Raw genomic sequence first — 122,996 nt, 5'->3', positions numbered from 1 at the left:
CTCTGAGGTTTCACAAGCCTCCCCATTTTTTTCATGTCTATCGCTGAACACACACACTCGTCTGCCTGCATGGACACACGGGGGAAAGTGAAGGAGAAGGAAAATGGAAAGTGAGAAGACAGAGGAGCAAATGAGGAGGAAATGCAAGGACCTGTTGTCATTCATTCACACACACACACACCGACCAACAACACATCCACTGAACATACACCTTCCTGCCTATCACTGTGTGTGTGTGTGTGTGTGTGAGAATGACCCGAGGAGGAGCCATGGGTCCAACAAACCCAGTTATGTCTCAGAACTAAAAGACAGAGCTTCTTAATGAAGATTATACAACAGATGCCAAACAGGCCATGATCCGCCGTCTCAGGTGTCACATCAATTGTGTGAACACGCGGCGCAGAATAGATAAATCTCCATCAGGGCAGCCAAAAGAACAGGAAGAACCCCCTCCTCACCCTCCTTCTCCGCCGTGACACACAAACACTGGAGCACATGAGAGAATATCTCAGAGCAATTACCTGCTGGCTGGTTTCACCTCAGAGTACAGAGGTGCTGCCAAACGTAAATCAACACTTCCTCCTGGTGGATCTGCTGTGAACTACAGGATCCATCAGGCGCCGGGATGAACTCATCTGTCTGAGGCACCTTTTCCTGCAGTTATTAGACAAAAACAGTCAACGCAAGGATCTGAAAATTCATCTTGAACAACCGCAAGCAGGACAAGCTGGTGTTGGCTCAGAAAAAATATCAAATAAAATTTCTTTAGTCTTTGGCTGAAGCTTTGTTGACATTTCTCCCAAAGCTGTGTTGATGTGTTGTTGGTGGTTGGTTTATTAATGGTGACGGGATTTCTGGGCAGGGGATTATTTTTGGATTTAACATTTCCTCCCTGTTGTAGATTGTAAATTTGATATTCAGCTGGTTCATTTTATTGGAAACTACAAAGCTGCCAAAGTAGATGTTGTAATACGAGTAATGCCACTTTGGTTTCTTGCAAATATTTTGCAGCCACTGAGACAGATTTATGTTCGACAATGTGGCCGTGCTCATCAACAGCTAAAAGTTATACTACAGATAAACAGAAATATGCAATAATATATTTTTATTTACCCAACAACTTATAAAAAGTCTACAAATGGTTTCTTTGGTCACTTTTATACAATGACCAGCCAGAAACCACCATGTGATGCAGCTGTTTGTTTGAGGAACAGTTTATAGACAGGACAAAGCACAATCCAAAGTAAATGTTTGCGTCCAGCGTAATCGATTACATCTCTTATACCAATACTAGTGTGTTTGGAGAGAGTGACAGAGGCACGAGGGAGACCTTAATCCAAAGATCTACAAGTCACTGAACGTGCCCCACAAAATCTGAGACCTGCTGCGTTACCACCATCACACAGTGTAAACAAAAACCCAGAGCACGTTTTGAGTTTAAAGAGTTAGACTGAGAGGATCACTGTGAAGCAAAGAAGAGGAGAAAGGTTTATGATTTGATTGACTTTATTTGTAAGGCACCAGAAGTCCTTCCTTACTGCAGAACATTTCATATTATTTATAGTAAATGTTTGTTGTTCTTTTTTATAGTTTTTTTGTTTGTTTGTTTATTTGTTTAAATGGAGCTATGATTTCAGACACAAAACATTTTTTTTTTTTTTTTTTTTTTTGGCCAAAGTACACACTTTCAGGTTTTACATTATACACAAAATAAGTATTTAAAAAAAGACCTTTACAAAGCTCAAAACGCTTACAATGCTTCACGCTATGGGGGCAAAAAGTTGGGAAGGTGGGATGCGGAATGGGAGTAAAGGAGGATGAGGTCGGTGGGAAGAGGGCTCAAGGTGGTGTGTTGGGGTGGGGGTAAAGGACAAGGAGAAAGGTCGGGGCAAAGGGTCAACGTACTGCAGTTTCCCCCCTGGTGTCACATCGGTTTTGTAACACAATAGCACAAGAATCATCCAGGACAGACAAGAGAAGATGCAGCCATATACACATAAAGCTTTCTATGTATAACTGTATACAGAGGCCAGCACCTCCTACTACTTTAACAAATACATAGAATTTCATTTGTAGGTTAATAACGTCAGCTTTGTAAATCTGGTTCTAGTTCATATCAATTCATATTTAAAAACAAAGAGAGGGAACGAAAATGAGAACCAAAAAAAAACAAAAAACAAACAAACAAAAAAAAACAAAACAAAACATTGCATTGATCCCAGAAAATTTGGACCAAATATTCTTTTTTGAAAAATGTCTCCACGAGAAAGAAATCAATCCGAGTTTCCCTGCAGACATGCACTGATGTGTGTGTTTGTGTGTCGCTTTGCCTACATGCTCTGCATATCACTACAACGAGTACAGTATGTAGCTAGATACATACAGTGTGTGGCTAGATGGGAGGACGATGTGCTGCGAGCTTAATTCACAAGCGGAGTAGCACGATAGCGTTTCACCTCTGTGGTTTATCACTGACGACCAAACCTGTACAACTGTTTTTACACACCTCGTTCACATACAACAATGGGCATCATTGAAGGATTCATCCCACAAACGTTTAGCATCTAAACTTTTGACACGCGAAGGCTTGGACAGTGAAATTCCCTTTTTTTTTTTTTTTTTACATTTGTATTTTATTATTTTGCTTCATGAATTTAAATGACCAACGCATCAAATTTGCACATGAATCAGCAACTTTGTGAGAAAATGTCTCAGTGTTAGTTCAACAATAAAATGTGCTTCATCATTGTGCCAGAGATTTGAGAGAAAAAAAAAAAAAAAAAAAGACTTCATATCTATTCACTCACGTGGTGCAGCCATTAAAACAGCGAGGGAGTTGGTGTGTGTGTGTTCTTGTGTATAATTTCATGCACAAGCTGCGTTCAAACCAACAATCATACAAACACAGGTCACAACAAGATTCTGTCAACTGAATAATCTGCATGGCAACATAAAGGTCAGAGGTCTGAAAGCGGCCTTAACATTTACAGAGAAAGGGGGACCGTGTTTTTGTCTTATTCTTCCTCAGACTCTGCGCTTGACCGACATCTGCCTCACACTCGCAGTAGTTTGGTTCCACCTGGAACGTCACGTCCAAATCATATTAGAAGTCTGAGCTCCGCTGTGCCCAAAAGCCGAATGTCGCTAAAAGTAATTAAACTCAAATGTAAAGGAAAGAGGGCGTTTATTGTGAATTCACAGTGTTTTTAACCTTCACACGAAACACACACACTCATCAGTCCTACAACTGTCTTTAGTTCTCAGGGGGAATTAGTCCGTCTCTGAAATCACTGACAGTGGTATTTAACTCACATTGTGCCTCAAAAACCTTTCATTCACTGTTTCCGATACTATAAACACCCATTAGAGTCCTCTTTTTCATTTTTCAGCACTTCTTGCTTCATTCAAAATTGAAGAAGTGGAGACGAGGGAAGAAAGAAGGCAGCATAAAATACAACAGAAGTCAAGCTGAGAACAATAATATACTGTATGATCCGAGTTTCAACCACTGTGACAAAGTCTAGATGGTAAAGTAAAGTAAGCTGAGGGCATGTGTGGGGATATGGGGGTCTGAGACACAGCCACATTATTCACCAAGTTCCCACCTGATGAGAGGTCTAATGAGACAGTTGTGTAGGTGTGCCGGGTTCAGTGAGATCGGAGCTGCAGAAGTGCTTCATCTGTCATATACCGATATCGTTCTGATACACCTGCCAGATTTCCAGGTAGACGTACAGCCGCCTGCATACCGTAGTGTAAAGTAAATATATGACAGCATAAAGCTGATGCACGGGACAGATATGTTTCTAAAAGCACAGACTATTCCTCGAAGACTGGATCATGACTGGGAGACGTGGACTGACCGCATGCAGGGGTTAATATCACCACTCTAGTCTCTGTATATTATGCTTCGACCCATTTCCCTTGTGTCACAGCCTGTTCTCTGACATCGTCCTCTCCTTTTAGCTCAGGCCTGAACCCTTCGGGGACAGTTCTTCAAAGACGCAAGCTGCCCTCTGCTGTCAAACACACAACGTGCACACTCTTTCCTCTCAGTCTCAGTGCACGTTTAAGATAGATAAAGGTGGCTGGCGGGGGCATGAGTAAGGGAGCGTCTCTGCTCTTTTTGTTGCTGCCTCAGCTCTGTTTAACTTCTAATCAAAATGTCACCTTTCAGTTAAGGTGGATTTATCTGATGTATCGCCTGGGGTCAGGCAGGGATTGTAAATCTGGGGGATTACCACCTGAGGTGGGTTTGTCATGCAGTCTGTCAGCTCCCAGCAGGAAGTTTGCTCTAAGAAGGTGCTTTTCCTTTCTTCATATAAATTTACGATTATACAGAAAATCTCTAGTTTGTCTGAAGGTGTCTTCTTATTACAACAATTCTGCTTTACAAGCAGCAGTTTTTGGTTAGGATGTGGCCGTAGCTGTAAAAAGCAATACAAAAAGGATCATTTCTCTCTCATTAGCACAGGCATTAGAGCAATATTTAAACATTACTCTGATCCATAACAATCCACCTTTTAAAGTCACAGCCAGCTTTTAGCTTGAAATGAATGCATGCGATTTGGACAGCAAAAAACAAAACAAAAAAAATGAAAAAATAAAAAAAAAAACAAAAGAAACATCAACATTTCTGATCTCTGTGAGACCTGATCTTAGGAGAGCGAGATTGTAGAGTGCCTGTGTTGTGTGTGCCACGTTTTACAGCTTGCCAGTGAATCCCTTTGTTTTACATTTCGCCTGTTTTGACACCAGCAGTGTGGTGCGTTCAGTCTCACAGGACGCGTGCTGCCTAAAAACGACCCGCGTAGAACAGAGGCAAGAGTTTTGGGGGAGAGAGCGAGAGGAAGGGAGGCATGAAGAAAAAAAAACTGCAGAAACTAAACAGGAACAAGAAATGATTGACAGCAAGCAACAGAAACAGAAAGTAGTCCTTATTGGAAAAAGTACACAGTAAAACAAAGCTTAATACATGTTTAAAGAAATTTTATAAGATACATGAGGGAGAGACTGAAATGGTGAGAGGGAGGAGGGATAGAAGGACAAAAAAAATAAAAAATCCAGGTGAATATAAAGGAATCAGGGCTCGTCTGACATGAGGGGCAGGTGCCAGATCTGCAATTATGGACGTCGTTCAGGATCTGTAGCTGGAGCTGTGGTGATGGGAATAAAGCCCATGTTTGCTATGGTCAGTTAGAGAGAGACCAGGGGAGAGGCTGTAGGCCAAGGGGAGGAGGGGGGCGGGGGCGCAACTCTGAGGATTCAGGTCTCTGGATAGAAACAGAGCTGAATGGGAACATCATCTAATCGGACTTGTCTCCGTCCTCCTCGCGGTGGCTGTCAACTCCGTCACGTGACGCCTTCTCCTCTTTGGCCAGCTGGGCTTGGGAGGCCAGCAGGGAGGAGAGGGAGAAGAGACTGGAGGAGGTGGTGACAGCGGGGAGGGTTGGCTGGCTCAGGCCCAGAGGCAGGGGGGTCATGGGCAGGGCCAGCCCCTGGAGCTGAGACAGCTGGTGAGCCTGGAGCTGCTGCTGCATGGAAGACAACCAGACACAACTTAGTCACAGCAGGATGGAAATGACACACAAATCACTGCAAAACACTGACACTGTAGGATATGCAAAATCTGCAATGCATGGACTTAATATATTTTGAAATTCTTGTTTAATATATGAGGCCTGAGGCACAGTGCTAATAACTCAAGGACAATAGGACAGATGGAGAGCTAAAATATATGCATGGTAGAAGATGGAAAATGTAAAGTATGCATCAATTTTCAATACATAATCTCAAGAAAACAGCTCAAAACAAGAAAGAGCTGGAGCCTATAAAGAGGGAGTAATATGGCATTAAAAATAGACAAAAAACCCCCATCATCCAACAGAAAACATACGGCATCAAAGCATAAAATCAAGCATATAAAAATACACATAAAAAACCTGTCATAGGAAACACATGTGTTTCAGTTTAATACAAAGACAAATTGTTACTGCCAGGCCTCCGCACTTTAATCACCCCCCACTGCACTTGCACTCAACATGATGACACATTAGTGGGCTGATGTTTGTGACAACAGTGACTGACGTCTCGTAAACAGCATATAACTGCTGGTGCCCAAGCTTGCTTAAGACTACAGCTGTTAAATGAACTGACAAATAAGCTGTAAAGAATGTGTATCAAAATACCGGAAATATATTATTGACAGTCATTTAACAATGCCCCCCCCCCCAAAAAAAAACAAAACAAAAAAACAAAAAAAAAACAAAACATAACCATAACAATAATTCCCTATTTTAGTCGGCGGACTCAGTCATGCACTGGGTGTAGAAGGGCGTCACCAAATCCATCGGACAACAGGACTGATAATTTAATATTCAAATTTAAAAAACAAAGGCATTGAGACCACTGCCACACAACTTTGTAATGTCTCAGTTGGTCACATCTGAGGAAATAATCCTGATGATGTCAAAGTCAAACTAGCCTGAGTTTTAAAACACACGAAGCAGAATAGTCAGTCCAATAAAAGATTCTTTTGAGTTGGAGAATGGGAATTTAAACTAAAAGATTAAGCTATGAGTGCCTCAGTTATTGATCAACAGAAAACAAAATTACTTTTATAATTGACTTGTTTAAGAGTTTAAGGAATTCAAAGTCAAAATGTGAAAAAATTTACAGAGTCCCCGTCTGTCATTTATGAAGATTTGTGCTTTTCTCTCTTATGTGATAGCAAATGCGATATTTTTTATATTTTAGAAAAGGTAGCATGGTTGGAGTGCCGTGAGCTTCAGCAACCCATAAAGACATTTTCCAATATTTTGTGGCATTTTGGAGACCAAAAAAAAGGAAGCGAATCAATAATAGACTCAATGTTAGCTGAAGCTTAAAAACATAAAGTAAATAAAATAAAATAAATCACTCTAAAGCAGGAAGTTAAACATCAGTAATATTCATATCGAGCTGCACTAAGAATGCTCATATTTCTGTCTCTTCCAAGTGCCCCAACATATTGTAGTAAAAATTTCAGCCACATTTTGCATATTAAAGCTGCTATATAAATAATGATTATTATTATTAGAATACTTACTTACTGAAATAGTCCTAGAGGAGAAGTCCTATAAAAAAATCCTTTGAACTGATCTGAATGAACAAAACCTGACTGAAAACAACTAATAAATGTTATGTTCCGCAAATTTAGTATTTATGAAAGGATTGTTGTACAAATTCTCACTCAGTACTAACATGGGTCCGCTCCTCCTTGTAAAAAACTGAAGTCTGAGATGTTATTTGGCTGTTAATGTGACGTTGAACTGCATAAGGCAGAAGAATGAAACTTTGGAAAATACTAAAAAATAAGCTGAGATACCACCTGGGCATCAGAGAATCTAATTTATGAAAGCTCTCGCTGAACCGCTGCTTTAACGATCATCTTAAAAGGCCATCGAAGAAAACGATGGAATTGATCTTAACGATGATTGTGCTTTCCTAATCATCACAAGAACCTGAGGCTGAAACATCGTACCCTTATGATGGAGTTCATCTCCGGGGGAGTGACCTGCTTGGCCCTCTCTATGGCTGCCAGGACCTGCTGCTGGTGCTGGAGACGGGGCGGATGAGGGGTGAATGTAAGAGGAGGAGGGGTGAGGGAGACAATAAAAGTGAAGCAGAAACAAGGGAAGGGAGAGTTTGTGGGGAGAGAGGTGAAAAGGTTAGATCAATATCAGTAGTCCCAACAGAGACCATAACGCTCTCTGGTGGTGAGCCCCCAGCACCCCCACCAATCAGCTATTCGTTCAGACAGACACACACACCAAAGCCTGGTGTGACACTGGTGGATGTATGGTCGGCTGGTGTGCTGTAATGGGTGGAGGTCAACCCCCTGTTGGGCAGATAAGAGCATGGCTTATCGGAATCACACAGCCATTTATTACACTGACACACACAAACACCCACACACATACGAAGGAAAGGAGGAGCAGGATGGAGGGAGGCGAGGTGCAGAGGATAGCAGAGGTGGTGAAAAGGGGGGGGAGGGGGAAGGGAGGTTGAAAATGGCAGAAAGTCGAGGGTGGGGGAGGGAGGAATAAAGCCAAAGTGAGGGAGAAGAACACAGGAAGCGAGTGATGATGAATGACGGCCGGGGCGAAATAGAGAGGAGAGAAGAGGAGGGAAGGAAGCTGAAGAAGGGTCATGGGGGTGGAGAGGTAATGAGGCGGGAATGAGGGTGATCTCATTCCAGGATGTAAGGAATAGGGCGGAGGGTCAGCGGGGTTAGTGACGTCTTTGAGTCAGTGTGTGTGTGAGTGATTACCTCCTGAGACAGGTAGGGGAGTACTTGTGCGCAGATCCCGTTCAATCTCTTCACTATCTCAGCCTGTGGAGAGAGAATTATTTAGCTGAGGGACAACATGAGCATTATTTGAAAGTATAGTAAAACACAGCCCATAAAAAAAAGTTAGTCTCTCAGTGTTTTCCTTCTTCCTGCCCTGTCTCAGGCACAAAGCCCTAATAGTGTTTACTTCTCGATGATTTCAACCTTTCAATCAAAAATAGATCACAAAAAAGTGCCTATGTTAATCATAACACCAGACTATATCATCCAGCGCCGTTTTGTTACATTTGAAAGAGACCACAAATAAACGTGTTCAAAAACAACCCTTTTCCTTCTTGTATGAGACAAGTATATGAGAAGATTGTTCATTGACCTTGATATACGATGGGTAAATCCAAACTCTGGCAACGTGCAATATTCTGCTAAGAAAGACAAACTAAAATGTAGATAGAGTAGATAAAAACTTCTTTTTTTTTTTTAATGTCTTTTCAAAGCAGCAGGTCTGTTTCCTGGACCACAGCAGCACTTGTTAGAGAAATAAAATCGCTGCTGGTTTGATCTGTGGTAAGAAAAAAAATAAGAGACTCATCCTTTAAAGCCTCATTAAACGTAAATCGCCATTCAGCGATTCAAAGCACATTCTCATTGGTATGGGAAACATCTGCTATGACCTTCCCAAACTGGGGCGCCCGTCTTGTATCTCACACACTTACACACACACACACACACACACAAAATCATACTCGCACATATCAGCCATATCAAAATCCCTTTATCACCTCATTAATTAAGTTGCTTGTACCTAATACTCTTTCTCAAAACTCTTGGACACACATGCAATCACACACTTACTCGCATGCACACACCCACACAATGTAACAATCATCAAAGCCACACACACACACACACACACACACACACACACACACACACACACAGGCACAGACCCATACACACACCCTTTCCCCTCTCTCATCATGCACACTTCCTATCTGACTCACATGCAGGTCTATTATCACATTTGGTTGGTAATCATCCAATCCGTCTGAGATATGCAAAGCAGCAGTAATTGTGTTAGAGCCTAATTCGTAGCGCGATGAGGAGAGAGGGGCCCTCCTAACAGTCATTAGGCATGCAGAGCACAGCTCCCCATCAAGCGCTTCACTCCTTTCCGCTCATCATTACACATACACACTCCCTGACATCTCTAAAATGTCTCTACGGGACTCACTCCATGCTAACTATGACTCTTCCTCTTTTTCAGTGCCCTTTATGCTGTCTATCTACCCTCCCCCCCAAACTCTGTGTCTGTCTCTTCTTTTATCTGTGCTCTTTATCATCTTCCTCCCTGCGTCTATCCTTCAGCTTTTTTTTTTTCCTCTTTCTATCTGAATGCGTGCTACGCTCTTTTGTCCTCTCTTAACATTTTTCTCTACTTCATTCCAGCCTTCCTCAAGTGCTACTGAACCACACATTCACTGACAAGAGCATTATATGTTTGCACACACGCACACACACAAAATAAAAAAAAAAAAAAAACCCCACAAAATACAAAACTGGACTGGGAGGTGGGACAGATACATCAAGCACCAGCAGTAGACTGAATTAATTGCTGCTAGAGATGTCTGCTTTTCTTGGTGGTGGCGGGGCAGCTACTGAAATATGCTTTATCTTCTGTAATTTGAAAACATGGACTCAAAAGGGAAGGCAAACATTCAAAACAAACAAAAAACAAAAAAATATGTTTTTCAAGGAATCGTGGAAAGCAGCCTGAACAAACCTAACATTTCATACAGTGCCTCAGGTTGGTCCTGCTTTTGTCCCTGTATGATCCATCATTGGAGTGTCTTGTTTCCTGTCAGGAGTACATGATACTTCAACACCTACAAATGCGCCATCATTTCACAATCAAAAGCCACATACGGACTGCAGCTATCACATCAACATCATTCGGTTACAAGAACATTTTATTCAAAATCCTGTTCTTGAAAACGATTTTGAAGCACTTGTCCTCCACTATTTATAATATAAATATTATGCACTCCTGCTTCTCTGCAGTTCAGAGAACTATTGTACATTTCACTCCACTTGTTGGGGTACTTGCTTTCCTCTCCATTCCCTCCCTTATGTCAGCTCTGAGCTCCCATCCCATATGTTTCTTGTTAGTGCCGAGTTTGCTTTGCTCAGTCTGTGCGTGTCATTCAGTCCCCTTCCTGCTATTCCATCTGTGCACTTTTTTCCTGATCAATTCATCAAGACTCAAGATTCATCAAGCAATCAGCCAACACTGGTTCTTCTTTTCACTCTTCGCTGGATTGTTCGTTTACTGATGCAAGCTCTGCCTTATTTGCTAGTACCTGCTCCTCCAGTCCATCTTTTGTCCTGTCCCGTATTTCCAAATCACCCAGCACACAGGTTTGTCAGCTGTAGCTCAGGAGCCAGTGCATGTCCTACCAAACTTCAGCCAGTTTTCTGTCTGCTCTGTCCCTGTCAAACCCCCGAGCTGAACATTCAGCTCCAACTTAAAGAGCTACAACTTAATAAGCAGCTTAGATGTTAATCCGGTCTTATAATAAAACACTTTAAAAAGGGTAATTCTGCATTATAAATACTTTTGTAATGTGGTGGGAAAATCGTGAAAAAGGTTTTGCAGAAATCAAGCTGTCAAGAGTCAAAAACAAAATGTATTTAGTTTCCAAACGTGTGAGACAAAGAAAACAGCAGAGTCTAAAAGTAAAGGTGCTGAGAAACGATCTGATCATCCGTTATCAAAGCAGTTAGCAATCGAATCTACATTGACCGGCTAATGGACCAATCAGGGACCATGAGACAGTCGTGTTTTCTTCAGCTGAAGAAGAAGAATTTCAACCACAGCCCACAAGATGAGATTATACTGACTCAGCACTTCTTTCCACATCGCTGTAGACCACTGTCTATGGTTTTTGCACCATTCAACTCTCACATGAGCATTTATCTTCGTAATGAGGGCTTTATGCACTGCAACCCTACTATAATATCCCCTTTTACGTAACTGCCGACAGTCTGATCACGTCCTGAATTGTCATTTACAGTCACCTGAGGAAGAGTTGCTCCTCTGTTTTTCCTTACGTATCGCACTAATGCACGAGTGTCATAAAATGTGTAAACCACAATTTACTGTCGTGTACAGAGCGGTGCAGCTTTTGTCACTGAAACTCCTGCCATCCGTGCCACCACAGTGAACTCTTGATATAAAATCAGAACCAACTGAATGTGCTTGTCATGTTTTTACTTGCCACAAGGCATAATGGGATGTTAACTGCTTAATTGCCCGATGCAGTGCATCTGTGCGACGACGTCTGCATTTGTGCACCTGTCTATAAATTCAAGAGTGTGTTTTCAGGTAGGACACAAAAGACGAACAGGAAGAATAGCGTCATGAAAAGCAGAAAAACTGAAAGACACAGCTACACTTCCATTTAGCATATTCCCAGTTCAAACCACAACACAACCCTGTTTCTCCCCGCTAAGACAAAACAGACAGACACAGAGGGGAGACAAGAGAACAGAAAGAGAGAGGCAGTGAACAGCCAGAGTGGAGAGGCATTTTTTGAATTGAGTAGGACAGAGTGATCAAGAGGGAGCAATTGAATGTGTGAGAGTGCAAGAGAGAAAGAAAGAGAGGGAAATAGAGACAGAGGTGGGAAGAGGAGGAGTAGGAGCAGAGGAGGGAAAGGGCGGTGTTGGGGCTCTGCACAATAGGCCTAGACATGAATGCTCCTCGACACTCGTTTCCACACATCCCCTTCAATTTCTCTCTAATGGAACTAGCAACTCTCTGCACCCACTCACACTGTGCACAAAGAAAGCACGGGTGTGCACGGAGACACACACACACACAGCTGGGCAGTATAACAGGCGCACAAATGAACAATAACACAGAACCACTTGTGAGCATGTGCCAGTAGCACACACACAAATATAGAATATGAACTAAGAGCAATGGGCGCACACATATGCATGCATGCATGCATGCAGTGTCTCTCTCTCTCACACACACACACACACACACACACACACACACACACACACACACAGACATGGAATGACACACTTGCAAACACACAACCACACTGACAGTGAATTTCATCCCTGTCAGATAAGGGAAAAGGGGCGTGATGAATCACACACACAAAGCTATGGTTATGTGTGGCTGTGGTTGTGTGTGTGTGCGTGTGCGTGTCCTGCATGTATCACAGTGCCTGTGCTGTGCCTCCTACCTAAGAGTTTGTGTGGGTGCATATTTGTGACAGTCTTTAAATCACAGAAGCTGCTACTTCTGTATGTGTGTGCGTCCATTTGTCAAAGCACACTCTGTTCTTCCAATATGGCTGTCAGCATGTGCCGTCAATCATAAGACTGTGTGTGCGTGTGTGTGTGCGGACAGCCAACACCAGACGAGGTCACTGATAAGGGCTGGCCCTTCGGAGGACCATCACTCTCTCCCTCCTACAGGCTCAGCATAAATTACTCCCCCAGCTTCAGCCAGACAAACTGATGGATGAACATCCACCTGTCAGCCCTCTCCTCTGTGGATTTGGGCTTCCTTTTATTTTCTGTTTCAAAATGGTTTACAGGATCCAACATCAGTGTCTTCATTGGATTTAGCAAATAATAACAGTTTTCTTTTTAAATAAAAAATAGAACAAGAGGATACAGCGCAGAAATCAAATGACTGCAAAATAGAAGTCAAATTTTTTCTACAATACCTAACCTTGGGAGACTTTTTTTTTTTTTTTTTTTTTAAATGGACACTTGTCCATCCTCCCCAGAGGTCAGCAAAAAAGCTAAAGCCCTTGGAGCTTGGATTTTACGCAGAGCCTGAAGTGACATCATTCATTTGCCCCAAACACCAAGACTGTCTCTGTAATTCACACCTGCCAATCAGGGAGGTGCAGGTGTGTGGTGGAGCAAAGGGGTTGGAAATGCACAGCTGCGTCTGCGTCTATTGAGTAAAAAGTGTTGGGTTGGGTAACTTTAGAAGTTCAAGGTTTTAGGTGTAAAACTCTTATTGTGTTTTTTTTTTTCCCTCTTTCTCAGATAATGTTAAAGGAATGGCAGCTGGGCCACCTCCAAGGTTCTGATGGCCATGAAAGTATGAACAACAAGAAACTATGATAAATGCACTGCGATGAAGGACTGATAGTCCTTGAGAAGTTTAATCACAGAGTTGAAAATGAACTTATCTGCACCTCTAATGGCCGGCGGAAGTTAACAAGCTCTTGATGGTTTCTCTATCTAACTCACAGCTGGTGGGAAGGTGTGTAATAGTGAATTCCTGCTCACAGTCAGTAGATGAAAAGGTTCAGTAAAATAACTGGATTCCACAGATTTATTCATTGCAGTGTTGTACCGATTTTCTGCTCACAAAATAAAGTTTAAATGGTCAGGCCATAATTTTAATTTTGAGCATAGTAAAGGATACAGGTGACCTTTGTCGGCAGAAAACTGTTTATCATGCATCAATAGACTTGATGCTGTCTGTGACAGTATTGATATTTACTGCCACATTCTGCTTTTCCACTTAAAAACATTATCACACCCTGAGAATGGATTTGTCATGGCTGGACCGGCCATCGGGATCAATGGGAGGAATCCCACTGCACGGGTTACTTACAGACTGTAAGTAAAGATGGACAGAGCCTCACTGATGTCCCCCACAGGTCTCAGAGGAGCAGTACCGAAGCTGAGAGTGGGCCATTCTGCCGTCACCATCTTGGCAGTGCTGGACTACCCCAAACGGTCGCTTTCACAGCTTTTAACTGCCTCCATTGAGCATGAGACTAGGCTCACTGGACAGTCACAACAGAGCTGTATGTGTATTGTTCAGTTATTTATTTAACACAAGGGGACTTCAGCCTTCAATGTTTAACTGGCTGCATACAAATAATACAAACACAAAATGTTGAAATGAATAGCTAACCTTTTTTTTTTTTAATGTCGTGGAGAAGTTTACAGTCAGAGACTGACTTCAACAGACCAAGTGCTTTAACCAACTAACCAACATAAACACAATCAAACAGACTGACAGATGGAAGATAGTACACACATACATGCATGCAATCTGCTCTTTGTAGACACATAACTGCTATTTAACGGGAACAGCTTTTTTTCTACAAAGATTAAATGTACACTCACCTGTTTATGCATCTCAATATTGAGCCCATATGACATCTCATAGTACTAAAGACAAAAAGAAAAAAAATTATTAATAACACATGCAATTCTTCTATAGTGACACTGTATTAGCATTTACTGTGTGAGAGAAATCATTTGTGGTACAATTGTTGGTTACAATGTTGTTAATTCAGAATGTGGGTTACAATTCACACTATAAAAAGCATATTAAATATCTAAAAAAATATATATACACACTATACTAAGTAATACATGATAAGAAAATGTGAAATTTCCCAGGTTTCCCCTTTCCTGAAAACTCAAACTATAAATCACAAAACTGAAATCTAGATAATAAAAGCCTAGGCTGAAAATAAACCAAATAATCACTAATCACAAAGTAGACCCTCAATCCAAAATGGAACATTTTCAGCAACTTAATGACTCGCAATATCTCACATTTTGACTCTACAAACATATCCACACAAGCCTGTATGCATGCACACATACAAATAGAGGATACAATAGAGGAAAGACAGCAGAGAACGAGTCTCTGTTGTGTGCATGAGTGTGTACGTGTGTGAGTGTGTGTGCTCAGTGTTAATGAGAGGGCCACCCTCTAGGCGTCAACCCTGTTAATCACCCACTCTGTCTGCAGGGGGACTGGCTCTGTCACTGAAAAACAAACAGCACACAGATCTCTCTCACATAAATGTACACACACTCGCACACAAACACGCACTGCTTTGACGCTCGCCAGCTCTTTCTCACATGCGCACGACTGTTGTTTTCTCTTTGATCTCACACTGTTTCTATCTTGTACGTGAATGCACATGCACACACAGTGAACAAACACACACACACACGCACTCCCTCTTTTTCTGCATAGCTGTTTGGGCCCAAACAGCTATACAGCTCCCTAAAGTAATTACAGCGCTGGGGAAATGGAGGTGCTACCGCTGGCTGGGGGAGTGGGGCAACCTGATATGCTATTAGAGGAGTTGTGTGGGTGGGGGGGTGGGTGTTGTTGTGGGGCTACAAAGCGAGGTCTGCCACTGATGGAGTGGTAGTGCGATTAACAGTCTGTGTCTCTCTGGGTGTGTTTGTCCAAGTGAAGGAGGAGTAATGCTGCATTCACAATTTAATTTTACAGCTAAATTTTGAACCAAACCTGTATATTTAAACTGAAGAATCCTTCTTTACCTTTGAGGAACACTTTTGCAAATCCATGATTTGATGATCCTAGCTAAAAGAAGCATCCATGCAAGCATATATAATTTCATTGCCTTGACAGTAAAGGTTGTCAGTCCTCATTAGAGCTATCACTTAAACAAGACAAAACAAACAAACCAAAACAAAATAACAACAACAAAAATCCCAACCAACTAAACAAACAAACAAACATGTAATCTAGTATAATAAATCCATGATATGTAAATAAGTTGCAGAAATGATTCACCCATGGCACCTCTGCTGCTTCATCAACTAACAACCTAATAAGAAGCGTCACATTTGTTGTCATGGTAACCATGCTGCAGCAGCCACCTGTCTCACCTCTAGCCGGATCAGGATCACAAAAACTTAAAAAGATATTAAACAATAAGCACGCCCTCGTATTTGAAAAACTGCAACTTGTGACTATTTGGAATTTATACTTGAAAATGTGAATGACAATGAATCAATTATAAATTACATCCTGCAATTTTTCTGCATATTGACAAGTTGTTGCAGCTCTAATCTGTGGTTTTGAATATACCTTTGCAATAGTCACCTTTGATGTGAGCCACTTTCATCTGTGACTCCTCTCCACAAAACATCTCAGGCTACATGAATACAACAAGAGCGGTTTGGCTGTGAGGTAATATTCTCTTCAGCGATGTTCGACACATTTGCATGTAACAAATGAATGATGAGATGGTGCTACAACGTTTGAGGAAATAAATCCTTTGCTGAACAGACTCTCGTCTCATCCTCTGAAATTCATTGCATGTAAATGTCTTTGTCTGGTTTCTTTTAGTGTTTTGATTGTCCAAATGTATTCATTAGGACATAGAGGTGATTTACAATAGAATGAGTGTATTTACCCCAAAAAAAAAAAAAAAATTAGATCAAAGCTAAGAGTTACAATGGAGAGAAAAAAAAAAAGCAAAGCACTTTTGTGGCCAAAAATAAAACAGCTGCAGGACACAGTGTGCTGTACAGTACTCTACAAACTGATCATTACGAATACCAAAAAAATTTCAAAATTAAAGCCCTAGATTTTCCTGTCTTTTGTGTGTGATAATATCAGCCTGTAGGCAACCAATCATCCTGGTGGACATTTACCCAACCATCAAAGAGGTCTTGAAATGTTGCCTTATTGAGGAAGTGATTTTTCTGCACACCCTGTAAACACTTAATTCACCGTTTACCTTAATCAAGATCAAGCTTAATAATGAAGCCCATTAAATACAAAAGGAAACAAGTACGTCAGACACATTTTAAAGTAGACATTTTTGCATTTGAAAACATTTGAGGAATAGTTTCTTAGTTATAATTTTTAACAAGATAGTGCTCATGCATGTATTTGCGTATGAATTGCTGCCATCACGCTGAATGACTGTTTTGAGCGTGTGTGTGTGTGTGTGTGTGTGTGTGTGTGTGTGCGCGCTGGCAGGATGATGGTAGAGAGAGCAGTGCAGCGGCACAGATTAGATGAGATTAAAGCCAGTCAGAGGATCAATTAGAGGCAAAACATCAGACGGCTACACAGCCACAGCCAGCAACAATGAGATTAGCCCCGAGGTGGAGCAGAGAGTGGGGTGAGCACATCTGTGTGTGTGTGTCCCTGTGACCATGTACATGTCGAGATAGGCAGAGGGGGACATGGGGAAGGAGAGGAAATGATGGGGGGTTGGGGAGAAGGCAATCACACATACAGTAACGCCTAAAAATAGGAAAGTGAATAACAAGGGTTTTTCCAAGTTATTTGAATTATGGCGTATATTGTGTGTTGGGTATCAAATCTTTTAATGATTCATTACTCAGATCTCAGGTCATTGTAATTTTACCTAAAACAAACAGGTAAACAATCTCAGTGGATTTTTACAAACAGATAAAACCAAAAGACCAAGTGTACCCAAAAATCAGCAATTATACATCATTACAAAGGACTTTCTGGTTGTGTGTGTGTACAGATATAATAGCAGATAGTTGACACTATATGCTTCTCTATGAGATGTGGTTGAAATGTTACTCTGATTAAACTATGCATCATTTTAATCAAACAACAAAATACATGAAAAAAATGTTCATGACAGTCAACAGAAAGTGGAAAACAAAACCCCATGCATTGTTCACCCACCTGTCCACCTCGAACCTTTTCACTCTGCAGACTTAATGTATAGTAACAAAACCAACATCCTCTTTTGCTCCCAAAGGACAATCATCTTTTTTTCTAAAGCATAGATCATGGACATCTAGTCTTTGTTCTGGAGGCTATTTTGAATTATTTACCAACATCCTTTTCCCACCAAAATTAGCAGGCGTACCCTGTCTTTTTTACTTTAATACATCTGTGTTAACCCAGTGCAAGAGCAATACATGTTGAGTTCGCCTTTCTGTTTGCACTGTTGCGCTGAAGACAGACAACCCTGAAGATCAATGTCATCACATGTACTTACAGAGCAAATGCACACAGACCCAGGACAGATAATATGAGCAGCTAGCTGCTGTGCAAAAGCTTTAAATTGAAGTGTTGCATCTCGTCACCAAGTTGGTGCTGCCCTAAAAGTTATTTCTGAGCTTTAGCTCTCTGTCCCATGAAGGTGGAGCCGTGATGTTTCTGGTATAACAGCACCGTGCTGGACAGGCAGCAGGTCTGTGTACAAGTTTCTAAAGTTGTAAACAGTAAAGAGATAATTACGGCTTGAGTTCCATTAAAAAACGTTCAGTAAACTCTGATCAGAAAAATAAATAGGACTCACTTCAAAAGGCCTGTGTCTGCCCAAAGCTGTGGGTAACAAAGGGCTAACTGCTGCTTACAGCACGGAGGGCAATCTCTCACTGCTGTGGACATATTTGTTGGTAACAGTGCAGCAGAATACTCCAGAACAGGTATATCAACTACTACAAAAGACCTGAGCAATTTCAGTTAGTAGAGCACCTTTCAGTAAAGTATGCTTTGATTTCATCATTCTCATAAAAGCAGACGGCTGTAGCATTCTTTCATACATTTTATTTTTCCAATAAAAAAACCCCTGAATACTCCCACATACTTTTCTCTGCTTTTTCTCTTTGACGAGGCCAGTTAGTTGAACTGCTAGTTGCGTTTAATGTTGCAACTCAGTGAACTGAACAAATTAAATGGTTTGGCACACAGTGACAAGAAGAATCAACAGTGAAATTAGGAAATTCCTATTCCTATTAGTTGAGTATAGTTATAGAACAGATGGCACATATGAAAGTACAAATCTGAATAGCAATAAATTGGAATGACTTATTAAAAGAGAAATTGACGAGGAGAGTGGAGGTGAGAAGCAGAGAAATAATAATTAGCGCACAGAATGAAAAGAACAACAGAGAATAACTTCTTTGCAAATAAACATAAATATATTCAGCAATATCTCTCCAAAAACCAAGAAGGGAATAACTACAAACATTACTTAAATAGAAATGCATGGTGTCAAAAAAAATAAAATAAATAAATACATTTAAGAACACACAAATTTCACATTTGGTGCACACACACACACAACTTCACTCACCATGATATAATGACGCTGCATCTCTGACTTCTCACTGGCCAACTTGTCACACTCAAGCTTCAAACTGGGGGAGAGAGGAAGAAGAGGGGAGTCAGACCTTGTTAGTCAGCTTGACAGTCCTCCTAAAGTGCTGACACCGGGTGACTTCTGCCCGCTCTTCATCATCATTACCTCCACTTTCACCAACAGCAATGTCATCACTTCCATCGTCACTTCAGCCCTCATCACTGCCTCTACATTCATCATCATCAGTGCCACTTCTGTTGTCATCACTCAGCCACCATTACCATCTTTATCATCCTCACAACTACCCTCCATCATCATCACCATCATCATTACCACCGCCGCCATCCTCACCTTTACTAGTCAGCAGTACAGAGCTTGTCAATTGAAAGGGGAAGGTCAAACTTGTTCTGAACCTCAGCGATATATCAAATCAAAATGTCTGTTTTATAAATCAGACAAGAGGAAAGCGTTAATACAGTGTTGGAGCGTTTCCTGTGACCCAGTCCCTATGACAGCCATTAGCTGTAATCATGTCAGGGCTGATGTTATGCGAGGCGACAGGACAAAGGATGACACGTCAACAAGTCAGCTCGATGCCAGTCTCTGCAGGCATCATCTGAGGTGAGGACTGGATAAGACTCGGCTCAAATAAAGATATGCGCCAGCACACGGTGGGTAGGTTCAGATTTAGGGTAAGTCGGAAACCTGTTTGATGGTGTGTGTATGTTTATGCTAGGATGTTCTTCTCAGCTGTCTGTGAGAATGACAGCCCGACTGCAGTCAGTCCTGGCTGAATGTTCATCACCTTCCATCTTAGCTGGCAGAATGAACACAGTTTTACAAATGGCCAATCATGTGAGCTAATTCTTACACACAGTATTTCAGCGCTTCTATACTCATCACAGCAGCTGCAGAGTTGGCAGGTAGTTAACTTATTCATCCCCGTCTGAGCTACAATTTTGTTGATGATGCATATTATAAACACTGAAATATATATAAATTGGGGTTTTATTTGATGTTCAAATGAAACTTCCAGAATGAGTTTGTGCTTGCATTTATGTTTAACAAATCAGGATGACAATATGGTTTGTTTGTTTTTTATTTAGCTTAACATGTAATGAAACACTTCATCTATTTCTTGCACTGGAAGTTAATAAAGCATACTTTGGGTAAATGGCATAGAAACGTCCTTGAGGTTGTCAATCCATCATGGGGATAACACAACACACAATGGAGCAATTTACCAGTGCACCTGAAGGAATCGCTCATGAACATCAGAGGACTGTAAATATGAGAGTGAAGAATCACATTTTGGACCCTGGTTGCTACACAGCAACATCCCAGGTGCTCCCCTTCAGTTTAGAAAGTGCTGGTTGAAATATATATTTTGGCTCACACAGAAATCGGTCCTGTAATGACCCAGAGTGGGTGTATTTGTTTTTAGGTTACACTGGTGATGTTCAACAGCCACAATGCTCATTACGCAGAGCCCCTTTCTAAATGTCAGAGTTAATCATCTAATAATAGCATCCTGATGTGTTTTCAATTTTGCCAAATGAGTCTGCCGGCTATTAGGGATCAGCTGCCCTTACACTGGTCCCAGGAGTTAAAGCTGAATGAGGCCAAATGATGGGCTTGTGTGCAATTATGCTTAGTTGAAATTATCTTTAATTGTGGTACATTAAAGTAAAAAAAGGTTTCAAAAATATGAATTGATGCAGTGATTACTCAATTGATCAATAAAACACAAGGTATTTAAAAGTGTTGTTTTGTCTTTGTTTTTATTTATTTTTGTGGTTTTGTTACTGTTGTGATGTTCCTGCAGTGCAGTACCTTTACATATTATTTTTTTCTTCATTGCAGCTGATGATACATCCTTGTTTCTCTTTGTTGATTTCAATCTAACAGCTCTTCTTCTACACCTAAAGCAGCATAGTGGATATTTGACTGTAGGTTAAAGCACAGTCATGCCATTAACTACCATTTATATGCTGATGATACACAAATATATATCCCTGCAAAACCAGAACCCCCCACTAACTTGTGCACCTAACATGCCCCCCAAAGATTGTCTAGGTGCCATTAAAATTTGTACAATCACATTTTTCCCACAAAGTTTGTCTCTTCTGAGACACAAAAAGCACAAAAACACATTTTAATTTAATGATTTGATTACTGTTATACTTTGTGCTGGCATAAATGCGAAAACATTTCATAGAAATCAAATATTAAGAAATGCAGCAGCCAGACTATTAACTAAAACTAAGAATAAGGCGAGATCATATTACCCCCCCTTAAGGTTTCTACATCGGCTACCAGTCGAAGATCAGAATCGATTTTAAGATTCTACTCAACTTTTAAAGCACTTTACGGCCCCAGACCATATATCTGAATTAATTGCTCTGCACATAGTCGAAGCTCATTAGTCAAGAACTTAGTTCCAATGTCAAGATACAAGACCAGAGAAGACAGAGCTTCTGTTCAATCACTTTGAAAAACACATTTCTTTTGAAGCTCCTGATTTTGAATTGGTCCCTCATTCAGGCATTACTTATTTGTTTTCAGTTTCAATTACATGGTTATTTTTTTCTGGAGTAATTAGCCTGCATGTGTTTGTTTTCTGATATGCTTTTTTCTAAATGAAGCCATTTGCAGTCTTTGATTTTGACATGTGCTGGAAATGATCATGGTTACTTACACCGTGACATGCAACAGATGCCCAACCTGACCAACTGTCAGGGATTGGGGATGGCTTTTCTTTTTTCTTTTTTCGCTGCTGGTGTGAGGGCTGATTTTATTCTGCTGCCTTTTTCCTGTGTGTGAATGAGCAGCCTCCAGTTTTACAAAACGCTCCCCTTCCCTCCTACATAAAACCCTTCCTGCTATCCCTATGTTCCTGCGTAGGCTGTGTGGTGGGTTGTCATGACGACAGGCCTCCCTGCTGCCAGTCTACCTGGGATTGGCTTTGTGCCTCCTCTGATTGGTGCTCAGCAGCCCCTGGGCCTGTGCCGCTACTCTCAAACGACACTTTGATGGAGTTTTATTGCCGATTCTTCCGTCTCTAAATCGCTCGTGCTGTCATCTTTATTTTGATTTATGTATTCCCTGATCTATTTATGCATGTGAACGAGGGAAAGGAAGGGAAGAGGGGGTGGGGGAAGAGGAGGGGTGTGGGAGGAGGAAGACAGCGACAGCTACAATGCTTGCTACTATACCCGAGGGAACGCCTGCGGTACATTTGCCTTTTAAAGGCTTCAGCACCAGACAAGCACAGCGCAGCAGCAGAGCGCTACAAAGCCCCATTTGTGGTTCCCAGCCACCCCCCCCCCCAATCACATTCCCCCTCCTGAGTCAGTAGGCACTGTATGCATGTTTTGTATGCTCAGACAAAAAAGGTATTCTTTCAACTGCGCCCTAGCTCTCAGAAGAGGGTTAAACGGTTCTGCTCACCGTTGTGGGAATTACAAAAACTAAAGGCTAGGAAAAAGACACACAGGGTGTTATTGCAGCTTCAGACTCCTCCACAAAAAACAGCGATCAGACCAGAGCCGGGATTTTGCTCACAATATGCCAGACTTTCATCTGCCTTTACTTGTCTCGGCAGAGGCAAGCCTCTGGAAGGTTCTCGGAGAACAGGTACAGAGGAACAAACCCAGCTCCGCAGGAAGGAAGGCGAGCTTCAAAGACTCCAGTCTCACAAAGAGAGGATCTCTTACTGAGATGCAGACCCCATGGCGTCCCCCCTCACTCTTTATAACTGCTATCAAACAGATCCGTTAAGGTCGGACCGGCCTCAGACATGTGGCACTGTAGCGGCATTTAAGCAGTAAAGAAAGATCGATAGCTGAGGGACAACGAGATTGATTTAGGTACGAGTCAATAAAGGATGTTTGAGGGTGCAGTGTGGTGGTAGAGTTCAGGACGAGAGGAACAAAGGCCAACATCTTTATTTTCTCACAGTCGACTACTGAGATGCCCCTCAAGTTCAAGCTACATTTTAGCAGAGCTTTATTTCACAAGTCTGTTATTGTAAATAATTTATTTTATTTGAACAAAAGCAAAGATGGTTGGGGTGATTTTCAGTTACTATTGTTGTCCTGAGCTAAAAAGCACCTATTGATTTTCAGTCCTAAGATTAAAAATTCAATAGTCATTATTTAATTTTATAATTATTCAGATTTATTATTATTATTATTATGTTAAAACATGTTAAACAGTAGAATTGTGTGCTTTTCCATTGATAATTTCAACAAGTTCTTCAGATTTTGTGGCAGCAGGAGGAGGAAATCTCCTGACTGAAATATGGAAAACAATGGGAATTTAAAGATAAAGAAAATGTTGTTTGCTAGTTTAACTGTATGTTATCATTGTGGTGGGGAAAAAAAAATAAATAAATAAAAAAAAGAAGGAAAAAGTCTAGCCCAGACACGCCGTGTTATTGAAGCCATGCTGCAGTTCAAATCAACATTGCAACTGTTGTTACAAAAAAGGTTTTCAATAAAGAAGATCACCAAGGGACACATCTATAGCCTGGAGATATTCTCCTTATTACAAAGAGCTATACTTATCAGGCTGCTGTATGTAACTGCATCTACTTGGTGTTTGCCTGTGTTAATGCGAGTTTCTGTTTGCACCTGTGGTACTGTGCTTGGAGGAACTGGAACTCATCCTTGATCCTGTCACAGGAGTCGGAGGTTGTGAATTTCAGCTGTTGCGATGAAGCCTGCAAAAGAAGCACAAGATGAGAAAACGTAAGGCCCGAGCAGAAAGATGAAAAGTGAGGAAGACGAGAGAGAAGTGAACAGCAGAGAAAGGGAACAGAGTGAGTGGAAATAATTAGAAACATGAACATAAAAATCAAGCAGTTTTCAATTTGACGCACTCCAATGAGTAATGGCATTACTAAGGAATTGCTTGCCAAGTATGTTTCCACACACAGGGGGGCAAACGAATAAAACCCTGTGAATATTCAAGACTAAAACCATGAATGCACAAAACAGAAACACACGTACCATTGTTTTTGCCAGATTTTTAAACCCCTACATATACACTGGTCTGTTATATATCTCAATCACTGTGAAATTATGCGCCTGCACACAAACCTAACCCGCACATAGCCTCAATTAGCAATAAACGGATACTGACACTCCCATATTTAACCCTCAATTGATATAAGCCAGACTCGCTCTGTCCTTGTTTTGGCATTGGCAGCATCTGTACAGTTCTCAGAATTATTATCCCCAGCTATTTTGAACAAAAGCTCATGGTCTGAGCCATAATAGCCAATGGATCGATGACATGCATGTGAGTCAACCTTCTGATCCAGTGTGTGCTATTGCTTCATTCCTTATTGTCATTCCAACATTCATTTTGGGTGGCAATATGTAAACGCACTTACTCAAGCTTGAATAAATCATGCTTGTATACACAGGAACGGCAACACACATTATAAATGTTTTTACAGGGAACTCGGTTGAGACCGTGTCGAGCCCTTTGATGTGTTAAAAGATTTAGCTCCAAATAAAAAGTCTCTTAAATTCTCTGTTTGATGTCATCCCCCTCTTTGCAACATTGCATCATCACACAAACAGTGCGTGTATTCTTGTTATAAGGCATGCGTGAAGGAAGGGGAGATGATATGGTAAAAATCCTCTTCCACAATACAAGAAAATGTTATAGCTCAATGCTGACACAGATTGCATTGTGATTTTTTTTTTTTCCTTTCGGAAAAAACAACCCTATTTGAAACGACTTGAAATGTACCTGGCAAATCGATGTACAAAATATTTACAGAATTCATCATATCCATCATTTCCATACAGCAGTTCTGCAGTTACTTACATTATTAGAGACATTATTCCTCACTCTAGCTGAAAGAATCTAATAGGTTTCAAGACACCCAAGGACACTTTACAAAGCAAATAAAATATTCAAACGCAAAACAAGGTAGGAAATAGTCAACATAACACAATCTGACACACACACACACACACACACACACACACACACACACACACACACACACACACACACACACACACACACACACACACACACACACACACACACACACACACACACACATATATATACACACATAGGCAAAAGTACATTCACAATGAAGTACTTATACTTATATATTCACAGATACATACCCATAAACACACAAGACTTGACAATATATTGGTGACAGTTGGTGTGCTGGCCACATCCCCATCCACAAAACAAGATTAACAGAAACAAAACTAAAAAATATAAATAATAGCAATGAAATGTGTAGTTCTTTGTCACCGGTTCAGTTTTTCCGCCCACAAGTTTTTTGGAGATGAGTTCCTTGTAGTTTGAGGAGCTGCCTGCAGTGCTGCTGGATGTGACCGGTCGAGCAGATGTTTTGTCACATTACAGCAACAGTGTCTATCTCTAACCACTGGTTACTTGCCAGATCTGGGGCTACGAAACTGCCCAGAAATGTAGGGAGATTAAAGAAAAAACAATGGCAACAGCAATAGTGCATCACAATGCGTGCAGTGTAGGAAACCAGAACACAGCACAGCGGTCGGATACACTAGATACCATTTAGATGCACAGGCAGCTTGTGCCAAATCTAGCAGTGTCTATAATTCAGCTTATACGTGAGAGTAAATCAACAATAATTCTCAGTAGCACGTCAATAACAATTAATAAAAATTACCAATTTACTTATAGGCAACAATAATACAAGGTTTAAAAAAAAAAAATTGGTTATGTACTAAATCCTGAGTCACACTGTCAAAAACAGCTCTATTTTCAGCATTTCCATGACGTCCACTGTGGTCTTACTAGCCTAGCCGGTCTTCATAGTGCAAAATATTCACCAGAAGGCATGATGGATCAAACTCAGAGGAATTCGTATATGCCCTGGACAGACAGTTCTTTCACACTGTTCTTTCACCTAACCTGAATGTTGCTATTAGCCCTTATTGTAATTCTGTCCACACCACATTCCCCAGGCAGCGGTGGATGGCCTGGTTGTGTGTTAGAGCACAGCAAGCATCAAACCCAAATAGGGATAAAATCTCATTATTTCTCAGCAGGCTGCGTAATGGGTCAGGTGGGGAGGGGAAAAAAAAAAAAATTCTACATTCCCAGTACGATTGAGCAGGCATAAAAAAACCATCAGAAATCTGATTGCAGCACTTAGGGGAAGCTAGCTCGCTGCTGTTAGGAATGACCTGTCGCTTTGTACCAAGCTCCCCGCGGCATGTCGCTCAGCTTCATTTTTAACTACAAATAGGCTGCTTCACATTCACAGAACCATGGCCAGAGAACGTACTAAGCAACAGGATTGCTTCAGGTTCAGACCTCTTGCTTCAAAGGATGAATTAATTTTTTGCTTTGTGGCTCAGTGAGCAGCGCCCTGCTCTGACATGCTCAGGGGTTGAGGATGAGCTCTGGCTATAGCTTCCCAGGGTATAGACATAAACTCATGTTGATTTGCAGCCGTTTGGACACAAAATTAAGTATTTAAGATTATGTAGTAAAACATCGGCACTGGAATTTCAGAAATATGGACGTTGGAAGACGAACACTGACAGTGTGGAGGTCATTCAAAAGGTCACTGTCCTGCAGAAAAGTGACCTCAGCCATTACACTTTCAAATGTCATGAGAAGTGCTGACATTATCATGCTGCTGCCACCTAAACCGAACTGCAGTTTGGAGACAGAGGCTGAGACTGTAAAGCAACATAACGTTTTCCATTATCTGTCCAGACAGTGCGGCATGGACCAAGCTCAGCAAACAACAGCTCGGCTATGTGGGTGTGTGCCACACAGTGCCTGTGTCAACAAAAGGCATTTAGCTACAGGCAGCTACATTGCAGAAAGTGCTCCCTGCATTGGCAGTGTTTGTGAATACCGTACATGTGTGTTTTTGTGTGCGTCTCCGCATACAGGTTGCCCCTTGTGCCCGAGGGTAGAGTTGTTGCCCTAGATCTGATTTCCTCCCGGTGCAGTGCAGTATGCAAGCATTTAAAATACCAAAGTTTCTCTGAGCCAACAGCTGCAGGTTGAGCATCCTGTTCCACAGGGAATACAGAAGACAGACAGAGGGGGGCAAGAATGGAGAGCATTTTAAAGACAGAACATTGTAAAACCAAACAAGGGCCAGAACGGGTATATTGGGACTTTTATTACTCCGTTTAATAACCATTCTGAGTAAAATCCCCAACACTCTGAGTCTAGCTCAACGTGTTTGCAGTTCCTGAAGTGGCAGTGAACAGTAAAATATTTTTAACTGATCTATTTGAAATCTGACAAAACGTGGTCTCAAAAGCATTAGTAGATTAAAAGATTTTTGAGGACCACAACACTGATAAAACAGCCTCGAGCCCTGGACTACCATTTTGTTAAGTCACACTGTGTGATCTTTATTGTAACCCTTGTACACAGAATCTGCCTTTATATGGTGTTGAGGAGTTGTAGAAATCATGACATTATTCAGGCACTGACAGCAAGTTTCCCTAAGGGACTGAAACCTGCCACCTGCCTTTTGTTGGTGAATGGTTGCAGTTTTTTAACCACAGTGTAAAAAAAAAAAAAAAAAAAAAAAAAAAAGTTAACTGTGATTAACAAACAGGCATAATACATTTTATCCATGTGTATCTGGTAGTGGGGTAAATGCGATGAGATCTGCTGTTGATCCTTTGACTCAAATAAGATCTGTCAGATTTTCATCGTGAAATTTTAATTGAAAAGCAGCTTTTGTCTTTGAGAGGAAATTACACAGTTTTTTATGCTTTATTTATTTATTTTCAGTGATGTGATTCTTTGCCACTTTTTCTAAATGATTTTGCCCTTTCTTGGTTATTCAGTTTTATGGATTAAAAATGTTAATCAGTTGTCATTTCTCAGTTTCATAGTACTGATGGGCTAAGCCATTACTACAGCAGCACAGCACAACCTTCATTCGGGCATTAAACTGTATAATGATGGTTAATTGAAAATCTTCACCAAGCAAATAGACCTCTAACCAGAGGTCAAACTTTTATAGTGTCTCCTGCTAAAATGTGGCCACATTTGGCCTGTGTCTGGCATTAATTTGCAAGCTTGGCTGGAGATGATGTTATGGTACACACTAACTTACAAACTTGTTGACAGCACAGGGAGGAACGGGGGTAATTTAAGCCATAGTTTGTGGTATTAAGAACACATCAAATACAGAACTAGAGAGGTCCACTGTGGCAATCTTAAAACTGCCATGTGAATCATTTTTACTTTGGTAACGTAAAAAATTGTTTATTGGGTATTTATTTAAGTATTATGGTCTATCAGCAGATCTCAAGGTCAACTCAACCTAGCGTGAATCCTGGATGCAACAGCAAGCAAACTGCAGGCGTTTGAAGGGCAGTTCTAACAGCGCTACCCTGATACTTTCAACACCACACTCCCAGACTACATGGGCCTCTCCCAGCTCTGTGCAATATACACAGCTAACAATGTTTATTATCTCTCTCTCTCCCTCTCTGCCAGTGACCAAAACAAGGTGCTCTATGGGGGTCTGAGAGCCCACAACAGATGGATGCCCATAATGTTAATGAAATACTGCCGTAATATTGTGACACATGCCATCTGCTGTGATAGAAAAAGGTGCCTACACGCTGTGTGAGTGAAAATGTGTGCAAAGAGAGGCTTGCCTAATGTGTGTGCGCTTTAGTTTGTGTTACAGAGGAAAATCCTGGACAGTGCGAATACAGAAAAATATGTGTGTGAATTAAAGAAAAAGCAAGACTGTGAATAGGGGTATGTGTGTGTGTATCTGTGTGTAGGGTGTGATGAGCTATGATGCTTGGCTCCCAAAGGAACAAACATTCGCTGCCATGAATCATCGACAAGGATACAATGGCCCACACACACACACAGATACTCTTCCTCACATGCTAAATTTGCATAGCACACACGTGTGCACACACACAGCACCTAAATGTAGGACAATCTCTAATTTGATTCTGCCCTGCTCCTTTGAGACGTAATTAAAGCATTAAAAAGCTTTGTGCGCTGGTGAGGCAATTGAGACAGTCTTCGCCGAATAAATGGGATTCATCGTTTCAGGAAATTGCTGCCCCACCCCCATCCCCCACCCACCAACCAAAAGCCCACTCATCGTCAGCCTCCTCCAACACTCACACACACATACACACACATTTCCCCTTCCTGGCCTCATCATCTGGTCCAATCCATGTGAAATCTACTGTGAACCATAATGTCTATTTTAAATAAGAATCAGGCTAAGGCTGTTTCTGCTCCAGAGATCAGCCGACAAAGGTTATGGAAGGTATGGAGATTACATGAGGAGGGGGGGGGGCTTGTCTTCAAACAGACACACACGCACACACACTGTAGTGATTAGACACACCAGGAACACATGACTACAGTACATATATCCAGTGGAGTATATACACAAATACAAATGCACGCACGCACAAACACAAACACAAACACACAACAACAGCAGGATACACTGGAAAACATCCTCCTCACTATAAATCCTGCCTGAGGGCAACGGCAGTGTGGGGATTGTATTTCCTGGAGCACTGCCTGACTGTTTACATCTCAGTCGGAGTGTGGTTGCGTGTGTGTGTGTGTGTGTGTGTGTGTGTTTGGGGAAGGGATAGAGCCTTGGCATTGTAATCATTCACTAATGACTGGATCTTATCTCACTCCCACTTTTAAATGAATGTAGGAGATCTACACTGACAAACAGTTGGCCTATTTTTCAATGCCAGCCTCTTCTTGCGCTGCAGCAACAGTCCCAGAGATGCCATTTGAGCAATACACCTCATCTGTCTATCCCAGAATCCCACTGCACAATCTGAGTGCAGACGGACAGATGCAGACACATTATTATTCAAGGATAACACATTTATTTTCTAAATCACTGAAAAAGATTTGGGAAATTGCTTTTGTTGAAAGCAAAATATTAATTTGTCTTTTTCATTCGTTGGTAACAAGATCAGAAATTGTAGCGAAAATTAATGCTAGTGTACTGTGTGTGTGTGTGGTTTCGATAAATGCTTTTGTGAAACGTGCAGTGAGCAGGCACAGAAAGCGGTGTTTAGATATGAAGCCTTCTTGTAATGAAACTTCATATTAACTCTCCAGATGTTCCAATCTTTTCAGCCCATTTTTCAAAATTTAAGTTCCTGCATGCACAATTTACACCATTGAAGGGAATAATTATGTCTTTTGGTGAGGAGTGTGTGTTTAACATCCAGGCAATCTCTCCCAAAAAACAAAAAAACAAACCAAAAAAAAAAAAAAAAAAACAAAATCACGAACAAACAAAAACATCACATGAACCAGACGTTGAGAGCTTAAGGCTTTTGCTAATGCAACAGCACCAAACAAGATCGTATCCTCCATCTAAGGAATAGCTCCAACAAAACAATTCCATCTAAATATCCCGGATTAGTGTTTGGACTAAAGCGTATGTGCCCAGTGATCTGAGAGGGACAGGGCTAACTGGCCCACATCCAAACTCACCGCGGCCAACTCTGTCTGGGCCGAGCGAGCCTTGCTATGTTAGCTGCTCAGCATGCGTGTGTGTGTGTGTGTGTGTATGTGTGTGTGTGTGTGTATGTGTGTGTGCGAGGAGAGGCTGAGGAATAGGATTGTGTCTTCAGCCGCTCTGGACAGGGGCTTTAGAGCATGGGGAGAGCCTAATCCTGTTTGGACCAGGAATTTGATTTTGATTATTATCTCTCACGAACCAAGCCATGGCTTACCCCCATTTCTGCTGTGTTATCCCCACAACACACACACAAACAAACACACACACACACACGTACACCTCCCCTTTGCAGCCCAACAGATTTGACCTCGTTAAGACGCTTTAAAGGGGATTATTCTACTTTTATCACGTCGAGTGAAGTGCCCTTGCAAACACAGGCTTGGCACGGCTCACCCTCCCTCCCCGCTCTGCAGAACTATCTTGACCTCCTCTGCAAGGCCAGCCAAGCGCACAGTCCAAACACACACACAAACATGACACTTGAGGCACAAAAATACAGTGGACTCTACACACACACACACACACACACACACACACACACACACAAAGTGGGGGTAGACACAACACACATGCAAACACATAAGAAAAGAGTGCAGAGATTGCAAAAGCCAGGGGAAATGGGCAATTTGTCAAGAGTGGGGAAAGTGGTGAGGCCGACATGGCTGTGGGTTTGAAGACCATTGCTGAGATTAAAGCCAGCCTCACAGAAGGGGGGCTCTAAGATTACACCCAGTGCGGTGGTGCAGATGATTGATGCCTGCTTGTAAAAACCAAGGTTATTACTAACAACACCTGGCGAAGAAGGGGAAGATATGGAGGGAGGAGAGGAAGATTGGTCCCCAAGTTCGCAACCAATAAGTGAACAATGAAAGCAGAAAGCCGGAGTGCTGGCATGCGGCTGACACCAGGGAAGTTCTGTTTAATTTGCTCAACTGAGGTGACGGCCCTTAAGTTCTTGTGTGTGTGCATATTAAAAGTTTCAAAAGTTAGTGCTACCCCCCCCTTGATTCCAATCCAAGTCATTTCATTTTGATCATCTGCTAATGATTCCCAGAGTTATATTTACATTATGCTACAGTATAATGAAATTTCAGCATGTTTTAGACCCCACTTACTCACCAAAGCTGTGAAGGAATCTCAGGTCTTTCTAAAACACAGATGCCCACTCCATGCAGCATCTGGCCAACAGCGCAGTGTCCAGCGAGGAAACAACAAATTCACTTTTTTCCACCCCATCCTACACAAAACCTCTGACGTGATTTGCAAGTACAAATGAGTGTTACACTGTTGTTTCTCACTTGACTCTATGACTACATCCACACTGTTACATTGAAACTCATCTCTTTTCTAAATTTTTGCCATTATCTACACTCACCCAGCAATGTTTCAGCCAGAAAAACATGCTGTCTGACAAATAAAGCAACGCAACGTTACCAAGCAATACACCATATTTGGCCAAATACATGTATACATTTCTGGCAGAAGTGTTTGCTACACTAACGGTTCATTCTATGTCATACCTACAGTAACACATCAATGTCAAAACAGCTGCTCTGAACATTCAAAAATGTTAAACCATATTCATTAGCCTAAATGACACCCATTGAAATGCCAAGCGCTTTTAATAAGGTCGGGATTGATTGTTTTCAGGACTAGTAGGGCACCACCTGGCAACATGTAGTCTGAATGCAGCAAACTTCAGCAAGTGAATGCACTGAGGTTTTTCATGGCCTTGCTGCAAATTGTCATGGTGTCTAAATTGGATCTTGGTGGGGATGAGGTGACGTATTGTTCCAACCTTATTGCTCTTAGGCACACAAACAGAGCAGCTAATTCTCTGGTGTCTTCTGTGGACTGGTGCAGTGGACTGTGGACAGGTTTAAAGGCCCTGGCTGGGCTGGGCCAATCAAGCCGCCCTCCCCCCCCCGAGCTGCTTTGTTCCAGCTCATCACACTGCTCTGCTCTGGGGAAGGGCTGTATCCCCCCACCTCCCCCAAAACCACCACCAGCCTCCCTCCTTCCCACCTCCCACACACTACTGAATACTGATGCAGCCACTCCACTCCACACACCCCCTTGTTCACTCCCACACAAAACACACACACACACACACACACACACACACACACACCACCTGATGAGCTGTCGTCTGCTTGTATTAACATGCATTTAAACACACACACAAGTACCAACTCATTACTATTCTGCTTTTTTTCTCCTCTCTTCGTGCACAACATCCATCAGTCACACACACACATACACACACAAAATCTGCACATAAGCTCAAAGAGAATAATGTATACAGACAACAAAAGGCCGTCCCACACAAACAAAGCTGTCAATTGCTTATGAATTTATAAAAGGACAGCCTATGCTACGTGCCACCCCCACATCGATATGCACGCCTTGTACATAAATGCTGCAAACACACATACACACTCACTCACATCTGTAGCTCCTGCAGACTTGTGCTAAGCCAAAAACCTGGTACAACTCAGTCGACATCTGTTTTCATTTATATTCGTGTTCTGCTGAATTTCCGGCAATACTTTATGCAAGACAAAGAGGGCCAAGAAGACAAAAGAGGTGCACATATAATTCATCCGGTAAATCTTATTTTCATTAAGTCCACTTGCAATGATATAATTGAATGATGAAATTAAAAACAGTTACAGAAATTTTAATTTAGGTTAAAACCTTGTGTTTTATCTGATGACGGCGATAAACTCCACAATAAGCTGCTCCGTATCCTCTCGCCTGTAGCATATGCTTTTGCTACTCATTTGTGTTTTATTATTATTATTATTATTATTATTATTATCTCTTAATGACATTTTCAGAACAGTTCATGTTTGTATCTCTTCAGTTCTTTCTTTCCACTTCAATAAATAACCACAAGGTGAAGCTTCTCTAACTGATTGGCCCAGCAGGAGGACTGCATCATTCATAGAGTGCTGACATATTTTCTGTCACCCCGATTCAGTATTTCCATCAAGACAGAAGCTGCTCTGGTGTGCGCCGAGACTCCAAAGGGATGATGCAGAAAGTGTGTACCTCGGCATATGTGTCCGTTTTGCTTTAGCTACACTCACTAACGGACCGAAGGCTGTATAATGCGGTGCTTCTGGAGAACACCGCAAAGAGAATATATTTGAAAATGCTGACATACGGCTGCTGTATGATGCATCTCAGACTAAACATGATCCAAATCAGAGGCTCTCGACATGCTGTGACACCAACCCTCATGTTTGCTATATAAACTATTCATCAGGTAGGCTTTCAGCAGAAATTGCTAGATCGTGGCATCCATGCATGACCAACTGAATCAATGAATTGACTGGGACACCCTGGTTTCTGAAATGGAAGTAACCTTAACTTCTAATAAAAGGACAATTGAAACCCTTTTCACCTTTAAGAGGGTGACAGCCGCCCCACCCCCCATGCTTCACGTATGCCCCAGATACCACGTTTTGTAAACTCATACACTCGTCATGCCTTCGCGCTGGAAAGGAGTGGAAAATTCATACGTCTGGCAAGCGAGAACATAAAAAAAAAAAAAAAAAAAAACTGGGACTTTTAATCCTGTTAGAAGGCAACCCATTAACATCTCTTGTCTTGGGCTCTTTGGACATTGCAGCCAATCAATGAGCTGTGTTGTTTTTTCGAAGACTGTAAGGACAAGAAACATTCACTGTCTTTGTATTTCAATTATAAACAATTTCTCAATGGATTTTTCTTATTATGCACCTGATGGACTGGACTTTAAAAACACATTCTGTGATAGAAGACTGTGTCCATCTACGTCCATTATCACAGTCACTTATATGAAAGCGATTTACCTTTCAAAGCGGTAACTTGGATTGTCTTGGAGTCAGCGAGAGACGTGCAGACCAATATTTTTCTATTGTGTTGATTGTATCAGTTGTCTATACATGTAACAGCATGGCAACATCTGCACAGTATCGGCTGTCTGTGTCCATTTGTTGTCCATTTAGCGTTATCTAACTGTACCGTCTTCTCCTGCAGTGCTGTAATGCCACTTAAGCCCACAGGTTAAAAAAAAAAAAAAAAAAAAAAAACTGCTGACGCCGGGCGTTTTGTCAGCAGGTGATAAGGGTATTTCAGCGTTCACACCCAGGTCAAATGACTCTGCACTGGATGTCGGTATTCATCTGCTCCGGCTCAGATCAGTATTGATGCAAACACAACACTTGGGTGCACACACTAATTTCCGCCACTTTTCCGTGTTGAGGCATCTCCAAGAGCAAACATTGTAAACAAACCTGTCACCTGCCCAGCACCGTGCTGCTTAACCAGAGACACTGCGGCAATGAGCTCAGGCCTTCAAGAGCGTAGCTGCGAAACAAGTTTCAAAAACACACAATCACTGTTGAAAGCATCTCACACCAAGGCTACAATACTTAAATTGAGGACCAACCTGAGGATGAGGTGCGACAGATCAGTTTTAGCAGACTGCAGTGCAGTGCACGTGATGACATTGCTCTCTGCAGGTGTGTGCGTCTCTCTTCTTAACTAAATAGGCAAACTCTGCTGGCAGACTCAAGGGAGTCGATCGCCTTTTTCAGTACGTTTAGCCAAATAAGAAATAATAAACAAGTATCAGTTAATTTTGGAATTTCTGTTTCTAATAACAATTGTATGTATAAAATAATATGAATGTGTACATGTACATATGCAGGTATTCCAATAATAGTGGATGGAAACATTGTGATTTACAGGAATGGTTGAAAGATGCACGCCTATCTTGGGGGTTAAGACCCAGATGTGTGGCACCATCCCAGTTTGGCTGAGGGGCCTTTGTTGCATGTCCCTTTGCTCTATTTCCTGTCATCGCTTTACTGGTGTTATCTCATAAATGCATCTCTTAAAATTACAGAATAAAGTGCATATATTGTGGTGCACAGAGATCTGTATAAAAAGGTAGTGTATTCACTTCTATTTTCCAGAGTCCAAGTCGCTGTATGTGCGTGTTAAACAAGAGAAGGGCTGCACCAGTCAACACCCCTCCTTTTCAACCCACCCCAAAGCATTTTGACAGTCATCCACTGTGGCCCTTCACAAAAATCAACATCACCTGTGACCCATGGCCTCAACTCCGCCACTCAAAAGCAGGGCCTCCTGCAGGGTGGGAGTGTTTGGGGGGAGGAGGGTGGGGGATCTGTTTGTCATGCTAATCAGCTGGCCTAACCTTAACGACCCAGACATCTGCTGGCCTGCGTGTGTCAAGCCCCACATTCAATTTGTTCCCCAGATACAAAAAGCAGATAAGACCCTTGAGGCTGGTAAGAATGTGTATAAGTGCGTGTGTGTATGCATGTGCGTCTGTTCTTGATGTATGAGTGAAAGGGAAAAATCCTTTTCTTTCTATATGTGCAATAATTGCCAGCAGAGAGAAGAGCCAGTGTATGTGTGCCAAAACCCATGTCTCGTGTGTGTTTGTGTGGGTGTGGGTGTCGTCTGTGTGGGTCTGTGTATGTGCATGCACTAATGTCCTGTACCCCCCACCAACAACAAACACACTGATAGGTTTGTTGCTCATACACAGACATACAAACATGCGTCTGTCTGTGTGTGTGTGTGTGTGTGTGTGTGTGTGTGTGTGTGTATGTGTGCGTGCGTGCGTGTTTGCAGCAGAGCCAGAGAGAAGGGGTGGGGGGAGTTTGTTTAATGGGCGAGACAGGGGACCATGGGGATTAAGCTCCCCCCAGCTGGAGGCTTTAGAGGAAAGGCTGGGGGCTGTTCTGTTAATTCAAGTGGGCTTAATAATGCCTGTGCACCCTCTGCCCCTGACCCTCCCACCACTACATCAGATCTGGGAGGAAACGCATGATAAAGAGAGACAAGGAGGGGGAGGAGGAGGGAGTGTGAGGGAGTCTGTGTGCGTGTGCGTGTGTGTGCGTGCGTACAACCTGTGGACATCTCCACAGATCAGGGGGGGCTCAGGGGACTGGAGAGATTTCGCCCCTGTACTACTTGTGCCACTCTCTGACTTTGGCACTTGGCTTTTCTGTTGCTCCACTTCTGTGCCACAGTCAGCTTTGTTGAAGCTGCATCAGGATTAATCAGCACCAAAACAATATGGCAAATGCTATCAAGTGGGTCAGACACTGTTCCACTATCAAATGAGGCTTTTCCCCCCCTTTAACCAATCCGGCCCAAAACAGCCTGCTCTTTGAGAATATCAGCGAATCAGCAACCAATTTATATATTGTTCAGATATATCATTACGGTTTTGTATTTCTCATTAATTTAGCAGTATTTACATTGTGACAAACATTTTCCCCCCTATAATGGAAACCACTTTCTGATGTCCTCCCAAAAATATAAATGCTAATAATCGAATAATACCATAAACATGCAACGACTAGGTGACTAATGACTTCATTAAATGTCTATTAGTCAACTTGGAAAATCCAGTAGCAGGTAGTCTGTAAGTCTGATGCTACTGTTCCCACAGCATGAACAAAGGAAAATAAAACGAAAGCAGATTCAGTGTGAGAGATCCATCATCTGTCATTATGGAGTAGTGCTGCTACTTTCTCATCTCCCAGCTCCTTATCTATGACAGCCATATCTATATGGGTGTCATCCCCCCCCCCGACCAATCCCCTCTGACAGCAGCAGCAGCAGCAGCAGCAACTGAGGGGCAGCAGTATCTGTATAATACATTTACGTTTAAATCTGTGGCAGAGGGTGGGGAGCGAGCACAAGGCGGTATTGGGAGGTAGTCAAGGAGCAGGTTAGCTCCTATCAGGCAGGCAGGCAAGTGGACAGCAGTGGAGCACCCCACCAGCTCTCACCTTGGAAAAGGTGACTGCCTTCTCACCCCATCAGGAGGTGACTGCTTCAGCACTTTACCCAGAGGATATGATGGCTGGTTTGGACTCTGGGCACTAAAGTGTCATCTTCTCACAGCAGTTCCCTGATATTGTGTTGCAGTGTCATGAAGGGTATGAAATCATTAAAATGCGTGTCACTCTCTCGTCAATCCAAAAGCTGATGAACAGTCTGATACTTGAGTTTAGAATATTTTGTACAGTAGAGGAGCTGAGTACATGTTTCCTATTAATTCCATACGGCAGAAGACATAAATCACACAACCTCACCTCACAACTGATTCTTCTTTTGTGATGGGATGTTCTTTAGGAGAATACAATGAAAACAATATAATGTTCTAATAAGTTGAAAAAGAAATATCATTTCCAATTATGGGTTTCAAAACATTTGTTGGATGCACCACAAATACAGGATTTGACTCTTTTGAAAAACCAGGCTGTGACCAGAGGTTCCCAAATCCTCACATCGGGCTCCCACACAGCAGCAGCAGCAGCAGCAGCAGCAGCACCGTGTTGGAGCACAATCAGGCTGCCACACAGACTGACTGCCAAAGGGCAAACCATTCATCTCACAAAAGACATTCAGATTTTAGCTTCAGCAAACAACTCTTCCTCTTTCAGCAGTAAAAGAACTAGTAGCAGCAACAAGACGTTGCCAGGGAAAAAATGAGGGTACAGTCCCTGGCAACATAACAGCCTTCTTGCTCTTCTGTTTACTGACGCCATATTTATACAAATATCAGTTTTATTTGGCCTCGTAGGAGAAAAGGGAAATGTCAATTCTATGAGGTTTAAGTACAAGTTGGCTGCCACATTTTGGTTTAAGCCAGATTTCTTATGGGACCATGTGTGATGGAACTGGCTTCACTTGTCATTTTAAGTCAGCGTAAAAGCCAAAACTAAAATACTTTAAGTATCAACTGGACTAAATCTCATCAAAGCCACAGACCCCATTTTCAAGTGAACATTATAAAATACTTTGGAATTCAAAACTCTCAAATTGAAATCCATTACTGTCCTGAACTATAACCTCTTCTGAAAGAAATACTTAAAATGTCTGACTATTTCTTTTCACATAATTTACTGATATTGCCACTGACCAGTAATATTCAATGTGACTAGATAAACCCATTAAAACTCACAGCTGTTACAAAAAAAATAATACTGTCAACACTCCTACAGGCAATCCATGTTTACATGTTAAATCAATAGAAACAACAGTTACTTCAATGCCCACTGGCGCTGCCCACTCATCTAAAACTTATGGTCAGAGGTCATGAGCAGTATACCTGAGGTGTTTAGCCTCAGCATATCCATTTGTTCAATCGTTATATGACTTGGTGACCTCTCTGCATAACACAACCAAACATCATTGACTGAAAAATCCATATTATCGAACTAGAAAAGCACAACTTAAGTGAACATTACACGACTTAGTGACGGAGAAGCATAGAACTTTTCAAAAAGACACAAACACAAAAAATCTAATCACTGGACTGGCTGGGTGGGGCAGGTAGGCTGGCTTTTGGATGACATGTTGGGGTCTTTGTAGTGGCATAGTAGTGACTGACGAGACCTACCTCCATCCATCTAAAGGGACGGAAAGCGGGAGACAATCAAATTGTCTTTGTTCTACAGATAAATGCAATCTGAAATTGGGGAAGGCACAGCAGTTGTCTGCGTGGGCTGTCAGATCTCAGTTGTTGGGGATTTAAGTTGGCGTGCCGCCGGTCTGCCCATCCATCATTCTGGTGTGACCTCTCCTGTTCTTTACTACACATTTGTAGTATTCTGGTAGTAATAATAATAATAATAATAGTATTAATAATAATAATAATACATACACATATATCTGGAAAAACACAAAGGTGCAAATGCATCGACAAATTCTTTTATCTTTGGCTGCCTGTCAACAAACATAAATGTTTGACCAATGGCTGAGAGCCCTCATCACTGATGAATGCATGCCCCGAACTGAGTTTCTGTTACCATGGAAACTTGAGATTTGGGTTTTGGGAAGGGGGGGGGGGGGCAGAGATGTGCGCCTTTTCCAGTCATAAATACACCCACCTGCAAACTGTAGTGTGCTGCATTTTGAGTGCTTCTACTCAAAATGCATCAACCCCTCTTCTATGATGTTTGCAGTAACAGGATTTCACAGACACATCTGCTTTGGGGGGCATTTGGGAGGATGCAGGCGACTGAAACTAAACTGAGACGGGACTGTAATAAATGGATGGGTGGTGGTGGTGGTGGTGGTGATGGGGGGGGGGGGGGGGGGGGGGGGGGGTCCATTAGAGCTGTTTGACTTGAAGGGTGGTGTCGGTGCCATTATATCTCGGGAAAAGTTGCAAAAACAGAGATGTTTCCTCATCGTCATGTCCCGATCACATTTTCTGCAGAACTTAGCAGAACTCACCCCCCCAACCCCAGAAAAAAAAAAGAAATATAAATATAAATAAATAAAAATACATATCTGGTTTTTAGCATGCTGTCCAAAAAAAAAAAAAAAAAAAAAAAAAAGGGAGGGGGGGGAGGAAAAAGTTGCATGCATTAAATCTCTGCACAACTAACAGCCAATTTGCTAAAACATCAAATGAAATAAATAAAGAGGCACTTACTGAGTGTCTTGATTGTGGAAACATCATGTCAGTTCCTTGTTTGTTGCTGTCCTTCCCAAACACGGTGAACTTGAGGGGGGGTGTTTATATTTTGTCCCGGTTGTTGTTGGTCCTTTGTCCAAAGCTAGCCCAGCCTTAACAAACAGGAGCTGTCCAGCGTTAGCAGGGCGACTAGCTAACTGTAGCTAGCATCACCCCCCAGCTCCAACTTCACTCAATAAAAAATAAAATGATGAAAAATGTCTAAGCCGTGAATAAGTGATGCACTTTACCGCGTCCTGTCTCTGGGGGAGGATGGAGGCTGTTACCTGTCCCGACCCCCGTATTTACAGTGACTGTTTCAGGATGGAGGTGAGGGGGGGGGGAGGCTAAGAGCTAACGGCTAATTCTCCAGCAGCCGTCCGTCAGGATGATTCATCGCTGCTCGGAGCTTCTTCTCCGGCTCAACGGTCGAACTGCAGCCGCAGCGGAGCGAGCCGAAGGCGGCGGGGGTGAGGAGCGTTACCGCGGTGGAAGCTAGCGGGCGGACAGAAATATTTACCCCCCTGCTCTCCTCCTCCGACTCCGCCGCCACCACTCTGCCTCTGCCGGCCCAAAAGCTTTCAGTTTTTTTTTTTTGGGGGGGGGTTTCCGACAAAAAGCCAGCTGCGTGTTTACTGAAGGAGAAAGTAAAAGAGGACGATTAAAACAAAAAACAAAAAAAAACAACAAGAAAAAAAAAACGGTGTGATCTCCAGAAATAACAAAATGTCTGCGGGTCCGTCTGAGCCGGACGGCGGCGGGGACAGATGACCGGAGCCGGCGGAAGCTGCGGCGGAAAGAAGGAGACGAAATAAGACCGAGAGCTAAAGCTCTGAGCGGGGCTGTCCCTGGAACTACGCCGTCCTGGAGGAACGGAGAGGGGGGCTGTCAGTGTCGCCGAAGCCAGGAAAGTCGGTCCATTCCGGGAGCCCGGAGGTAGACACGACGCCCCACACAGAGCCGCGGAGGGTAGAGGAGCGCTGAGCGGCGGAGCGCCGATCTACACGCCGCACATCTACCTCGGCAGGCGGCCGATGTCTGAGCAGAGAGCGCCTCCTGCGGACGGACCACCGCACTGCCCCGCAGTCCTGACCTCATTTTATCCCTCCGGTGCACTGTGAACCTCTGACACAAAACCACACACAGGCCTGTAAAAGTGAGAAAATTGATTGATTGTTAAAAAAACAATTTCAATTTTCAATGTCTTATCATAAACTAAGCATTCATTGGGAGTCGGTATTTGATAGTTTGATCATATCTGCTGTACGTTTTACTATGATATATTTTGGGGCCATTTTTATTTGAAAACTCTGCTTTAATTTAGTTACGGGACACCAGATGCATTCAATTTTTGATTCATTGTAGTCACCTTTTTAATGTTATCACATAAAACTTTAGAAATAAACTCCCTAGTGTTGTGAAATCCCTCATATATCTAGAAATATCACCGAGGACATAATCTCAGCGTGTTCGATAAGCTGCACTCCTGGTATTTGTTTGAATTACAGCCTTGTTTCCCCTCTGTTCACAGTTTTGCCTGTTTTGAATATTATATGGCTCCTCTTGACAAAGTACATATGTGTTATGACATCTAAAATCTGCACAAAATGATCGTGTTTAAAAGGAGCTCTGCTGGTTGTTTCATCAGGCATTTAAATATTTTTAATTGGCCAGATTTCCCTTTTTTTTTTTTTTTTTTTTGGTCTTTTAAAAATAGGTGCCAAATTCAATTAGGGTATATTGGAATTTGGAATATAACCCTTCTTTAAACAACAATAATGATGCGTTTCAGGCTTAAGTTGCTCTCGTTACAATTTTTTTTCCATTAAAAGTGAAACCTGATGCTGTCTTTGTCCCGTAACTCGAGAATAGCTTCATATCAGTGAGGTTTTGTAATCGATGTCCACATTCACTTACAAAGAAAGGCAAGGCAGACCAGCAGCTGACTGAAATTTGGCAGCAATACAGAGTATATATGATTTGCAGCACAAAGGCATAAAAGGTGGTGTGGTCCATTAACCTCAATATGGGAGACAACAATATTCCACTCCAAATAAAATGTGCGAGGAAGCATTAAGAGAGTATAGGAACATATTTTATTCCAATTTAAAACATTTAAAAGGAGAAGGCTATGAAAATCATTTTCATGTTTGAATGAGGTTCAGGCAACAGTGGTTGAAATGAAACATACAAAAGAGAAATATGGCTAAAATACTGTAAATCAATAACCATCAGGACCCTTTTATGAGGGTGTTGCATGAATACAGTATCTCACCCACCCACTCCCTCCCCAACCTGACAAACACATGCAGTTAAAATGACATTTATCTCAAAAACAGCAGTTCATCATTAATCTTAAATATAGAATAAAATTGTCCTGTTATCATTAATTAATCACATACTTAGCGTTTAATTGTTTTAAAAAGTGGACCATGAAATTCACAGGCCCTCTGATTTTCACAACATTGGCACTTGTTAAGAGTCTGGCTTTACAAAGAAAGGGGATTGGCACACTCATTGTACATAATTTACATTTGGTATACTTAAAAAAAGAAGAAGAAAAAAAAAATCAAAAAAACAAAACAAAACATTACTTTCAATTTGTACACCACTACACAAAGTTTATTTTAACTCTTAAAAAAGTCATCTTAAGTGGTCCTAAATACACGTGTTAAGGAGTGTCAACCTTACAAAAGAAAAGAAAAAAAAAAAAAAAAAAAAGATGCAAAGATAGCTTTTAATATGTCCATCCTCCTAACCAGAACGGATCTCAAGCATAAGCATTAGCCATCAAAAGTGTACACACAGAAACACACACTCACACTCACTCACACACACTTTTAGGGTACCAACAAGCGCTTGAATGGACAAAGTTGCATGAATGCAGGCCCATTGCAGTGGTGCAGTTTCAGTGCCTTCGACCCAGGGACAGAATACAGAGTCCAATCAAGTACGGATGGGGGGGTGGACATGTAAACAGTATATTCACTCACTTGTTATTATATCCACCAGCATATTATAATGACTACTTCAGTACCTTCAATTGGCAAGTTCCAGTATATACATTAATACTGAGGCCGGACACATGAAATATAAAATCATTCTGAATGAGTGGATTTAAATAATTTTAACCAGACTTGGGTCAAGCTACGACAAATGTAAAATTTATTAATATCTCCTCTGTTGCTGATAGGTTTTGGAGCAGTGTTTTCTTTCAATGCATGAATTGGGAGGATTTTGTTTAACTGACCAGCTCTGCTCTCATTACTGGTAGTGCAGCCATCTGACTTTCCTTTGTTGGTTCTGGTGTCGTCACAACCAGACAAGTTAAAACTGAAGCTTTTAAAGAGCCATCGTGTCTCATTTGATCTCTCCTCACTACAGTTTGTTTGAGTAAATTTCCCAGATAAAAGTTTACACACCTGCACTTAAAGTAGTCAGCGACAGATCATGGGAATGGACTGAAAAAAAAAAAAAAAAAAAAATCCACACACAGACCTCACCATGTTGTTCCGGCAGTGAAGCAAAACTCAAAAAGTTTCTGGATAGTTTCTCCATTCACTTAGCTGAAAACTGAAACGTGTGCTACCACAGAAATAACCTAATCTGTGAGCTTGTAAAGCTTCACTCTGAAAATGGGAAAAACTGCTCAAGAAAAGGCTTTTAAATGTTGGCTGAAGCACCGAAGATAAACCCTCGACCAATAAAAGCTGAATAAACAGGATCACAGCCAGACTAAACTTGCTTCAACAGTCAGAGCCTTTTAACACCTTGAATGCCGTTTCAACTGCGTTTTAGCATGAGCATGTCCCTCCTTCACTGAGTTTCAGCATACACAAAGTCTAAATATACAATAGTTTAAGTAAAATTCACAAGAAAATGTGACGTGTCAACCGTCACCAACAACTGATTTGGTTAATTAATTGGTTTAATCTGACTCAGTTTTCTTTTTAATGTGGACTAAAAAGGTCCCCAGCACTCCCTCCTCTGACTCCAACACAGGCAATGCTGAAGCTAATCATGGAAACACATAGTAGAAACTGAGCATACAATTCGTGATAATTGCAAAGGGGCGTTTGGATCTGACAACTGGGATATTTATATAAAAAAAAAAAAAAAAAAGTGCTTCTGCCCCTTGACTTTTTTGACATTTGCCATTCTCCTCCTCTAAAGGCAAAAAGAGAAAGGGCCAAAGGCCAAACAGCCTCAAGACTTCCTTTGGGAAAGACATGTAGGTTTCTGTGGACTGCTGCATTCCTCCCTCACCAAATCTGCAGCCAACCCCCCCCCCAAAAATGTAATTAATTTCACCTTTAACTCAATGCCATCAATAGAGTCCTTTCATTTCTACCAAAGCTGCTAATAGTAGCCCTTGTGATGAAAAAGTTATGAAAACTTACCTGAATTACATTGTGAAGACAAAAACAGCCAACTATAAACCTTCAGCTTAATGGAATATTTACACAGCTATCAGGTAAGAGACACTATAAGGGATTGGTACCAATAGCCAACACATGTCCTTTAAAATTTCAAAAACAAACAAAACGCAAGCATCCTTGAACAGTAAATATTTAACAACTAAGTGTTTTTGTTTTCCTATTTGCATAAAGCACAAACCTGAAGCAGCTGTTTTTCCATAATCGAGCATTTCGAAACAGAACCGCAACAACTAAATATATGAAGTATTAGAAAGATAGAACACTTGTCCATAAAATAGTTTTGATATTTTACAGCAGTATAAAATCTCCTCCCATCTCCAAGGTTGGAAAAAACTTGCACTGAAACTAGGGAGGAAGTCTCATTTACTGTCAACTATGCGGAGATCTGATAAATTACACATACAAAAGAAAGAACAATTTACTCTTTTGCTATCAGTTACAGTTTATCAAATATTGGCTGAAGAATATGGCAAAATAAAGTTGATTAGAGAGAGAAGTCATCTGGACAATCGAGACCAACTTGTGACTCAAACTAACTGGCAGCGCAAAAGCTTTATTTCATCTACAACCCACTACTGCACTGTACTAATGTGGTATAATCATTCACACATTGTGCACAGGAGGATTATTCTCACCATCGAAGGAAACAAAGGAAATAAATCACAGTACCAATACATGTGTGATTCAGATGACTGTCGACATAAAAGAAATGCCACACAAAGTGAATCATTATGCCATCAACATCTGAATGATCCAACACGAGAGAAAATCTGCACTTAATTTTGGCATAACCGGTTCTGAAATACGTTTTCTTCCTACCTGAACCACCTACAGGATGATCAGGATGCTGGGAATGTAATTGTATTTACACAACAAAACTAATGTGGTTTTAATTTGGCAGACTGGATACAAAGTGTGTAAATACCAGTGTTGTTGCTTAATTTTTGTCAATTTTGTATTTTAACACTTTGAAATGAGGGGCAATGAATAAGGAGCGCATAGTGACTCTTTCTGCAGCATTCTGTTCCTTATTGTAACCATTTTAGATTTCAGAGAACAAGATGAACCCAGAACTTAATATAGCTGAGAATATTCAAAGTCTACAGAGAAGGAGAAGTAATCTCTGTGTAGCCCTCACTCTTTGTGAGCAGCACAAAAACTTTATTTACATTCGACAGAGCTCCTGCGCTCTGGTTTGGGGTAGTGTTAGCAAATGAGAATACACAATCCAAAAAGACCTACTGGGAACCAAGTACTTCACTGCACCCCAGCGCTGCCTGATTATATTTTTCTGTCACCACAAGTTACCCTTCGCAGATGAGCACAGTCTGAGTTTTTCAGCTTGGCTTCATTCTTCAGTGAATAGCATGCATGGGTTAAATAAGAAAAGGGGAGAGAGAGCCCTTAGTCCATGAAAGCTTCATCTACCCAGAAGAGGCCCTCCATCCACCTCGTACACGCAAGGACTGGTGATAATGTAGTGGAAAGAGAAAAGAGCCAAGCCAAGAGCCAAGCCAAGGGCCAAAAAAGGACCAAGACGGGCCTTGGGGCAGACCAAAACCCCAAAATTAAAGGGGGCAAATGGAGGGAGTGTTATATTTGAACGTGTTTCATATGTGTTTGTGCAAGAAGAGCAATAATGTGAACCACAAAATTAATTATCTAAAAGAAAAGGAAAAAAATAAAAAATGACCAAACCGATGGCCGAGGAGCTAAGTGAGAAGGGTCAGTACGTGGGTAGTGTTGGACAGATAAAGTATGAAGCAATGCTTATCCTTTTAAGCAGCAGAGTGTATCATGCACGTGTGTGTTTCCACAAATGGACTCTGCATTGTGTGTGCGGGGGGCTGCAGGTCTTGCTCTCTCTCTCTCTCTCTTTCCGGTTCTCCTTCACACTAGATTGTACTCTTTGAGGTTGAGCTGCAGGATGGTGTCTTTGACAGCCGCGAAGACAAAGCGGATGTTCTCTGTGTCGGTGGCGCAGGTGAAATGGGAGTAGATGATCTTGTCACTGTCTGGGTTCAAGTCCACAAACATTTTCAAGATGAACTCTCGACCCGCTTGGGGGTCCCGCTGGGGACCTAGGAGTAGAGGAGGCTGTTATTTTAGTTTACATGGAGCATCAACAATCATTCATCATTTTTTAATATGGGTTTGAAGGTGAGCAACCTGTAACAATAAAAAAGGAGGGAAATGATTCCTGGATAATGTTTGCCTCTGGACATGATAGTGGTGAGGGGGGTGAGTAGACATTGCTTTTATTTCCTCATTGACATCAGGCAGAAACACTGAGACTTGCTGTGCTCATTCACTGAACACCAGGTTGTGTTGTAGTACAGCATTATGACCAGAAGGTGCTGCTCTATAATTACAAATTTAAGGGAAAAGCCATGGATAGAGTTACACACTGAGTGAGAAAAAAATTATTTGCTCTTGATAGCTGAGCACAAAAAAGAGACGCAGCAGAGGCACAGTATTGAAAACAGAGCTTGACCTTTGGCTCCACACCTGTGTGGATCATTAAATACATCCTGTGACTGAAGCCACTACTGAGGCTCAGCTAACTGCGTCAAACACAACACAACCACACAGGGAATATGTAGAAAACAGAAAACGAGCCCAAGGTTTTTCAAAAAAGGAAGATCAAATTACCGTCAAACTCAGGGAAGTAGTCAACCAAGTGGGAATACATGATCTTCTCCTCCAGCAAGTCCTTCTTGTTGAGGAAGAGGATGACGGAGGAGTTTTGGAACCAGGGATATGTAATGATGGTCCTAAACAGAGCTTTACTCTCTTCCATACGATTCTGTCACACGCCATGCAGAGGGGAGGAGAATAACAAAAGAAACAAGGTTAGGAAAAATCCAGAAGACAAGACTCAACTCCTCTTTGTTTCAATCTTCAGTGTGAAAGACATCATTAAAACAGAGGGTTTTATTCATTCTGGCCTTATGTACAGGCACTACACTTTGTATTAAATAATTATTACAAAGTGTACATTGATTTTCAATGATAATTTCTAAAGAATTCTGGGCCATGATGCAATTATCAGCCTCAACACTGAGTGTTTTGTGTGCGTCCGCCGGCTACATTGCTGCTAATGAGTCTAAGAATGTGAAATTGCTGCAGTGATAACCTTGGCTTTGTTTGCCATCTCTATCAGTGTTAGATGAAACTTTGCAAACGTGGAGCAATGACAAGCAGAAGCTGAACAAATAATGACAGTAAAACTTCACTATGGGCCGTATTTTGGCTGCCTTATGTTCTGAGTGGAGGAGGGGGGAAAGGGTGGGGTTGGGACTTCATTAAAACATAAATAAGCGACAATCCAGAAAGCAGCAGAAATGCTACCAAGGATAATAAAAATTCAGCCAAATGAAACCCAACATTGTTTCTCTTCACGGCAAACTAAACAAACGAGCAGTGACAGGAGGGTGTTTGTTTACCTAAATCTGCAATAATAGGATACCTCAACTTATAATACGGCTGCTAACATTTTGAAAATCACTTAATAGTTAGCAAAGCAAACATGCTTGCTGTTTACTTTAAATCACAAGGGTGACAATATAAATAAAATTGCTAAGTTATATTTGGAAACTTTGTGTTTACATTAGTCAGATTAAGACACACAAACCTTATCTAAGTGGGTATAGCTGGATAGTGTAACAGTTGCAGAACAGTATTACAGTGAATACATGGAGAAACACTACAGATTGTAAACACAACCACAGGGATGACATGAGACTTTTCATGTTGCATTGACTGTTTCAGTCAGATTTGTTCCTCAAAACAAAGCTGTTTACCAAAACATCGAAAGGCAAACAAGTGGCGGTCATGTACACTACTTGAAGCTGAGACCTGCTGTCAAACCTGACTCCTGGATCACTACCACAATTGGTCTTGACAAGTCATAATATGGTCCTGACCTGACGTGACCTCAGTGAACAAGCTCAACTCATCAGGCTCTGGCCGGCCAAAGTTCCGGTCTTGAGCCTGTCAACGCGACAGGATAATCTCCTCTGACTGTGAAGCCCTAAACGATGCCCAGCCCCATCTCATCTATCAGAGTTTAACTATGGCGCCAAAATGTGCTGACCATCTGTGACCAAACACACATTACAAGCATGAAAAGCAAATAAATGATGACCTGGAGAGAGAGAAAAAAAAAAAGGGCTTACTTGAAGGCTCAGTATCTCTGTGTAATTAACAAACTGTGGCCTCTGCTGCTGTTGAGCGGACAAATATCAGCCCTGGTTAACTGTCGACCACAGAGCCGCGGCGATGTACCGCAGATATGGTGAGTCAAGCCAACAGCTGTGCCTGGTTTATGAAACCCAGTTATGGGCTGGTCAGAGAAAGCGTTTGTTGTCAGGAGAGTAGAGGGCATGCAAGGGGCTGATCTCGTTAGCTTTATTAGCTATAATTCTATCTGAACAGTCAGAGGAGACAGAGTATCTGTGGAGTGAAGACAGAGCAGCTCTTCTGATTGCTGGGAGAATCTTCACTAGTCAACACTGTGTGTCTGTGTATGTGCACCAATGATACATCACCCATGTCCAACTGAGCGGCTGATACTTAGTGGTTCAATAAAATAATGAAATTTCAGATTTTGGGTTGGGCATTGTCAAAATTCAAACAGCACTGCTTTTATCAATACTGCTTATCTTTCCTGTACGTTTTCCTTCTCATTACTTTATATATATATATATATATATATATATATATATATATATATATAATATAAAAAAAAAAAAAAAATATATATATATATATATATATTTTTTTTTTTTTTTTTTCATTAACTTTGCTTTATTTTATTTTCCCATATGTATTCGATTTAAATTTTTTAACAGAAAAGGAAATAATATAGTTATTGTAAAATTGTAAGTGTACTACATGGCTTTTTCTTGACAATATACTTTACTGTGTACTTGTTTACCAGCAGGCCTCACTCAATCTATCCCTGCTCTAAATGACCTGAAAGTGAAGTCCTGAATGTTTAGATGTTAGTCTGTTCAGTTCAGATCTAATTTCAGAACACAGCCATATGTAATCAAAGTTCTCATGATTAACTCATGTTCATATGATGTTGTTAACTCCGTGTCTGGACTCCAGGCTATCAAACAAAACACACCTGGGGCAACAACAGTTGACTAAAAGTTGTGCCTGAAAGCTGTGCCTGTATGTGCCAGACTAGATTTTTGCTCATGTTTCTGCTCTTGTGTATTTCTGTCTGCCATAGTCACTGAGAGCAGCTGGTCTACATTCACGCTAGAGATAAATATTGGCCTCTTCAGTAGCTTAACACTCATTACGTTCAGCAACTACTTGCTAACTTAAGCTTACCTGCTGGCTTTATTGTAGCTTTACTTCTGAAAGCAGTTGCTGGAAATGAGGTTGGTGAGTGGAACTGACCAAAAACTTTACATTGTGGAATATAGAAGCAAAAACGTGAACTAGGAGGAGTTAAAACGACTTCATAAAGTGAAAATCTTATTATTATTATGCAAACTACAGTGCCAACATGCCACGACTTGTTTTGATATGTTTGCACACATCTTGGCTCCACGCCTCTGTACAAGTGAACTGTGCCAGTTAAGGTATCATTTTACTTCTGTGTCTCTTTCTCACCTCATTGTCCGACTCCACCAGCACCTGGTCATACTCGCTGAGCGCAACTAGGAACATGATGGAGGTGACATTCTCAAAGCAGTGGATCCATTTCCTCCTTTCTGACCTCTGACCCCCAACATCCACCATCCTAATTTCCACATGATGAGATGAGATGGGAGCCAACCAAACAGATGGCAGGAAAGAGAATCACATAAAAGACAAAAATTTACAATTAGCACTGAATCCATCAGTCTTTTGATCTTCAATGTTTAGTTCTTCAAGTATAAACATTCACTTTATTCATCACCATGACAAAGATTTAACTTATGCTAAATCTTTGTCAAACAAAACAAACTTGAACCACAAAATATCATGTATAAATTTCACATGTATGTAAAGCAAACATGACAGTTAATTTGAATTATGCTAAAGTTTTCCACAGAACCATGAGTTGATTCAGACAAGGACAAGCCAAGGGTCTGAGTCACTTCAGGATAGAGTGCGATTTTTTTTTTCTATAGATGATTAATTGGTGCAAACAGGTATTCATTTTGCAAAATTTCACATGAATTTTTCATTTTCATTTGGCATGAGCTTCCAGCAGTGGCCACTGAATATATTTCAGGCAGACAGAAGATAATTTCTACATGATATCTACTGAGGTCAGTGTGGTTCAACCTGAACACCCTTTTGTGCACTGAGAACATAAAAGAGATGAAACGTGAACAAAGAATCTGCAGCGTGAATCACAGAGAGGACAGAGCAAACCTTCCCTTAGGTAAACCAAAATAACTACAGACAAGTGTGTTTTTGTACAAACGATGCCATCCTTCTCTTGCTTCCCCTCAAAGCAGATGCTGCAGAGTCCATGCAGGAAATAGAAAGTAAATGTGCTAAATATCATCCTGTTTAGAAGTGCCTAAAAAAGGTGCTAAATGTGGGGGACTACCAGGTGAGTAAAATATAAAAGATAGGATGACAAGAGGAGTAGATGGTGAAAACACAGATGAGGAAAGTCAGAATATCAGAGTTGGGTAGTGGCTGAAAGAAAGAGAACGTTTCTATAATATACAGATCCTGGTTAACTTGAAATGTATTCTTAAATATCAACATGGAAATTAATATGAAATTAGAATGAAGCTTTAAATCTGATATATAGGTCTGGAAAAGGGTAAGACGCTGATAATGCCACTGCTATATCAAATAAAAATGAAGACCACTGGAATTACTCTGACTGCACTTATCATTTATGGGTTAGGGTTTAAGTCTCTCTTCTACAAATAATTTCACCACATATTCAATATCATTCTATGAGCACAGTGAAAGTTTGATCACACATCACAAAGGTGAACTCGGGTAGGAGTCTGCCTGGAGAACGAAAGGCATTGATGAATGAGTCCTCCAGAAGAGTCATCCTAAAATAAAACTCCTTCACATCAGACGACCTCCTTTTTTTTCCTCTAGCAAGAAGGAGTGACCTACTTAGTATGATAAACTCTCCTATGCTGGAGAAGCCAAGTGAAATGATATTTTCTGTGACTTCAAAAGCCAATTAAAAGAGAAGGAAGCAAGCCTAATGGAGATGTTTGTCTATGAAAGGCTTCGTTGTTGCTGCTACGGCCCTGTCAGCTGCAAGCAGAGACAGTTTAATCCCACGTGTTTGTTACTATCCACATATTGGGCTGGGGGGCTTCTCATCCTCCACCAAGACAGCGCTGGGTTTAATTACAAGAGTTTACTCATAAATGGCTAAATTAAAAATTTTACAGAATACTTCATTCTTCCTGGCATTTCACATTCCTTTCCAGTTTTCCAGTTAATTTCCAGATTTTCATTCTCTTAATACAAAATTAATGTCGCGATGAGCATGTAGTGATTCACGATCAGCAGCACAGCCAAGCAGAGTGGAGCCTATCGGCTGGCTGCAGCAGGGCAGCTGGGAACCTCTTCGGCACAACGTCATTGCAAGCAGAGTTATTTCTAGCATTGCTGAGCGTAGGAGGGGGCTAACATGATGGCTTCCTATTGATTTGCACTCTTCTATAATTGCTCTTCTTCCCTGGGTCCATTTCCATTTCCTCATCGTCTCTTTTTTTGCAAGCGAAGGAAGAAGGGAAGGGCTCTGCATATTGGTGGTAGGTCTTACAACTGCCTCTGTGCCAAGTCCTGAGGGCTGCGTCTCTGGGCAACACAGAAAAGCTGAAACTATCATGAGCAAATACTGCTTTTTATGAGCATTTTAGTTTCTAGGTTTGCCTGTTTCCAACCTTTTAAGCTTGGTAAGCTTTATGAAGCATTCATGCAAAATTCTTCATTATTGTTACTGTGGCAAATTACAGACTGCTCAGGCTACAGCTAAAAACTACATTCATTATCCATTAATCTGCCAAAGATTTTCTCAATTAACTGCTTAATATATAAAGAGTCAGAAAATAGTGAAAGATTTATTTAAAGTATTTCCATCAGACTTCAACATCCACAGATGGTCAACTAAAACATTACAAGAATGGAGAAGTAACGGAAATTTTGCTTAAATATAATAATTTTTTCTGCATTCAGCCTGTGCATGAGTGACTCAGAAAATTTTATCTCCTTGATGACATCTCAGTCTTTTTATATTATACATATTGGTAATGGAAATAAAACATTATATGCCTGAAGCTTAAATTAAAGATTAAAATCCCTCAACTGGTTCAAAAGAGAGGCCTATATTGTTAAGAATCTTCAGTTGGTCATTTTCAACATTTATTTTTCAGATGTATGATTATTAATTTCTATGAGGTAGTCATAGTGGAAGAAGAAACAGCCACAGTGAGCTGTTAGATGAAGAGCTGCATGTGAAAGGCTGCACACTTCCGTCTTCTCAGAAATGTGTGGAAAACTCAGATCCGATATTAACAAAGCAAATTTGTTTGGCTGTGCTGTAAATGGATAGACCAGTTGACTCCTTTGTTTTGTTTCTGACAAAGTAACTACTCAGGAAACGTTTCATGGTGTTTTCTTTTTTTTTTTTTTTTTAAATCTAACATTTATAACCTGGGCTACAGATGTTTAATTAACTTTATCAGATCTCAAAAATTTCTCTTTGTAAATTCATTGACTTATTACACATGGAATGTACTGTAATTAACAGATTGGGGACATATTAGGCTTGAATGGTGACAGATGGGGACATGACACATGCTTTAGGAAACACAAAAACCTTAACTCAGATTTCAGAGGGCCTTATGGATTTTTAAATGAATGAAAGACTGGTGTTAGTAAAAATAGTGTAGTTCTTCTTCTACCTGAAAATGATGCTTTGCAAGTCGAAAGGGTATTCTATGATCCCAGTGGTTGGGATTCGAACCCTAAGCACATCTTGTTGGGTTGGTAGATAGGATGATTCAGCAATACGATCCAGATCACTTAGATAGCTAGAGACGGGAAGGACAACAAAAGACATAGGGAGGAAAGAGAAAGTGAAGCATAACAGCAGATACAGCACACCCCCTTCCAAAAGCAAGTGGAACAGTCCAGATGTAACAAAGGGGAAAAAAACATTCCCAAGAGTTATGAGGGGATGAGGTTAAATTTGTTACCACCACCCCACAAATTTTCCCTCAGAAATTTAGCTTGATCCTTGATGGCAGCTCTCAAAGACAAAACAACCCTGTGCTCCCCTTCAAAGTGCTGATTGTGAAGGTTTGTAAGTTTAAGGGAGGCAGGAATTTTTATTTTGACACCAAAGAGATGATGTAACACTAAGAAGGCCAACTTTGACGGTCTGGGTGAATAATGCCTTTCTGGTGAGTCTGTATTTGAGAGTGCACCATCAGGGAAGTGTTTAAGTGCTGAGCCCTGCTGTGCAGCACATGGTAGATGGAGATAGCGGCATCGACGGTTTCCAACTGACTGGCCAACTGTTGAGCAGCTAGCCAACCAGTGATATCACTGGCAGCACTTGACACCATTACCTGAAGATAATATTCTCCAGGTCAAATGGATACTCAATGATGCCGGTAGTGGGCACTCGAACCCGCAGTACGTCCTGCTGAGTGGGCACGTACCCCTTTGTTGCTATTCGTTCTAAATCACTAAGGTAACTGTGGAGGGGGAGGGAGCATATGACAGAGATGCACACGTATCCAAACTAGCAGTGTCTAGACAACATACATGTTTATATGCTGAGTACAGAAAGACAAACAATTTTCTTTCCATCAAAAACAATTACAAAATAAATATGCATATAACCAGCAGCAGCTCAATAAATGTATAGTCTTGACTTCTCCCCCAGTCCTCAACCCTTTCAGGGGCCATATTATTCTGCAATGGATTGATGCAGATTATGCAGTGACATTATCATCAGTTGTTTATAAACCAGCCAACACTACAGCTTTTTCATGGCTATCTCCATTTGCTGGAGCCTGCTTCCCTTTCTCCACTGGAGTGTAACAGTCAGAAAACTACTCAAAAAGGTTGTGATACTCCTCCCCCCCTCTATGTGCAAGGAAAATAACTGATCATCCTGAATTGTAAACATACTATTTTGTTGAGTCTGAGAGCTGGTACTCTCTCCTGCGATCATAGGCCTCCTGGATGCCAGGGTCGGCCCACAGCATCTTTATCGCGCCGATGTACGGCTGGTCAAATGATGATACCTTCTCCACGTCCACCTCGCGCACCAGCAGGGCATTATTCTGAGGAAAAAAAAGCAACAAAGCCACTTTGAACAACAGCATTTGGATCCAGTGCTTTTGGGTTTTCATGCAAAATCGAATGCAAATTTTATATGTGATGCTATGTAAATACAAAATATAGTGGTAGTGGTAAATAATCAAATGGCAAAGTTGAATTTACAACTTATTTGATTAGAGAGCAGCAAGTGCTCACACTTAGACACAGAATGACCTCAGGAAAGCTCAACCAGTAAATATATGGATGTAAATGGCACATGCAAGTTCTAACTGATTTTTCTGATCCACCCACAGCATAGTGTAACACTGTTTAACTGCATTCATCATGACAGTGCTTCCATTACTTTGGGGACTCTTTCATCTTTGGCTAAAATTAAATCATTTACACTGGAGGAATTCAAGTAAAAGAAATCTTTGCTGATTTAGCAAATGACAGGATCAGTTTCACAAAGAAGAAAGAAAAAGGATCAAAGTGATGAAGAGAATCAGACACGTCGTCTGTTTTAGTCCACACAGTAAACACCCACATTAGCCACAATCCAACTCTCCAGCTGGATTGAAAGCAGATACTTTATTTAGGTAAGCACCGATTAAAATAAAACATCTTTTTTTGAGCGGGGGTTGCTGTTGCTGGCTTATTCAATAGGACAGCTTGAAGAGTGACAGGAAATTGAGGAAAGAGATTTGCGACCAGCTGGAAATAAATCAACAAGTTTACCATTAAATTTTATTACTGTATTCACCTACACCCATCTCCAGCTACCCTCAGCAACTAGCATGCTAATTAGCTAGTTCTGGCTAGGCCAGCCCAATAACAAGTAACTGGATCATCCAGGCCGCCCTGAGGAAGTAGCACTTCTTCTTTATTAGCATATTCTCTCCTGTTGTACTGTAAATATAACAATGGCTGAAGCTCCTGGCAGGACTGTTAAGTAAACAGCCATAAGTAAGAAATGTTAGCTACATAGCGAAAGAAATACTTGAATTTCTCTTTTTAAGAGTCAATCTCACGCCAAATCACGCCAACTAAGATCACATTCACTCCTATACTTCCATAAAAAGTAGTAGTCATCGTATTCATAACTCCATCATATGTACCAGAGGTCAGTAACCATTAAAAGAGCCATTTGGGAAGCGATTCCCACCCACAAAACCTATTTGACAGCTATAATGAAGATCGTTTCATTAGTTATGCTATGTATGCAAGAATATATATATATATGGCAGGTCACCGGTGTATGATTGGGCTGATCATCAACAACATGTTGTTGTTGATGTCGTTGTCACACTTCTTAACCCCAGAACTTGACAGTACACACCTTGTTTTGCTCATACTTATATGGGATCTTCAGGGTCTCAGTTGCCCGGATCATGGCCTGCATGGAGGTGAAGATGTTCTGGTACACCAGTTTGGTAAAGCCTTTCTTGTCTTCATCTGTGTAGCCTGACCCATGGATTATTCTCATCTGCTTGATGAAAGTGCTCTTGCCACTCTCTCCAGTACCTGAAATGAAGAGAGACAAAGACATAGAAGATTAGTCAGAAGGTTGGAAAAGGGATCAGAATTGGATATGCAACACTGCTGATAATCTGAAAATGTACACCTTTTCTTCCCAATTTTGCCCAGAACCAGAAACAAAACAAAAAGCTAGTTGCCTTCAGTAATAACATAAATGAGATGGGGATGATGTATCTTGTGTGGAGATAAAAAGGGAAAGAGTCTAATGTGAAACCTGCTAAATGAGGCTTAGAAATGAACAAGTATGAGTAATGAATTCAGGAAGCCTCTATGAAACCATTAAAAATACAATCAAATGTATCATAAATCTGCTTGTGCTGCTCTAAGAGCAAGCTATACAAAATAAAATAAAAAGCCAAAAGGATGCTGAGCTGTTCTCAAGAGGTTCAACAAAGCACAATTCTAACTTGGCCTTTTTATACACCTCATTTTTGTGGTAATACTCTGGCCTGTGTTTTCAACAGGCTAACCTCGCCTTTCCACCTACACCCTGGTGCTGATATACCAGACTGTGAAGGAATCTGCACCATCAAGCCCGAGGCAGTGATTCAGACCTCAATACCAACCCCAGTCCTGCCAGTCTGTTTTACAAATATGGGCTGCTTGGCTGAACTTGTCATTCTTTCACATGGTGTAAAGTGCTGGTTTGCTCAAACAGTAAAACGATCCTATATTCTGTGTGTCCACACATGAGAAAAATATTCCAATGAGTTTTTGTTGTCTGGTTTCTATACTGGGACACTTCATACCGCCAGACGTAATTCTGATGATCAAGCAATACGAGAGTTGTGTAACTTCATTTCACTGACTCTAAAGATAAAGAATTTGCTCAAACTTTAAAATATATGAGACAAGAGTGTTGTGGTCAAATTGTGGTCCAGCCAGTGTTTGCATCTCAGAAGGACTCTTGTCATCTTGGTTCCAGTGACCTGAGATAACTATTATTTTGGCTGTGGTTACCCAAGAGGCCTGGTCTTGGTATTGGGTTAAAAAGCCAGAGAAACCAGATGAGGGTGGCATGGCTCACAGCAGCCCAACAAAGAGCTGGGTAAACTGACTTCATGCTTCCAATTTTGTATCACAGCGACCATGCATATATACACGTTCATAAATAAAAACACTGAGACGGAGAAACCTTGCACAAGTGGAGTATGAGACATACACACAGATCCCCAAAAGATCCCTCTCACACACTGACTTCTCAATGAGAGCTTCCACAGCAGTATCTGTATCTTTATATGGGCATATTCTGTGAGTTAACTACCACTCTAGGTTTAGGAGAAGCCAGATTCAGGATGAAAGCATCAGAGTTTTGTAAACTGCGGTCATCAACCACAAGGGAACATTCAGAAGACAAGGCAGGTAACCCAAACTCAGCGTCGAGTTTCACTGTGCATCTCTCTTTCCATTTCTCTCTCTCACTGTGCATCCCTCTCTCTCTTCCACCCCCATTTCACCACCTATTTTCTTCCACTAAAACCCTTCTCTAACTCTCCACTGCTCATCTCTCCATCTCACTTCCCCAACATTCAGTCTGAGTCACGGCAGTTTCAGTTACACATATACTGTCTGGCCTCTACTCTCCTTTCCCTTTGTTCCATGGATCTAAGCTACAGCTGCTATTGGCAATTATTTAATATGCTTTTTCTATTTATCAAGTAATTATATAGTTTATTCAATCATTAGAGAAATGATATACGGTTTGCAGAATTCATAGGGACATACTCTAAGCACTGGCAGTGTATGTTTTAATAATTTAAAAACCTTGAATGGACAGAATATGCTCAGGGGAGAAATTGAAAGACTGATAATTTTGCATGGCCTCTTCAGTCTGTTTCATCTATGTTGCTCTCACAGGACAAGGACTGCAGCCTGAAGAACCAATTTTTACAAATCATAGATTAATTAACACACAAGAAAACTAAAGTACAAATCATAGCTTCAGCATCTGCATAACTGTGACTGTTCTCATTAGGGTTGTTCTTCATGACAGATTTTCCTGTAAATTAAAAGTTTAAATTTAGACTAAATGACTGGTCCAAAAGTAGGAAGACGCTCAACTCTGTCACAATGAGCTGCATGAACTCTTTAAAAGGAGAGGAGAGGGTTTGCAGAGTTTAGCTAATGTGAGCAGTAACAGCAGTGCAGGTGAAATCCACATTCCTGCAGTCAATGTGGTTAAGCATAGTTCTGGCCAAGATGGCATGCCAGTTTATTTTGACACAGCCACTTAACAACTTCATGCCCTTTTTCTACCCTTTTGTTTTTTTACAATACATTACTAAGATGTTGATTTTTAGTTGAAATGACTAGTATGAAATTGCTCTTATCACTGATCACTGATAAGAATTCTTGATATTGCTCTTATCGTTCTTATCTAGACCTCCTGCAGACATCCCTCACCCTTGCTGAACACAGAACAGGTCCTGGCAGAAATCCAGTGTAGTATAAACAAAAATATGCAAATACAAAGTAAATTTACTGAAGTACATCGCTGAATACTTCACTCTATGACAAAAAAGTCAGTAACCATTGCAGCAGTCCATGAGCCTCTATCTGCATCTTGCTACACGCCAATGTCAGCATGCCAATATTTCCTGTGTTTAAAAACTTTGTCTGAGTGATGCTTGCTTTTCCTAAAGCTCAGGCTGACGGGAATGTCTTTGATTCTGGCGGCATAAAGGTATTGGACAAATAAAGATAAATTGTGGCAGGCCGTGGAGATATGTCACTCAAAGCCACCGCTCTCAACCTCGCCTGCTGGTGACACTGATAATGTTTACAGCCAGACTGAGCAGAACTGTAGCAGCTGATTAGATAATGGAATGTGCTTTGTGTTATAAAGTACAGCTGGTATTCCCAGGGCAAAGTAGCTGAAATGTCTTCCAAAGATGACTGAAGTCAACTTTGATGGTCACTTACTGAAGAGCACAGTTGAGTTGTACAGTGAAGGAGTGCCCTGAGCACAGCCTGCCCTCTAACCAGACAGGATCTTTCACTGCAGAGAGCAGGTCAGGCAACATTGGAGTTTCCCCTTCAGACAAAGTATGTCTTTGAGAGAGGGACATAAATAGCAGTTGTCAAGAAACAACGTAGGAGAGTTCACTTTCTCATTGACTAAAGAGCTGAGCTTACGGGTTGGGTGCTTCTCCGGAGTGAGGGGTGCAGTAAAAAAGACAAGGAAAACACTGAGTACATTTTATGAACAAACACGCTCAGTGTTAATAGCCGATAGAGCAATGTTCAAAACCGACAACCAGAGAATTAAAAGAAGGGCACATCAGGTAGCAAAAATCAGCTTTGTGGGCTTATCGTGTATGTGCATGCGTATTCATGTGTATTTGTATTTTCCAAGCACACACATATATGAGTGGAGGGGGCATATCTTGCAGGCATGATCATCTTAATTCAACAGATCTCATTGTTCTCCTGCCTAACTGGAAATTTCTCACGGACAAGCTACTGTACATTCACTGGAGCTACTCCTGAGGGGTAATGTTAGTTCCCATGGTAACTCTGGCTGTGGACTCATAAATACAAGGCAGAAAACACAAGCTCATGGGCCCAGCTGATAGGCTTCAGTACGTCTCCACAGAGCCCATCCAAACATGCAACTTCAGCACACATTCTTGAATCCCACGTCCTCAGTCACTGCTCCACACTCAAGGGAGAGGAATTACAGAGTTGTTGAGGCCAACAGAAGCAGGGATAGAGACCTGACTCTTATTCTCCTCTAAAATATTGACCACTGTTTGAAACTGCAAAACTTGAACAGGACTAGTTAGGAAAAGAGGGGAGGTCAGACCAGTAAAATATTTCAGTGCAATAATTGAATTTAATATTTAAGTTTTTAACAATTTTCTGCTCAGTGGTAAATCAATTTCAAAATTAGGTTGTTGACACAAGATTTGAATTATTATGGCTGTTATTTGCCACTGTTTGGTAAATATCCCACAACCTTATGCAGCTGCTCCAGGGAGACAAGATACTTTCTTTTATAAATTTCTGGTGTATAGTTTGAGATAATCCTTGACGATTACTTTAGTTCTGAAATAAACTGGCAGTTCACAAACCAATGGGTGCAGTGAGTTTCCACTTTACAGGGCATTACGTCTTATCTTCTTTTTCAAATATTATTTGGGCCATTTTGAAAAGCGCAAGGAGAATGAGCTGCAGTAAAAAGAGTCTTCTCTGGCTGGAAATTGAGCTGAGGGCTTACCTGCTTAGAGAACCCTAAGCAGCCCCCCACCCCCATTAAAGCACAAGTGGTTATCTCTGCTTTTACTAAAAAAGGAATGCTCCATTTCAGGCCTCCGCTCCTTATGAAGAGACAAGACTGAAAGTCACGTCAGACTAAATCCACCAGACAGTCCCTTCATATACAAAGTTGATAAATTAGAAGCTTTGCGACATGAGGCCAATGGGAATCAGCACAGGCTTATCAGAGACCTTGAGCCATTTTGAAATCACCAACACAGCAAAACGAGGAGAAGCCCAATAATCACACAGCCGTGACCGTTAACTGAGGCAGAACTGTGTCATTCTGCCCTCATCATGCACTGACCAGGGTAGTGGTCATTCTGCTAAACCATTAACTCACAAGGAAGAGGAGAAAAAAGTTGAAACGTATCCGTTTCATCAGTTTTGAGCCAGCTGGAGTCCATGGCAGACAATTCAGCTCCGGTTTACATGAAGAGTAATAACTTGAAGCAAAGTTTGGCATCCACGTTGAAAGGAAAAGAACAAAAGGGAGTGGAGGAGACAAAAAGGAAAGGAAGGAGGTGCAAAGTGTGACAGAGTGGAGGAGAGGGGCGCTCTGAGTAAATGATTCCTTAAAACTTCCCCGAGCACATCCAACAGGAAGCTGTGTCCACTTGAGCTCAGTGTTGGGAAGAGCTTTCTGAAAGCCTGTCTAACTGTGCTGAACTAAGTGACTGAAAGACTGTCTGTGGGCCTTTTTCACCAGCACCAACTTTTCCAATAACTATTTTTGGAACTTAATCTCTATTTTATGCAGACGATCCTTGTTCTGAGTTTTATTCCTGGGTTATAGTTTCTGCATCCCGAAAAATCCAGTCCCCATATTCATTACTATTGTCAGAAGAACATCACTGGCGGATTGATTCATAACCTTTATTCTTAATACAAGCAAGCACCAATATTGAAAAACAGACAATTTTTTTTCCTTAAGGTTTATGTGGTAAATAACTTAGTGCTTCTTCTTTTCTGTTTTAAATATCTAAATCAGAAAATTTCTGAAAAAACAATTCCAGCTGACTTATGTGAAAGCTATAGTAAATCATCTTTTACATTCTGAAGGATGTTCAATTGGGTTTACATATTTCTAGTGACTAGGAAGAGTAGCAGTAGTATTTCCATTCGTTCGTAACCATCAAATGCCTACTCTATGGAAGCAAACCAATTGGTTATGTTCTCTGCTTTTTAATCACATCCTTCCTTCAAGTTGTTTTGTGTTTGGCTTGCTCTAATTATGTAAGAAAAACCACAGAACAAATCCCAGATCCACCCTGTTGCGTTTTGCTTTTGTGGTATTCTCAAAAACCCTGTCAACTACAGCTGGTTTATTTGAATTCAAACATCACACTCGCACAAGCGTGAGTCACAAAATACACCACAAAAGCCTTATAAACACCTGTGGCATTGTTAAGCCATTCTCTGTCTAATTTTCCTAATCTTTGCGGTTCTTAATGTGTTTTAGAACCACAAACAATGGCTTTGATATCATACAGCTATTCAGTTCCTGGTACAGTTTAGTCCAAAGGCTTACTGATGTTTGTATTTCCTGATGAAAGGATACCTTGCAAATTTCACAGTCTAATTGGACTGGCTGGTTGACTGATGCCATTAGTCCATCAGAATACAGGACTTTTGGAGAGCATCAGAGGACAAATCTGGTCTGGGACGTTAATCAGTAGCAATCTGATTATTTGGAAATGGGAAACCCCTCTCCCACAGCAAGGTACAACGAATGTTAAAGTAATCCACCACAGGCTCTTATCTGGCTTACATCTGCCTACCAATGAGCTCATGACAGATCACATGAAGTGATTATTTCTGAAGAACAGGTATGTGCAAGCATGCATATAAAATCTTGTGTGCATCTTTGAAATTAAAGGGAGCAACATTGGTGATGTTACTCCTCGTGCTTGATGCATCTTCAAAAAAATAAAATAAAATAAAATAAATAAATAAATCAGTAAATGTTTTAAAAATAACTGCAGTCATCCCTACTTTACTTAGACACTATGGTGACTATCACCTTTTGTAGTACAAAGTGCTAGCAGATAGCAGTAGCTATCTTTGCACACAATACAAAGATTACAAACAAAACAGTTTCTTCTTCACATTCCTGTAATTTTAGTTTGGGTTTGATTGTTTTTAAAACTCAAATCTTTGCATAAAATACTTTAATTAATATATTACATTTAGGACTAGGATGATGCATCATGTCTATTAGTTTGTTGTTATTGCGCTGTTTCTTAAAATGTAATTTTATTGCCAGTTCCTGGATTACATTACAATGTAATGTAATGTTTAGCAGTTCTTTTCCCCTAGCTGAGAGGCTGAAAGGGCTTTTTGTTAACATTAACTTGCCACAGGTGAGGTGCTGAAGCTTTCATCACATACCTGAAAGAATGCCAGCTTTAGTCTGTTAAAAACAATGAATTTATGAAGTATCAAGAATCTGGGGTGCATTTGTGACCCATCTGCAGAAACTAAATATCAAGAACAAAACACCAACACCCCCCAAGCCCAATATTAACATCTACATCTTCAAAGTTCATCCGAATGACCATCATTGCAATTTCCCAGTCTGGGATAAATAAAGTATCTATCTATCTATCTATCTATCTATCATTCATTCATTTTCCAATTGCCTGTAAGGTAAATGGGAATTCAACTGGAATTGGTAGGTGTGATGAAGACGTGCTGCATTTGGGTTTTTGAAATGTACCTGCACGGAGCAATTGAACCGCAAGAGCACATCCAGATTCATGATGAGAAAGAATGGGAGGAAAAAAAAAAAGAAAAAAAAAAAAAAAAAGAGTGAGAGGGGGCAGCAAGCACAGGATCTGTAGTCGAGTTTTGAGCAAATTCCTGGCATACTTTTCCTTCTAAAGGACTTGGATGTCAATTTAATCATTTTGCCTATTTTGGTTCCCATTTAATCAAAATTCTTGTTGCACTGGAACATCAGTACTTCCCACTAAACGCAGGTTTTGCTTCACAAACACCCAGACCATTGTGATCCGTCTTCAACATCCCTTCTTTCTTCCCAGTCCTAGACTTATTTGGGAACTAGACCACCTCGGATGTGTTGATGTGTAAACATACCAAGTCTATCAAAGCTTTTTGTCCATAAGTATCCATAAGTGGTTGATTTTCAGATGCAGGCAGGTTTAAATGCAAATACATAGAGTGACTCAGCTGATAAAACAACGGCTACAACTTATTTATACAATCATTTAATTGTCATAAGGATCATGAAGGATTATGATGCCTCAGAGTCAAAAGTGAAACTAGTTGATTCAACATTTGTGTTCCATAACTACTCTTTGAATTATTTGACAATATTTTACATATATACAGCTCACACCCAAATCAACATAACAGGATGTTAATAAGGTTATACATCTCAGTAATAACAAGCTAGACATGCAGTGACATGAGAGGGACTAGGCTGTCTTCACAGACCTGACTGCCACATAACTGCCGAAACTCTGGGTGTGTCAACATCAGTTTGCTCAACCAACAGAGCCGCCAGGCAAACAGTGCAGAACTACAAACAACTACCTGCCTTACCCTCATATCACACTGTGAATTTTTTTTTTTTTTTTTTTTTTAAATCTATGAGCACAGGCACAGAGCATGGCATAAGCATACCTCTGATCTATGACATTATGGTACAGTCCCTATCAATGCTAAAGGGACATGCACAAATATATAATAAAACCTGGGCTGCGTGTCCTATAAGTTCATCCAGTCTGTTTCACGGCATGAAACTCTGACTAAACAATTCAACAGCAACATCCAATAAATGGCCAAAATGTTTTAAAACTGAGTATTATAACTTTAATAAAGACTCATGATGGAACAATGCGACTGCTGCTACAGTACGACCCACATCAATGGACTAGCCAATCATAATACAACATGTGCAACACAAAACTCATAAATTTTAGATATTGTTGTTGTACTTCTTGCTGCACAGATCTTCCACACAGATCACTAAACCCAGCCTAAGTTGTCTGTGTAAAAGATCACTAATGTTAAAAGAAAACTAGAACCAAATTAGGGCTGCAACTGTTTTTCCAATCTTAACAACACTTAAAATCCCAAAGGTTTTAGATTTATGTGACCCAATGTAAACCAGCAAATCCTAAAATTTCATCTGAAAATTAGCAAATTATATTATTATCTCATCAATAATGTATTACTTAACACTGAATATTTTTCATTTTAACTGTCTGTCAATCCATATTAAGGCATGGCCAAAAAAAAAAAAAAAAACAAAAAAAACAAACAAACAGCTGAATGTTTTCTTATCTTACGGATAAAAGCATTTTAAATCAAAACAAGAACGTTTCGTGCACGTTTGGTTGTGTTTGGGCCAGGAGTGCTCTGAGGTTTCTAATTTTATCTGCTCATGAGTTATGGTCCTTTTGAGCAGTAATCATAAACAATCAGCTCCAAAAACACAATGATGGCAACGATAACCACCCGATGCCCGAAGCAATAATGCAATATTGCTATACTAGGTCAAGAAATAAATAGATGTCCTGGCTGTAACTCAAGCAGTGTAATGAAATGCATTCAGTTTCGCACTATCACTGTTACATACAGGCTAGATACCGGCGTGAAAGGGTTTGATCCATTTTGAGACAATTTACTGAAAAGGAACAGAAAGCATTTGAATTCACACATGATTTTGGCTGATAGAAGTATCAGTTAGTTGGCATGGTCACATCAGAGAGCCTGGTCAGAATGTGCGAATTGAGCAGTTTGAGATTTCTGGGAAATACACTGACACGGGTGATGATTAACATTATCTACCTTGGCTGAGAGTCAGTCAATCGCTGTAGGAGTAAGCTTACAGGAAGGCATCTGCCAGCACTGCCTGCAGATCTGCTACTGTGCCTGTGAGGAGAGCTGGTACAGCACAGGGCAGCCCTAATGATGACCCACGATGCCACTGTACATACAAAAGCACTCACAAATCTCTTTTGGGTTATTTTAACTCTCTCTGTGTGGGTTGTTCATCTGTATTGTCTGAAATCTTATTTCTACAGAAGCCAGTCATGCCTGTCGTTACCTTGGCAGCAGCTAACAGGGATCCAAATAAATATGGTTAACACAGGGCTTATCTGCTTGGCTCACTGTAGGACCAAGACTAAGAGAAACCATAATAGGCGTAGGTAGAGTCTATGCATGAGACATCCTTGGGTGTTGCCAAAAAACAAACACTCATTAACCCAGAAACTACCAACCTGTTTGAGCGGTGTGCACAGTGACAGATGAAGTGTGTGCTCAGTGGGTATATACTGTATCTGTTCGGTAAATATCCTGTGCTGCCTAGTACCCTGGCTCGTTCAGCTGTACAGAATGTACCCCTGATGTGGTGCCTTTGAATCTGGCTCATACCTGCTGCTCTCTGTCTTCATATGACAAATGCTGTGTTCTATGCCCACACACGCAGCCAGTACACAAGGGAAGAAACTGAATCCAGGTACCCATGAAAAGGTGAATGGCAAAACTAGTCAAGCCTATTTTAGCTCCAAGTTTTACATTCTTGTGGAGTGGGATGCTGCGCAAGATGCAGTGTTGCTACAAAGTTCTGCATCAATCCTCCTTCCCTAATTGAACCAAAAACGCTTAAGTAAAATTTCTAAAGGTGTGTTGTTCTATATAATAAAAAAAAAAAAAGACTGAATTGCTGGTGATCATAGTGGAGCATTGAGAATCGACATTAGATTTACATTCACCACAGTTGACTGGAAATGAATAATCTTATGGGCTGCTGTTTCCTAACATGGTGTTTAGATTAGATTTGCTTTTATTTATGCCACAGGGAAATTCACATTAATAATAAAAAAAAAAAAATCATAATTTTTATTCTATGGGTGAAGTTTATTAAAAATCAAGTCTACAACACAGAGTCAAGAATTAACCCATGTGCGTGATTTATACAGTTAATAGTGGACATGACTGTCTTTCAGCCCACACACACACACATAAGTGCAATAAAACTCTTGACTGATTTGCCCTGATTAGCCATTTGCCCAAATGTTTGAACACATGTAACCTAGAGAATCCAGAAACTCACACACCTTTCATATAACTTTCATATGCTGCGCAGGAGACTACATTTTAAGGCTAACGGCATTTCCCACACCAATGTCTGTATTATTGTAACCTTTGAGACAATAATTAATATGTCAGACTGGACAATTTTGGACGTAGTAAGATGACACCTCCTTATAAAGCTTGTGAAAAGCATTAATCAAGACAACTTTCAAACAATATCGACCAATCAGCGATTAAAGGTTCTATTTAGGACTAAGTCAAATGTTCCAGAGTTTCCTGCTTTGAAACGCGTTCTTACAATATAAACAGAAGAAGAAAAAAAAAGTCAAATTAGCGTAGCACTGCCTGAGTACACGTTCTACAGGTTTTTCCATCCATGACTGCCTTAACCTTCAGTCAACAGAAGATCTTCGTAGAAAGGTGTTTCACTTTCTCAGGTCACTGTTTGCACTCTGCCACAATGCGTAACATATACGATTCTGTCACCAACACTATCTGCATTTTTACAAGGTACTTTACACGGTTTGACATGTTGTTACGGTTAGCACAGCATACTGACTAAATTAGTTTGAACAATTCAAAAACATGCCTCAATCATACTTGGTTATGTTCTCTGTTATATAATATAAAAGATGGTGAGTCTTAATTCAACCGTAAAATATAATTACAAGGACATGATAATTTTTTTACACAGAGAAAATCTATTTTAGGAGAACTGCTTACATATAAGGTGAAGGTGGAATGAAGAAGCTTATTATAGATAAGTGTCTGACCCTTTCTACCTCAACTCAATGTGCAATCCCTACATACAGGGATCATCTGATAATTTCAATAATAATGTAAAAATTAAAACCAGGACTTGTAAGACAGTTACAGTCAGCCCCAGATATTTTTTAATAGTCCCATTTGTCAAAGGGAGCTCAAACTAGTGTAACTAGTACTCTCTCTGGACTCCAACTGTACACATTTAATCTTTTGTGACTTTCATTAGCTGAGCAGGAGGCAGAGCTTTCAGTGTGATCCTGGCTCTTTCTCAGCCCCCATGTCCACCACACATTACCAAACCACATCACTGAGGAGAGTCAGCCTGTTGCCGATACAAAGTGGGAGTAATCACTGCCACTTAAAACATCTGACAAAACCATCGCAGCGCTTCAACCCAGAGTTCAAATGACTATAGTATAGCCACATTTAAATTATGACACCAAAAAGTCAGTTTCTTAGGTGTTTTGGAAAAGCATGATTAACAAATTTAGTTGAGCAATATCAACTATTTAAAGATGAGAAAAACCAACATTGGTTGAGGTGTTTCAACAAATGACATCAATTCACCTGAGGATGGCCTGCAGCTTTCTGAGGACTCACCTGATGCTGTGAGTTCATGGCCAAGACATCCAGGCCGCCATCTGACCATTTGAATGTGCACATGTAGTTTATTTAATTTTTAATCTATTTAATATTTGCTCACACACATGCACGCAAATTGATAACGGGTCAGGCTCATCTCATCCTCGGGTCGAGATAAGTCCATAAGTGTTTTAGCCTCCATGTGAATTGGAAGTTGTGTATTTATTTCTCTAACTTATTTTGGTGCTCACTCACTTTGAGCTCAGAGTAGCTTAACGGCACTGTAGTGGGTAGGTGACAGGTTTATTTACAGTGTTTAGTAGGAAAAGGCTAAAAATTAGTGGGTTCACCCAGGTGTTGTGTTGTCTTCAATTGTGATTTACTGCAGTCATTTCACCCTGGACTGAATCTTGTACCTTTACAGTTGCAAATGACAGCTGTAAGTGGGTCTCTGCAGATTGTGAGATGACAGTGGGAATTTTAATGTAACAATCTTATTTCATCAACATGCTACAATTAACGTGTTTTTTTTTAAGCAATACAGATGGATTGATTCTGCATCTTGTTTTTGAAATGAATAATATTCAGGCCTGGATAAGAATAAAACAATGTTTACAAATACACATATGCCCATTCAACAAACCACTCTGCCTAGAAGTGGATGATGCCCATAGAAACTATCACCAATAAAAACCAGAATTATAAATCACGTAAAGGCCAATCCACAGATCACCTCTGGAGAGTTGCAGACCTCTGTTGTAGCATCTGGAGTAAACCTGCATGCGTCTACAATCAGATGAATATTGAAGAGCGATGGCTTTCGTGGAAGGGTTGCTAAATGGAAGCCTCTGCTGCCAGTAAGAACAGAGCTGCCAATTTAAACTTTGCCAAAGAGCTCTTGGACGAACCAGAGGCCTTGTGTAAGTCCATTCTCTGAACAGGTGAATCCAAAATAGAGCCATTTGGTCACAATGAAAACCAACATGTTGGAGAAATGGAGAAAAATGGAGAAAAGCCAGCACTGCATACCAACACACAGGACTCCTCTCAACAGTGAACTATGGTGGTGGAAATAACCCTCCCTAAACTGGCTGAGTTCTACAAGGAGGAATGGGCAAAAATCCCCAACAGCAGATGCAAAGAACTGGTCAGTGGTTACAGAAGATTTTCAAGTTGCTGGTGCCACAAGCCACTAACTAAAAGGGTTCACATAGTTTTGTGTGCCAAATTTTCAGTTTTTGTGAGAAACAAATTTTGTTGGCAAAAAAAAATAAAATACACCATATTTCTTTTGTTGATGTGTATTATTTGAAGGTTTTGCTTGATAAATTGGTTGTTATAAAGATATATATATATATATATATATATATATATATAGGTTTATAAAAGTTGTTTCTTTTTTACAAAACCAATGACCACGTCTTGAAGGGTTCACAAACTTTCAAGCTGCACATGTATGTAAATGTGTATGTGTGTATACGCACACACAAATATATAAAGCTGCAAACTAATTTAAAATCTCAAATTAAATAATGTTCCTGTCTTGAAAAGCCTGACTGAAGTTGAATGGTGAACACCGACATGGGTCACTATCGGTCATCCCCTCAGCTCTGCTGATGTCTCCTGCAGGTGACTCTGCTGCAGAGGAGGCTGTCTCAGTCTGTAGCTGTACGTTTATAGAAATTAAGCTAACCCACAAAAGGCTTCATTTTTGGCTTGTTCATAACAGTTTGTGAGCATCTTGACAGTCGCACACTGTGGAGCAGTGGAAAGTGACTTTTCTGTGTTTAAAAAGATGGTGGCGGTGTGATGAAAGACACCTATAAGATCTTGATAACACTTACAGAGTACAACTGTATTTGTTGTCAACTCCATTCAAGCATTCAGTTCTCGCTTCCCACCGCTGCTTTTGTGCTTTCCACAGTGTGTGTCTCAGGATAGGCTGCAGCCCAACCACAGAAAAGCCAAGATGTGGCACAGAACATTAACATTTCTCTGATTTATTTGGCTCTGCTCCTTTAAAATCCTATGTGAATGCATGTGAATTAATTTGTATTTTTCCAATTCTACTTTTGTAATGTGTAATACAGATTTACACTATGATAACAATAATGATTATCTGTCAGTACTACTAGCTAGCTAACTAATAATGCTGTGTAAGGTCTGCCATGACTTCAACACTTTTGAGAATATATCGTTAAAACTGTAATTTAGTGTCTTCCAAGAAAAGGACAGCACGTAGGTTGTGTGTGCAGCTGGCGAGACAGACAGGGAGTGTGTGTGTTGATGCTGGCAGCCAGAGGGGAGAGTTAGTTAGAAGGGAACGTCCAGTGTGACTAATGTGTGCTCCAGGCACATTTTTCATAAAATGCTCCTCAGGACCCTGAGAAGTTCTAGCATCTACCCTGTCTTTCCAAATGACAGTCCAAATGTTGAGCCAAGAGAGGTTCGCCACACCGATGCAGGAAAGAACAGTATTTTACATTGTCACTGAAATAAATCATTGTCAATTCATGATAAAAATGCTAAAGTCATGTTTTCACAATACTGTTAAATGGATAAATTCAGAAGATCCTTATAACTCCATCAGCCAGGAGGAAGAAAGACAGAGTAGCCAGATGCAGGAGAGAAAGAAGTGACACCCAATCGTCAGCAGGGAAAGCCCTGAAATTAGGGAGTTAGCTGCAAAAGTCGCCTCAAATTTCTTGATAGCTGCTAATTCTTACAGTGTTGAAAGTAGATGCAGCTGAAAGTAACAACATCCTTAAAAACCAGGAAGTGTGAAATTATTCACCTGTGGCAACAAACCACAGAGTTGTTTAAATGTCATAAGCCTGATTCTGAATCTCTGCCAGAATAAGTGAAATTGTTTGTCAGCTAAGGTGAAACTTTGTGGTCCACATTAAACAAAAGAACAGTGTTTTCTGTCATTATGATATTATATCTGGTACTCTTGATTAAACATGTAAATTAGACTGTGGATGGCACAGCTTACCCTCCAGAGAACGGCTATTTCCCACAGCAGGCCACCTCAGTGGAGGCCTTTTCTAGACCAGACACTCAGAGTGCTCTGTTGTTCTTAGCAGACTTAATTAAAAAAACCAACTCTTATTCATCCTTTAAGCCATGTTTTTACAGGCAGATAAAAGTGGACTACAACTGAAAGAAAGATGATTGTAGGCAGGAGACTGAATTAAAATAAAAATAAAAAAACCCCACAACAAAACGGTCCAGTCAAACTCACTATTTTTTTCTTACAGGCAAACAAATTTTCAACAACAGATTTCTATGACATTTTACAAAATCTCCATTTGCAGTGAAAGACTACCCACAATATAGTCAAAATGATGCCTGTATCTCCATCAGGAACTGGGCTGGCATGAGTCAAAACCCCTCAACTGTCAAAGCACCACAAACAGAAGCTAGTAAATGAGATTGATCAACAAGTGAGTCAGTCTCCAGTCTCTGTTATCACAGGTGATATGACACTCAACTTATTTTGAAGTTTGTCATCAGCCTCACAGCCCACATGAGGGCTTATATGTTGTTATATGTAATTAGAGATAAAAAGGAAAACAAAGAGGACACAAGTTGTGATCTACATTCTGCCTTTAATTGAGACCATAGATTGAGGATTTTGGTATACATGCTTAAATTGCTATTCCTAGCTTATGTGTGTATTATTTAAGCTTTTAAGTTAAATTTGGGCAGGAAACATCTGAAACTTCTGAACCATAACTTGGTTTGCCTTTATCACACCAGAGGCAAATCCTGTGGTGATCGGGATAATGGGTCATGTGCAATGTTGGGCAGTATTTTGCATGTGAAGCCTGAACAGTTCAATCAAAGTCAGCTTTTATCTGGTGTGTGTGTGTCAGCAGAGGTTAAGTGCTAGTCTCCATCCATGCAGCACTGGTATAGTACGTGAAACCTTTTACAACAAACCGGGAAGGCTTACCCAGGAGGAGAAGCTTCAGCTCCCGCCTTGCATCTCTCTTGTCTCGCCGCAGCTGCTTCTCGATCTCGGCGTTGATTCGTTTGGACTCCTTCGCCTCCTCACTCAGGCAACAAGCCATCATGGAGTCTAAAGTCATCACCGCATGAGCTGAAAAGCCCGTCTGACAGGGGGCGCCGGGCTACACCTCACACAAAGTCTGAAATAAATAAAAACCCAACTCTGACAGCAACAGTCCAGACACCGGCGACCGAGCTCGGTTTGGGCTTGCTGCAGGATCCGGCCTTCCTTGTTTCTGGTAAAACTGCTGTCAAGTGTCAGATATTTGACAGCTTAGTCAAAGTCTTGTGTCAGTCCTCGGGCTACAGCGACCGACAGCTGATCACACAGAAATTTGCAATTCAACGTTTTTGCAAACATTTCAGCGGACTGGCGAAGGTGCAAATAGCCATTTTATTTAATGTTCTTTTCCAGAAAAGCTAATATTGGTTTGTAAGCTAAACGCGGCTACACAAGCTAATGTGACAAGTTGATGAATTTTCAATGTGCCAACACTTTTTTTTTTATCCCTTTTCCCGCGTAGCTAAATATCCCTCGGTAAAAATGAGGGGTTTGATTTTAAAACTAACCAACTTCGGTCCCAGAGACAGCGGGACACGACCGGCTGTCACTGCCACATTGGTACAAACCCTCTGCTGGCTGCCCGGCCGAGCGCAAACCTAGCCGCCCCGAAACAGACACCGTCCGCCCGCTTAGCGACAATGAGCGCCCGTGAAAACTGTCCATCCACCGGACAGAGAGGCTATCCCGGCGTCGGCAGCCGTCCGCGAACGGTGAGCCTTGTTGAGGGGGGGGGGGGGTGGAGATAAACAAAACACAAGAAGGAAAAACAAAAAGGAAAACAAAAGAAGAAGCTCCAGTGAAAGCAAAGCTGCTCGGAGCAGGTATCCTCCGGACGACCAGTGACCAAACGGACGGGCTAACTGTTAGCAGGCTAGGCTAACTCAACCAGGCATCTCCGGTTCGCAGCTAACCGGCTAAAAACCAGCAAGCTCGGCCTGACACAGGGCCTCCATCGGCTTAAACTCGACTTCGCCGGGAACAAAACCCCCAAAGCACGAAAAAGGCCTTAGTGGTAGTCAGAAGGACTCTGTTAGTCCGTTCATTTCACGGCTGCTGGTATTTTTTCCCCGCTGGTGACCGCTCCTCGTCACCCACTCCTCAGCCCCGCTGCTGCCGCTGCTGACGTACCCACGAATCACTGGTGATTGACGGCGGCGGCGGCCAATGACAAGGGGGCGCTCAGGGTGCTGAAGGCGGGGCTTAACCCGTATAGTTGAGCCTCACAAGTTTGGTTGAGCGGAAACCTTCCTCTTGGAGGCGTGTCCGGGAAAAGCTGCTGACATTTGACTGGCCGGGCGACGCCCATCTCCTGTCAGAGACCCGCACAGACCCGCACGGACACACGCATCCTGTGACTGTCCTCGCTGCAGCCCGCTCATCTAAATCTGCAAGAAACAAAACAAAACAGTGGTGGGCTGATCACTCTTTGGACATTTACAGCATTTGATACTCCATATTTCTACTTCTAGAGAAATGTGACACTTGTTACACTTACACTTACGTAATAGGCCGCCAGTAGCTGCGTTTACATTAAAAATTACCTTATTTATTGTCATTTAATTAAGTATAATGCTTCAGTACTTTCAATTGCGTTCTATTTTATCAACTAATTCTTATGCAGAGGGAAGTATCGCAGTATTTACCTGACTGCTTTTGTCTGACACCAACAGTAGGGTTAGTTATGCAGTTATTTTTTCAGTTATATTTATATGTATGATCTATGAACCTTCTTAAATTCCTGGAAGACCAGCTCTGGCACTGCAGGCTCAATTAGGACTAGGAACACAATCTGAACCACATCCTGACTTGCCTTTATCACACCACAGGCAAATCCTGTGGTGACCAGGGTAATGACTCATGTGTACTCATTGGCCGTTATTTTGCATGTGAAGCCTGAACAGTTTGAATGAAGTGTAGCTTTTGGATCTGCTTTGTCTTTGTGTGTGTCAGAGGTAGAGATAGAGTGCAAGTTTACTACATATTTCGACTCCACTTCATTTCAGAGGAAAGTGCAGTCCTTCTTCTCTTGATATTTGTATACATCTTCTGGTTTAGTTCGGTCTTCATTGCTTATTTTTACATTAAAAAGTGCTTTATCAACAAAAAGGCTGTACTTTACCTCACCATTCCAATTTTCTGCTGCTTTATTGCTTGATTCCATATTTTAGGGAAGTATTAACATTTTTACCCAACTACTTTTATCTGACACTGGGAGATGGTCAGATAACTCGTTATTTGTTTGAGTTTATTTTGGGCAAGAGTTATGCAATTTGACATAACACAGAGAAAACTGTGTTGAAGATTATATAAGATGAAGAGTGTGCACTTGTCCTTGTGATGTATCCGATGTCTACAAGTTGCTGTCATTTCGACCAAAGAGATATTTTTCACCCACACCTTTCAAACTGTTTCATTGAAATAACTCTCAAGGCCAAGTTAAATTTATTTTATATTTCACAAAATTTTGAAAGACCAAAGAAAACTAAAAATGAAAACAAATTTATCTCACAGAAACCAATTTTTATACATTCCTGCTACAGCAATCAGCTCACCTTTCCTTGAAAATTCTGAATTTTTTATCACTTAAATACCAAACTTTTATGAAGTAGTTCACATACTTCTATTGGCTGTATAAGAAAAAACGGCACTAACAATTTATTTGCATCAGAAATAAGATGTAATACTTATAAGCTATTTTCTATTGAATACTTCTTTATGTTTAGTTAATGGACTGAAGGAGTCTTGTATTGGGTGGTGCGCTTCTCCTCTGAGAGCCTCTAAGATGGAGCCAGAGAAGTTTTTACATGCTGATGTTAAGGGGACACTGGTTTTGTTTTATGGGGAGACAATGGAGCCAAAGAGTTCTTGACTGTTCGCAGATGACTTTGTGTATGTTTTTGGTTATTTTACTTTTGGGAGATTAAAGCATCTGAAGTTTTTTCAATAGACTATAAAGTCACCCAGGACCAAGTCAGACTGGTAAACATGCCAATTAACAGTAGGAGTATATTCGCTTGTAGTGAAGTATTTACACATCGGACCATTGGAGTATTTTCTCTAAAGTTGTAGTTAAGAAAATGTTTTTTTTTTTTTTTTTGAGAATTTTAAAAGCAGTTTGTGAAATGGATTCAGTGTTAAATTCATGAAAAAAAGAGTGGAAGAAGTATTAAGAGGCTTTGCTAAATTTCTTAATACTTCAAGGTCAACAATTTAAAACATTACTTAAAAAAACAGCACAAAAGTATCATCACCAGTAAAGTGGGCATTAACCAGTAACAGGAAATGCATTGCTATTGTAAATGGCATATCCGATCACATCTAACAGAGTTATGATACAGCTGAAAGATCTAAAAAAGGTCAACTTCATAAAAAAGCACTCAGTCCAATCGTGATGACTTCAGTTCCCTGTATTATCATTGAGCCAATCGATGCGTTAAAATAAAACAGCATTGCAATGTTTGATAGCTGGTGAAGATGGAGTTATAATGTTAGGAGGTTTAATCTGCATCATATGTGATCTCAATCTGCAGCTGCTGACAGATGAACAATAAATGTATCAGAGTAATGAAATAAGATAAGTATGCTTAAATCATGAGATAATTTTCTTCCCGCCACTCCAGTAGAGTGCACGGATCGATAATCTGCGATCACAGTGAAGACTTACTTGCATGATTACATCCCTGCAACTGACTGTGATTAAGTTGGCATTGCGTTGAGCCAAGTGACATCTTGTGGACATGGGATGCACTTTCAAGAGCGGGGCTTCATTCTGTGAAGGGCGTCAGCCATCAGGGTCATGGTTCTCTGAGAAAGCTGAATCTAGTGTAACTGGACTTGGTTGGTTTGGTTTGGTTGTTAACAATCCCACTGCAACCAAATGGATTTCCCCATCAGTCAGTGACTGTGAGTCAGTCAGCCGCATTAGATTCAACATTCTCAGTGTGACGTTTGATAAAACTTTTTTTTTTTTTAAAGGCCTTTCACTGAAGAGATCTCTGTGTTTGACGTGTTGCAAAATCTCTCCCTTTTACTGTCCTTACCAGGAATTTAATTCAAATAAAGGCTTTGGGGTCAACTTAGTCTGTGATTCAATGATTGGATTTAAGTGGAAAAAAATGGACTGAAGTTGTTTAAAGTGGCCAGCAGTTTTTGTAGTCTTATCTCCTGGAAGAGACTCTGAAAGAACAAAGTGCTGCACACTACAACGCAGTTGGTATGTTTGGTATGATCAGTGAAATCTTCAGACATGACGCATTAAAACACAGCATGACCTGCCTGCCGACCTCTCCTGGGACTCAAACTCCTGCCTCAAGCCTCCACCCACCCACCCACCCACACACACACATACACACACACACACACACACACACACACACACACACACACACACACACACACGACTAACAACTCTCGTCTTTCCATTTGTAAATTTCTGCTGTGCCATTTAAATTACATAAAACATACTTCACATTTCCTCTTGATGTCATAAAATCAATTATAATTTCTCCAAATCCTTCAACAGCCAACTTTAGCCGGCAGTCTGCCTTCAAGTGCAACATTAGTAAAATGTTGCTGAAGATGGAAATAAACTGACACTGTGGGATGTTTTGGGAGTTAAGTCTGGGGAATTTTCTTGCCCTTTGGTAAATAACTTTCTCATTATATTTCCGACTTGACATTTTAAGTTGCAGGTTTTCTGATCACCCTTCAAACAATAACATCCAAAATTCTTTGAGGCTAAACAACATTTTTATGATCTTTGTGTGTTAATTTGTCGTTTGAAGGCACGTTGACATGAAAAGCATAGCTCCATCGTCTCCAGCGTGTCTCCATGTCTGATGGTTGATGTCAGATTAATTATTGATCGTCCTCTGTTTCCCACAGCAGCCGGTGACAGGGGACAAAGTTTCCTCACTCTCCTCTTCCTGCTTCTCTCTCTGCCTCATACATTAAGAAATTATTTGGTTACACCCCTGCAGTCGGGTGAAGGCTGTAACTGGAAATATGTAAGGCAGCACATAGTGGTCAGTCCTGTTGTCTCACAGCAAGAAAGCTGCAGGCTCGATTCCCGGGCCTAGGTTTGCATGTTTGGTTTCCTCTCACCGTCCAAAGACATCATGTTCAGGTGCGTTGTCTCGGTCTGTCTCTGTGTGTTGGCCCTGCCATGTCCAGGGTGACCCCACCCTCACCCAATGTCAGCTGAGCTGGGATTGGCTCCAGCAACCCGAAGGAGGATAAATGGTAAAAGATGAATGAATGGAAATATGTATCAAGTTTTTTTTTTGTTTTTAAGTCAATCCACAGCAACTAAAGGATTCCCCCGCTCTCTCTTTCCTGAATATTTTCTGTCCTCTCTTCAGCTTCCCTTTTTTCATGTTGACATAATGCCATTAAATGCAATTCTGATGAAAGTCGATTTCATAAGACAAAAGTAATATATTAAGCTCAATTTTCTGTCATAAGACTATAGACCTTTTCACTCATGAAAGACAATATTGGCATATAATAGACATAAAAGATGTAAAAAATAAAATGTATTTAAGCTCAGAGCTGTATGTATTTAAACAGCAGCGATGTTTTCATGTGTCCTTAGATTGGCTCATGATTACATAACACTGGACTGTGGAGCTTTAGAAATCTCAAACATAACTAATAAAGTTCAGGTTAATTTTGTGGAATGCAGTAATCACTGTCCAGATAAGGTGTGTTTCTCGGTTTGTAAGACCCCACCATGCATACACACCTGCTTTTTCACTTCACTTTGTTCCCATGGCAATGAAGAGCTCAGGTGATCTCAATATCTGAGCCCATGAAAGTCTGAACAAACTGGTTCTGCAGGTTGAGACAAAAGACTGACATCCACATAGGAGCCGAGAAGAAGGAGTGACAAAACTCCTGCTGCAGACTCATAAAAAACAGGATGGCCTGATACAGCTATCACCACATTTTTCCTTTCAAGTGTAATTCACTCCCTTTTGCTGGTCCCAATTTCTCCAACAGGCTACTCTTAACTTGTGTTTTTCAAAATCTGATCAAAGTTAAATGTGATAAGGTTACAAATATAAAATAAGGAGGGTAAAGAAAATGTTTTATACCAACATTAATTCAGTCGAACATATGCGTGTTCGTGATTTCATTTGAGTTGAAACATGAAGCAGGCTGCTACAACAGCTGAAACTTTATCCAGTCATTCATAGTGTTCAACCCAAACCCAACTAGTGCAACCCTTTTCCGGTATTGCCCCTTCAAAATAATGGTTGTGGTTCGAAAATGATTTTCTGGCCATCTTAAACTGTAGCATCATATAAGAAATTTAACTTAGTATTGAACTGTTTTACAGGTAACAGATGTGTCTAAAACATGTTTAATGACTGAGTAGACTACTTTAAGACAGTTATAGTTTTAGATGAGTTGTAGATCCGTCCATTCAACCCATAATCACAAAACTGCTTATAAAAGCCCCTAATATTTGTACTACACACATCTTGAATAGAAAAATTAAGGGTATACTGCACCGTACAAAGACTGCAGCGTAACCATCATAAAGTAAGTCCTCATTATGAAGAAAATGAGTGAGAGTTATATTTGTATGTATTATAGGCTTACAGTCAGTCATTATTTTAAAGACTGATTTTATAAAGCGTACTGCTGGACACACAGCATTATATCTTACAACGTGCTGAACTGTTCTGAATGTAATATCTGTACTTATGAAATGAGCATGAGATGTCCCTCCTCAGGTAAAGCCTGACACAAAATTTAAATTAAGAGTGCTACATGAGTAGATAGAATAAATAAGACCACATTATATGTTTCATTTTTGTTTAATTAGTTTTTTTTTGTCGAAAATATATATATTTTTTAATCTATTTCGCAATCGAAAAAGTTTTCATTTATTTTAAGGGTCCAAAAATGACTTCATGCTCTTATTTCACAGGCTCACCCTTCCAGCTTCCGGCGCTGCTGCGGTAGTTTACCGCTCTCTTGCCGCAGAGTCGCCCAAAGCGCATTCCAGCTGCGGTGTTTTCAGCGGAGCGGAGCGGCGGCGCATTCCTCTGTAGGCGCGGTGGACCGTCCGGAGCTCCCGGTGCCTCCACTGTAAACTAAGAGAAACAAGCTTTTATTTCTACGTGATTTAGTTTTTTTTAATGAAAATTAAAGAGGCGCTCTGACTCGGTCACCGGGGAGGTATGGGCTGTGGAAGCCGCTCAGAGTCTGCACCTGCCGGGTTTCGGGGAGAGTGACGGACGGAGCGGAGGTGAGCAGCGGGTCTGTGTCTGACGGGACTCTGACTGACCTCCACAGACGCAGCAGCACATTCCTGCTCCTGTTTTACTTTGTGTTAGAATAAGAGAAAAGACATTGGGGATGAAATGGACAAACGTCTCCCTCCCTCACTGACAGGCTGACTCCGGGGTTCAGTGCTGGGGCCATGGCCGCCTGCTGGCAGTGGTGCCGCCGCACCTGTGCGTGCTGCCTGTCCGAGGAGGAGAGGAGGACCTTGGCTGTGAACAGGGAGATCGAGAAGATACTCAAAGATCAGAAGAAGAAAGAGAGGAGGGAAATCAAAATCCTCCTGCTGGGTCCGTGACACCACACACACACACACACACTCACACCATGACTACATGAGGCCTACTGTACAAACGGACACACAATCATCCTCAGTGCATTGGCTACATTCATTAAGCACAGTGAAGAAATCAAATTGAGATTGCAAGAGTGAAATCTGAGACAGCAGTCCGAGGAACACCCTCCAAACAAAGTACAACTGCTCTGCCTGTTCGGTTGCCCGCAGACACACCAGAGAACTATGTAAAGCATTTGTCACCAACTGAGTATCCAAAGAAAGGTCTAGATTGGGATTGAGCATACCTGAAGGATCACTGATTTAATGGCAGAATGGATATTCATGACTGGTAAAGTTAATTAATAGCTGTTAGTTACTGTTGAGATTATTGGCTGATATCTGAAGGGTAAGGTCCTATTTCATGAGCAAAGTTTCTATCCTAATAATTATCGGTGTTGAAACTCACACAATGTTTCAAGTTCAACTGATGGCCAATGCAAGTAATTAAAATTATATTTAAGGGTTATAATAAACATCTGATATCTCTATAAGAATAGAACTGTGAAGTTGGGTTGTTAAAAATGTTTATATGTTAAATTTGAATTAATCTAGTTGTTTTCATCCAAACAAGACATTTTAAACAGTGCCTCATTAGTTTTCAAAATTTGATTTATGTTGTTTAAAAAAAAAAAAAAAAACATAACCTTTTTTAACGACAACACCTTGATATGACAGTGGAGCCTGCAATATTTTAGAGTTTTGCTGTGAGGGTGGGAAAACCTTGTCAAAAATAAAAATGAAAACAGGAAAGGTTTCTTCAAATTGAACATTGGCTGAACGAAGACAGAGGCAGTATTTCACACACATTTAAAGAGTGTGCTTTCTTCTTAGCCAGAAAACTAATGAGTAACAAGACACAATGCAACAGGACTTTCCATAAACAATTTCCTGTGTGTGTGTGTGTGTGTGTGTGGGACGGACGGACAGACGGACAACAATAGCGAATTATTGCCCCGTCATATTTCCTCTATCACTTTGTAAGATTATTGAAAACAAATGTTTGTGCACGGGAACAGGACCATCAATAAAACGTCTCCAGCGCTTCCTGTTAGCACACTTTGGTGTGAGGGTCAGCAGTTATTCCTTAAAAGCTTTTCCGTTTACAGGATCATGTTTGGCAGCACAACAAGAGAGCTTTAGGCCTCCTAAGAGATTTAGATTGAATGGCCTCAAATGGTTCAAATGATTGCTATGAAGTACAGAAATATCGATAAAGGATAATAAGACCTTTACTGGAAATTTAAAATTTGTCACAGCAGCATAAGAGAGTGTGAGAGATGGGATTGAATGGAAACAAAATGAACAATAAAAAATATAATAATAATAATAATAATAATAACATCAGATACAGAATTTGTGCAAATAAGGCTGTCAAAGAAAAAAGTTTTTTGTTTTCCATTTTATCTCCATGCACGCTTTTTGAATCTGATTTTAATCAATGAGTCCAAAAATTAAGAGCAAATAAACAATGTGCATGTGTTTTAGCGACATCTGGTTCAGCAGCATCTGTCAGTCCCAGCAGTCGCTTTGTTCCTCTGCGGTATTTGGCCGGTATTTCTTCACAGGCTTTTGCTGTTTTATCCTTTCACCGCAGAAACAGACAATGTAATAACTCAGTATTGTCTTGATGTGGTTTTGGCAACTTGGCTTTTACCACCAGTTTTCTTTGCTAAAGAGTTGATGCATGAAGCCAACGCGTTCTGTCCAAAGACCATTGGGTGGTGACTGTCCAATTGTATTTAAGTCTATGGGAAAATGGCCCTACTTCTCTCTTGATTTTTTCTTCTTGAATTAAACAAGATGTTATTTTTTTGAAGGGAAAAACAAAACGGCCATAAAGCAGGGTATGCATTGAGGGTGTGGCTATTGTGTGATTGACAGTTCTTGTGGCTTCAAAAGAATCAAGATGGCAACAGCTAACCGTCCAATAGTCACCCTGTTAATTATTTTCTTTAGCTTCCAAATACTTAAGTATCCTCACAAGCTACTCTTTATTTGGTTTTGTCTGTCGTTTAGAAGATGACAGGTGTCCTCTGGTCACCTGTCATCTTCTGTCATCATTTACCGAGGTAAAATTTTGAGATGCTGGACATTAAACCAAAGTGATGAGCTAAAAATATTCTTGAATGTGGAATATAGCCAGTATGTCAGACCGTTTAGCCCCGGAGAAAACGGTCTTTGAATGAAGGTCTTTTAGCCGAATCAGCCTATCAGACACATAGACTCTACATAAAGATGAGCGTTGCCTCTGTGATGTCACCCAGAAGGTTTCAAAAGGGCAGTTTCGAAGACTCGACCAAACTAAGGGCTAATCCTAATCGTTCAAACAGGCGTATACCAATTTGTGGCAAGCAAGAATTTATACCTTATATTATGCAACATGTAATGTAGGGCATTTTGTCATGGGAATCTACTGTCTGTGGGTTGTTTTTAGAGTCAACATAATGTGGACAATTAAAGAACTGTGGCTTTTGGCACTAGCAAACAAAACCAAACAAACCTGAGAACTTTCAGGCTATGCTGCTAACCCACATACATTCTTGTTGATAAATTTGTACCACTGATGAGTCATTTTGTTCATTATCTTCACACTGGTTGGTGCAGGAACTGGAGAGAGTGGAAAAACCACCTTTATCCGACAGATGAGGATCATCCACGGGCGAGGCTTCTCAGAAGAGGAGAGGAAAAGCTTTGCTAAATGTATCTACCAGAACATCTTAACGGCCATCAAGGCCCTGACTGGAGCCATGACCACACTCAGAATCCCCTACTCCAATCCTGAGAACGAGGTAGACTTGCACATCACACATACAGACCTCCACCAGCAGAGACACATCTAGTTGCGCATAAAAACAAACTCGAACACAGATGCAGATGTTAGCCAAAGCGTGTGTGCATCACGATAAGTTCATATAATACCCAGATCAAACAAGAAGAGGGAAGCTCAGTGACACGCACCACACAAGGCAGCTGCAGTCTATAAATAGAAGCTGGTATCAACAATACCAACGTAAACTGAACCCTTGAGCACGGTGAATGTTGGAAGACTAATTAAACAGAAAATGTATAGCAGGATAAACCTAATCTACAGATTAGACTAACTTTCCTCTCACTGTCTTTCAGATTCTTGCTAAATGGCTGCAGGACATTAACACCGTCCATATCACCCAGCTGGAACGGGGCTACATTGATGCAATCCGCCGGCTCTGGGGCGACCCAGGTATCCGGGTCTGTTACAGCCGCCGCTGCGAGTACCAACTCCTGGACTCCACAGAATAGTGAGTAACTCTGCTGGTGTGGAGGTTAAAGCTCACCCTCAGCTATGGCTGGATATCTGAGAGTCTCTCAGGATGAAAGTACGACAGGAAGTAGATATTATTTTGCTAGACAACACACCACAATGTTTGTGAAACAAGAAAAAAAAGACACTTTTAATATGTCTAAACAGTGCTGGGTGGTGGTGATACTGCACTGGGAGGATAACAAATGCATTACGAACTTTTGAAGTTAAATCTGCCCTTTGATTTAAGCCTAAACAACCTAATAATAATGAATAGAAAAAAATGAATAGAAGTTTATTTGTGTCATATTTATGAGGAATGACTTAAAATTTAAAAACTCCATCTGTTTCCAGTAATAGTCTCCCTGTTACTCCCTCTAGTTTACTGTGAACTATTTCAACAGGTACTATTTCTTAGGCAAAAAGTTGTTAACTATGGATAACTATGGATAACTGTGGAAACAGGGTTTGTGATTAATAAGAGCAACAGTGTCTGGATGTTGATGTAAAGTTATTATTGTAAAAGTTATTTCCAAACACAGAAACAAAGTCCCATTAATCGTTATTGTACTGGGACCGTCCAGTGTCCTGCCCAGTTTACTTTAAAACTATCTACGTGGCTATTCAACTCAAGGATTACCAATACTTGTCATCTTTTCTACTTACGCACAAAACAAACAAACAAACACAAAACTAACAACAGTTTTGTAAGTGCAACAAGAGTGAACCTTTCCATTTGCTAAAAATCTGAGAATGTGCAGCATCACAATTCTGTCACCAGCTAATGTAGAACAGGTAAAGATGTCTGACAAGATACTGATGTATTGTTCTGTACCAAAACTGACCTTTGTACTTAAACTCACAAGTGGAAACTCACTAAAGAAAGTCTGTCTAAATGGGTGGATTCGAATTTATGGTCCTCCAACTGTGAGATAAATCAGCGTAAAGTTAAAATGATTATTTAACTAACTGACTGACTGCCATTGTGAAACTCAATTCATCAAATAAAGGAAAAATACTAAAATATTAGCTTTTCTAATGTAAATGTTTGCTCCTTTCTTTGGATTTAGAACAGTTGGTCAAAGTAAATGAAAGTCTTAACGACACTGACTAACTTGGCCTCTGGTAAACTGTGATGGTCATTTCCACTATTTTCTAACATTTCATGGAACAAATTAATCAATTAATTATGAAAAATAATGAACAGATGAACTGATGAAATAAAATTAACTGTTAATTGTTCTGTCAAACTGATGTATTTCTTAACTTGACCAATGTTCTTAACCAGTTTAAACATTTTTCAGACACCTGTCACATTTTAATGTTGCCTGCTCGAACTCATCATGTGTTCACTTCACTTCACTTCTTCACTTCTGCTTGGTGTTTTGTACTCAGGCCACTAGAGGGGGCTAGTTCTTCAGAGTAATTATTAATATGTAAGCCATGTCGAAACCACCAGTTGATCCAAGATCCTCCAAGAAAAAATTGAAGAAACTGCTGTGTGAGTCATTTATCATCATTTGCACTGATGATGACAACTTTAAGAACCACAGCCCCACAAAACCCACACCAGGTCTCTTCATCCAGCATTAAAACATTTAACATAGAGAGGCTGTGAGCCGCGCCCTCAGTATCTGATGTGTCAGAGAACAAAACCTGAGCTCAGCTCCCTCTGTTTTCTACTGCTTTTCTGTGTTTATTCTGCCGCTCAATCATCGTGGTGTGTGGGTGATAAGAGACGGGCAGTCAACATTAGCTAACGACAGCTTTTATCAACACCAGCCATAAAGCCGTCGTCTGTACACAGGCCGATATGGACTCATTCCACTCACTTCTTGTATTTTAATCACTGTTTTTATTTATTGTCAGTAATTCATCATACTTCTGGTGTCACTTCAATTTGTTTTACATGGCCAAGGGTAGGTGTGATGTAAACAGACGCAATATGTTTTCGCAAATGTCTCATCTGGTGTGTACAGTGTAGAAAGACTTGTTTTTAGTGCTCTCATTCTTCATCGTCCCCCTTCCCTTCTCTCTTTTGCAGTTACATGAGTAACCTGGAACGCATCTCTAGCCAAGACTACGTCCCCACTGAGCAGGATGTGCTGAGAGTTCGATTCCCCACCACAGGCATACATGACTATTCCTTCACCATCCGGACCATCACACTTAGGTGGCCAATCCTCAGATTACTAACCCCTAATGTGACACTGTGAAACAAAGTGCTACCGACTCTAGCAGAAGCTTTGTCTGCAGCAGGCTCACATTTCTGAGTGGCGCTGCGTGTGTTCTATTTGGAGCCTGTTGGTTTTGTTTATCGGGACCAGAGGGGGCGCTGACAGGGCAAAGCAGACAAAGACCAAAGTTCATTCGAAAGGGATGCTGTGTTCCTGAAGGAAATGACACCCACTCTTAAATTATGCAAGACAGCTCAGGATAAAACAACCTATATCAAACAAAGAGAGAATAAAATAGTGTCATGAGCAAACTTGGCATTTTCACAATCAGCTGTGGAAAAGGGCCAACGAGTTCTAAGAGAGTTTGCGCTCAGTGTGAAAACAGTTCATACAAAAACGAAATGGCATTAATGATAATTGCACCGCTATTTTTCTAAAAAAAAAAAAAAAAGGCTGCTTAGCAGCTGTGTGAGACACATTATGCAGTATAACCAGGTGACACGAGGTAACGTGCACAACGTGCAGTAGGTGGCACCTGACATGACGGGTCACAGCGTTACATCAACCAACAAGGTCCCAACTTAAAACTGACCAATCATACTGCAGTCTATCGACAAATCAGATCCTAGCTTCAAATCAATCATTCAGCTTGTGGCATTCTGTTGAAAAATGACCAATCAGATTACAGAGCTGTGTCAAGCACTCTCCCCAGATTTACAGAAGAGCACAGGTTACAGGTTAACACTGAATAGACAACTGTGGAAAAAAAGAAGAAAAAAATCTAAATATATATATATATATTATGTATGTTAACAAATGCAAATATTTCTAACTTTTTTAACCTCATTTTTTTGATGGGCCTTTGACAGGATTGTGGACGTGGGTGGTCAGAAGTCTGAGCGTCGGAAGTGGATTCACTGCTTCGAAAACGTCACCTCCCTCATTTTCCTGGCCTCCCTCAGCGAGTACGACCAGGTGCTGGAGGAGAGAGAGACCATAGTAAGAGCTTTGTGTGTGTTTGTGTGCTTGTGTTTATGTGTTCTCCTACTTGTGTTAGTTTCCTCTGGGGAGGCCAGCTTCCTCCCACTGTCAGGTGCTGTAAAGGGTGGAAACCTCATTAAAAGTTTCTTAAAGCTGGGATTATTATTTAAGATTCAAGATTCAATTTTCTTTATTAGTCCAACTGTTGCAGCAGCACAGAGATAGAGCAAGAAATGACAGAGCAAAGTCTTGAATAGGTTAAAAAAATGTAAAAGAAATAAATTTGCAGAGCTATAAAAGTCATCAAGGTGTTCAGTGTTCAGTGCACTGATTAATTTAACTTCTAATACTGCAGTAAAGTCACTCATCACTCGTCCATCCTTCACCAAAGCTGCTGTCATTTCATGCGTTCACCAGCAGGTCTCACTCTTGCACAAGAAAGCGTCTCCACTGTCTTCCTCTTCCTCCTCTTCCTCCTCCTCCTCCTCCTCCCAGCCCTCTGTGGCTGTCCCCCCCACTTCACACATTCATTAACCTCCGCAGTGGCCTGTGTGATCAGCCCCCTCCTCCTCACTATCCTCAGCTCTCTGAACCCACCCGGCCATGCAAGAGGACTAAAGTAAAAGTCAATATCAACGCTGACACAAACTTCAACACCCCTTTTTCCCCCAAAAGACAATCAACACACTACACCTGAAAGACAGACACACACCACACAGACTTTCTTCAGTACCCACTCCCGTGTCTTTGGGACGCACTCAATATTAATATAACTATTTATTTATTTTAATCATTCCCTTTCTTCCACATTTTGTATATCTTTTTTTTTTTTATTTAGAACTTATTGCCGCTTCACTTCCTTTTTTACTTTAAAACAATGTTGCTGCTTCATTGCTGTTATTGGAGTGACACTGAGATGAAGTTTCTTTGCATTCTTACGTGCAATGACAACACTTGATGGGTAACCCAAAACAAAAACGGCTGGATCCACCAGAACGCTGCCTGACTGTCTCTTTGTTCCTCAGAACCGGATGCACGAGAGCCTGGCTCTTTTCTACACCACCATCCATTCACGTTGGTTCCTCAACACGTCCATCATTCTCTTCTTGAATAAGACTGACATCCTGGCTGATAAAATCCAGACGTCTGACCTGCAGAAATACTTCCCCAGCTTCACAGGTCAGACGTGAATATCACTGCATGTGTTTGTTTGCATTTGAACAGCCCGTTGGATGAACTAAATTGGTGGTAATTTGCTTAAACTACAAACATTCATGTCCCAGCTCAGGGTTCACTCACACACTCATTTTCTACCGCTTATCCATTTCCGGCTCTTGGGGGTGCTGGAGCCAATCCAAGCTCACATTGGGCGAGGGCAGAGTCACCCTGCACAGGCTGCCAGTCCATCACAGGGCGAAAACACAACAACAGACAGAGACCAACACTCACACTCACACTCAGACCTACGGACAACTTAGAGTCACCAGTTAACCTAAACAGAGACGGTGGGGGGACACCGGAGTACCTTCTTATTGTGGGGCAACAGCACTAACCACTGTTCTGCCATGCTGCCTGAGTTCATTGAATGGAAAGTCAGGGGTTCAGCCTTTTCAGCGGCGTATTTCACGATTGTCAACAAGCAGATAGTTGTCTGCAGGTGTGCTTTCTCATCACAGCTTGTCCTGAATTATTTTTCAGAGACCAAAAACAATTGTGATGTCGTTTCCGTCTGCCTTTGAGCATGTAGCCATCTCATCACACACCACACCTGGTGGAAATAATGTTTCATTAAAAAAAAAAAAAAAAAAAAGATTTGCAAAGCATCTCTAGTCTGAAAAATTCCCCCTCGTTGCTGCAGAGCCTGCAATTATTACAGCTTTTTAGGTGTTATTTGTTTCTACTTTGTGTCCCCCCACCCACCACACACACACACACACCATTTCAAATGAGTCACATCCAGGTACTTGGTGTTCATTATGTGGCTGCAGCCTGTAGCTTCTCTGGTGTGAAAGGCTGTTGAGCGTCGCCCGAACATCCCCACCACCATCCACACTCCCTCATCTGTTACCCATGGCAACCGCAGAAAGATACTGCGCTTCCTGCTAGCCCCGCAACCCCCACGAACCCCTGGGTGCAGATGTGTGAACAGTATGTGTGATCGTGCATGTGATGGGAATTAGTGACTGCGGGTGATTATATGTGTTCATGCGATGTGCCTACTGTGTTTTAACATCAGCATTAGCACGGTAAAATAATGACTCATGCAGGGTCAAGATCATTGATGTCAATTTAGCCTTAATGCCAGCTCTGAGCAGCTTCCACTGCTGGCTACCATTAGCTGTGAATGGCGTGTTCCTGTGTGGGCTTTCTTACTGCTGCTGGAGCCACGCTTGAAGCCTGTCAATGTTAAGTAGCCCACATTGACTTTGTGATATACATGTCAAAAAAAAAAAAAGAGCACTGAGTCAATTTAGCCTACTGAGACAAAACTGTCAGCGCAAACAATCGCTGCTTTTGGTTTCTGATCCTGATTCATCTGGAGCCACAATAATTCACTTGTATGCTTAATCGTCATCTGCAGATTATTTAGTCCTTGAGTTTTCATAATCTAATCCACCCTGAGAGTTACAGTTGCACTTCCATCTAAATTTTATATTTCTCACATTATATAGTAGTATTTTTTTAATTTATTGACATGACAGACTAAACAGTTCGTTCAAGAGTAGTGAATTGCAACTGACCCAAATTCATCTTCTTTCTTTGTGCTCTGCTTCCATCCATCGCCTCCCTCTCACGTCTGTAACAGGCAAAAGGCGAGACCCCGAGGATGCCAGGAACTACATCCGCAAGTTGTACGAGCAGCAGGCCATCAACCGTGACAGGAGGGATGAGTGGAAGACTCTTTACCCACACTTCACCTGCGCCACCGACACCAACAACATCCGCAGGGTCTTCAGTGATGTGAAGGACACGGTGCTGCTCAAGTCTCTCAGGGACTACGGGGTCATCTGAACTGTTACTGTCCGTCTCCATCTGCACCGTTCACTTGCACGAAGGCTCTGATTAAGGCCAGGATGTCATTTCTTAGGATTCTTTCTTAAGCTGTCAATCTTAGCCCCATCCTCTTCCTCCTCCTCTTGCTCATCAGATTTTAAAGAAAAAACAGGTGGAGGAAGATTGGACAAGGTTTCACTACCACATTACAAACTCTACTGGGAGACACAACAGAGCTGTGTGACTTTAGGCCAGAGAGCGAGGCAGCAGTAATCCCTCTCACTCCTCTCAGCCAACAGCTTTTCCTCTGTTTTCATTTTTCTTTTCTTTTTTTTTTTTTGTGATGAAGAAGTGTTTGGGTCATGCAGTGACTGAACTGATCGGATGGTAGAGACTGGCCTCCTGTACCAAACGAGCCCAGATGTCGTGTTTGGAGCATCGTTGGGATATCTGCCTAAACCTAACCGATCCTCAGCCATTATTAAAGTAACCATGGAAACGAACAGCTGTGCCTCTCACCGTATGGCCAGAATTTTTATTATTGTTATCACATTAACCAAAATTTGGTACTCCAGTTCACAGAGGAAGGACTTCAGGAAACTACTGTGGGCGGTTTTACAGGGATCAGAAACCCAACCTCTGTGGCCGTTACGGTAGGAGGATACGTTGGTGCTGCCATTAAAAAGGTAACGACAAAATTTAAAGGATTTATGTGAGTGAACGGGTATAGGTGTTCTAAATGCTGCAACACAAATCGCAAAAACATGTGTGTCCTTTACATCCCTCAAAAGGGCAACACATGCGTTTCAAACCACTGCGCTCTTTATTATTAGACACCCTGAACTGGGGGATTTTCTGTGATTAATGTCACCACCGAGTCTTTGATTGTTCCTCCAACACCGCGTTCCTGTCTGGGTGTGAAAATCCATATTGATTATAGTTATCTCACACTGGCAATATTTCTTGCAGATTATCTGTTCACAACACATTTTACCTTACTCAATTATCGTATAGACATATAGATCAACTAGACTGTGAAGCTACATGTCCAAATTTACCATCCTCACATTCACCACATAAAGTCCACACACTCTGACACACCTGATCTTTGTTTCATCACATTTCTTATCCAACTGCCTGTTACAGGTGGTCAGAAACACATTACGAGAAGATACAGATACAGGCAGTACAAGAGTCAGGTCACAGAAAACTGAGGCAGAATGACAGTGGATGTGATCTGGATGAGAGCAAAGTTGGTTTTGCGGAGAGAAAATGCTTCAACACATTGATATTTTTTTATTTATTTTCAAGACTTATGCATGACATGTTTTCTTCCTTTTTTAAATCAATCCCTCCCCGGCCAGTGAATTAGCATTTTCGTATCCAAACAGCAATTAAACTTTACGGTGAAGCAGCTGTGGACAAAAGAGGCAGATGATGTTTTTGGGAGGGTGGTGATTAGGGGATCCATCTGTTATTGGCATGCATCTGTTTTTGATTCGCTACCTGCTTCACTGGTACTTTCCTCTCTCTCTAAGTTTGATAGATGCACAGCAAAAGGGCAAAGTCCTGACCATGAGATGTTTAAACAGTCCGTCAGGCGATTATCATTGCTGCCTCACCACCTCCTGCATCGACAAAACCGCAGAGAAAATCTCTCTTTTTTTTAATGCAGTGGTTCTGTTTCATATGCTGTGCGTGTCATATCACACGAGGGAACACAGTGATGGCTAAAGACAAAAATACTCATTTTAGGTGACTGAGATTTTTCTAAAGAAGCATGCTTGCGATGTATTGCAGCATCCAGGTTCGATATCACATGTCATTCTCTGCTTCCTGTCGGCCTCAGTATCTCATTAAAGGCATGAAAAAGCCCAAAAAATGCCTAAACCTTTAGTCCGTAACACTTGACAAAGTAATAATAACAAATATACTAGACTTACATTCACAACGCACAATCCACAACGCAAATAACTGTGAATGATGAAGTTGCTCAGCGTCTATTGGATGTCATAGTGTCTAGAACATGTTTCTGCTGCCCAAGAAAAATCTTTGAGTGATTTACTGTCTATTTTTCAGTTTGTCTGAAAGACAGGAGCGTCTGAAATGTGACTGTGGTACATTGAGCCTCTTTTAAAAAGGATAGAGATCTTCATTGAGCTGTGATTCAGAGGATGTTGGACTAATATCTTCATCCGTCTCAGTTCAATATTCCGGCCAGCTCAATACGCAATTAATACACTTGGTTAAAATCAATACAAAAAAATTTCAAGAACAAATCACACTATGTGGCTGATTCGTTTCAAAAGGCCAGAAAGAAAGAAACTGCGAGAGACTGTGAGAAAAGCAGCTTGATTCACAGAGTGACTTCAATCAACAATGGTTCTGGAAGAGACTGGCTGTGCTGGGTAAAGGTGGCAGAGTGATCTCCTTGTGTCTCCTATTTATATCAGTGTGTGGAGAGGGAAAATTTATGAGAGTGATCAGGAGCATGAGTGCATCATTGAGAGATGAGTTTGTGTCGAGTGGAAAATGACATTGAGATTCCGTAAATGAACTGACCCTGATGGGAAGCTAACTTTAGCTCAGTGTGTCTGTTTTGTGGTTTCAGCTGCTGTTTTGTTCAAAGTTTTGATTTATACACTGCTGTTGTATGTATTCAGATGCAGTAACCATGTCTTTATGATACCTTTAAACCCAAAATGTTTAATTTTACTTTACGTTCGCTGATGAATTTGATGCTTTTGTTTGATTTTTAACAGCTGCATTTTTTAAAATATTGTTTACCACATGATATACTGTGAGTGGAGAATATGTTGTCTAGTGAGCTGCCTTTATACATTGGGAGAATGCCTCTCATACGGTGACAGTGAATTATTTTGGTCTAGACCTGGGTGAAGGAAGTGGGCAAATATGTTTGTTTGCTTTTTTATGTAAATATTAAAAACAAACTTCTGAACACACACTCCTGCTTGTGCTCCTTTGTCTCTCCTGGCAAAGATTGCCACAGTGTCTGTCAGCATGATGTGTTTTCTCCTCGCCACCCAGTAAGGCTCTGTCATCAAAACAAACATGGTCACACAGGCTGAAATCGCACACTTGCTGTGTCCCACAGTGTGCAAATAACACACTGCAGGCTTTGCATCTGCTTGACATAGGAATTTTTCATCTCTGTAAACCGGTGGCTGTTTTCCAGATTCCTCTGCGAACAAAGGTGTCACAGGTACAAAGGAGAAAAGTTTCACTGCAGGCCTGCAAAGGAAGGGCAGTCAGATGAGGACTGTTTATGCTGTTTTGCTCCTTCTTCGTACTGATGGCAGGACACTAGTTTCTCATGACTGAGTTGCAAATTTTTTCTTCAAACAAAACTCAAAGTTTTCTCAGGGCTGAAATCCAAGTAAGTGTGACAATGCTCTGACAGCACTACACTCTGAATATGCCAATATGCAGCACATTTACATAAAAAAAACATTGTACAGATAGTCACAGAGTCATTTCACTCAAATACACACGAACGAACACACACGCAAAGACAAACACACCGTGGCTGGGAGGGGCTGTCAAAGCACCAGAGATGCGTGAGAGTGTGATCCTCCGGCTCTGGTGACTGCCAGACTCATCCAGAAGCCGTGACAGCAGTCTCAAGTGTATGTGTGTGTGTGTGTGTCTCTTTACATGTGTTTGTGCATCTGTAAAAAAAAAAAAAAAAAAGCAAGACAGCATGTGCAGCTGTGTGTCTGCAGCCATGTGTAGATCTGGGCCTGTCTGTACGAGCCCATTCCTGTGTGTGTGTGTGTGTGTGTGTGTCAAAGGGTGACGATCCTTCTCTGTCAGCAGCTCTGTCAGTAACGTGTCTCGTTATTGTGGTGTCATCGCTCAAACTCCTGCAGCCCAATGCACCCTCAACCAACATCACTGCTGTCAATTCGCCATCAAAACTCATTTCATAAACACTGATTAAAGCAGAACGCCGCGATTTACCTCTGACATAAAACTGAAAAACGATCCCCATATATTCATGCGTGTTTTTTGGGGAGATAGCACCACTGCTGAATGACTTTGAACAACAGGGGGGTTTGTCTTTGTAAAAAGAATATAAATAAAAAACAAATATATAAAATATGTGTGTATGTGTGTGTGTGTCTGCACGCAGCAGGTGGACAGAAAGCAGTACGCAAACACTTTTCTACGATGTCATTGAGTTTATTCATGCAAAATTCGTTTTTTAAAGGGGCATAGTGGTTAGCGCTGTCGCCCCACAATGAGAAGGTTGCAGGTTCAGTTGCCAGCCTGGGTCCTTTCTGTGCAGAGTTCGCATTTCTCCCCGTGTCTGCGTGGGTTTCCTCCCACCATCCAAAGACACGCATGTTTAGGTTAACTGGTGACTCTGAATTGTTAGAATCGTGACGTGTATTTTTTCATCTCATGCGATTCGACAATTCATTCCCGGGCTTTTTTAGGCGGACACAAACATTACGGAGGAAACTAAACTAAATGGGTAAGCTGCACCCCCCAAAAAATGAGTATGCAAGCTCTCTTTGTTTTAATGAAGAGTTTACGGCCCAGAGTCAGACTGGATGTGTTGTATGTGTGTGTCTTAGTTTTCACTTCGGTCGGAGCGGACATTCACGTGTCACATGACCTAGACATTTGCCATGTTGCCTACTTTCTGTCAAAAGTAAACCAAAAATGTATTTAATATGAAGAGAGATTAAGAAGACCCAAAGCCAATAATCTACCAGCTCTAACTCAGAGATAATACTGATCACCAATGTATTGATCCAACAGCCAGACAAACAGAAACTGAGGGATTAACTTCTGCCTCAAAAGCCTCCAAAAAACCATCAACCACTTTATTAAAGTCCTCTGAGGAGATCAGCAGACGCTAATAGCTAATTATGCCTCCCGAGCTAACCACAGGACGAAAATCTAGCTGCAGATATTGAGTTTTCTCTACATATTTTATAATTCATGAAATTCATGGAACAATTACAACTTCTTTGCCTCCTTTGAATGTTTTTTTTTTTTTTTTTTTTTACTCCCCACATTACTGACTGTTTGTATCTCTGCAGCAGCTGTAAAGCAAAGCACTTTAAAGATGGGCTCTAAATCAAAGTTTGCTTTGGTCTCTTAGTCTTGTTTCTTCCTCCATGACATAGAATGAACTCCCATTTAGGGCAAAAACCAATTTTGCAAGGCTGACATTTAAAATGGTGGATCCCAGAGAGACTGTGTGCGCGGAGCCTCTCAGGACGACAACAGGTGGGAAGCCTGGCCTCAGGATCCTTTACTGATAATGAAGGATTTGTTTATGTAAATTACAAAAGGACTTAGCTACATTCGGCTTTCACTCAGATACAACAGCTGTTGCACTGCTCTACCACCCCACTTTCCCTGCCCATCTATCCTGATGCTGAGCAATGGGTGAAAAGTCCAGCAGCCTGTGTGCTCTCCGGAGCAGAGGCAGGTTCACCGGCGGGCTTTTAAAACCCCATCTCGCTGCCTGGTTTGTTGCTATGGACTGTTTGCTGATAAGAGCCGGTTAAACCTTTTCAATTTCCATCAAATATCCCTCAAAGCAGATACACACCTGCAGTGCACTTATCTAACATGTGCTCCATATGTCCAGATACACACAGATTGCCGTGCAGCCTGCCAGGATAAGTGTGTAAAAATAGAGCACAGTGAACCTCGACACAAAGGCCTGCAAAGCAAAGTGGAGCTTGTAATATTCAGAAAGGCGCAGAATGAAATGTGTTCAACTGGATTGTATCACTGCTTTTTAAGATGTTGCTATTATTGTGTACCCGCTTTGTACCTTTTCACTTCTGTGATTTCCAATCATTCTTTTCAAAAGCCCTTGCAGCATATGGGCAAAAAGCAGAAAAAAAGCCGGTTATCAGCACAAGAAATTAATCAATTTCTCAGCATGAATCACCACTCAGATTCCCAAAACAGCTCCTGCATTTGTAGAGGCAGATGGCCCTTTGTAGCTCACCTCTCCCTCGCTGTGCACCGTTTCACACACAAGGCTCAAATCTGAGGGGGCAAGAGTCCGTCTGAACACCACGCATCGCCAAACCCCGCAAGATCTCAGTATAACAAGGAGTTTCTGAGTGACGTCAGACCTGCAGCAGTGTTTTGCCGTCACCTCTAATAATGCAAATGCAGAAATGCAGAAATGCATTTGCATTATGCAGAACGAGAATAAGGAAAGTGATGGCGATGATGATGATAATTGTAAAATAGAGACAATTGAAAATGGGCAAGGAACAGGAAGACGAAAAAGAGGGAACAATCTCCTCTCTGGTGTGTCCTGTGCCGAGCCAAATCTGGTTTGGATGGTGTCTTGTGCATTAATGAGTTTTTGAGAAACTGCTGTAGGCTTTGGTTTATTAACGTGAAGGAGCAACACAAAATGTTCCCAATTAAAATGAAGATGAATTGCAGAAGCGGGTCCCCTGTTGTGGCTCCACTTTTGTATGTGTCTCTAAATCTCTGCCATACAGACAGGTCATTAAGGACTAAAGGCTGCTTTGGTCCCGCGGCGGCACAGCCTGAACACATCACTTTGCTCTTGGAGAGCTCTGTATATTGCACAACCTCAAAGCTGCACATGAAGCTCATTTTCATGTTCTTTTCAGGAATTGCCATCTTTTTGTTTTGATTTTCAAAAGAATAGGATTTTTATATCTTACTCTGAAATTGGACTTTCATTGAAGAATATTAAATCCGACCCGATTTCTGAAGTTGCTAATGCTATATAATTACCTAATTTCTTTCTTTCTGGGAGTAAATTTTGTCACTTCAGTATCTCTTGGAAGCTGAAAAGAGCCAGTTTGAAATTATTCCACTTCGCCTGCAAAATTTAATTTTCCTTGCATACGTAATGTTTTAGGAGAGTATTAACCTATAAGCAAGCATGGAAGTGTCGATTAAAGTTTCCTACAATGTATAAATAATGAACAGATTTATTTGGTAGCATTTTCATTGAGCTTTACTTTCAAGGAAACCTTTTTTTTGTTTTTTTTTATAAATGCTATCAAATTACACACAATAATTTTCTCCTGAAATAGAGACTGAATGGTTTTTACAGATGTTTCTAATCCTAAAAACAGGTGTTAGGGTTAAAGCATTATACAGCACGTTCACGGAGATGATCTCACCAAGTGCTTCGCAGTTAAGGAAGAAAAAAAGTAAAACGCAGACACAATCTAAGAAAAATTTATTAACAGAATAAAAAGCATCTGAAAACCCCCCACATATATTCAAAAAGTAATAATCATGAAAACCTTTGTTTGCAGAGCACTTCAAAATAAATTAAGAAAGTTTTTCAAAAAGAAGTAGCTCATATGAATTTGTTATTACTATAACTTTTAAAAAATATATATATATTGGAGAATACAGGCACGTATCACCTTTATTCACAAAAGGTAGTGCAAATTAATGAAATGCTTCAGGAAGAACAAAACCCAAGAAGACAAAGGAAAAGATCAAAACGTTTACAAAGGAAGATTTTAAACGAGGATTTTAATTAAGGCAGCAAAGTTTTGGGATGATCCTCATAATGTTTAAGGCTGGGGAACTACTGCTAGAGTTTAGTTTGTTCAGGTTTTTTTGTATTATCTGAGTTGAAGGGGAGGTAGGGGAGGGAGGACATCACAGATGTCTGCCGAATCTAATCTAAACCAGCACAAAGAAGCAAAAACCTCCATTTACAGCTGCACAGTTAATTAAAATAATTGCAGATTGCTACACGGCTAAGTGCAATATCAAAAGTGCGAAAGCTGCAGTGTTTTGATAATGGTTGTTTACTGTTATAAGAGTTGTGGTGCTACTGAGACGTCCCCGACATAAGGGCCCCCAAGTAATCAGATAACATCACTTCATAGTTGTTGTAGATGGCATTATGTGCCAAAATTATGATTTAAGGATTTTTTTCTGCTTATCATGCAGCGTCACCTTAAATATTACAGTCTAATTAGTTGTTGACTAATTGCTTTTTGGTTTGTGAGCTAATAAAATGCAGCAATGTCACTCATCACTACCAGCTGCATTTGTTTATTAGCTCCGACCAGAGAATGTTTTTATTTTCAGCTTTTTAAAAAGACTGAAGAGACAACATTATTGAATGATTCCCATGAATAAATGCTCAAGTCATTTTCTGTCTCTACCTGTCCTAAATATTTCCATACAGAGGACAGTACATTTCTGCTGCAGTGATGTCTTTGTGCATCACAAAAGCCATTTGTGTCTGTTTTCTTTGTCATTTTGTGTTGCCGCTCTCATTACTTCACCAAATGGAACACAAATAAAAAAACAAAAAAAACAAAAAACAAAACAGAGCGGCGGCCGATCATGCACTCTCATCTCCCTCGGGGCTCAGTGTCACCCCATCACACACACACAGAGACACACAAATTCACACCACCATTCACTCTGTATACACTTAAATACATATAAAGTCTCCCTCACCTCTTCTTCCTCCTCCCACACAAAGACATAACAGCAAAGTTTCCAAAAAGTTCTTTCTTTGCAGTCAAGCAGACACTCAGAACTATGTGATGTTTACCCATTACTGCCCCCGACCATCGACACCAAATCAAATGAAAAAGTACACGCGCAAACAGACACACACACACATCTGCACACAAATATTTTGTAGCCGGGGGAGATGCTGGGGAGATATGAGCTCAGCATGAGGTCAGCAGCTTCCCGCTTTTCTTAACTGGAGAGGTTTTTCCTCTGCGGCCTCTGCCGCTCCCTCAGGAAACACATTGTCTGGTCTGGTCTGGTTCTGAGCAGCAGTTTAGTCTGTAAGATACCTTAAAAGCTCTGAGTTGTAGTAATCTGAACGGAGTAACCTGGTCTGTCCAGAACAATGGTGGAGGACACCCACTTTTTTACCCCCTTACAAATGTCACCATCTTGTTTTGAGGGTTTATTCTACCTTAGATTCTGGATAACGTAACAACGAACGCTTCTTAGCACAACGGTCTCATTGTGTTTGGTTTGCATGCTTTCACAGATCTTTGAAAGGTAATCTTTCAGCTGGCCAGCTCGCTGATAAAGCCAACGGTAGCTATATGACGTTTCACTATTTCCAGCTCAGTCCTTTTACAACCAAAATCTGTACAATGATCTTAACTTGACATTCATGGCTACATACGTGATCTACTTTTAGCAAACAAACACACGTAGAGTAACTGGAGATGTTCTGATACCATTTTCCCTTTCCTGAGACTGTTTTCAATAATTGTGTCTGTATATTGGTTGAAAGCAGGTACTGGTCCAATACTGTGTTAGAAAAACATGAACAGAAATAATGTGTACCATCAGACTCTGTTAGGAATAAGAATTACTTCAGAAAAATTGCAGTCAAACCTATTTGACGTGTCTGTAAACGCTGTCGTTAAAAACAGCCTCCCATTGAAATTACAGCCTTGCATATTGCATACTTTCCTAGTGAGGCTCCAGAGTACAATATTACCAAATTGCAAATATTTTGTTAATGGCTGACCAGAACTCAATTCAATTCTTATTTCTAAGTTTCTACTTTCTCTCTTTATGTGCACACACATAAAACTGTTTAAAATCCAGATGGTTAAAATAAATAAATAAATAAATAAATGTGACAGAAGAGGTCAAGAAGCCATCGGCTTATACAACAGACCTCCCATCATCTTAAGGAGAAAAGCAAACGATAACAAAAAGAAATAATAATAGTTTAGACTCCTGAATGCAAACAAAGATTTTGAAAAATTGGTATTTTACAGGCTTTTCTGATATTTAATAGACCAGACAGGGTTGCAGGGCAGCCCAAAATATAAATAATTGTTAGTTGTGACCACTTAAGTCAGGCTTGGTTATTGCAGGCATTAGGTGGCTGCTCCTGTTGCTCCTGTGTAAGTAACCCAAAGCCTGCCGTGCGTAGCTGTGGGTGCCATGCTACGACAGAAAGAAAACAGGCTAAGCCAACTGTCAAACGCAACACCTCACTTATATAATCTTTGCCTAAGTGTTACTGTGGGCTGAGCTCAGATTTCAAATGCTGAAAGATCCTCAGATTCCCAGCACCAAGCTGCTTCTGCAAATGAACTACTGCACCGTCCCAAACCAGCCGCTGACTGGCACGCTTTCAAACACAAACGGATAGAAGCTGTGACACAGGTCAGGATGAACAGAGCGGCGAAGATGTGGACTGACATCACAGTTCATGAGTATGTCTCCTTGTACATTTGCACTTACGTAAATGTGACTCATGTAACTGCCCATGTGAAGTAGCTGTGTGCGTGATTGAAAGGCAAAGCTGTTGAGGAGAAGTGAAAACCTCTTCATGTGTGAGAGCTGTACAGACTCCTGAAATGTGATAGAAGTAATTACGGCATTTAGCAGCGCATGTAGAAAAAGCAGATAAGCCAGGCTGCCTGGGAAAACTCTGCAAAGACTTTGCCTGTCAATCCTGGAAGATTACTGGCCGAGGAGACTCTGACACTTCTTGAGTGAACCCCTTTAATGTATATAACTGCTTCTGCCTCTTTACTGACATGTTGTACATCAGCACTCACAACTTTTCTTTTCTTTTTCTTTTTTTCCTTTGTAGATTACCAGAGCACATCAAACCTCTCTGAGAGAGAAATTACTTAAAAGTCTGCACTCAGTTTGCATCCTCTTTGTCAGCACATGGGATCACACACATTTGCAGTAATTAGAACAATTAAGCCTCTGCCACTGGGCTTTTAACTCATGTTCTTTTTCCATCAGGTGATTATGGTTTTTCCTCTTTTTGAGTTTTGAGCCACACAATTCATAATTAGAAGAGTAAAGATCTTTGCGCTGGCAGTACATAGCTTTGTCTGGAGCACACAGTGAAATAAATTTTAAGGGCTTTTACTGTCACCTGTCCATTCAACCTCTCAGTGCTCTGAGCCATTTTTAGATACATAACACAACAAGGCAAAAACATGGCACATGTTCCCAAGTCACAAAAAAATCCCATTTACAACGCTCAATTTCACATCACCACAGGAAGCTACTCTCCTAAATCTCATTACGCTTAAACCTTCCGAGAGATCATGTCTGTGGTCTCATCAGTAAGACCAGCGACTCACCCTGTACCAAAGAGATATCTGCAATGTATATAATAAGAGTATTTCTGGATTTTTCATTTATTGCAAATGTTTTTCTCCAGTCACTTCCTGGAGACTGTGCACTTTTTATCGTATCCAGTGAAAATAAGATGATCAAAATGCCGAACTTTTTCTTTAAGTTCTTCGGAACGTAGCACAGTTGGTGGTGAATTTGGTTTGGTTTGGTTTCTATTTTTCCCTTTTTTTCAAGATAATTTTGCTGTTTTGCTGCCAGGTACCCACATTTACAAAAGAAAAAAAAAAGCACTCTAACGTCATTATAGAACTTTTCAAAGGTGTGAAAATATATTTTTCTTACTGCTTATGGACACAGAGCAGAAATTTGTATGAAATAAATATGCCCCTTTTTATTGGAAGTCAGTAAATCCCACAAAATATGAATCATTGAGGTTCATTTATTTCTCCAGATATAAACAAGCACCTCTATGAAACTAGCAGAGCACTTTCAACTTTCTACACTTTCCACATAATAACAATATAATGTTATAATGTTCACAGATGGACTCCACAACACAAGGACAGGTTAAAAAAAATCGTCGTTATCTATTTTTATCTGTCATTTTAATGTTCCTTTTTTAATTATAACGAAGACATAGTCAAAAGCATTTCATTTTCATTCATACGTTTTTAATATGAATTCAATTAGAACAAACTAAATGATGCACTTATAAAGGCATGAGAGAAAACATTCATCATGTCAACACATTTCCCCGCAGTGACATCGGTGTCCACTAAAAACACCAACTGTGGCCATATACGGAAAAATAATATGAACAAAATATGAACACACTTCGCAAGAAATCAGCTGAATTTAAATCAGTTCACCTGCTGCGGCCTGACTCAGTCTCATTCACACCTTCTTCCTGTTGCACATGGAATGAAACAGGGTGCCCGCCAGTGCGTCATCAAATACGTCAAGTGAGGCTGCTGCATTTTGTGCTTTTGCCTCAGACAGACGGCTTCACATGGCTGTTTTGATATTGTTCTGAAGTAACTGCAACCCGTCAAAATGACGGACGGCCTTCAGATTTGTCTGTCAAATCTTAAAAAAATCCATCAATGATGGAGAATTCTTGGTTAACACAACCCCTGCTCCACAGGGTTAAACAGCTTCAGTCAGGTATCTCAACGAACATCCTCAGGGATCTGACAACATGTTATCCACTCTTCGTTGTCTCTGACTGATTATTTAACTTAGAGTTGTTCTGTGTTACCTTCTATAGTGGGGTGCTGAGACAGATGGTGCTAATGCAGCCACCGACATTTCTAACAGTGTACTTGGCCACATGAGAGCCAGAAACAGCCTTAGTGCCACAAACTTTGGTTCCCTGGGTAACGAACTTCCTGAACATCACATAATTGCGCTGTGCCGAGGTGCAATACTGGGCTCCAGATGCAGCAGGAAGGAAAGAAAAGGATTTAAGTCGTCTAAACTGCAAGGATAATGAACAGTGTTGGGAGGGGGGGTTAATATTTTATGAGTATGAGATGACCAAAGTATCTAATATCTTGAGAAAGAAAAAAAAACTCTAAATGGTCATTTAACTGAGGATTCTTGTCAAAGTGTGTAGTGTTTTTTTGGGGGGGGGCTCGCCTATCTTCTTGCTCAAACAGGTCCATCACCTGTTATCTAATATGATCCTGTCAGTCCATTATATCCCACTTAGTGCCTTGTAGTTATGGATAAAAGTAAGGTGTTATTATTTCAGGACTGTTGGGGATTGTAAAAAAATTACCAGGGTTGGGGGCAATAAAAGCTCAGACACCCAAACATAATCCTGAGTTGCCATATTAAAAATCATAAAACTAAAACTTTAAGGTGGAGTAATCTAGTTGAAGTCCTACCTAATTTTTAAACGCCCTCAGTGTACATTACACAGTTAACTTTTGTATTTTTTCATTTTGATGCTGACTACGGTGAAGAAGGTCACTGACACAGCTTATCATATAGACTATGTGTATTGTAACTGACAACTCAGTCCCTTTAGCTACTCAGTATGGCATGAACAATGAAGTCATGAAACAGGTTTTGGTAGGTCCTGACTACACAGACTGGGAGCATTTCAGAAGGTCATGTCACTGGTGCAATGGTGGAAATGATCTAACTGGCATCCTCACATGTGCCCATTATTCCTGCTTCCAATGCAATAACGTTTTGCTGAATATATCCCACCTACTGACAGGTACCATTGTAACAAGACAATCAATGTGTGCTGAGCCCAATATCTACCAGATGCAACACAATGGAACTGCTCCAACAATAAGAAGTGTATTTTGGACATACATGTATGAAGATGAGTTCTTCATATCTTGAAAATTAAATTAATGGAGAAAAACAAGAAAGCAAAGCTGTTTAAACGAGGAAGATTTCCTCACTTCAGGAAGGAAAAGCAGAGGAGAACTTATCGGCACAGTGTCAGATGGTCTTTCCAGCCCTAAGGCCAGCATCCTGATCCGGGGTGCACTTCGGTTTGCACCCACACACGGCTTTTGTTATATCCATCCATAGCCACAGCCACAGGAAGTGGGAAAGGCGCTACAAAATAATGGAGCTCTGGTCTGCTGCGCATTCAGAGCAGGAGGACAGGGCACTTAATGATGCGTCATTAAAGTGATTCAATAATGGTGATCTAATTGGGCCCAGGCAGCGCAGCGGCAGCATTTCATGTCAATCATATCCCTTTCTGGCACGTTCTCTCTCCCTCCAGCTCTCCCCTCTCCCCCCCCTTTTTTTTTCCACCTCTTGCGCTTTCAGCACCTGTTTATCTCCTGAGGTTTTTCTGTTCTGTCGTCATCTCGATTTCTGCTTCATCTTTCTCCGAATCTTTTCTTTCATCAGCCTCCTACACATTTCTCTGCTTTTCCGCTTTCACGAAGGAGGACCAGATGGGAGCGATACCACAAAGAACAATGTCCTTCTTCAATGAACCATTATGATTGCAATAACAGTACTGGTAGACGCCCCCTCTCCCCCCTGTCCTGGCAAAGTGGAGAAAGGGTTAGGAGGAGGCTGGAATATGTGCACAATGGCAATTACAAAGCCCCATTCATACTGGCCACCTACACAGGGTGATGCATACAGGTGAGTCAAAAGCTAGCAAGCAGCGCTGGGTCGCACAAATGTTTCAGAGTAGAGAACAGTCTGGCATGATTCAACTGATAATAACATTTAGAAGATTTAAAAATTGAAGAGTTGAAATAAAACATTCTAAATTAATTTATTCTACATGGGAAAGTGAGAAATCTTGCGGGCAGAGAAGTTAGTAGTTACACGTTTACCTATTGTTTTTCCTTTATCCTGAGGCTATAATATTTTCCACATTAAAACGTCTTCAAAAGTTATAATTATTCAAAGGATTCTTAATTAAATGACTGTCAGTCAGCGACAATCAAGAAAAAAAAAAGACAGAACAAAAACTACAGACACTACAATTCCCATAAAGCAGCTCGGTCCAATTTAGATGACCTTTACAGGTACATAACTTGTGTAATCTGATAATACCATGAGTCTTTGAAAAGCAGAGCCACAATAAACATGTGATTTACTAATTGCGTAAAATCAGTGGATTGGCCCTTTAAAGGTCAAACAGTCTTATTGAGGTAACACAGCAAACAGTAATTAAAGAGGCAAAGCAAATAGCAACGGCTAGTATTCGTATGTTTCACTAGATAGATCATGTGAAGGTTCTCCTTACCTACCTGAATACTTTCATACTTCTTCTTTAAATGATATGGAAATGGTAAAATGATCCTCACATGTGTAACATTAAATGCCAATATGGGTCCTTATACCAGAAATGTGAAGAAGAGGAAGATAAAAAGGGAAACTTATTGATGATGATGTCTGTTTTTATTGTGTTGTTGTTGTATGAAGTCACCTGTTTATAATTGCATCAACAGCCACACTGGAAACAAGTCTTAAATTTTCCAGTGCCACTAATTTATGTCAGAATAATGAATTAGAAAATAAACTGACTATTTTGTGTTGCCCTCAGTCACAATTAAAGTCTCTTATAACGACCAACTCCATTAAATGGAGTCATCACAATAGAGGAAGAAAGATATCTCTTTTAACAAACAGAGTCAACCCAACAGATGTTCACTCTAATTTCAGTTGCTGTGGTTTTGCTCCCAAATGTTTCCACCTCCCTCAGAGCAATCAGAGTGGATTTCCTTTTAATGGAGGCCAGTGTTCAGAAAGTACACACCAATCTTTCTTTGCTCTGTAATAGCAGCTGTAACTGTTTATAATAATCGACTCAGTTCTTCTTCTATCGAGTTTTGACTTCTTCACGTAACGGCAGATATTTTATAGCTATTTCATACATTTCGATCAAGTTCTACCTTGAAGACAAAACAATAAGATAAAAGAAATTAAAGCTGTGACTGACATCCTCACTGTGGTCTTCTGTCTTTTGTTTTAATGGCTTTATTTCAGCGATGACACACGCTGGAGCATGAAGTGACAGGGATGTCGGATTGGTTTGAGGAGCTCAGACTGATTGAGTGTCACAGACCAATGAATGAACAATTACAGCTGCGAGCAGCAGCAGTCAGGCCCCAGTGTAGCAATTTATTTGTTGAGAGAACAAACATGATCCAATTTTTTAAATTAATTGATCTGAAACAGTTCACCTTCTTATCAAACCTCCATAAACTCCTAAGGGAATGAGATCTGTGCCCACGCTAACCTTCTAAATCGCGTTTAATAGCAATCTTTTTCTTTTTATGATTTTTTCTTAATCACTCATTCTCTCAAAAAGTTTTAGTGAAAACAATATAACTTCAGTGAATGGGATTGTTTTAAAGGACATTTTTAAAGAGCAATTTCAAAAAATATGAAGGGAATTTGTTGTCATAGCTGGTAAAACAAAAATACATTGTTTAGTGAATGTCTTATCTTTTTATGTAATTCAGGTAAAGACTGGCTTTTTTTTCCCCTTAGTTTCCCAGAAACTAAAAAGCAAAAATAATTCTTAAAAGGAAAAGTGAACACATTTGATACACTGGGGTTGATACTAACCCTAACCCTTTTCTGCTGAGCTGTATGGTGCAGGGTGTCATTTCAGAGACAGACACATTTAAAGGCGTAATAACTATCTTCAGATGAGGTTGATGGCAACGCAACCCCACAATGTGGCTGAATTGCGAAACTGTGAAATAGTTGCCACAACTTGTGTGCCTCAGTGCAGGTGGGGAGCTTGATAGCCTCACACACTCAGATATTTATTTAGAAGAGTTGGATGAGCGTGACCTTTCCTTTCTGTATGAGCTGTGATGAAGCTGCAACCATACTGCAGCCTCATGACAAACAAATATCCTCAGTCATACACACAATTATATGAGAGTGACACAGTGACTTATCAGCACAAAAGCTCATTTGAAGGTTCAGTGAAAGGAAAAAGGCTTTCGTAGAGAGGTGGAGGAGAAAAGGCTCACAATGATCATCACTGCCCTGGCCCTGGCACTGGAGAAACTTAGACTAGCACAAACTAACGCTAATGGCAGTGTTGAATATTTTGAGAAAAATATGAGAATATTCAGTTTGCCTTGCTTCACTGATTGTAGCTAACTTCGGACAGTGTCAGGTTGCTGTTTCTCCCTTCTTCCAATATTCTGGCTCTTGGTGCACAAATATGAGCGTGAATAAGCACAATTTAGCTAAATATTGAACTCCATGTTGAACTAAGTGCTGGTGGATGTGCAGATTCCAGCTAAAAGCAGCCAGGCATGAAGAGACACGCTAATAAAAATAGACACAGACAGAAAAAAGAAAGGCCAATGAGGGAGGAACGCTGTGAGAGTAGGGGGTATTTATATGCACTCAGCCTTTCAATTGAGGCATTAAGGAGCACTTACCCATGCCAAACAACATTGTAATAGCATTTTCCAGGCAACTCTGGTCGAGTTGCATGGATGTGCCCATTGTGTCAGTGTGTATTTGTGAAACTAAACTTGAGCAGAAGATATAAAGAACAAAGATGGAGAATATTTATAACTTGTATGACATATAGACACATTTTTAAGAAGAAATCAAAGCCAATATGAAAATCTTGCATCGGGCTGGGCTGTGGCTGCTGTTTTTACTTTCTATCACAGTCACATCTGTGAAGAGATTACCATATCTGACTGAGCCATACTTTCAGTTTTGCAGTTTATAAATGAACAAAATAATAAGCAACCACAGAGATATGTCTGTCTGTCTTTTACAGGAGGTGTCATTGTGCATCACTTACATGCCGTAATCTATGTTAAAATTATAGATAAGAGATATAGTCTATTTAATTTAATGTATGCAATTATGAGGGCATGCAGGGAAAACACAAAGGAGGTTAATGATTTGTTTCCCGATAGGCAAAAATGCATAATATGTTTTTTGATTAGACAATAACACTTAAAATGCAAACAACAGCAAATGAGAAGAATTTGAACTGAACTTAAATGATCTGCTTCTTTAACTCAAACCAGCCTCTGTGGCTTTAAATTGCATCAAGAGACATTACTGCAGATCTGACTGTCATTAGGCAATCATAAGGTGGAAACATATTTTATTGCTACAATATCAGCAGCACTAAGGTTGAGGAAAAATTTCTCCCAGGGAAGTGATTAGAAACTGGTAACTGTTGGATTTACTAATCTTGCAAACATTTGTTTCAGGAGTGAATCTGAAAGAATGCCCTCATCCTCCACCAAAGGCTGCCCCCACCACAGACGTACCTGAAGGCCTGCAGCTCTGAGAGGAGTTCAGTTACCTAAAGAGGATTAATGTCTGATGCCTATATCTGTTCTTATCTGTCAAAATGATGCATGTACTTCAGATTTTTCAATCATCGTTTGAATGAATATTCAGTTAATGCCCTCCCCGGAGTCCAAATGTCATTCTCCCTCTAACTTTGCCAGAGGCAGTTTACCTGGCAGCTGAGTATCAGATTAGCCCCACTGTCTCCTGCCCCGCTCTTTATCAGCACCGCTACTAACCTCTGTGGGCCAATTAAGGCAGATATCATGACTGTGATTGGATCACTGAGCTTTGGTGAAAGCCCATGTCAAGACATGCACTTGGGTATAACGGGGTTTAATGTGATATTGTTGCAAAACAACTTGCATTTTGAGAGTTTATCAGAAATTATAAAACCATCATTATACATAGTATCAGCAGATTTGTTTGTCTTATTGTCGAAACCGTGCCTATTTGAATCCTTTTGTGTTCACGTTTTGTTCTCAAGTGTTGTTCTCTTTTCAAAAACAATTACCTCTCCTCTGCCTCCAGGGCTGAGTTTCTTAGGGAACCTCTGTTGATGATACTGGGGGAGTTTGCAATTTCAACAGAGCATTTCAACCCTTCACTTGATGAGATGTATTCTAGTCAAACAACTGTAATCACATCTGTCGGGGTCTGAGAGGTTGTGGATCAAGGAAATCAAACTGCGAAAAATTCACAGACACAAGCAGCCTTCACTGTTTATCTCTTACATTCATGAGTCACTGCTTCGCTGCAAGAATAAAATTTGAGAGTGATTTTAAAGTCACTTCTCAGTTCCAGTTCACAGAGACAATATTTTCATTGGAAGGAGAGATTGGGAATTGTTTTGTTCTATCTGGGCTGTTTCATCTTGAAAATATCTTTTATGTGACTTTTATTTTGCTCTAAAATGCGTCCAGTGTTTAGTTTAAAGTAACATCTACTAAATCCATCTGCATGTTCATGAGATTGGCGAGCTGGAAGCTTGGTGACATAAGTGGCTGCTGTCAGTAATGGCATATGGCGTAGGTCTGTTCCTTTTCATTGCAGGTTTCTTAGGTCAATTGGTTGGTTCATTATGTTACATCATTGTCATTTCCTGAGTTTAAGTTTGTTCATCTAATCTTTTTCATGATTCTCGAACCTTATGATTTGTTTTTGCTAATTCATTTTTTACATTTTGGGAAAATGAAACCCTAATTTTCCAACCAATCTGCTAAATATTTAGATATGAAGAAATATCAAGTAACACCAGTATTAATTTGATCATTAAAAGTACCTCATGCACATAACTGCTAAAGAAGACTGTGTGAATTGTCAGCATGTGCTGTTTTCATGAATTTGAATATAAATGAAGTGAAAACCTAATTTTGCTTAGCATCCTTTTGGGTGTGGCAAAAAAATCAATTCATGTAAGAATCGCATTTCTCATTTACTACACTTCAGAATCAATTTAAAATGTCCCAAAAGTGATTAAAAAAACAACAAAAAATAAAAAACAGGCCCATCTCTGGTCTAGTTGCCGTTCTTTTTTGTAGCCCAGTCCGTCACCAATTAACCTAGTTAATTAATCGGCTGCCCACACCAGGAATCAAACTGCAACCTTCTTGTTGGGGGGGGGCAGCATCAATAACGACTACACCACCGTGCAGCCTTTATAGGTTCTTATTTACAGAATGCCCGGGAAGACCGAGCTTAACATGAGCCTCACACTGTGCTAGGTTTACAAAATGAGGAACCCATGTTGAACTGCACTATTTCAATATTTTATTTTTCTTTCTTAAGCAATATGTGATATTGCTTTCATGCAACAGTTGCAACAATTCCATCTAAGCATGGATAAATGTTTCAAACTTAATAAATGTGAAAAAGACATTTTAATGTCTCCATTTGTCATTCTATCGTGTAAAGCAGACTGGAGTAGATCATGAGGATCCTTTGCAAACCTACAGATTGAAGCAGAAATCATTATGAATCAAATCGTTTTGAATTGAAAATCGACTTTTAATCAAATCGTAGTAAATATTTACCTATGAACTATCTACTACTACTGTTCTGTCTTTCTTTCTTTTTTTTCTTTTTTTTTCTAAAATCCCTGCAAACTGACACTTTCCTGGTCTAATCCTCATAGTCGGCTGCTGTGCCTCTAAACCAGAATGACATCAGGCTTTTAGCGATAACAAGGTTGGCCTTGCTCTCCTTCATCATCTGAGGTGTAATTAGACAGGTAATGGAGAGAAGAGCAGCTCCGGGCTCATTCTTCTCAATCAAAAGAGTCATAACAATGCAAATACTGACCCACTGTTGACTCAGATGCCTAAAAGACTGATGCTATTTTAACTTTTAAAGCAGCGCTGAGACACCAGAGCCCAGAACTGCCAGTGGAAGCAGACGATGATACGCACTTTTTAATTCGCAGGAGGAGGGAGGTTATGAGTCGCCCAGGGTGAATAAAATGGATAATAAAATTTGAAATGAGGGAGTGATAATGCTTTTGGCCTCCATCTCCATCTCTGAAATGGCGGAGACTCTCTGCCTGTCTCTCCCTGATCCAGGGTCTCAACTTCAGTCCCCCCCCCCCTCGTCTTACTGCCCCACTCCCTCTACCCTCATATCTTCCTACCCCTCTGCCCCCTCCACCCCCAACCTGTCTCTGTCAGTCTCTCTCTCTTATCAGACAGGCAGTGAAGCATGGGGAAGCTGTCTGCAGTTGAAGGTAACAGCAGAGGAGCGCAGGGCTGTGAAATTCAGGGAACCGAGACTTAAGAGACCGAGGCTGAGTGACTGAATTAAGGGCTTTATAAAAGAGAATGATAATAAAGGAGAATAGTTATACTTAAAGGTCCACGAATGGAGATTACAAGTCGAGTATGAGCTGACAACGCAATCGCAGACACAGTAAGGCTCCTTGTTCCCATTTAGAGGTTAAAATAAATCTATTTCAAAGGCTGGAAATGAAAGAAAAACACTGTGAATCCAATGTGAATGAAAAAATGAAATGTTTGTTCATTTCAGTTGAAACTCATGTCATTGTAATGGGGATTTTTTATTAAAACTGACCTTAATAGGTTCAGAATAGAGCTGGTGAGTGAAAACAGTTCAGAAATGGAGCATTTGCACTTGCATAATTAAGCTTCATGTTCGTGTACAAGAATACATCTAAAAGACATTAATTAAACCTTTACAATCAGTGCAAATGAGCAATCAACAGCAGCAATACACTCACTACACTCCTGAAATTCACCACACGGAAAGGTTCAGTGACGATCCCTGGGACTCAAACCCCAAAACACACAATGGTTACAAAATGATCTGAATAATTGTAATAAATTCAAGATCAAGTAACCATTGCTTTTAATCAAAAATAACTTTTATGTGTGGTAATTGCAAATCTGCACCAGTTTAACATGGCTCAGTCCTCTGGCTTTACTGACAAATGCTTTTTTTAAGATCAAATAACCATGTTTATTTTTTTTCTAAATGTGACAGAACTAATATTTCCACAAAAAGTGTACAAAACTATGATTGTCCTAATCTATAGTAGCATAAATATATGGTTTACAGATAAGTCTATGGCTGACATTTTTTTTACCAGAAAAATGATCATGATAAAATGCTAAAAACAACCAGCTCCATAACAGCAAAAGTCCCGTAAATGTGAAATATTCAGTAGCATTGCTCTTTTGATCTGCTGAGAACAAATGACATCCTTCTCATTAATCAGAGGTATACACTCATTTATGACAAACACGTCTTTCAATATCAAGTCAAGGCAATTACTAAGACCAGGCTCTGAACTCATCTGTCTTTCAAGTCTGTGTACACGTTGATCAATCCATCAAACTTTATTTGTCCAAAATCTTTCATCTGTGTTTGTCCACAGATGCGAAAATACAAGTAATGAACCCTGACTACACAAAGTGAAGTGACTGGCTGCTGGAAGAGCACAAAACTCTCCCAGTTCAGTCAGAGAAGATGATTAAGCGGTTCAGAAAGTATCCAATTCTGCAGGGGGTGGTACGGTGATACGGCGGTTAGCACTCTGTGTCTGGTTTCCCTGCAGCTACTCCTGTTCTTAGAGTAAGGGTATACGTGTTGTCCCTGTGGTAACATCGGTGAACACTAAACAAACACCACATTTGTATGACAAAAATAATCTACAATAATTAGTCCTATACAAAGTGAAAGTGCGTTCAATGAGGCGTGGAGTTACTCTGCTGACAGCCTCTGGGTAAACACTGTGTTTGAGCCCAGCTGTTCTGGTCGTAATGCTCCATGGGCCGGGTGAGTAAGGTGATGTGGCCCACACTGCTCCTGCACCTACTGATATGCTATAATGTGGCCTTGGATCAGTGAACTTTGGGGATATAATTAAAAGAAAACCTTTGACGGGAAATCCAAATATACTTTTCCTAACCCTAATCCTGACTATATTTACTCAACAGTTACTAATGCACAAAAAGTCTATGTGCCAAATGGATGTTATACAGCACAAAGGTGATAACGTTAATAATTCTAAAAGATGATTTTAATGCACCAACTCCTAATGAGAGCTGTGATGACAGACATGCAGCTGACGGCCACACAGCACTTTTGTCCACCTCTGGTAAATTGTGCTGTTGTTATGTTTAGCTATAAGCTTAAACACAGTGTTACTAAGGCAACCGTCAACAGTGAGGCAATGAGAGGATGACGTCATATGAACACAATGCAAATACCCTCCAGCCATGACCCAGAGGGTAGATGGGAGATATGTGTGTGTGTGTGTGTGAGAGATCAAACAGGAGGTGAGATTAAAGAGGGAATTGGGAGAAGAGATGAAGGGATATAAAGCAAAAAAGGAGGGATAAGGTTGAGAGAGCAGAGAGATAATGCTCTCTCTGGGGGGAGGAGGTGGGCAAGGACGACTGCGACGACCTGGAGAGGGGGAGAGTTTTTAGGCCCTCATGAAAAATCTTGCCTGCAGGTATTCATCATGTCTGCAGGGATATCATTTCACTCTGATGTATTCAGGACGATTGTTTGTGACACATAAGCCACCTGTTCCTGTTTTAAAGCTCTTTGGGCCGCATAGTGAGGAGAGAAGTCCTGGAAGCCTGGCCCAAGACTAACAAACTTTTTACATTAAATAGAAATACAAAAAACACTGCTTTGTAATCTTATAGTGAATGGAGGAGATAAATTAATATCAAATATTAATTAGCTAGATCTGATACAGCGTTAATTTAGGAGCTTGTTTTTATTTTTAGTGTCATTCCTTTTTTTTTTTTTTTTTTTTTAATTTATTGGTCAAGTACTTGTGGTTCAAATTCTCAACGTGTCAACACCACTAACACTCATTTGCGTGAGTGTTGTGTTGTGTGAAGAATGTCCCTTGCCAGCATTCCTGTCACAACTGAGCCACAACTGCTTTAGTAACAGTCACTTTGTGGTGCTAAACACTTCCTAACTGTAGACTTGGGTTTTATTGCTACAAATCAGTTGCAACACCAATTCCCACTGGATTATCAGTTCATCATGTCTTACTTCCTTCTTAGTCCACATTCTCCAACAACCTAAAAGAGGTAAATTCTCACTTTTGGCCAAGTACAGATCCATCGTAAAGTAACTTAAGGAAACGAGGAACTAGACAGAATTTGTATTGATATAAAAGCTCAGGTGAGTAGTGCTTTGAGCCTAGATGTCATCACAAAATTAGTTTTTACCTGTTCAGCATTTTACAAAGAATAAATAAATAAATAAATAAATTGAGATTGAAGTATAAAGTTCAGGCTTTTTGATCCTGGAAGCTCCATCTAACTGCATCAAGACACATTGGTAATATGCTCTTGGTCTGTGTTTTGAAGACTTAGCTGTGAAAGGTTACCACAAAGTGTGACCTTTTGAAGAATGGTTATTCTTGCACACTATGAATTTGAACAGCTTCCAAAACAGCTTCCAAAAACATTATCTGCAGTATTCAGCTGCTGCAGTCATTAAAAAAGGCCAGTCCTTTTTTTGCAAAGTATTAAACATATCTAGCTTGTAGATTATGCATCTACCTTAAACAGCTCCCACAGCGGAAGATGTAAAAAATTGACTAAAGTGATTTATTAAGCCTGGATACAAAAGAAATCTACACTCCTGTCTGTCTGCTTTTTAGGAACACGTGGCTCTCAGCTCTGCAGAGACAAAGCAAACCAGATCCAAGTCTAATTCTCTCATCACCCTCCTAAATATGTAGCCAGAGAGCATGTGACCAGATGAGGCTGGAGGAGAGGAAAACAAAGAAATGAAGAAGGAGATGTGATGTTATAGCTTCTACAAGTAAAATTATAGCATTAAAACGGAAACACTGATCTCTGAAGTTCTACGTCTGATACTCTCTTCCTTAAAGAAACTCACTGAGTCTTAGACTGAACTGTAAGTATAAAGTAAATAGAGTAAATATCATGTTAAATATACACAATACTTCCATACCTCACAAAATAACACATTCAAAATCATTTAACATTGCTGACAATTAAATAATAATTAAAAAATAATTTTCATTGCAGTAAAAGAGCAACTGCCTCACATCTCTGAGCTTCCTTCTCTCCTTCAAATTAATTTAAGCTTAATGTGATGAGAGTTCACGACTCAGTAACTGTAAGAGACTATCCAACCATCTCAAAGTAAACAGTGAAGCCTGGAATATATGCAAACCAAAAACAGATGCATTGATTAAAAAGTTGGATTAATTCACAACACAGTAGGCACTGAAGCCCCTTAAACAGATACTGAATCCATCACAGAAACATGAAACACATGAAACTATTGTAATCAAAAAAGAAATAAGACACAGTGAGCTGAGACCTCATCATCAACACCATCACATTCGATGCCCAAATGCAGCTGCAGGCCCAATTTCTCTGTGGCCTCTTACAGCTCGGTGATCAATCAATACATTTAGGTCCCTCTGCCTTCTGCCAGCCGCAAATGAATGAATCCAGCCAGAGCTGGGGGGCGCCTCGTTTTCCTCCTGAAAGTCATGAAGTTGGCTCCACAGGAGGAAGGCGGGTTGGAGTTATCCAACTGTCTCTGTGTGTTATCAGGCTAAGACAGATGATTCAACATAGCAGACAACACAAGGTGGAAAGTTCAGGTTTTGTATTCAGAAAAGGTCAATACACGGTAAGGCAGTCAGACAAGGCAGAGGTATCCAAAAACACAGGAGGTCGTACACAAAAGGCTGCACTCAGAAAACTTACTGAAAGGGGAACACTTCAACAAAGGCGTTCTGGCAACAAGTGCGGAGAAGAGGGGAATATATGTACACCAGAGGGCAGGAAGACAGTGAGACAAGTGCAACACTGCCTGGGATAATCAGGAAGTAAATATAGCACAACGCAGGGGAAGACTGGACTATCAAATAAAACAAAAAGCACAAGCAGACATAACTTAACTGTCTACACATCAGCACCTAGCATTTCAGTCTCAGAGCTGCTGAATATATTAATCAGACAAGAGATTTACCAGACTCCTGTCTGGAGGAAGGAACGGCAACTAGACCAGAGATGGGTCTTTTTTTTTCTTTTGGCTGAACACTTTCAGAGACTTGTGGCCATTTTAGCTTTCATCTGGACATCATCCTGTAGGAGTGTGTTTAGAAGATACAATAAAAATCCTCTATTAGTCCCTCAGATAGGGAAATCATCTCCTCCACCATGTCATGACCATGAAACTTTGTTCCATCTGTGTACACTGTTTTTATTTCTTTTTTCAGCCCCTGGCCAAGCGTGAAAATTTCCACCCTGCAGTGAGACTGGATTGCCACACTGGACAGCTAAACCTCTTCAGCAGGAAGTTCAACTGTGAGATGGCAGCCTTTTGCCATCTTGCTTAATTCATCTGGTTAATTGAAGTGATCATAAATGACTCTTACTGACTGAAACTACAATGAATGCAGAGGAGATTTTTTTTTCCTCCACCTTCTTGACAGGTACTTATTATAAATGACCCTTCACATTCAGTTTTTTTCTGCAGCCCATAATGTCTCACTGGGAGTGTCACCACAGCTCCATCTTAGCAAGTCTGTTCAGTTAAGAGATTTTTAAAAAATAAATAAAGTGTGTCTAGTTTGAGCGGACCATGTCATGTACATGTCAGATATTTGCCAAATCCATGCCCACTTTACAGACTGAAAGTTGCTGAGTTTGTTTAGTCCTGGGAAATAGCATTTTGATGTTTTGTGTCAGAAAGGTCACTGTTTCGACACAAAACAAAAAAATTACATTACTCTCTGAAATCATATATGGGAGGTAAACACAGCATCCAATAAGTTTGTGAGAGTCCCTGCAAAGAGCAAATGTCCTCTTGTTTTCTTCTTTCATGACTTTTATTCCACTACACTTAAAAGACAAACACTGATTTTGACAAACAAACATTCCATAGAGTTTGTGGCATATTAGCATACAAGCTTTTTAATTTACAGGACCAACAGTTAATTGAATAAATTATTGAAGAGCCATTAGACTCTGTATATGTGTAATGAAAACGACCTAAGGTAGAAAGTAGAAATGTAACTGAACTACTTTCACGTCCTTTGGAGTCACATTTGACCAGGAGTAATTTAACCTCAGTAATGGAGCTGTGTTTGTAGTCCACCTCTGCTTAGTTTAAAGGGTTGTCAGGAAAATTAAAGTACAGACAGATAAGATTACGTTTATGATCACTTTATGCTACTATACTGTAGCTCAGGAGCATCTTTCATTTCTCTCTGAATAAATTCACTCATGTTGTCAGCAGTGCGTTTTCCTAGTAACTATCCTGGTGTTAACTCTGCAAACATCACCAGTCTGTGTTGCAACACCCAACCACACACAGACACACACATACTAAGTCAACAGTTAGTTACGTCTTTCCCAGAAATGTTTGTGGACTTTGGCAAAGAGGGTGGAATTAGAAAACAGGTTTAGGATCTTTGTACTAACTAACAATAGAGAGGCTGCGCTCTCACTCTGCAGCTGGCAGCGAACGGGAATTTCTTTCAGACGGAGATTCAATGAAGTTTTTCTTGCCTGGCAGACAGTGCTGTTACGTGCACTTGCAGCTGCCATTTTGGCGATAAAAATTGACTTAGGAAAAAAAAACACATTGTTGCTGTCTGGCAATGAGGACGAATCAGAGGCTGAAGCATCAAGCATGAGTCTAGCATAACAAATACCTGCACAGCGTGTTTGCCCATTTTAATAGACACACTGTGTGTGTCAGGGCTGCTGTTGCTGGACAAAAACACACTTACATTTTCATGCCAGCTGCCGGACTAATGCATCTCTGCAGCAGTCAGCCCTAACTAAATAAATTTTTCATTTATATTTGACAGAAAATGTCTCAAAAAAGCCCCAATCTAGCCTGTTATATTGTCTTTGATTTTAACATTGTCAAACTAAGGTTTAAACATGTGAGGTAAAGGTCAATCTATATGTCAGCTACCTTATTATATTGGTGGTTGATTCAGATATAGAACTTAAGTAAAAAAAACAAAACAAAACAACAACATTATTCACACACAAAAACATTGGTTGGTTATTTAGCCTCTGTCACTGTAAGATGTGATTACATTAGATGTTTTATATTTGTTTCCCTTTCATGAATTTCTGATTTCCTGCTGCAGCATGAATCTCCATACAAACACAACAGCAGTTGGAAACAGCATTCAAGACACCTTTCAGCTGTGTGAGACGCCAATCTTTCACAATATACTGCTAAATTCTAAACACACAGGACTGTGAGATTTGCAGAAAAGCACTTAAGCTTTTAAAAGTTCCACATTTGCATATATTTAAAGCTCCGCCACTCAATTCTTCCACCATATAACCTTAAAACACAATGTACTACCGTCTACTGAAAATCTTTAAAGGGTTTTGAAGAGTTAAAAGGTTGCTGTGTGTCTTCAGTCAGTTTGCTTGCTGTGGAGCATAAAAATTGTCCGGATTTGCCCTTTCACACTTGCAGCACACAACAGGAGATCGTCCACGTCAGACTGGGGATGCTTGGTTTCGTTTAGGTCAAGGCTTGCGCCCAGGTAGAGAGAGGGAGTGACTCACTTGCTGTAAATTTACTTGACAATGACCGGCTCTATTCACACACGGCGGCTCAATCGAACAACACGCAGACCTCATGCAGCGAAGCTGCCGAGGTAAAGTCTGTTCAAACTAATTCAGACATGCAGCTTCTCTGGGTAATATCTGGATAAGTTCAGAGTTGCATTGCATGTGTGAAAGCACAACTAATTAGCACCCTCCTGAGCTTCCATGAAATCTTCTCGGCAGGGGTTTTCATGTCAATTTAATTTAAAGACTCTCCTTTACTTGCTGATTAAATGAGACACCAATCTGACATTTCCTGCTACACAACACAATAAGTTATTAAAGACAACTAGTTGTTTTCTCATGAATATATGCACCTGCTCCTTTTCACATTATACCAATGTTCATTGGCCAAGCTGTGTTTACAACCGCTAAAAGAAATCAGGATCATAGAGTTTAAGAGCATTACTAAAGCTGAGGTAGAAACAAACACTTATCTGTTGTCATTGCAGACCTCGGGGCGACTGACAGTGAAGCAGTGGATATTAGGTCATATTCAGTCACATCCACCTGGGATCATGAAAATCATTTAATGCTGACAGCAATAATGATAAATAATTTAGCAAGGAGATGACACAATGAATGCCTTTTTGTTGTGTGCTGTTCCATGCACAGGTCACAGTCGCTGCTCACTCTCTGAGCCATAGGTTTTATAAAAAACAGAAATCAGGAACCTGTGACATGTCAGAAGTGAAGAGAGAAAGAATAAATAGAACAAATAAAGATTAAAAAAATTACACAACTGGCATTGTGCAATCACACTTAATGACGTGAATGACGTGGAGGCATTTTCAGGGTTTTAACAACCATGCTGTTAACTTTCTGCCCAAGTGGCTCATGCTGGGTGGGACAGAGACAACAAAGAGGGCCAAAATGATTTTGATATAATGTTTACACTTCAGGTTTTTAAAGTAAAAATATGAGAAACTTTCTGAAGATGTTATTGTTCCCTATCTATGTCTTCCTGCAGTTTTACCAACCTCTTGGTGCATGATGTTTTCTCTTTATCTACAAATACATCCTAACTCCTGTGTGAACATAAGGTAGATGTGTTTGTTGAATAAATATGACCCCAAGCTCCAGAGCCGTATCTATTACAGAACATGTTGCAACGCTCGAAAGGTGTCAAGAATTTATTTGTCCAGGAAATTTTAAATGGAAAAATAAAAGAAATATGAAATTTGAAATGTTAATTTTTGAAGGGTTACAGGCCTGAAGTCAGACAGCAGTTAAGATGGGTCAGCTGATATGTTTTGGCCTGTAATTAATGACACCTTCAGTGTAGCTGAAGAACTCAGAGCAGTATCGACGGGTCAACCGCACAGAATTATGTCACAAGTGCACAGAGATGCTAATGAGACGTTGCCACTGCCATCATTAATTTCACCAGAAACATGAATAAAGCAGATGTGGGTGAGCCTGAAATGAGGAGAAGCAGCCGGGACCCTCCATTTTACAGCCTCCTCACCTTCTCACTGTGTACAACGTCCAGATTGCATTGAAACTAACCAGAGTTTATATTATGTAAAAACCCCCTCTCATTCATTCCCGCCTCAGCCTGACACCTGTTCATTTGAAAGCCAACTCCCTTTGATGTTTCAGAGGGAGCGTGTTGATAAAGGGACAGTACAACGCACTGAATCGTGTGTCTGACCTCCTCACTCCCTGCGTCTAAAATGAAGATGCTGGAGATGCAGTACTAATGTTAATTTACAGGTGTGTGCTGACTGCCAGTCACCATAGCAACCTCAAGGTATGCCATCTCATCCGTAACACACATTCACATACACAACCAACCCCCCCACTCCTGCAAACTCTCCTCTTATCAGGACTGATTAATCTGGACAACAAACTACGCTCACCGTGGGGAGGGAAACTCTGCCACTGATTTCTCCCCAACAGGAAATTGAGGCTGTGTGGTGAAAGTCCGATCTTTAAACGCATTCTAGACAGTGAACACATCATAAAGGCTTCTTGGTGAAAGCGCAGTAAAGCCCCTTTCCTGCCTAACATCCTTGGATGTTTACTCAAGCTGTGAAGTGCGGAAAAAAAAAAACGTCCTCATTAGATCGATGATTTGAGGTTGATTCATTACACTTTTACATTCCTCTCTTTCATGACTGACGAGTCTTCATTAACCTTTTTACTTTCAGCTCTCTCTGCATTAAGTAATGCACAGCAATGCACCGATCTATACCACACAGAGTGACCCTGAATACAATAGAATAGAACTTTATTGCCACTCGACCAGGGTTGGTGGTATTTGTTTTCGGCACATGGAGAACACTGCTTCCCTCACATGTTACATCATTTATCTCTGTGAAACGCGAAGGCTTCATTCGCACAGTGAAGAAATACCATTCTATTGAGCTTTGCAAATTAAAGATATTCATAGTCTGAGCGGAGAGATTTGGGTTAAGTGGAAAGTACATGCAATGAATATTTCAGAGAGCAAACAGCAAGACCAACTTTAAATATTTTTATGTGTAGATGATTTAAAATGGCTGTTTCATTTGAATGTGTTTAAAAAGAAACATGCAGCTAGAAAGTTGCTGTTAAAAGGAATCCAAATGAGTTGCTCACTAGTTGGCAGCCTGTGTCTGTTTTGTTTAACTGTGCAGAAACCTGACTGTAAAAATTACTTTGCTCACGTTGTGTTCCAGACCATTTCCTGACATTGGCTGAAGAAATAGAAGAGGCTCTGGGGTTCAGTCACTTTTACCACGACTGTGTAACCCCATCCAGACCTGAGACACCCTCTTAAAAAATATATATAATCAGATAGAAATATGGAATAAAAATTGCTATGAGGCAGATCCATGTGCACACACTTCCAAAGGTGATTTATACAGGAAAAAAGCTGCACGCAGCTGTGCATACGTATGGTTTCACAAATATTGATCTTATTTTTGCCATATGCCATTTCTTGGTTTTTGGCATACATGCACTTTTAGTAAAATCCCACACACTTCTATAAATGAAAGCCCTGGTCTTTAAGGGAGAATGAAACACTGAATCTGGTTAAGTGGTTAAATAATCTGGATTGGGCCACCCCCAAGATGTAAATTATAAGAACTGCAAACCGAGTTTGTTGGTGCTCTTCTTTTTTCTTCTCTGATTAATGGATGTTTTAAATCTGTAACAGTTTCCCACCATCTAACCTAACACAAACTGTAGCCTCATATTTACCATTTATAAACCCAACCAAATTCTCATTAAGAGAGCAACTAGGAAGATTTCCCAAAATGTCTTACTTTACTTTTTCTTTTGTTTGCTAACTTTGCTTAAAATTCTTTTGGGGAAAAAAAGAGGCAAAATTAAGGCAAAGTCAGTACTTATTTTGACTCTCCTTTATAATTTTGTACATGTTTTGTGGGTTATAGCTTTTGGAGTCATCAACTGTTTTCTTTTTTCCCATTTTCTTTTGCAGCTTAGTTTGGAGAGAAAAAATATATGATTTTATTGTGTCTAAGTGTAGTCAGACAGCCAAGAGGAAGCCATCATTTCCATGTGACTCTGTGAGACACACTTCAAAAATTGCTCACCATGTTGATTGCACAATTTGGTCTACACGGCACCTTTTGTCTTTGATTGAATATTTTGTGCAATCACATATACACAAACAGCCTTTTTCATCTCAGCTCATGGGGAACCACTTGTTCTTTTTCAGGTGAGGTCATGATGAGGAGAGAGGACACTTTGAAATGAGACACATTGCAGTGAGTGATTTCTGGAACTGAGGTGGACGTCGTGTCAGGATGTTGTCACTGACATAAGCAGAAATGAGTAATTTGCCTCTCTGTAAAAGAACAAACAGTACAGTCCTCCCCTCGAAATCTTCCAAATATGAGGGAGGACAGCGGAAGAGAACAGTCTTTGCCTTGTCTACAGGGTGTTGATGACCAGTTAATGAAGCTGTTTTCATTTCCTTTCATGCAGCTTATTGGCCCTGTTGTTATTGTTTTTTCTGAGGAAAAGGGAAGTTGTGGCAAATTTATTTCCATAATAAAAAATCAATCTGGATGTAACAGAGGTGGATGCTTTCCTGTCCTTCATTTCAACCAACAAATAAAGGAAGATTAATTCATGCAATTTTCCACTGCTGCACTTCTTTCATCAAAGAAGCGATGTTTGGTAAATAAAAGAAAAAACTCTGGGTACATCACAATTAATATTGATTGTTCTGTTCAACAAAGTAATGGCCTTATCTTTGTAAGCCAGCGTTTCCACTATGTAGCTTGTATATAGTGATGCACTTTTATGAGAAATGTCCACATGAATAATCACTTCAATAATTTTCTTATTAGCTTCATATTTATTCCAGCTTTAAGGAGAGTGGACTTCAACATTAACTAACACTAATGCTTTTCTAAATTAACTCTGTTTTCACTGTAACCACTTATCAAACGGTTGGGTGATTAAGAGAATTAATTTGATATTTTATTTTCAGTATAAAGTTTTGAATAAACTTTTCAAATATGTCCATTTTCTGGTGTTCATTCTATTCTGTCACAGTAAATGGAATATCTTGTCACCTGTCAGGCTGATAAAAGTTGCCATGATTTTCGGAAAGCTGTGCTGGACAGTTCTCACAGTCGCTTTGCAAAACAAACCACTAGTCAATAAAAAATAAAAAAAAATCATGAACCATGGCATAAAAATGAAACATCCACAGTTTAAGACTACAGACACAGTGTGAAGTGTAAAAACGTATTCAGTTTTTTCTGACCCAATATAATAATCTCTAATTCTGAGATAATAGTTCATTTAGATTCACACGGACATGATACTATTAACGGGCCCGGAGAAAAAAAAAAAGATGCGTTCTTGTTCCAGCTTTGTTGAGAAAGCTGTTTCTACATGAGCTGACCTCTGCCAGCTAATTACCCACACTCCCCTTCTGCCTGCTTCACCTGACTCCAAGTGTTTATAAAACGTCTTTTCTGCAACACTGACCACCTGATGTTTGTCACGGGGAGGGGAAAAAAAGCCCACAGCGCTTCTCTAGTGACTTCATTTTCCCCCTCACCTGTGGCAAATGTCCCCTTGGTTGTTATGGTAACACTGACACCGTTGGTTTGGTTTGACAGTCAGCTCCCTTTTTCAGCCCCTCGCCAAGTCGACAGCTGAAGTGTCTCCTGTGATCACAGCGGCTCTGCCTCAGCTCTGCTGGCCGAGGGTCAGCCATCTCATTGGTTAAGGCCACCAGGAGTGGACGCTGACAGGGTCACTGAGGGCCACTAGCAGCTCATCATTAATGGAGCCGACTGCCAGGCGATAAATACAACATGAATGCTGCTGGCGGAAGTTCTGTCTTTGTCAAGGCTCCACACAGGTGTATATCTCATAGGCTGTGTTCATCTCCAGAGTCACTTCGATATGTCCAGCTCAGGTCATGAAGGGCTAAATCAAAATGTGATTGTAACTGACCCTAAACAAAACAACAAGTTACTGCTGTTGTGTCGGTAGAGCTTAAATATAGAGCTTTAAAAAATATGGGAATATCAGTGATTTGCTCCCTGATTTCAGACAAGAGCAGGTTTAAAAATAAGTAAATAAATGCCATGTCACTGAAAATGACACTTTTATTCCTCTAGCTAATTGGCTAATTAGTAAAACCAAACTTTACCCCTGAGGTTGTCAGGGATGCAG

General features: G+C 40.7%; 3 protein-coding genes across 7 annotated transcripts; 1 reads left to right on the top strand and 2 right to left on the bottom strand.

The window, feature by feature from the left end:
* Window positions 1–1,631: 1,631 nt before the first annotated feature.
* tle5 (TLE family member 5, transcriptional modulator) lies at window positions 1,632–41,282 on the bottom strand. Of its 4 annotated transcripts, none has more exons than XM_029500622.1 (7): window positions 40,263–41,281; window positions 23,874–23,962; window positions 19,234–19,297; window positions 14,510–14,554; window positions 8,312–8,374; window positions 7,523–7,597; window positions 1,632–5,534 (listed from the first exon to the last, which is right to left on the bottom strand). In XM_029500622.1, the coding sequence occupies exons 1-7, from the start codon at window positions 40,287–40,289 to the stop codon at window positions 5,307–5,309; spliced, it is 591 nt and encodes a 196-aa protein (XP_029356482.1). In that variant the 5' UTR covers window positions 40,290–41,281; the 3' UTR covers window positions 1,632–5,306. The 4 variants fall into 4 exon arrangements, with proteins under 4 accessions (XP_029356482.1, XP_029356484.1, XP_029356486.1 ...); XM_029500623.1 differs by having other exon boundaries at window positions 5,307–5,531; window positions 40,263–41,282; XM_029500624.1 differs by lacking the exon at window positions 7,523–7,597 and having other exon boundaries at window positions 40,263–41,282.
* Window positions 41,283–46,612: 5,330 nt separating this feature from the next.
* On the bottom strand, window positions 46,613–72,297 carry LOC115042405 (guanine nucleotide-binding protein subunit alpha-11). Of its 2 annotated transcripts, none has more exons than XM_029500619.1 (7): window positions 72,162–72,297; window positions 56,331–56,515; window positions 54,860–55,014; window positions 54,292–54,420; window positions 50,354–50,483; window positions 47,375–47,528; window positions 46,613–46,803 (listed from the first exon to the last, which is right to left on the bottom strand). In XM_029500619.1, exons 1-7 carry the CDS (start codon window positions 72,295–72,297, stop codon window positions 46,613–46,615), a joined length of 1,080 nt encoding a protein of 359 aa, XP_029356479.1. The 2 variants fall into 2 exon arrangements, with proteins under 2 accessions (XP_029356479.1, XP_029356480.1); XM_029500620.1 differs by lacking the exon at window positions 54,292–54,420 and adding an exon at window positions 53,623–53,751.
* A 6,997-nt stretch (window positions 72,298–79,294) lies between these two features.
* On the top strand, window positions 79,295–92,308 carry LOC115042404 (guanine nucleotide-binding protein subunit alpha-11-like). Its single transcript, XM_029500618.1, has 8 exons — window positions 79,295–79,539; window positions 79,686–79,864; window positions 82,516–82,700; window positions 83,035–83,189; window positions 85,236–85,364; window positions 86,238–86,367; window positions 87,375–87,528; window positions 89,156–92,308. The coding sequence occupies exons 2-8, from the start codon at window positions 79,714–79,716 to the stop codon at window positions 89,359–89,361; spliced, it is 1,110 nt and encodes a 369-aa protein (XP_029356478.1). The 5' UTR covers window positions 79,295–79,539; window positions 79,686–79,713; the 3' UTR covers window positions 89,362–92,308.
* The last annotated feature ends 30,688 nt before the right edge of the window (window positions 92,309–122,996 follow it).

Source organism: Echeneis naucrates, chromosome 4 (assembly GCF_900963305.1).
Source record: "Echeneis naucrates chromosome 4, fEcheNa1.1, whole genome shotgun sequence".
Lineage (NCBI taxonomy): Eukaryota > Metazoa > Chordata > Actinopteri > Carangiformes > Echeneidae > Echeneis > Echeneis naucrates.
The sequence above is the reverse complement of the archived record's forward strand: the minus strand, read 5'-3'. Positions and strand labels throughout refer to the sequence as shown.

Excerpts from the sequence above, each read along its gene's own strand:
- tle5 (XM_029500622.1), bottom strand. The coding sequence starts at position 40,289 with ATGATGTTTCCACAATCAAGACACTCA. Across the intron at positions 19,298-23,873 it reads CTCCAAGCACAGTACCACAG|TTTGAAGCTTGAGTGTGACA; the intron begins GTGCAAACAGAA and ends TCTCTCCCCCAG. Across the intron at positions 14,555-19,233 it reads TGCAGCGTCATTATATCATG|TACTATGAGATGTCATATGG; the intron begins GTGAGTGAAGTT and ends TTTTGTCTTTAG.
- LOC115042405 (XM_029500619.1), bottom strand. The coding sequence starts at position 72,297 with ATGACTTTAGACTCCATGATGGCTTGTTGCCTGAGTGAGGAGGCGAAG. Across the intron at positions 54,421-54,859 it reads CTCTCAGACTCAACAAAATA|TTACCTTAGTGATTTAGAAC; the intron begins GTATGTTTACAA and ends CCCCCTCCACAG. Across the intron at positions 47,529-50,353 it reads TGGTGGAGTCGGACAATGAG|AATCGTATGGAAGAGAGTAA; the intron begins GTGAGAAAGAGA and ends GGCGTGTGACAG.
- LOC115042404 (XM_029500618.1), top strand. The coding sequence starts at position 79,714 with ATGGCCGCCTGCTGGCAGTGGTGCCGCCGCACCTGTGCGTGCTGCCTG. Across the intron at positions 83,190-85,235 it reads CTCCTGGACTCCACAGAATA|TTACATGAGTAACCTGGAAC; the intron begins GTGAGTAACTCT and ends TCTCTTTTGCAG. Across the intron at positions 87,529-89,155 it reads ATACTTCCCCAGCTTCACAG|GCAAAAGGCGAGACCCCGAG; the intron begins GTCAGACGTGAA and ends CGTCTGTAACAG.